General features: G+C 33.6%; 1 protein-coding gene across 1 annotated transcript; it reads right to left on the bottom strand.

Moving 5' to 3' along the window:
- Positions 1-40,144: 40,144 nt before the first annotated feature.
- On the bottom strand, positions 40,145-130,799 carry LOC111059809 (noggin-1-like). The gene is made up of 4 exons (XM_039428267.1): positions 130,579-130,799; positions 63,290-63,568; positions 61,683-61,981; positions 40,145-43,103 (listed from the first exon to the last, which is right to left on the bottom strand). The coding sequence occupies exons 2-4, from the start codon at positions 63,566-63,568 to the stop codon at positions 42,884-42,886; spliced, it is 798 nt and encodes a 265-aa protein (XP_039284201.1). The 5' UTR covers positions 130,579-130,799; the 3' UTR covers positions 40,145-42,883.
- Positions 130,800-144,179: the final 13,380 nt, after the last annotated feature.

Below are 144,179 nucleotides of genomic sequence, written 5' to 3'. Positions count from 1 at the left end.
AAAGCATTAAGTTATTTGGTAAATCTTGCAATGAAGACTGAGAAAGCTATTGGTTCTGGTATTCATCGTATAGGTAGGAGAGGTAGAAAAAGAAAAAGTGAAAGGTATTCAGCGAGAAAACCATCCACCATGAAAAGTGATTTAATTTGTAAAGAGACTATTAAGCAACTCAAAACACATGTAAAAGGAAGAGGATATTATTTAAAGCCATATCCACAGTATTATGGAGGAGGTAGGTTATTAAACACAGCAAGAACACATATTCCATTCGGTGCAATCGGGCTAGTGAGAAAGAAAAAGAAAAGGAGAAAAGTTAAAAGGAAACGTATTAGAAAAACACGGAAATGAATTATTTAAAGTTAGATAAAGCATTATCAAACTTTGATTTGCTAATTTTAGCTAAACTATTGAAAATACCGTTATGTGGTGTTTATATGTTGAACAAGCTACCAGATAGAGTACTTACTAGTGAAATGATAATAGTAAATTTGGATAGAGATAGCGGAGTCGGATCACATTGGGTAGCCTCTCATAAAATAGTAGATAATGTTTATTATTTTGATCCTATTGGAAATTTACAGCCTCCGAAAATGCTAGTAGATTACTGGTGTAAACAAAAGAATATTAATATCTATTATAATATCGAACAGGTACAATCACATACTTCGAATATATGTGGACATCTATGTCTCTTGTTTCTTTGTAATCAGTTATAAGTTTTGGATGCTGAGAGAAGGATCTATAAAATGGTTGTTATAACATTATCATCAGATACAAGTGAGCTTTATGAAACTTTACCAGAAGTACTAGAACTTTCAAGCGAAACTGAATGGGAGATAGGCTTAATAAATTTGTGGACTTTCAACTCAATACCTAATGTAGAGAAAGGAAAGAATTCTAGTTTTAAATTCGGTGATAATCTAGTGAAACTGGAAACAGGATCATATGAGATTGATACGATTATAGAAGCATTAAAAGAAAAATTAAACATAAGCGATGAATCTAATGATTTGAAAATTATAGGTAATAACAATACATTAAAAACAGAAATATATTCGAGTAAAGCAATTGATTTAAGCCAGCAAGATTCTATTGCACCGATATTAGGTTTTGATAGAGAAATTTTAGTGCCGAATGTTTGGCATTACTCGAAAAATCAAGTATCAATATCAAATATTTCCTCGATTATAGTTTCATGTAATCTAGTGTGTAGTACATATGCTAATGGAAAAGAAACACATAGTTTATATGAATTCCTACCAAAGGTGCCACCAGGTTATCTGATCAATGAAACACCGAATCCGATAATTTATGTAAGCTTATGTTCACATAAATTTCAAACCATTAGCATGAAGATCACTGATCAGAACGGTAGTTTATTAGATTTTAGAGGTGATAGAATAACAGTGAGATTACATATACGTAAAAAACAGTATTAACATGGGCTTTATTGTTTACAATTCGCAAGCATATTCTAAATATAGACCTTTAAATCAGACTGGATTGAAAAGACAAAATATGAAACCGATTAAATGGGATGTACCTAAAAAGAGGAAAAAGTTAATGTATAGGTACAATGGTGGAGACTTGATTAGTAAGAGTTCATACTCTGTGCCGTTAACATCAAAAAACGCACACATTTTAGAGAGATTAGGATTTCGTGTTAATTATAATTTTGTCAATGGCGACAATAAGTGAGATACTAGATGTAGAAAGCGATGTACACTACTACAATGATATTACAAATTTTGAGTATCATACACATGGACCATATGCAAATCAAAAACTTAAACGCTCAGATGAAGTGAGAATTCCTATAAATTCTATGGATCTTTATTGTCTTCCATGTCGTTCATTTCTATTAATTGAAGGTCGAGTTGATTGTAGAAAGGATGTGAAAGATGATAAGTCAGATGCTGTGACTGAGACGTCAGCAACATATAAATTAATAAGTAACACAATTGGCTATTTGTTTGATGAAATCAGATATGAGCTTGCAGGTACATTTATAGCTAAATCAAGATTGGTTGGTATAACTTCTACAATAAAAGCATTATTGTTGAAAAATTTATTTGATAAGAATATTTTTCATTTAGCAGGATTTGATCATGAAGGATATACATTAACTGATGATAAATTCAGCTTTTGTGTACCACTAAAACTAATTCTTCCTTTTTTCGAGGATTTCAAACATGTAATATTGAATTTAAAACAAGAGCTTGTATTACTTAGATCATCATCAGATATAAATTGTATTGAATCAGCAGATGGTAAGAGAGTTTCAATAACTTCGACTAAGTTAGTATGGAAGATGCCGTATATTGAGCTAGAAAATCATAGAGGACTAAAATTCCTGGAAATACTTGATGCAGACAGACCATTAAAATTAGCTTTCAGGAAATGGGAGATTCATGAATACCCAGTTCTTCCTTTAACAAAGGAGCATAGTTGGACAATCAGAACAACCTCCTCAGCAAACATTCCAAAATACGTGATTTTAGCATTTCAAACAAATAGGAAATTAACAATGAAAGCTAATATGGCGAAATTTGATTTTTGTCATCTTCATAATGTTAAACTTTATTTGAACTCTCAGTATTATCCCTATGATCATTTTTTGGGTAGTGAAGAGTTAATGTATAAAACGTTTCTAGATTTTGCAGTATCCTACTATAATTTACCGGTAAATGCTGAATATGGAAATGCAGTTGATTTTAATACATTTAAGAGTGAAACACCAATTTTTGTAATAGATTGTTCATATCAATCAGATCACTTAAAGGTATCAACTGATGTTAGAGTAGAAATTGAATTTGAAAAGGCTGTACCAAATTTGACAACAGCCTATTGTATTCTTGTAAGTGATACTTTAATGGAATATAAACCATTATCATCACTTGTAAGAGAAGTGCAATAGGTTCATAATAGCATGTGTAGGTTTGTCAACTTTACAACAGAGTGCGTGCAAATCAGTATAAATATGAAGGGTAGTAAGAGTAGTAAGTAGTTGCTCGTGAGATGTGGTGATACACACATCATTGATTCATCTTCAACAGTATTATTCTTGAGGCTGCTGCAGAAGATGGAAGAACTAGTTAAGATTGAGGAGGAAGAAGTGGGTGATATTTATGATAGACTTTCAGCTTACTATACCAGTACTAATAGTTCATTTGATGAGATGTATCATTCTAAACCAGTTTCTAAACAAGGACGACAAACATATTCTCGTGCTGTTCAGTGTAATTTAGATAGTGAAGACACTTCACAAACAGAGACGGAAAGCGAATTGATTGAAGAAGATGAGGTGCTTAATAAAGAAGCTGAGAAGGAGAATGCAGTATTGAAAGAAACAGGTGAGTCAGATATTTCAACTTTCTGTGTGGTCGAATTTCATGGATTTAAAAATTATTCGGATAATTCATTTATTCTAAAAGAATTTGCACTTATTGATACACGTCAAACATATGTTTTATATCATTTCAAACCACCATTTCCTAAATCAGAACTTCCATGGAAATCATATTGTGATGTATCTTGGCTGGAATTTCATCATCATAAGATAACATGGGAGATGGGAGATACTGAATACTCAGATAATATTATCAAAAGTTGTCTACAAAACTATCAAAAAGTTTATACTAAGGGTAGAGAGAAGATGGAATTTTTAAAGAAATTTCATGCTAATGTCGAAATGATACCAGATAATTTTGAAAGACGGGATTATAAAAAATTTGAAAGTAGTTGGTGTAATGAGATTTGTAAAATACATAGATCGGTTGAGAATGGACGTTGTACGCTCTTCAGCGCAAATCATTATCTTTCAGAATTGCTAATAAAGTCAGAAGTAATGTGTAAACAACATGTGGATTATATGTGTGAGAGCGAGAGGATGAGATCTATGAAAAGTTGTCCTTTTTATAATAGTGAGAAAAAAAAGTATGCAAGACAGGGTTTTTTCTACAATGGTAGTAAAGTAATTTGTGTTTATTGTGGATATGAACTGTTTATGCATAGAGCCAGAATATGTAATCTTAATAGCGGTATAAATTCAGCAAATTTTTCAGTCTTGGTTCCACTGGTATAAATAGAGCTGAAAATGATAAGATGATTGAGTGTGCTATTGAACATCGGTCAGGATGAATCTGGCAAATTGGTTGGCAGCTGAAGATAATTTAGAAAGTAAACTTCGCGAACATTTAGATTGGTTTGATGTATGTGAAAATTCAATCAGTAAAGCTAAAAAAGAAAATCGAGATACAACATTATTAGTGGAATTACTATCAGTTTTTTTATCAACAGTGAATATTAATGACATTAACGAGTATTTATGTTATTATAGACCGTTTAAATTGAATGTGAATAAACTATTAAAATTAGAAAATGCAGTATTAAATAATATTACATCATCTATAAACAATGATGAAGTTCATTGACTGTTCACGAACATGTTTGTGCAGGTCTTCGTAGTGTACATAGTGGGGGAAGAGTATTGAGGGAATGAAATCAGTAACTTGAATTGTTATTCATTCTACATTCAACATCATACGTGTGTGAATGTGTTTTCAATCATGCAGGACACTCTATCTTTTGATTTGACAAAGTTCAACCAAACATCGTACGAGGATATTCCAATTGTTCGAATATATGATTTGAAACCTGATTTCAAATATCTGATACAAAAAGTGAGATTAGCACGAACAAAGTGTGGAGTTAGAATTGTAATGAGACTATATGAAATTAACAAGAAGAGCGGCGCGTATTCATTTTATGATGTTTATCTACCTGAGAAGTATTTATCAACATTGAATGCAGCAACTTTGGATGATTTTAACAGTAGAAAGTATATAATGAAATGTGAACATAGAGAGGATAAACCATCTTTAATTCACTTGGAAATGCAATAGTAAGAACTCAAAACTAACTTAAACTGGATTGATTTATTTTACTTAGAATTGATCAAACTCAGTGATGTAGGTCTGTCTCATAGTTAAATGTTAACAATTGATATTTCTATATTAGTCTAGATATTTAGTAAATATTTAGTCTACTATAGATAATTTATCAATATTTAGCTAGAGATGGAGATGAAGCACTTTAAAACTTCAACGCCTGCGCTTTTTACTGCATGGATAAAGTGAATATTCGAATTTAATCATATACTATCAAAATATATTCATATTCATTTTCATCCTACAGTCAGGTGGAAAGAGAAGCATATATAAAAGAAAGTAAGCTGTATTTTACTCAGTCTTTGCTGAGTTCAGCCAGTGTTAACTACAAAAGGTGTTAGTGCATACATAACCTATAAATTATGAGTCAATGCTTTAGTTATTCAAAGTTCAAAAAGCTATCAAGGCTTCTAATGGGTATAACATTTGATGAATTCAATGAACTGGCAAATAGTGTAAGATATTCAAAGTGCTGTTTAGATAATGACACTGACAGTAAGGAGGTTAAGCATAATAATCAAAATTCAAACAATGTAAATACAAACAATTCAAGATTCTCTATATTATCCGAAATATATGATTTACTAGATATTGTGATTGATGGTTATGGTCATTTCCATTATGGCTGTATCTGTGAATACTCAGTTATGACAATAACTGATGTTAATGAGCTCTGGGAAGCATTATTCGATCTAGCTGAGCGTAAGTGTATGAAAAAGTAAAAAACATTAAGCTTAAAGGCGGGCGGCGGTGGGCAGCGTCATAGGGGGTGACGGGGGGGACTTGTTTGGAAGGAGGATCTTGCAAGTGTCTACTTATTTTTTTAAAATAAGTACTTGAACAAAAATGGTGGTCTTCAAGGGAGGAGGAGATTTGGTTTAGGCTGGGGGGGTCCGCGAAGTGTGGGGGATTGCTTGGAGGGGGATTCTGTGATTGGTACGCCCATAAATTTGTTTTTTTCAAATAAATACTTGAAATAAAATGGCGGTTTTAGTATCGGTGGGAGAACTGGTCCAGGCAAGGGGTTAGGAAATGGAGTTTTCCCGCGCGGAGCGCGGGGGGATTTGGGCAGGGTTTAGAGCCCCCCTGGGGGATTAGGCTCCGCCCCCTAATTAAAAAACTGCTCTGTGATTGGTGGGTTCAATCTGCAATACTATACTACTTATAATGATTTATTTAATTTTTTAAAGAGATTTGACTGTTTTGTACTCTTAGAAACATTTATAGAGGAGGGTGGCCAGAGAGAATTTGAGGCATATGTGAAGGGTTTCAAAGTTCATTGGGATTTCGCAACAGGTTGTCACGGTATGGTAGAGCCAAAAAAGGAAAGTTGATATGTTTTCGAGAAAACTGTGACTTTATGGCTTTGAGAAAAGAGGGTAACACAGAAATCATAGAAATGAATAATAACGATAGGAAAATATTTATCGCACCTGTATACTTGAGTGGTGGGTCGGAAGAGGAATGGGGGAGGGATTACAATTCACTGTGGGATTTCCTTGTAGCATGGGAGGATACCAGTAATCTGATAGTAATGGGAGATTTGAATGGGAGGATTTGTAGATCCCAGTCTAACCCACTGGAAGTCCTCCAAAATGAAAATAAATTTAAATGTGTTGGAAACTCCAAGGATGAATTAAGTAATCGTGAAGGAGAAAAAATCATAGAATTATGTGAGGAATTCAATTTTGCTATCCTGAACGGCAGGGCTCCAGGTGACTCACAGGGGGAATTTACTTATATAAGTAGTAGAGGGGCTTCAGTAATTGATTTGTGCTGCATCTCAGTAGCGTGCTTAGATTCAGTTAAAAATTTTAGTGTTATATCTGAATGCTTCTCCGATCATATGACGATTTGTCTCACACTAAATCATCTCAAAAGAATTGATAATTACAATGTTTTTCCACTACTACTGAAATTACACTGGAGGGAGTCAAAGGAACGCAAGTATAAGCTACGATTAGCGGCGAATTGCTCGCAGCTGAATACTTTGCCACGAGAGCCCGAAAGCGCGATGACTGTACTGAACAATCTTATATACAAATCAACAAGTCAAAATTCGGCAAATACATATAAGGCTAAACAATTCAAAAAACAAGTTTGGTTCAATAAGGATTGTGAGAAAAGCAGATCAAGCATGTTTCCTCTGCTAAATATATTCAGGAGGACTGGGTCTAGTCAAGTAAGAATAAGTTATATGAATGCATCCAAAGAATATAAATGATCATGCAGAAAGAAGAGGATTGAACACATGAAGTACATAGAATCGGAACTGAAATCGGTTGGAGGCTCAAAAACATTTTGGGAACTAATTAATAATTTTAGAGGTAAGCACTCAGCGAATAATGATTCTGGTATCGAAGCAGAGATTTGGGTAAGGTATTTTCAACAATTGTATTCACCCATTAGGAGTTCCGAACAAACAAGCTATGCGGCGCCACCAGTTGAAGATTACCAATTAGATAAGATGATTGAAATGAATGAACTCGACTGCACTTTAAAAAAACTCCGCGGAAATAAGGCACCCGGATACGACAGAACACCGGCAGAATTTTATAAAAATTCGCCCACTGAGTACAGGGAACTACTACTAACCTTTTTCAATAATATCTTAGACAGCGAATCAGTGCCTACAGCTTTTGTTAGATCAATTATATTTCCACTCCACAAAAAAGGCGACAACATGGACGTTGCTAACTACAGAGCGATTTCATTTGTCAACTCAGCAGCTAAGATTTTTTCAGGAATATTTTTGAGAAGAATGGAAAAATGGGTGGAAGGTGGGAATGTATTGGAGGAGAATCAGGCGGGTTTCAGGAGGGGCTATTCGACTGTAGATAATGTGTTTGTTCTGCATAGTATAATTCATTATAAGCTGAGCGTTGAAAAGAAAAAAACTTACTGCTTCTTTATCGATTACAAATCCGCATTCGATCTTGTGGATAGAGAGGCTCTATTCTATAAACTACACGGTTTAGGTCTTCCAAATAGATGCGTACGTTTGATAAGAAACTTGTATAATGATACAAATGCCGTGATTTGGTGTAATAGAGGTATAACACATGGTTTTAATATCGAGAGTGGCTTAAAACAGGGCTGCCTGTTATCTCCTTTATTATTCCTGCTGTTTATTCATGACATATGTGAGTCTATAGGGGGAGGCTCGACAATAGATGGATTCAGAATCAATAGCCTACTACATGCAGATGACTTGGTAATATTCTCAGACAGTGCTACAATGCTACAAATAATGATAAATGAGCTGCGGAACTACTGCCTATGCTGGAATCTTACGCTGAATATGGCAAAATCTATGGTAATGGTGTTTCGAAAAAATGGAAGATTGGGTAGAAATGAGAAGTGTTATTATGGAGAAGACAAATTAGAAGTAGTAAACGAATATAAGTACCTTGGAATAACATTTACCTCTGCCCTGTCTATGCGTTCGCATTTCAAAAATAAGGTGACTGCAGCCAAATATGGTATTAACAGTGTTTGGCGAAAGCTTATTTTAAATGACAAGGTACCAATTTCATCGAAGTGGCAGGTCTTTAATGCGGCAAGTAGAGCTGCTGTCACGTATGCCTCGGAGATGTGGGGGTATATTGAATCGGAGGAGCTTGAACGTTTTGGTCGGTTTTTCATAAAAAGATTGCTCTCCCTGCCAATGAATACTCCTGACTATGTGTTATACTTGGAATCAGGGGTGGATAAAATGTGGTTGACTACCTTATGCCAGTATTTCAATTATATATTGAAAACTTTGGCTATGCCCACCGAAAGATTCTCACGAATTATTTCGGACATTTTTATTAGAAAGAAATGTGGCTGGTATAAGCATTGGCTAGAGTTGTGTCGGGAGTATGAGGTAGATTGGCCGGATTCATTGGAACAAAGAGATAGGTGGGTTGAGATAGGTCAGCTCCTGATTGATAAGATACGGGAAAGATTTAGGAGCGAATGGATAGGCAGAGCTGACTTGGCTCACTTCCACTCAGTGTACGCAGCTTTAAATAAAGATGAGACTTTAATAAGAGATTACATCAATGATAGTAATAAACGGCACTTCATTAGTATTATTTTCAAAACTAGAGGAGCCCCATTACCACTCAACTTCAGACCGGAAAGACAGAAAGGCACTTATAGATGTTCCATGTGTAATAGTAATGAGTACAAGGATATATTTCATTTTGTAGGTACATGTAAAATTTTGGCAGTAATAAAAAAAAAATGGTTTAATCAATGGATATTTGAAAGGACAGAGGTAATAGAGTATTCAAATGGTGAAAGTTGGAGGAATCTAGTGTGATATGCGAAAGTTGCATTAAAGTACAGAGGGGAAATAATAAATGAGTTCAATTACTGATTTATACCAGAAAAATAAGTTGTATAATTGCGAATACTAATTCAGAATAGGAAATTAGGTATATTATTTTGATTTCATGCTTCCGATAATATTATAATGCAAGCCTTGCCACATTGTTTATTTGTATTGTTCATTGATCAATTAATTGATTGTGTAGGCTGTTCAAGATATTATAATCCACTGCTCGTTTTCTATTGATCACCAAAAGTTTACAGTGGTTATTGTTTTTTTTCTCTCTCAACTTTGGCTGATGGCAGAAAATGCCAAGGTGAATGAACTTAGAACACTTTTTGAAATCATCAAGAGATACTATTTATTATATACATTTAATATCAATACTGCTATAATATTGTCTTGTGAATAAAAGTTCTTTTCTTTCTTTCTTCTTTCTCTCTATCAGTAGCTCCTAGTGTAAAATTTGAATATCTAAAAAGAGTGGGGAAGCTCTCAACAGAATCTAAAATGTTCCACATAGGCAGTTTGATTTGGCATGGTCTCTACTAAAGCAACGTTATGACAATCCTAGGCTTATTGCTGACAATCATGTTGGAGCAATCTTGAATCCTCCCAATTTGAACACTAATTCCGCTCAGTCTTGGAGAGCCTTTATTGATCACTTGAAAACTCACATCTTTGGTTTAGAATCACTTGATCTGGGTATTGATATAAGGAATCTATTGTACATGTATATATTTGTCTCACGTTTTGATTCCCGTACCCTGAGGGATTGGGAGAGATACAATTCACTCCATACCGTTCCATCAATGGAAAATCTATGGGGTTTTATGGAATCACAACATAAGGTCGCACAAGCTGTCACATCTAGTACTGTGAATAATACTCATTCATTACACAAGCCTACTAATATTAGTAATGATGTCAAATCAATTCAACCCTCATCTAGGCTGAGTAGTCAGCAACACTCTGTTCCTATTACTCAAAAGCGATTTGCTTGCTTGTTCTGTAAAGATATAACTCACAATGTCTTCAATTGTCCCTTGTTCTTGGAGATCTCTCCCGTTGATAGAAGGGATGCTTTAAAAAGGAAATCACTTTGCTTAATTGTTTAAAGCCTTTTGTTCAAGGTCACTCCTGTCTTGGCTCCTGCCGTCAATGGGAAAATTCACATCATACACTCCTCCATGATGCTATGTCACATCTTAAGGGTAATGTAGAAATATTGTCACTTCAAATACTATTCAATCATCCTTGGCACAGTCTGCTGGAAGGCTGGATGCAACTTCTATCAGTTCTAAAACAAACTCTCAAGTGGCGCTTAATTCTATTGGAGAATTCAGTGGCCATGTGTCTGATAGTCAACCTCCTCTCTCTAATTCTCCCCCTCTAATTGTATACCATATAAATTATTTATCAGATGTTTGCAACTGGTTAATGGCTGTGTAGCCAATGCTGTTATAACTCAGGAAGTTTTTTCAGGATTATATTTGCTAAGGCAGAATCATTAATAGGTTCCTCCAACTGAGTATTTTTAAATTGAAGTGTGGTAACAAAATTGATATATGTCTCATCTGTCCTAGGATTAAATTCACAAGATATAATATTGGCTACTCTATCTATTTGTTCATTTTTATTCCAATATTGTTCCAGGAAAGCTGCAATGAATTCGTCCAACGTCCTGAATTTGTGATAATGGATCTGGAAGAACATCAGAGATCCACCACTCAACAAACTAGTCAATTGGAGTCGCCACATATTCCAAGAGGTGGGTGTAAGGGATTGTACCAATTTTATTTGATCTATAAATGATTCGAGCTGTAGGTGGCAATCAGTATTATCAAATCTGCCTAGTCCATTTAGTATGCCAGTTGAATTGATACTATCATTTGACTGAATTATTATTTGAGTGCTATGTGGGTGTTGTTGGGCCTGATTTTCCAATTCTATAAATTTATCCTGCGTTATTTGCCACTGATTGTTTGTAGTTCTATTGATTTCTATTTCTCGATTTAATTGTACAAAGGTTCATTGTTGCTCTTGGATAGCTCCTTCCAAAGATTTACATGATTCTACATTCTGATTAATATTACTCTTCAATTATTGGTTCATTTGTGTGCACATTCTGGTCTGTTTACTATGAATAGATGCAATAGTACTAGTGTTTTTATCTACGGTAGAAGTCATACTCTGGTTAGTAATCGCAACTTGTTTCTGAATTTCTTGTTGGCAATTGGCTTTAATGTTTACTACTATTTCCTGGATTTGTGAGGTGTTTTGTACTGTTAAGTTGTCTATCCGCTCATTTAGTTTGCATGTGACTGATCTACCCTTGCCTCTAATTTTTTGTTAGTATCGGCTTGTGCACCCAACTTCAAATCTAAGGTTGTCTTTAGCTCTTCCCTATCATTTTCTACTCTGTTATATATTGCATTTACTTTCAGTTCTGCCGCCTGTATATCCCCTTTCATATCCCTACTCATCCTTACCGATGTATCCTCCAATGATTCCTGCACTTCCTTCATTTCCGCCTTCATATCCTTCTTCACTCTGGCCATTGTTTTCCCTAAACTCTTAGAAAATCACTTGAGAATCCCCTCTAACATAATCCTCCTTCTTGCCTCTTGAGAGATATTTGATGATTTATCGCTGTTCTCAGGATTCATGATGGTGACTGGAGATATCTGGGCAGTGGACTCAATTGCACCCCACTCAGCGTCAACTACCGCTACATCTGCCATCGGCAGTGTGTCTGCTACATCACTTTGCGCAGACGAAGAGGGACCCATTAAAAAAAAAAAATGTGTCAAAAATTTAAGAAAGTGAAAGTTTGGCTAACAAGGCCTTCATAGTGGTCCACAAGATAGAATTCACAAGTGTGAAGGAATGTTAAGTGTTAAAAAGTTTTCAAACCAAGGATTATCACATATGACAGGTACTTATGAATTTAAACTTTATTAATGACTTATTTAGATTTGTCAATGAACTCTGTATGCCTGTATTTATTGCCATACGGCCTTCTTCTACAAATAATACTAAACTAAAAGAGATCAAATGTCAACTTCAAACTAGCTCATTGTTGATTGTAGCTTATATTATTTTTCAAACTGGCTCATATTTAACTTATTGATGACTTGATAAAATTCAGCAATTTAGACCCATAAAATATTCCAAAATATAGTTCAACAATAATAAAATTATGAAAATAATTCTTCTTCGCCTGAAGCTATTACTTCCCAAAAATAGTTTTTTACTTTGCTTATGGTCACAAATAAACTCTCACTGCCTATCATCCATTCATCCATTGACTTGTCTATACTTATCAGCGATTACAGCCCTGATTTACTTGATAATGTGATTTTATGAGCTCTGTTCTCATCACCAGCCCCATGTTAGATTAGACATTGTTTAATGTTATACTTTCAAGTATAACAAATTCTGCCCTGCTTGGCTGCAGTCGGTAGAGCAAGATTTGTGAGATATATAACCTTTTTTGTGGTTCCTGGAAAAGTAATAATACCATTTCTTACCGGCTCTCTCAGGAGCTCACACAGTTCTCTGCTTTTGCTGGTTACCTGACGTTGGCCGCTCTAACAGTTCACAGTTTCTGTGACTGATTTGTTGAATTCCGCAAATGCAGATACAGTAGATACAGACAGATATAAGGGCACTGATTATCGTGCTAGATGATGCAACACCGCCACCAATGCCACTCGCCACCATTCACCAAAGTGGTCAGCAATGAAAAATGATACCGAGTGGAATGAAAGGAGATATTCTATCAGAATACCTAATAAATTCTATTAATTTAAGTGCTGCAACTTGATACTATGACCTTGAAATTCTTCAAATCAGATGTGTTGGTTTTGGATAATTTATATGAATCTCGGGAATGTATTATTTCCAAAGATTTGATAATCAATGCTGTATATAGCTGCTTTATCCAACTTATTCGGTGGAGGATATAGTTGGCTGGTTATCTTAATAATATTTTAATACAGGTAAGAAAATAGATTATAACAAGATTGGTCATGCATGGTGTTGGGATAATAAATAAAGGGTACACAATTCAAATAATGACACAAATATATTACACAAAAATATCAACGAATAAATAAAAATATAGAGCAACAAGTATAGAAAATAAATAAAGAAGAAATATATATATATATTGAAAATATCACAGACAGCTCACTAATATTGACTTTGCTTTCAGCACAAAATATTACCATGTGCTTCTTAAATCAGCAATCATATGCATTTTAATTAGCAGCTCAGTGATCGAGTTGCAACGTTCTCATGGCGACAAGGAAATTCTCAACTTCTTCAAAGTTTTCATCAACTTCTTCATTTCAGAAAAAATGAATCCATTTCCTGCATTATTCACGATGAATAAAGGGGATCCCTACTCATCACTTCATCATCTCGGGGATTGTACTAAATCCATTTCCTGCTTTATTCATGTTGGATAAAGGGGATCTCTACTCATCAAATTCATCATCTTGTGGAGTCTACTTCCAATCCTGTCCTTACGCGGTTAAGGAAGGGTCCTTCTGCTTACTTCATTCATGGGAATATTCTACTCTTCGATGTCTTCTGTCCAAGTCCCACCCTGAATGTCTGCCGTAGCCAACTTCACTTCTGAGAAGCATTGAGCTGTATCCACTGTTCCAGATACTGGGAAATACCATTCAGGTCAAGTTTTTAATTCTTTTAATTCATGTATTAAAGTCTTTATTGAGGATTCATTCATTCTCTTTTCAATCACTTGTTCAACCTTCACTATTTATGTTAGGTTATGTCCTCCAGTTTGAGATCTTAATCATAACTTGTCAAGTACAACAAGTATTTTCGACTATTGAATGATTTTTCTATTCCCGGCCTTGTCAACTTTTTCTATTCCCGGCTTTGTCAACTCAATATTATTGATTATCTTGTCTAGTCCATGATAAATGACTGAACATGAACAAATGTATCCTTCAACTCTTGATTGACCTATGTCAAGATGTTAGGTTGCTTAATATTTTTGTAACCTCACTTTCATTTTATAGTTTCTATTATCTTCAAGTATTCAACTTGAGTTACTTCTTAGTAATCAATTCTTAGTTATTTCTCTATATTTTTGAATCTGCATTTGAAGTTTAGGTGTAATTTCAGTTTTGAAATTTCATATCTTTATCCCATTTGTTAACATTTCTAGGCTAGCTATTAACCTTGCCTTTCCACTCTCCTTCAGAATCACATTTCTTCAATTACCATTTGGAATATCTGTGTTTCAATGATGAAACTTCAAATTTGTACATTTCATAATTATTATTAATTCTCTCCAGATTGTTTTAGGTTCACAGACGAACATTTGTTTAATCCTGGTTATCATTACAGTATACTATTTACAATATTTTTCTTTTAAATTGATTTATTTTTCTTAGCTTAAACCTTTAAATTTTCAGTAATTTGAAATTCCTGTAATAATTTTTTATTGAGCTCTTCTGAGTGTCATTTTCAAATAATTTGCTATTTCTCCATTATTTCAATATTTCAAACTCCATTGTTTTCTTGGTCTGACATCAGATATAATAATTGTCAACTTTTTAGAAATTGTGGATTTAAGTTCCGAATTCAATAGCACTCTTAAACATTTTGCACTTTACCTTTGTTCTCTAGGAAATTCTTATAAAATTTCTATTATTTGTTGTTGGTTATTGTTTCAGTTGCAATATCATTCATATATATACTTTTTGATTATCTATTGTAATTAATTCCACCTGACTTATATTTTTTATCTTTTTCAATAATTGTCCTTTGAGCATTAAAATTGCTTATTCAACTACTTTGGTGTTGACAACCTTTTTTCCTTTTATCTACAATCCCTTGAGCTACCAAAGGTGCCATCTACCCTTTTGCATGGACAAGCTATTGGCCAAGGCAAGTGCGTGCACAAGGGTGCACCAGTATTTATTATATAATTTTTCTGTCCATCTATTCCAATATCAGCCTCTCAATCATTTTCTCTATCTTCATTCATTTATACAGTCCACTAGTTTTGGGCAGAAAATTCAATACATGTAGATCTGATATATCATCCTCAATAAAATTCCCTCTACATTTGAAGACTTGCGCAAGTTTGATATCAATTTCAATATTTGAATAACATCTCGTCGAGCTAGCTTTATCGAATCTTGATTTATTCGAAGCACTGAGGGCGCCCTTGATATTTCTTTTCAACTATAGAGCTCACGTGTCAAATTTCACAAAGTATGATGGTGATCCAGATTCTTTCGATGTCCTAGGCTTTTCTGGTGGGCTGATGTTGTCTTCTCCAATGGAATATTAATGTATTCTATATGGCTCACACCTTAATACGACCTCACTGAGTCTTGTTGAATTGATTATTAAATTTAAACTTAAACTTTCAAAATGTACAATTACTAGAAGGGATCTTGTGCTCTACATAATTGGTGGCTGTTCCCGGTGAACTCTGGCAAGCAAGTGGGCTCTGGTCTACCCCTATTCTTTCCACGATCATACTTCCGTATTCAGAATTTGCATATTATTTAAATATCCAACTACTACGCAATTACATAATTCGAAATAGTCCATGTCAGTCTGCTAGGTTATTGCATAAAGATTACATATCATTTTTTCTAATTATTCAAATTGCATATGTTACATGAACTGAGTTGTATAACATACAAATTCTTATCATTTATATAATAAATAAAGAATATTTTTGAATTGACTTGCTTCTACTGCTGTTCAGTTACCGTATTTTGATTGGCTTATTCCAAAATTACAATGTATCCATGTGCAGAGTAGAATATACCACACTTCCTTAATATTTTTATTTATCCAACATATTTTGTACATGCACATTTGATATAATAAATATTTTTGTATTCTTTAAATTGTTTTTCCTTATACATCAACATGACATGTGGTAACCAAATCCTCGGATCACATTTTAAGCAAATGCTATTTGTATGCAACTAAATTTGCCACAGGTGTCTGGCTGAATTTCAATTTATACGGCTTGACTGATTATTAAGGTTGCCGACCAGTAAGTATCATAGAGCCTAACCTCAAAAATTCATTATTTTATATAATCAAATAAATAGCAATATTCTTCTTATTTGACTGTTCAAAACTGTAGCCTGGATACTCATTATTATCTAATCTCTAGCATGTTGATATCACACCCGGTGATAACAAAGCAGCTGTTTGCTTGAGACCTATAAAATCTTTTCGTTTTGTGATTTTGCCAGTTATTCAACGAATTCTGTTACAATTGTTGTGAATATGAATATCTCATTTTTCTCAGGATACAAAAAACTAGTGAATGCCTAGAGAAAAATAGTGTATGAATGAAAAGTGATCACAATTATCAACAGTTGAAACTGTTAAAATGAAACTGACCTGTCCGCAAATTCAAATAGAGACTCATAAAATCTCAGTTATGAATTACCATAATGAACAATTTAATAGGCAGACTTTATTCATTGGAGAAGGGCAGAATAGAAGAACTCTTGAAATCACCTTCGTTTTGATGTCATTAAATAATTTGATCGTTTAATTCGGTCTTTGATATATATGTTTTTCAAACAATAATTCAATTGAAAATTGTGATGAGTACAAACAATGTCGATCACTTGGATGATTCATGAATGATCATTCTTCATTTGGAGCGTAGATTATAGTATTTTTCAAAATATGTACAAAAATATTCCAAATAGAGCTGAGCTTTGATCGGCTTTTCCATGTTGTAATCTATAGTGAGCTCCACGTCTTAATGACAGTATTTGTTCAACTCTGGAATTGCTATCCTTGTCTATCATTCGACAAAGCCGGTGGTACCATCCTTTTTTAGGGTCAATGTCAAACAAGGCAAACGACAGAGGAGTCCTGCGACAGTCAAGACCAGCGACGGTAGAGACCTGCGACATTCGAGGCCAGCGACGGTAGAGGACTCCTGTCTGCAGATTGTTGTTATGGAATGCAGAAAACGGGACGATGACAAACTGGGCTGACGCAAAGTTGGCTACCGACAAAGTTGCATGCTGTCAAACTGGGCTGCATTCCTTAACCTAGCTCCGCAGTGCAGGCTGGATGCTTGTCTGACTCGGACTACGTGCTGAGACAGCGAATAATAGCAGCGTTGGTGGGAATGCGAGCGGCCGCAGTAACATCTTCCACCCAGCAATGGTCAGTGTATTTCCGCCTAGCAGACAGATGAAAGATCAAACCAGTCAGTTATTTGATCCCTCCAGCCAGGCTGAGCCAAGCAACCAAAACAATAGAACAATGGAGTGGCGGTCTTATTTGCGTTCAACAGCAGTTTTCTTTCTCACGATTATTTTGATTTTTGTGTGTCAATAATAACTCCAGTCACCAGTAAAAAGTTCCCAGAAACGTGGTGTACTACCATATTAATGACTTTTCATGATGATTTTCAATTATTTAAAAACATTGTTGACATTCTGAGCCTTTAGGCTAAACTTGGGGTCGCTGGGAACAAATCTGCAATCAGAATTTCTCTATCATGAAAAATAACAAAAAAAATCCAGCTGTTGATCTCCCAGCAATCGTTAAGTGGCATCTCTAGGAAGGCTGTTCAAAAAGTGTAGTACTAGGTAAATTCAACTGATGAGATGGGGAACGGAGTAGAAAAGCATGCTGGCTCACAAACATCAGTCTTCATAGCTCTACTCTCTCTCAATCGATGCGCTCTCTAACACATCAGTCTTCTCTTTCTAGAGAAAGAAGTTCATTACTTCAGTAGCACCACTATCACAATTGATACGCGCACTCACTCTCACATCAGTCTTCTCTTCCTAGAAAAGTCCATTATTATTATTATAAACTGCATTGTCTACTCATTCTGCGGCTGTTCTAACATGACTGATCTGCTTTTGAGTAGCCTGGCTATAGATTGTATTCTATTGCTTAAACAGTGTTTTATCAAAGAACACTTCATTTGACTAATTCTTCTAAATCGACATACAAGTTCATTAATATATGAGTGCATTATCTATATATATATAAAAGCGAAATGGCACTCACTCACTGACTGACTTACTCACTCACTCACTCACTCACTCGCAGAACTAAAAATCTACCAGACCAAAAACGTTCAAATTTGATAGGTATGTTCAGTTGGCCCTTTAGAGGTGCACTAAGAAATCTTTTGGCGATATTTTAACTCTAAGGGCGGTTTTTAAGGGTTTAAAGTTCGTCTTTTAGCATGTATATTCTTCCTATTCCAATATCTTAAAATTATAATTGAAATGTCCATACCATATGTTAATAGAGAACTGTAATCTAGAGAGAGTACCTCTTCGAAACATTTCTGTGGGTAGATGACACAAGCTGATAAGTCATGATTTGTAAACTTTTCAGGAGAGCGATTTGAAAGTTTGGCATAGCTGCAAAAATTATCTATCATATTTTTTCTTACCCATTTTACACTAATATAATCAGCTGATCATTGACTATTTGAATATAAAATATCAAGGAAAAAAACATTTATTTGAATTAACTATTGAGGATTTTTGCTAGTGATGTCAGAGATATCATGTTTTGCCATCTGCCAAATGTTTCAATTCACAATGTAACAGTATAGGAGATATCTTAAAAGCCGATTATTTAGAAATTTTAATATATTTTTTAACAATTAATTGATATTATTTACAAGTATTGATCAAGTTAAACAAACTTGAACTGTTTGCAAAATTGTATGGGTTATGAAGTTCTCAATATAGGTTATTGATTTCCAGATTTTATAATAGCCTACCAGTACATACACTTATCAAATTTTGCCATCTTTTGATTATTGGATTATAATACAAACCGGTAGAAGAGTGTTGAGATATATGTACTTATCAATATTTGTCAACTTGGGGTTTGGAAGAAAATGCTCTATCAGGCTTCAGCAAGGCCTATATCTCAGCTATTTAAAGAGATACAACATATTTAGTTACTAGCAGGTAACCCGTGCTTCGCAAGGGTTTTTCTTAAAACTTGACGTAATGAAATCTAGAAGAATTCAAAATAGGCCTATGTACAGTGAGTCAGTCATTCTATCAGGGCTCGAATAATTTTGAAATTTCAATTGAATAAAACTGGAAGAATATAATTTCTTTATGTAAATAACAACACCTTCATTGGAAGACATATTACATGCGTTCTCATATTGCCGATACAGCATTGATGAAACTGTAGACGTTTATTCAGCATTTGTCTCAAAAATTGTTCTAGCTGAAAAATTAATAATCCATGCCACGTGTAGGCCTAAACATTGCATCAGGAAAACGAAGTTCCAAAACTATGTTTTCCAGGTAGAAAGCAATATAGAAACAGATGTACCTTTTTCAATTTCGACCATATGATTTGGTGATTTTTTAATGAAATCGAATGTACCATTAATGAAATTTAAACATTAATTCTAAAAAATCTAAAAGGAAAATTAAAATTTGGGCTTCCAGGTGGACGAGATTGATATTTTTAGAATCTATGTGCAAAATTTGGAAATATAAATCATTCCCCTTTTTCCAGTATGCAATCCACAAGTTGATATGTTTTGATGCGAACAAACGAACACACGAACAAACACAACCCTACTCTCTCTTATTATATAGATACCATCTTATAGATCTGATTTTTCTGAACACAACCATATGAATAACTCAATATGTTCAAAAATGTGACTTTTCAACTTGTGTCATCTACCCACAGAGTTGTTCTGGTAACTAAATTAAAAATTTTGTCAGATTGGCATTAAGTTGAGTTGACTTTGTTAGGTTGGCACCAAGTTGAAGATTGAAAAGCATTTATCCAGGACCTCCTAAATACCAATTTATCCAGTACCTCCTAAATATCTATTTAGGAGGTCCTGATTTATCGCGGAAAAATAAATTGGGTACTGCTACTTCAATCAGAGCTATTCCTGAGAATATAATATTACTACTAGCCGTCATGCTCGCTTCGCTCGCCATATCCGTCTAGCCAGGGGGCTCCGCCCCCTGGACCCCCTACTGGATTGTCCAAGAATGAGATCAGCAGGCTCGCTTCGCTCGCCTGCATTTTTCATTTGAGCATTTTTATCATATGTTAGGACGATCCAGTCGGGGGTACAGACTAAATGCCTGGCTAAACGGATATGGCGAGCGAAGCGAGCCTGACGACCAGTATTATATAGATACAGTAAGTGCTGAAGGCTGTTAATAAAATGGTTCATGCATAGACAAATAAAAATCATGATTCTTCATTCTTGAGATTTAAATATATTGATTTTGATTCTAGATACGAATTAATTTTTCCAGTAATAATATTGTTGGAGTACATGATCAAATATTTCAATGTATTTATGTATTGTCACGTTATTCTTTATATTTAAATAACAATTAGCCTCCTGCTTGGCATCAGTCGGTAGAGCATGAAATATTTGATATAATTGTAAAATTTAGGTCGTGGTTTTTTAATAGGATACAGTCTCATAAAAATTTTTATAGGCCCAGGTATGAGCTTCCCCTATAATTCTTGTAATTCATTGAAAAATAAATACATATATATATGGTACTTATCCTATAGTGTTGAGGAATTAAAATAAATTGCACACCATAAACAATTTGATACATATATTAACAAATATTGCAAAAAATAGATCAAGGCAAAAAAATATAAAGAGCGATTAAAATATATAATATAAAAATAGAACAATAATTGAAATCAGTAAAATATCACAGGCTAAACATTATATTCTAAATTTATAGCACAGAACGTTACCATGTGCTTTTATTTTTAAATCATATGCATCCTTTTGCATGTAGCTGCGATATAAGCTTGCTAATACTTGTCGACTTGGACAATTCAATTAAAAATAGGTTCCTTAAGATCAACTTGATAAATTGGCAACCAATAATCCAAATATATATATATATATTAAATTCTCTAGTATCTAGTAGATTTCTTTGTAATGAATATATATTTTATCTCAGGGTGCAAGATTCGGCACCTGATGGAATAAGTAGAGCAATTCATCTAGTGAATCAGAGCTACAACAAACTATCGCAAATTATATTGCAAAAATTAAAGATCATATGAATATGTTTTAATAGCCTAGATTTTATACTTCTTTGATTTATTAGAATTTTCTGAAATGTACTGACTCATTATTCCTCTAATAAAATACCTTTAATACTATATTTACTTGCGCAAGTATTTTTTATTAAATTCTTAATTTATAAGAAAACCCTTTCGACGAGCTAGCTTTGATTATTAGATAAATTCGAAGCACTAAGGGCGCCCATCACTAATTCAATTTTTTCACTCACGTGTCGAAATCTTCTTATGAGCCGCTGATGTCGATCCAACTCCTGGTGGTCCTGGACTATGGTAGCCGGAATCGTCTCTTCCAAGGGGTTACAAAAATTATTTAAAATTGAAAATGACTTCTGCTTTATAAGAGCATCACAAAGTCTCATAAGAAATTTAATAATTCAAACTAACTTTAGCTTTTACAAGTTATAGCAAGGTATTACGCTCTATAATATTTAGGGACCTCTCATGGTGGCATTTGGCAGGCGAGTGATGGTTCTCCTTTCTCAATTTTACAATTCTTCTTTCCGACTTTCAAATTTACATAAAATTTGAATATCCTAGTCCTCCGCCATTTAAGGTTCAAATAGATCGTACTAAAATATTAAATTATTACTTATGTTGTATGTTTAATAATTTCTTTGCTGTCGGGCCATATCCATAACATAGACTATATAACAATTTTATACAAATTCTAATCATTTATAGAAATATATATAAATATTTTTGAATTGGCATACTATTGCCGCCTATTAACTGCCATTATGTGATTGGTGCATGCAAATTGTTTCAGTATTCATGCGCTTGGTAACCTCCTATTTCCTGGATACATTTAATTATTTTTATTAGGTTTTTTAAGTATGCCCTCTACATGCTAGTTAATTTTCTATATATTACCATTTATTTCATGCATCATAATAGTTAGCCACGTGACCTTTTGTTCTTCCAAATTGCATACCGTTTTGCCGCAATAGATCTCTGCCAAGGGGTTTGGTCAGATTCTACGTTGCATGGCTCGGTCGATCGTTAGGTCGCCGATCACTGAATGTTTATGCCTAACCTCAATCTTCAATATTTTATATAATAATATTTATTAGCAAAAAATTATTTCAATTCCTTTTAGGCTATTGTACCGTTTAGCCAGGACAAGCTGATGCTATCTAATCTTTATGTTATCTCTTTGGCGATATTAGCCAGTTACTTTACTCAGACCTATTAGTACTTCAGCTAGGGATTTTTATATCTACCCAAATTTCAAATATGTTACACGCGCCCCTGGATTTGAATTCAAAATATTTGAGAATCACAATGTTTTAAATGAAAATCCACCCTTCAATACATCGATATATTCCATACTTTATTTACAAAATATACTCTCAAACTTTTATCATAGTTCGCAGATCTATCTGCTGCGCCTCCCTTAGACCTCTATCAAATACAATAACAATTCTCCTCATCAACACACAAAAAATATCGTAAATATAATCTCCTAGACACATTCCTCCTTACAACACTCAGGACATAGTATTTTTAAATTTGCCACTCGCAGGGCCGCCAACCTAACTACACACATTTCTTGATTCTATCATAATTGATTCCTTTCAAACAATAATTTTGATGTACAAATTTCTGGGCTTATATTTTATAGTAATTCCTAGGTCTTAATATAAATAATTTTCTATACATCAGGTACAATTCTTTTCTTTTGCTAATGGTTCTCTGGTTTTAGGTAACTAGCATTCATTTAAGGTTTTTTAGGGTACAAACATGGCATAACTAACGGTAATAAATATAAAACATATAAATAAATATACTAACATTGATAAATATAATAAATAACAGTAATAAATAACATTTTTGGGTTACAATGCTTTCCCTTCTCATAATCATATGTTGAGCGCTACATTTGATTCAGGTGGCTTTGCTCAGCTGGTCGCTGGCTCTTCATCCATACTGCTTACGTCAGAACTGGTTGTCGAATCTCACAATTAACCTAACTGCTACATTTTCTTCCTTTTAAAGGTAATTAACAAATTTTAAATATACTCTCCCCGCTTGTGTCCTTTTTTATTTGATGTATCTTATTTAATTACATAATTAAAAATTATTCTTTTGCTTGTTGCAGGCTTTGGACAGTTGGAAGGAATCGAAAGTCTGATTTGTTGACACGAGGTTGCCTCATCAATATTAAATTTATTAAGAAAGGTTAGTAATTGGCTTGATAGTGGTGTTTTCCTTTGACTTCTTATCATATTTGTTTCAAATTTGACGATATAGCATGTAGAAATTTAGTGGCTTTCCCGTATCTTTTGGCTTTCTGCTTGTAGCTATACTGCTGTAGGCCGTTCGGTTATCTGCTGTCCGGTTGTTGATTGTTGAGGCTGTCCTATTATTAATCTATCCTTCATAAATTTTAAGCACTTGTATCTTGTGTACTCTTTTAAACAATTCCTTGTTTCATTAATGATAATTCCTTTTAATCTGTTCTTTTTCCAATCATCCCGTAATCTTAATTCATTTGATCAATTGATCTCGGTTCATTATAACTCATTATGCTCACAACAATAAACATTTTTATAATATTAGCTTCCCAATTATCAATAATAGATTCTTTCAATAATAACAATATAATATTTTCCATCATATCTACAACCCAGTCTTTTATTAATATCACAGCCATTATAACAAATATTACACACCATATCAAAACATTTATCATCTTTTCAACAGTATATTCTCTAGTCATATGATATCCAGGTACTTTCACTTTCCTTATATTACTTTTTATTTCTTCCATTCTTCTCAAATACCGTTTATCCTTTATTAATCTCCACAAGTAGTCCACTTTATTGTTGCCCATGCACGAATCCATATTTGTTCTTGTAGCTCCGTTTTTGTCATATTTCTCTGGCCTATTCTTCCGGTCACATCGCTGATTGGCTCTCTTGAAGCGTATGTGCCGCGGATGTATACCGTCCATCCTCGATCCTTCATCCTGGTCTTGGTCGGGTGTCCTCGGGCGTTTCCGTCTCCGGGCCTTGCGGTGGTCGCTCCTTTTGTCCGGTAGTCTGTCCTCCCTGGTGTCGTCCTCTTGGTCCTCCATCCTGGGTTCCTTGGGGTGCCTTGGTGGGGTCAATTGATGCGCAGGTGTGATGTTCAAAACGGGTAGTATGGTGGCGGTCTCCTCCTGGCGACTGTTTATTTTTAGCAGTGATTCTTCGGTGGCGGGTTGCTCTTCGGTGGGGAACAGGATACTTAAAATGGGTTGTTGCTTGCAGCTGGTTTTAATTGCATGGTGAGTGGCGGTTTTTTGATGGTGATTTATCAGGTGTTGGGTTCTGTGTTTTTTGTTGGTTTAATCCTGTTGCATGCGCTAATGTATAATTTGTGCTTACTTGTTGAGGTGGCAGTTTGTAATTTCTGTTGTAATTATTCTGAGTGTAACCGTTATTTGAGTTTAATCGATCACAGCCATCATAATAATTCGTGCGGTTGCTCTGATGGACGTAATGATTAGTTGTGCGATTTTGAAAATTTTTATTATTCCAGTTACTATTTTGTTTGTGCTCATAGCGGCGTTCAAATTGAGGGGCAGATCGGGAGCGATCATATGATACCGGTTCATAATTTTGGCTGGTATACTGATTACTTTTTGATTTATGTTGATTCCGTGTGTATCTTTGGTCTGATCGGTAGTTTGACATTGCCATCACAGACTGTATGCCATATAAATGATTTATTAGCTGTTTGCAATCAGTAATGGGTTGTGTGGCGAGTGCCATTCTAACTTGATACGGTAGTTTCTTCAGAATAATACTTGCTAATGCCAATTCGTTAATGGGCTCGCTCAATTGAGAATTTTTGAACTGTAGGGCAGTGACGAAAGTGGTACATGCACCGTCTAAGTTAGGGTTGAAATCGCATGATATGATGTCCGCTAGCACGTCCAACTGTTTACTTCTGCTCCAATACTGTTCCAGGAAGACAGCTACAAACTCATCCAATGATGTAAATTCATGGGCTCTACTCCGAAAGAACATCAGGGGTTCGCCAATCAATAAACTAGTCAAACGAAGACGCCACATGCTCCAAGAGGTAGGTGCAAGAGTTTGTACTAATTTTATCTGATCAATGAATGGTTGAGGTTGCAAATGGCGATCAGTATTATCAAATTTACCCAGTCCTTGCAATATACTATGTGAATTGATGTTATCTGCTTGAATTCCTTGAGGTCATTGTTGGATATAATTTTCTAATGCTGTTATTTTCTCCTGTGCCATCTGCCATTGACTATTATGTGTAATCTTATTAGCATTTACTTCTTGATCTAATTGAGTCAGAGTGGATTTTTGAATTAGTAGAGTTCCGTTTAAAGCCTTACAGGTTTCTGTGTTTTGATTAATACTACCTTGCAGTTGGTTAATTTTTGTGGACATATTAATCTGTTTATTTTGTATATCTTTAATACTGTTAATATTTTTATCAACTGTAGTTGTTAAATTTTGATTGGCAACGGTAATTTGTTTGTTGATTTCTTGATGGCAATCGGCCTTAATGTTAGTTGTTAAATCCTGAATAGGTGTAGTGATTGTGTGGTTTAGTTATCTATCCTTCCGTTCAGTTCACAGGTAACCGTATCCAACCTTTCCGATAATCCTGCCGTAACTTTATCCTGACTTTCTTTCTGTAGATTTATCATTGCTTTTAATTCTTCTCTATGATTCTCTACTTTACTCTCAATAGTATCTAACCGTCGTTCTACTGATTGTATAGCGCCTGCTGTCTCTTTCATGCCCTGTTCCACTGTTTGCTTATTTGCCTCTTTTATTGCCGCATTCTCTTTTTTAATCTCCTGCATCATGTTATCCATTGTGTTTTGTAACATAATATTGAACATACTGCTAGTTTGCTCCATTATTACCCTCTTAAATGGATCTAGCTCTGTGACTGAAAATATACTTTGTTTGCTCAGATGTGACTTGGCCTCTGGAGATGCGGGTTCTGCAGGCTGCTCCTCGCCCCCTTCGAAATTGATCTCTGCTATCCGTTGATTCAATGGTATGTCAGCGGCGTCGATTCGAGTGGATGATAGAGGTTGCAGACCTTGTGGATCGAAGACTATCGACCTGACACTTCCTGGTTCCCTTTCTAGTGGCGTATTGGCATCTACCATGGTGGGGTTTGATGTGCTGGGAGTCGACAAAGTGGGATCTGTGCAACCGCCGTACATATATGAAACTTCAGAGTTTGCGGGAGTGTGATTCATTGTGTCAAATATGATAAATGCTAATTAAGAAAGTGATGAATAATATGCAAAAATGCTTAAAAAAGAGACACAAACCGGGACTTACAGTGAAACAGTTATGTGCAAAGTGTTTGGATATCCAAAAAATAAGGTATTTATACTTAAGTTTCTTATAATGCTCTAGCGCCCCGATATTGAATATTGATTTCTGACTAGTTTACAGACTGTGACTTATTTTCCAACCGGCTTATACATAATATATTCTTGACTAGAAAGTAATAGCAGTTTAGGCTTATAAAATATAATCTCTCTCTATAAAATATATTTTTTACAATAACAATAATATAAAATTTACTTTAAAACATATAATTTCTCTTTATTTAAAGCTATTGATTCCCCAAAAAGTAATACAAAGTTTAATTTGCCTGTTTTCCTCAATACTCATATATCTATAGTTTCATTATACATCCACGACAAATTTTAATATGACTAGACTTGTCTTTAATTATTATCCTCAATATGGGTCTTGACTTAATTTCAAATAATTATTTAATGAGCTCAGCTCTCATCATCAGTCCCACGTTGGTACGGCATGTTTTTATGTCACGTTATTCTTCATATTTAAATAACGATTAGCCTCCTGCTTGGCATCAATCGGTAGAGCATGAAATATTTGATATAATTGTAAAATTTAGGTCGTGGTTTTTTAATAGGATACAGTCTCATAGAAATTTTTATAGGCCCAGGTATGAGCTTCCCCTATAATTCTTGTAATTCATTGAAAAATAAATACATATATATATGGTACTTATCCTATAGTGTTGAGGAATTAAAATAAATTGCACACCATAAACAATTTGATACATTTATTAACAAATATTGCAAAAAATAGATCAAGGCAAAAAAATATAAAGAGCGATAAAAATATATAATATAAAAATAGAACAATAATTGAAATCAGTAAAAAATCACAGGCTAAACATTATATTCTAAATTTATAGCACGAAACGTTACCATGTGCTTTTATTTTTAAATCATATGCATCCTTTTGCATGTAGCTGCGATATAAGCTTGCTAATACTTGTCGACTTGGACAATTCAATTAAAAATAGGTTCCTTAAGATCAACTTGATAAATTGGCAACCAATAATCCAAATATATATATTAAAATTCTCTAGTATCTAGTAGATTTCTTTGTAATGAATATATATTTTATCTCAGGGTGCAAGATTCGGCACCTGATGGAATAAGTAGAGCAATTCATCTAGTGAATCAGAGCTACAACAAACTATCGCAAATTATATTGCAAAAATTAAAGATCATATGAATATGTTTTAATAGCCTAGATTTTATACTTCTTTGATTTATTAGAATTTTCTGAAATGTACTGACTCATTATTCCTCTAATAAAATACCTTTAATACTATATTTACTTGCGCAAGTATTTTTTATTAAATTCTTAATTTATAAGAAAACCCTTTCGACGAGCTAGCTTTGATTATTAGATAAATTCGAAGCACTAAGGGCGCCCATCACTAATTCAATTTTTTCACTCACGTGTCGAAATCTTCTTATGAGCCGCTGATGTCGATCCAACTCCTGGTGGTCCTGGACTATGGTAGCCGGAATCGTCTCTTCCAAGGGGTTACAAAAATTATTTAAAATTGAAAATGACTTCTGCTTTATAAGAGCATCACAAAGTCTCATAAGAAATTTATTAATTCAAACTAACTTTAGCTTTTACAAGTTATAGCAAGGTATTACGCTCTATAATATTTAGGGACCTCTCATGGTGGCATTTGGCAGGCGAGTGATGGTTCTCCTTTCTCAATTTTACAATTCTTCTTTCCGACTTTCAAATTTACATAAAATTTGAATATCCTAGTCCTCCGCCATTTAAGGTTCAAATAGATCGTACTAAAATATTAAATTATTACTTATGTTGTATGTTTAATAATTTCTTTGCTGTCGGGCCGTATCCATAACATAGACTATATAACAATTTTATACAAATTCTAATCATTTATAGAAATATATATGAATATTTTTGAATTGGCATACTATTGCCGCCTATTAACTGCCATTATGTGATTGGTGCATGCAAATTGTTTCAGTATTCATGCGCTTGGTAACCTCCTATTTCCTGGATACATTTAATTATTTTTATTAGGTTTTTTAAGTATGCCCTCTACATGCTAGTTAATTTTCTATATATTACCATTTATTTCATGCATCATAATAGTTAGCCACGTGACCTTTTGTTCTTCCAAATTGCATACCGTTTTGCCGCAATAGATCTCTGCCAAGGGGTTTGGTCAGATTCTACGTTGCATGGCTCGGTCGATCGTTAGGTCGCCGATCACTGAATGTTTATGCCTAACCTCAATCTTCAATATTTTATATAATAATATTTATTAGCAAAAAATTATTTCAATTCCTTTTAGGCTATTGTACCGTTTAGCCAGGACAAGCTGATGCTATCTAATCTTTATGTTATCTCTTTGGCGATATTAGCCAGTTACTTTACTCAGACCTATTCAGCTAGGGATTTTTATATCTACCCAAATTTCAAATATGTTACAGTATATTATCAGGGAAAATCACAAACAAAAATGATTCCAATAATAATATATAATGAATCAAATCAAATCAAATTGGTTTTTATTATCCATGATAACATGAAACAGCTGTTATATAGCTAAGGTGAACGTTATATTTTCGAGCTCAAAATTTAAGTGATTTTATTCTTTATTTTGTGAATTTAACGTTTTTTTTATGTTTTTAATCAATCTATCAAAATTTAAAATTGTTTGTTTTATTCTAATCTATACTCTCAGATTGTGATTTGGTGTAGAAAATTGAAATGGACATAACCTATGTATAATATTTGCACAATTTGAAACTGAATTAGGAAAATGAAAAAGTTTTGGGCAATAGGTTGGAACGGTATTGATAGTATTTTTGTATTTTTTGATTCTAGATAGGAATTAATTTTTCCAGTAATAATATTGTTGGAGTACATGATCAAATATTTCAATGTATTTATGTATATTATCAGGGAAAATCACAAACAAAAAATGATTCCAATAATATAATAAATCAAATCAAATCAAATTGGTTTTTATTATCCATGATAACATGAAACAGCTGTTATATAGCTAAGGTGAACGTTATATTTTCGAGCTCAAAATTTAAGTGATTTTATTCTTTATTTTGTGAATTTAACATTTTTTTTATGTTTTTAATCAATCTATCAAAATTTAAAATTGTTTGTTTTATTCTAATCTATACTCTCAGATTGTGATTTGGTGTAGAAAATTGAAATGGACATAACCTATGTATAATATTTGCACAATTTGAAACTGAATTAGGAAAATGAAAAAGTTTTGGGCAATAGGTTGGAACGGTATTGATAGTATTTTTGGATAGATTCAACTGCACTTAACCATCAAAACACATCTCAGTTCTTCCCAGTTCTTTGAGTCTATAATAATTAGATTGAGGTTGTCAGTTAGCAGAATAAATTCATTTGTATTGGTATTGTGTAGTCTTCAAGTTCACCATATCTGCTCATATTTCGAGAAGAGAAACGTTACCTGAGTTGTCGTGATATTAGCTCAGATAATATAAATCCTTGATCCTGTTAGTTAGGCACATTTTCAATGTCTGAGTTGATGTACAGTAAAAATACATGTCTACACTATCGGGATCATGAATTTCAATTTCAATAGTCTTGAAGCGTTTAACCGTCATTGCGATTATAGGGAATGTTAGATCTGTTTTTTAGAATGGGTTTATAAATGTTCTTATCAATTCAGATGAGAATTCATATTCATCAATGATAAACTCATCATTGTTTGAAAATGAATTTCATGATCCAAATAGAGTAGACATGTATTTGTACTGTACATCAACTCAGACATTAAAAATGTGACAACTAACCTGGGGAATTCCTGAGACATCTAACAATAAACGAGATGTGTAGGAGCAGTGAAGCTAGACAATAGAAGGGTTTCGGTGACACTTCTCCAGGTAGAAATAACAAGTCGGGAACAATGAAACTCTGTACCATCAGTTTACAATAACCCAGAAATAGAAAGAAATTTCTTGGAAAATAATATTCTCATTTTCTTTAATTTGTCATGTGGTGGAGCTGTAAATAACTTCCATGAACCCCAAGAAAATAAGTGGGAGATCCAAAATGAACTGGTTTTTAGAGTCTAAGAAGGATAAGCAAAAATTAAATATAACAGTGGCATATTTACTAATCAGAGCAGGGCTACGGAATCAGCTTAAAGTTGATGTTTTCCCAGAAGAACCCAGAATTGAAACTTGGTCGTTAGAAAGACGAATCGCTCAGAGTCGAGGATGAAAGAGTATTGGATGCGAAAGCGGGAGACCAACGTAAATAATAATAATTATAATAATTATAGCGTTTATCATAATGGTTGATGGTGAATTACTGTGGTCCTTAGTTGACCTATACAAAATAAATAAATGAATAGTGTTGTACATTCCTTTCTTTCTCGTTGTTAGTCTAGAGTTTAGGGTTGCAGCTGTCACGTAATCATTTTTGTAGCATCATGATCGTTGGTTCATAATATCACGGAATAAGCATAAATGTGTAGTGTTTCTTTCCTCTGTGATAATATCAACGATACAGCTAACTTCAATTAATTCTTTACAGTACAATTTGAAAAAAGAATGAACGGTCTGAAGATGAAATGCAATTTGTATTCGGTTATACAATATTTTTCTATATCTACTTAAATCGGCCAAGTTTAAACCGTTCATGATCGTTGGAAAAGATTATCATGGATATAATTTTCACTAACACTCCACTGGAAAGATAAAAGTGGAAGTGCAGTTGAGAAAAGGAGAAGATATATTGGAGAAGTTCAACAGAAAAGTTAAGAAAAAATAGATTTGAAGGATGGAAAAGAAAGGAAAAAACAGAAAAAAAGAAAGAGATGGAAGAAGGAAGAGGAGTGTGATTCACTAAAATTTGTCAGTATTTCCTATAAGTTGGAGGATAGTTAAAATAAGATAGATAGATAGTTGAAATAAGTTACATAAGAAAGTTGGTGGTGAAGGGAAGTTGTAAGAGATGTGTGAAAAAAAGGTAGATGAAGAGTTGACAATATCCATTCTGAATGCTACTGTTGTATTTCTTTGAATAATAATAATACAGAACGGTGGCTCTGTTTCAAATCAATGATTCATCAAATTGGCTATTATAAAGGGAAAACGCGTGTGAGAGAGAGTGAATGAGAGAGAGAGAGAGAGTGAGAAAGAGAGAGAGTGAGAGAGAGATTGTTTTATTCGCTGCTTTTATTATCTCCTAATTATTACATAATTATATAGGTATTGAATTATAATTATGTGTCCTATGAAAAAATATCACCAACAAGATCAAATTTATAGAGTGGAGAATTGTTCCAGAAATGCTTAACAAGCTTGAAAATACAGGAATATAATAAAGTTGACGAAAATAGAAATAATTGTCTAAAAATATCAAAACCCAATCGGTGTTTGGGAAAGATTGTTGTATCTGAGAAGATTTTTATTGATTACTGAATGTTCAGAAGAGAAATTATAATTATATGTTTGTCAGTTTTTAGCTAAATCATTCAATATTTCATTTTATCGATAGTGTAGTGAGATTTTCTTGAAAAAAACTCGTAGGTAATTTCACGATCTACAGCTCAAAAACTGGCGCGCCGATAGATCGATTCAAATTTCCCACTTCGACTAGCATTGGCGGCGCTCTTCGCAATTGGCCAAACTTTTGCGCCAAGGCACATGGATTCGTCAACCGTGAAGGCAAGTCGGCGAGCTAATATATACGGGCTATTATATTACACTCTTATTTACCACGTTAATTACTGAATAAGACAGAATGATTATCAATTAAAATTTTCTTATTGGTAGTACATTTGGAAGATTACAAATTGAGAGTGTTTATTTGAACTTATTAAGTTGTATCCTATTACATAATCCTCACAATTTCTGTTCAGAGAAGTACACTCTTCCTTCTTTCTTTTTCTTCTTCCGTTTCTTTTCATTTTCACATAATCCTTCTTCTTCTGATTCTTGTTCTCTTCCCTTCGGTGTCATCTCCTTTCCTCCTCATGTCTCTTCTTCTGTTTCCTGCCTTCTTCTCTTCTTCTCCTCTTCCACCTTTTTTTCTCCCCCCGTACAAGCTAGCTTTGTATTCTTCTGTATTATTTTCATGCTTTGTTAGGCTACTTTCACACGATAGGAGACGTGCAACTTGAACATTGAACAGTGTTCACGTTTTTTTGTCGAAGTACATTGAGTCAAATCGGGTCTTTCACATGGTGACCCCGAGCCAGGAACCTTCTTTTGTCACGTCTTTTCCCCTCGAGGCAAGCAGAAACCGGCTTGGATCGAGATACTAGCGGACAAATCGCCGCTTTCACATGGTGACTCTACGTCTCTCCGGTCACCAATTTTTCTCAAAAACTATCTTTCTTAAAAATAAAGATAGAAAGATTCTGATTTCGGATTCGGATTCAGCGACCCCATAGCGTAAAAGCGTAAGTTCCGTTTTCGAAAATATCCGAAAACAGGGAAGTTATGACTGTTTTTAATAAAGCTTTCTATTATCATATAGTTATACGGTAAAAACGAACAGGTACTGTACTATAAAGTAAGGAGCCACAGTATATACTGTAGCTATTCTAATACAACTAACACTGTATTCATGTAGGAAATTTGGTGGGATATTTATCTTGATTTCTGAAAATACCCAAAAATAAGGGAGTAAGATAAGTTTGGAAAACCAACGTTTTCCTGCCGATTGACAAGACAGATTAAAAATTATTCTAAGACATATTATGTCTTGAACTAAAAACGTGTAACAGATATCCAGATCACTATTCAAGCAATCAAGCTTTCCATAAATTTATTTGTCTCCTCATGGCATTAGGTTTGCGCCCAACGTTTTCACTTAAACATTTCTGTGATAATCATTGAATAATTATGATAGAACACATTATCGTATTGATCTTCTAAATTCAGTTACATGCATATCGATTTCCGTAAAATTGATCTTTACCGTTCCTATGAACTCTACCAGGTTCAGCGCAACTTGTTAAATATCATTATGTTCGATTCAATAGAATTCATAAGACCGGCTAAAAATCGAACAACAAAAAAGCCGAAGTTTGTGTCGACGGTATACGACATAGAAAGCAAAAGCTCTTGCTTGGTTCATAGTTCTACGACTGAGGATTCAGCTCAGCGACTAAAATCGACAACCCATGATTATGTTAATCACTACTCATAATAATACAAAGTATAGAACTGCTTTTCACTATGATACATGGTTTTCATTCTTTAATAAAAATGAAACGAGATTCCGGTGTCAAAAGCATCAAAATCGCCAGGCTGGTCTGGACTATTCATGACTTTCTCAGTATGCATTATCCACTCAGCAGTTCTAATACAAACACAGACATCAGTTTCGTTTTAGTTGGAATGGAATGACATATTTTATTCTTTCAGTTCCTATTATTACCACAGATCGATTCAGATCACCACAATGTTTATACTGTATGTTCATAATAGATTTTTCTGATTGTTGCAAAGAAATAATTATTGGTATATTCAACTATTTGAACCTGATAAATTGGATTGTTGGATGACAATTGAAATTCAGTGAAGTTTACTTGTCCTTTTCTTCGTATTTTATTCGGTGATGAGTATAGATGATTTATGAGTTCATATTTGGATTCATCTCTTCAAAGTTTAATTTTTTTTTGAATTTTTAAAAATTAAAAATGTTCATGTTTAAACTTTTTAGGTGTTTGAAAACTTCTTAAAACCTTAGCCTGTCTCTTCGTGAGGCAGGAGTATTGTTATCTTTGTACGTTTACTATATAGTCATATGATAATGGAAAGCTATATTAAAAACAGCTGTAACTCCCTTGTTTTCGGGTATTTTTGAAAATGGGACTTGCTTTTTAAAGGATTTGGGGTAGCTGAATCCAAATCCGTAATCAGAAATCTTCTATCCATATTTTTAAGGAAGTTGGACTTTGAGAAAAAGTGATGAGTCATACTTTGAGCAAATATCGGCTTACTTGTTAGATCCGTCGACGAAATTGAAAGATCCCCATGTGAAAGCACAGGAGAGCTGCAAAATATGAAATATAATCTTCCGATCTTCAGGAGGCAGGATTCTGCCGTGTGAAACTGGCCTTACATTACCTCTTTTTTCATACCAGGCTTGATATGTTTCACTACCTTTTATCAATTTTTCCATCCCCATTCGATTCACTTTTTCTATGTATCTATTTACTATTTGTCCCAATCCCTTTTTGTCTGATTCCTTTCTCCTTCTCCATGAATATGTTTTCTTCTCTCTTTTCCATTTTCAATACTAAACATGACGAAAAACAAAGTAGATCATTAACGTTACACATTCTAAGGACATCATAAATAATAATTATACTCAAAGAATTGCTTCATCATCAAAACGTTTTCTTCAATATTCATTCTACATCTACCAATATATTTCATTCACTCAGGTGAGCGAGAAGAATAATAAGAATTTTAAAAGTTCAACTGTATGAAATTCTTTTAAATTTTACTTTCTCAAGTATAAAGTGGTGAATGAGAACAAAGAGATTTTAGCTAGAACGTGTCAGCCTTCCGAGAATCCGACTCTCACACGCGCATGTACCGTATGTTTACATTGTAGATCTTCTCGACTTGGAGTGCAGTTCTCGACTTGGACTATGAAGTGCAGTATACAGTTAATTTTTATTGCTGATACAGATGTAGCGAATAGCGAGAAATTACAATGATCATAGGCGCCGAGACTACTAGTCGCTGGCGGGGCTTCATCCCCACCCATACCATCAATCTTTAATTTTCTACTAAAAAAGAGATTATTCGAAAAATTAATAGTGTTAAGTGGTTATGGGGCTGACAATTTGGGGAGGGGACTTTATAACTTTACCTTAATATATTTACGTACGGTAAGGTCACCATAGATTTTTAATTTATAGCCTAGTACAATTAAGTTCTGTCATAGTAAAAAAATGGAATTATTAAAGTTTACAGGTAGAACAAACATGCGTTTACTTTTAACAAATCTGTCCACAAACAATTATTGAAAGAGTAATGTCAACCCTAGTAAGATGCTGCACCAAGAGATAGCAGGAGAGACAAATGCACAACCTGCATTTTAAAGAGATAGCAGGTTGTGATTCTGAGTCATTAAGCACTGCTTTTTAGTGATGAAGAAAAGAGAAGTAGGCTCTCACAAAAAGAAGAGTCTACACTCCCAAATTCCAAAAAAAAATTAAAATCATTTTTCGGGGTGCCGCGGGAGAAGCCCCCTGCCGAGCGCAAAGTGCGAGTTATAATAATACTAGGCACAGGAATAATCTTAGAGCTGAATTTCTACAAATTGCAAGATCTCAAAAAAGGTGGCTTTACAAAGGTACAAAATTATATGTCTGATAAGAATATAGTAATTGTTAGAAATCTTTCGGATATATTTTTCAAAAACACTGTAAAAATATTTTTAAGGGAGAATGTTCAAATAAAGTTGCCGATTTTTCAAATCAGCTTCCTAGATTATATAAGGTTATTACTCTAATCATCGTACTATGTAACCTTTTTCGATTCTTTGAAGCTTATTTTGTAACTTTTAAAATGTTTTGATGTTGACTATGCATTGGAAAATGTTTTATGTCAATAAATGAACTCTTATTTCTATTAAGTTCAACATGTAAAATAAAGAAACCCGCATCTTTCCACCCTCCAATTAAGTTTCGTCAACAAAGGTGGTCAAGTCTTATCAAATTAAAAAGAGCATTCAGGTCACCCGGTAGTATGTTTGATATTATACATTCCAGTACTTGGATGGTGGTCCCTAAACATATTTTTAAGTTATGGGAATCCATTACTACTGCATTATGCCTCCTTCATTGACAAATCTATCTTCTATCTATATATAAGAAGAGATATTAATTGCAATTCTTATAACTGTATTATAATTGTATTTCTTCACAAAGATGGACTGTATACCGACAAGTGTCAGACCTATTTTCGTTCTGAAAATCCTCTAAAGATAAGCCCTACGATCCCTCAAAGTTCATACGCTATTTTCATGAAGGAAGTTTCCATTATTTGGTTTTCAACAAATCAGATGTTATAATCATTACAAAATGTATTTCATAACATCTATTAAACACTAGATAAAGATGCACTATTGACATTAGTACAGGTACAGTCTGGTATCGCAGTAGGATGTGTCCTCAACTGTAGTCTGCTGCAAGCGACTCTCTAATTTTTGTCGCGTTAGGCGACAGTTGAGGCCTCTTCAATTTTTGAACAGCCCTGACAGTTGAGACCTGCGACCGCAGAGGACTCCTAAAAAAGAGTCCTCAAATGTCGCCTGCGTTAGGCGACAGTAGAGGACTCTTCAATTTTCGTACACTCCCGACAGTCGAGGCCTACGACCGTAGAGGACTGGAAAACAGTCCTCTACTGTCGCAGGCCTCGACTGTCGTCGGTCTCGACTGTCGCGCCCCCCTTTTCTAGGTCCACAGCGATGCCAATAATGTTTTTGACAGTGTAGAAATATAATTAATGAATGAAGAGCATCAGCATCACTATTCTCCTATCTTTATCCAATGCCATTATAACGTGGACCTCACTATATAATATAATTAAGGTAAGAGTTTTATGGCAATAATTGGCTTATACACGTACAGGATAGGAATTTCACGCATGAAACATCATCACGTCCAAACTACTGGACTGATTAACTTGAAATTCTGCACTATAATAGATTTTTAATCTACCGATGATGTTTCCTATTTTAAACTCTTCAAGATTTCAGTGGGTCAAGTTTCCAGTTTGTTAAACTTTTAATTAGACCTTTGCGGAGCACGGCATACCTGCTAGTTTTCAATAGTAGTTACATATTTCCAGTATGTAAGTGACTTGAGATAAAATACTCCACATTCCGATCCATAAGAAATTTAGACTCGAGTCTTGTTTAATTTTCTAATTAGATCAACACTAATTTATCATTTAAGCATAAACATGACCATCATATCTTATTATAATGGAGAATAAGGGAATTGATTGTCTATCCGGAATATCCAAACTCACGTACAGTATTTCTTATCATTTCTCCTCTTATGATGCCTTACTTGTATACATAGAACATTTTGATGTTTTTATGAAAATTCTATAATTCTCCACTTCGTTGTGAGATCTTGTTGTAATAGCCTCATAAACGATTGATTCCAGGGCCACCAATGCACCTAGAACACATTCTAGGTACATTGATTACCACAGCTGTCCAGAATCTAAATTCAGAATCTACGTTTCAAATTGAGCCTCAAAAATGCTTTTTTTTCATGTTTTGTCCCAAAACGTACGGCGTACAGGCGCGTACCGTTACAAAACACTACTGAATATACGGTAGTAGACTAAATTGAACATTGTTATGTCAACATTGGAATACTTCAATTGAATAACACTTCAATAACTCAATTTTGTATAACTGATTGTATTAGAACATGTTTGCGGTTGAAAGAGCTGTCTTTACTAATTGAATGAATACGAACTGAAATGTCTACATTTCATTCATCTTTCAAACAACTCGTTCAGGTACACTAGTCTAGAAACTGATAGCTGTAAAACAAATTGAGCGTGAAGAAACATAGACAGGATCTTCTCTATTCAGTTTAGGTATACAAAAACAATGAAGCAGAGCTCCTACAGAGTGAAACTATTCTACTTGAGAGTTGTACGCGTTCCATTCACGTCGTTCACAATCCTCCCTCGTCCCTCCATTGACGGGTTGCTCTCGCCTTCGCCTCCATCCATGAATGAGTAATCCGTGTGGGTGACATATCTCCACGACTTCTAAATTACACTGATACGTTGGAATTCGTTCAGAGCACGTTTCAGCTCTTCTAGTGATGTGATCGTTACAATTCGACTATATTCTCTCTAGTGAATAACAGCACTGTGGTCTTTCACGAGAACCATTGGAATTGTGAGATAGTTTCAAAGTGGAGACTTTTGATGTGGCGCCATGCTGGAATTGGTTTTTGGGAAGGATATTGTTTAAGGCTCAATAACGTTGTATTTAAACTGTATCTATTGAGAAGTTTATTGACCGTACACACTACGGAAGGTGGAGTGAAAATAATTGAAATTCTTGTTAAGATCAAAATTCAAGTGTAGAGTTTGGAAGATTGCTTTTTGCACAGGCAATCCATACATGTCATTATTCTTAAACTTCAAATTATCCCTCGCCCATGTCCTTATGATGCTCCTGGAGTACAAAACTGACTGACTCCTATTTGATAAATTCGCTGTATCTGCCAATAATTTTGAAAGAAATGAATACGCTTCAATTAACTTGAATCAAGGAGAATGAAGGCATGTGTCTCTGAAGTTGAAAATGCATGATACAACGATGTCATTATCCTGCATTCGAGAATCATCAATTTTTTATTTGAAGTGCTTTAAATACCACTATTGAAACTTATCTATCTCACAGGTGAAACTATGAAGTTTCATACCCACAATCAATGTGTACTGCAAAGAACTCTCTTATTTTGTTGCAATAATGCGTTTCAATATTATATTTATCACTCATGCAAGCTTTTATCACTTACCTATTACATTCCAGAATTTTCCTTCTGGCAGAATGATAAGAAACTAAACACTGATAATTTTTCAATCGATTGATATTTTGAAAACTTAAATCAAATAATAGTAAAAGATATACGGTTGTTGGATTTATTTCATAAGATTAATGGGTTTATCAAGTGCCGGGGTTTTTCAGTTCAAAATGAAAAATTCCGAACGATTACAGTACTACTTATAATAATACTTCAATGATATAATATCATGTCTCAAGTGATTCGTGAGTGTAATTTCGTTATTCAATTTGATCACGAAATCCAAAATTTCTCGTTTTTTTAGTGTTTTCACTAAATTCAAAAGTGAATGAAACATAACCCACTTCTTTGACTAGTGTATGAATCGAAATTCGGGGAAGGATTAGTTTTGGGCTGTGCCTGTTGGTCCTTCCCTAATCATTCAAATGAATTGTTTTTAGTGTATCATTGAATAAATAAATAATTTAAATAAGTTCTGAAACATATTTTGTTATCATTTATATATAATCCGATCAAATTTTTCCTGTGGCATTGTTAATTTGCTCCCTTTTATTATTCTCTATAGAAAGATTTTCAGGCCTCATAAAAATGTCATTTGGATGAATTTCATAACAGTCCGATGAGAATTGAAATCAATAAATGCCTCAGTGCTTATTGTGAAAGAATGACGAATAGACTGAAGACTGTAAACCTCCTCATTTACACCAGATTAATTGGGTTGAACAGAACCTTTCTACACCCAAACTGAGGGTGCTTTGAAAGTTCTTCTCATTCCCTTCATGAGAGTGGGAGGGATCTTATCCTCCCGGAATAAGAACTTCTCTTGGATTGATAACAATTCAAATTTTACGTATTGAGTGTGAATTCATAAGTCATTAATTTATTTTCAAAATTGTAAGAAAAAAGGTGAGAACTTTCTGCAGGCTCTGAAGCTAGAGTGCAATGTACAATATGGAAAGCAAATCACAAATGTTCTAGAAGAATGCTAAAAATTGATCAACTGAGATAGAAATATAATGATAATAAAATTAGGAGAATTTATTATCAGTAAAATCTTGTATATAATTTGAATAATTCATCATTGGTTTGTAGGTGTTTAGCTCACCTCATAAGTCTGTTCATGACTCACAGAGCTTTCATTGTCAATTATTTTTCCATACTCATGACTTCCAAAAGACAGTGTTCACAGATGAAGGTTCAAACTACTCAATATGTCTAAAAAATAACACAGTAATAACGTTTTCTTTCAGGAATAAGAGTATGCATAAATCACAAAATTCTTTCAATTTTTGAGTAATTCAAGCACACACATAATTGATAAAATAATCATTTGAGAAAAGCCTATTTCGAGAATACGTTACGCTTCCAACAAACAAGATACAATATTGTATCAGCACTTATTCTACACATTAATTTTTCTGGTTATCTAAAACAAAAGCATTAAAACATTAACTTTTACATTAGATAGAATCCTCAATTGCTTCCTCATATTTTTAATTTGATGTAGTGAGGTATACCATCATTTCGAATAATTTATTAATAAGTGAGATCTTACGAGAGCAACATTATTCCTAACACTAAAACTCAACGACCTGGAATTAATTTACAAAAGAGTAATACCTACAATCTAGTAATACATGATCCATAGTAGGATGCATTTGTTTCCTGAAAAAACCTTATGTGAGTATAGTAGAAATTGATTCTATTGAATTTCTGATGGTCTCATACCAAACGAAGAATTCATCTCAAATATGAGGGAGCAATAAATAGATAATATAGTTTGAGAGTTAGAAACATCAAACTTACGATTAGCCTGAAAATTCAAAGAGCTAACAAGCTTAAGTCAGCACCCTTAATCCAGTTGATTCGAACCAAATCGACATAAACTACCGATACTATATAAATAGATAGATTATAATACAGTTCAGACAGTGGAATATTAGTATACATTAGCCTACTTCATTTCAATAATATCACATACCAAGGCAAGCAACAAATCGAAGTCATATTATACAATAATTAAAAGTGATTTGCATGTTCTATTCATACTTTCAAGATCCCTACAAAATTCTTCCAATCAATTTCAGATCTATTTCTTATGCATAAGAATACATAGCATATTAATGACAGATTATTCACTCATTTTTGAAAGCTTTGCATTCATCTGAAATACAAAATTCTATATTTCTTAATATTATTCAATTATTGCATAAATCTATCATTTAAGGAAAAAACAAGTAGTGTCAGTGTATTACAACTTCCTGCAAGAATGCAATCAATGCATTTGAACGAAGTAACAATCATGAAAATTAATTCAAATCTTCATTATTTGACAGTTATTCAACAGTGATAAAATACATAATCGTAAAATGATTGGAAATGAAAATACAGACTTATAGCCCTTACTATTTATTCCATTTCCGAATTTTGATGGGAAGTAGTAAAGAAATAATTGATAAACTTGAATCAGCCATCATTTTGGATAAAAGTATCATTGAAACTTTTCATTGATGTCATCTTTCTCGTTTTGAAACAGACTTTAAAATTATGTATCACACAATGGGTGTTTACATTCAAAATATTTGAGTTACAACCCCTCATTTCTTTAAAAACTTAAACTTCAATCAGTCGCCATTTTGGATAGAAGTATCATAGAACATTTTTATCGATGCAATCTTTCTTTTTTTAAGGCCTTTGAAATGATGTACTATACAATGGGTGTTTACATTGAAGATATTGAAATTCACTTGTTCGTCAAAAGGTGGAGTATTTGACCAATAACTTATCCTAAAAGTTACAGTATTATATCTACAACAGTCTCCAACTTATTGAAGGGTTCCCATACATTATACAGAGACTCACTCTGTATAAAATGAGCTATATTCTTGATGGTCACTCAATTCAAATTAACTGATATTGGGTTATTATTCCGAACAATTCTATGCTATTTATTGTGATCAAATACTATTTCAAATTTAGAAATCAGAAAATATGAGATAATCATCTAAAATGTTATTGTAATGTTTGTTTTAATTTAAAGATTAATATTGATTAATCGTTCTACTATTGAGGAAACGAATGAGAATATAATTTTCTCGAATGAATTTTTCCTCACTCATTTGAGGATCATATCAATTCCATCATCTCAAGCGACTTGCATAGCAAGAATATTAATTACAATACATTAGATATGAATATTGACTCAGCCCTCTCCATTCTGGTATGTTCATCTCGTTACTTGCCATAAAGTTCTGCAATGTTGATCTTCTGTTATTGTGAAGCTTGATGGTTCACTGAAAATCAATTTTGAAAATACAATAGTGATTGATCGAGTCAATGAGAAAGGAAAGACAAAGATAAATTTAATTATTTGTGATAAGGGGCATTATATTTAAACTAATTTGGCTATGTATGTAGACCACAAAAGTGGGGCGCGCTAAAGTTTCACAGTACAAGTGATTCAATGTAGAATGTTGTTGGCACCAATTTGTCAGCGATTTCGGCAGAAAATCACCAAACGTGTCCGCTGCAAGTAGGAGAATTTTGACAAGGAGGAAACGTCCATCAATTCAATCGTTTTGTTCTCAACCGATCATCTCATGTCGGTCAACTCCTGATCGGAGTCAGTCTCTTTTTCTGCGCACGCGCACACACAGTCCTCGGGCACAGGATAGGGCACTTTTATCCAGAAGCAGCGGTACTTCCTCCTTTTCTTCTTCCTCGCGCGATTACTACTGTCAGCCTTGTTTTTCGCAGGCGTGCTCCACACTTGGTTGTTATTCTTTTTCCGGTGGCCGTAGTGTTTCCGTAACCTGCAAAACAGAGATAATTTGATTCGATTTTGTATTTCAAAGGCCATTTTTGAATATGAAGATAAGTGAAGGGGAGAGTTCTTTAGGGGATACATAAGGATGTACTGAAGGTAAAAATCTGAGGAGGTGAAAAAATACGTCTTGTACAAATACGAGTAGATATAGATTTTGGAACAACTTATTAAATTTCTTGAACAAATGGAAAATTTAACCAGACAAACAACATGAGCGTTTCCCTATAAAGCTATTTGAATCTAGGATTCGCTACCGTACATTCTCAACAATTTAATCACGGGCTAAAAAATATTTCACTGCCGTCGCCATCATGTGATCCCATTGATGTGCACAAGGCATAAAGCAAGTGGCAAATGAGTATTAAAAATTGTAAAGGCTCTGACAGACAAGTTACAAATTTTTTATTTTTCAACCACTGTATTTTATAACTTTCATTTCATAATTTCCATTGATAAAAATGGGAATAATTTGTATGTTTACAGCCACATATTTACCACTTATCGGTCTCAATTATGAATCATAATTTATTATCTAAGGAGTTAGAGTAATGGAATCAGCGTATAGTTGTAATCACAGCGATATAGACATAACTCAGAATCTTGAAGTTTATAAGAGAACTTTCCCATCAATGTTGACCGACACAGAGTTTCTCTGCATTCCTTGCATTCTACTTATTTATCACCGTACTTTGCTAATGTATAAACTACTGCTATATGCTAAAGCTTACTAAGGTGAATTGACCTGCACCATACCAAGAATGTATTCTATTTATTAGACTTATTAGGTTATATATAACATTTAGATAAGTACTCGAATTCTTTCTTACCCAAAAAAACCCTACATTAAACATACCTACGAACATATTGCTCAGACAATAATTCCTATAACTAGCCTACAAAAAAATTGAAACTCATTCTAGTACAACATGATATACTATAGAGAAGAACGGTAGGTCAAGTAAGTAAGTTTCTACTAACACACTCATAATTTCATTTTGTACTGTCATTCTTGAGTATCGAGTAATTAGAATGTATTTCTTTGAATTTGTATTTTATTGTTTCATTCTAACAAACGTTTTTCAAGGAATAGAAAGTTCAGTATTAGTTTTGGTGAATCATTTATTTACCATGTATGCTTTGATACTGCTCTAGGATTGAGCCTTCAGCCTTGCTTGGTCTAAAAGTTGTATCGGCCACATACTCTGATACTAGGGGAGATGACAGTATACACCACCGTCAAAGTCAGACACATCCATCCTAGCACTGAAAATCAGTCTTGTTTTGGCGGTGGCTGCTTTTGTCGTTCTTGTGCTGAAAAAGAAGTGTCTTGTTTTGGCGGGGCGAGTCCGTGACTAATTTCTCTACCTGGAGAGTAGACAACAGTAGAAAACAGTCTCTGGTTGTCGCTATCATATCTTGTCGTTTAGCTGGTAGAATGGTTAGGGAGTAAACTGGTTTCGTGGTTTGAATTTTGGCACAGACTGTACCTTCTTGGAAATATTCTATTTATAACTTAGTGTGACTGGAGAAGTGTGTGTAACCATTCATAAGACAATACTCCTGTGTGACATTGTCTCTTATCTCAACCTTATTTAGTTCTATTGCTTCCTCTCACTTTCTCTATCTCTTCGATACGATTGTATAACATAACGAAACAATTTTGCTGTATTGTAAGCTGTTGTATATTAGTGTATAAACCAGTATATATTGTAATCTACATAAATAAAGTACTCAATCAATCAATCTCCCTCACCCTAATCCCTCTCTCTATCACTCCTGCGCCACTCTCTCTCTCCCACACACATGCACTCTCTCACTCTCTCTCTGTCTCTTACCTGGTTGTGTGCTAATGGGAATGATACTATTTTAAATCCTTCTCAGAGAATCGAAAATTCAAATGGCATTCAATCTTTATTCTCATTATTAAATTTTTCATACAAGGGAATTCGTCGTTTATATAATACTGTCATTTGATGTAAATCGATGTGGAAGATACAGTAAATAGATCACTATATTATTATATTATCGACATTCAAATTGCATTCTATATTCATTGTGATAAGTAATATTTTTCATACTTCTCTCCTTTTTCCCCCCTCGGGGTTTTGTTATTTTTTGATTATTTCATACCTATATTGAATTTTACTTTCCCATGCCTACATTTGTAATCTAATTTAATCTAATTTGATTTGTAATCATTTAATCAAATGTTTGAATGTTTAAATGTTTAAATGTTCAAATATTTAAATGTTTAAATTTTTAAATGTTTAAATGTTTAAATATTTAAATGTTTAAATGTTTAAATGTTTGAATGTTTAAATGTTTAATGTTTAAATGTTTAAATGTTTAAATGTTTAAATGTTTAAATGTTTAAATGTTTAAATGTTTGTTTAAATGTTTAAATGTTTAAATGTTTAAATGTTTAAATGTTTAAATGTTTAATGTTTAAATGTTTAAAGTTTAAATGTTTAAATGTTTAAATGTTTAAATGTTTAAATGTTAAATGTTAAATGTTTAAATGTTTAAATGTTTAAATGTTTAAATGTTTAAATGTTTAATGTTCAAATGTTTAAATGTTTAAATGTTAAATGTTTTAATGTTTAAATGTTTAAATGTTTGAATGTTAAATGTTTGAATGTTTAAATGTTTAAATGTTTAAATGTTTAATGTTTAAATGTTTAAATGTTTAAATGTTTAAATGTTAAATGTTCAAATGTTTAAATGTTCAAATGTTTGAATGTTTAAATGTTTAAATGTTTGAATGTTTAAATGTTCAGATGTTTAAATGTTTAAATGTTTAAATGTTTAAATGTTTGAATGTTTAAATGTTTAAATGTTTAAATGTTTAAATGTTTAAATGTTTAAATGTTTAAATGTTTGAATGTTAAATGTTTAAATGTTTAAATGTTTAAATGTTAAATGTTTAAATGTTTAAATGTTTAAATGTTTAAATGTTAAATGTTTAAATGTTTAAATGTTTAAATGTTTAAATGTTTAAATGTTTAATGTTTAAATGTTTAAATGTTAAATGTTTAATGTTTAAATGTTTAAATGTTTAAATGTTTAAATGTTTAAATGTTTAAATGTTTAAATGTTTAATGTTTAAATGTTGAATGTTTTAAATGTTTAAATGTTTAAATGTTAAATGTTTAAATGTTTAAATGTTTAATGTTTAATGTTTAAATGTTAAATGTTTAATGTTTAATGTTTAATGTTTAAATGTTTAAATGTGTAAATGTTTAAATGTTTAAATGTTTAAATGTTTAATGTTTAAATGTTTAAATGTTTAAATGTTTAAATGTTTAAATGTTTAAATGTTTAAATGTTTAATGTTTAAATGTTTGAATGTTTAATTGTTTAGATGTTTAAATGTTAAATGTTTTAAATGTTTGAATGTTTAAATGTTTAAATGTTTAAATGTTTAAATTTTAAATGTTTAAATGTTAAATGTTTTAAATGTTTGAATGTTTAAATGTTTAAATGTTTAATGTTTAAATGTTTAAATGTTTAAATGTTTAAATGTTTGAATGTTTAATGTTTAAATGTTTAAATGTTTAAATGTTAAATGTTTAAATGTTTAAATGTTTAATGTTTAAATGTTTAATGTTTAAATGTTTAAATGTTCAAATGTTTAAATGTTTAAAAATGTTCAAATGTTTTAATGTTTAAATGTTTAATGTTTAAATGTTTAAATGTTTAAATGTTAAATGTTTAATGTTTAAATGTTTAATGTTAAATGTTTAAATGTTTAAATGTTTAAATGTTTAAATGTTTAAATGTTTAAATGTTTAAATGTTTAAATGTTTAAATGTTAAATGTTTAAATGTTTAAATGTTTTAATGTTTAAATGTTTAATGTTTAAATGTTGAATGTTTAAATGTTTAATGTTTAAATGTTAAATGTTTAAATGTTTAAATGTAAATGTTTAAATGTTTGAATGTTTAAATGTTTAAATGTTTAAATGTTTAAATGTTTAAATGTTTAAATGTTTAATGTTTAAATGTTTAAATGTTTAATGTTTAAATGTTTAAATGTTTAAATGTTTGAATGTTTAATTGTTTAAAATGTTTAATGTTTAATGTTTGAATGTTTAAATGTTTAAATGTTTAAATGTTTAAATGTTTAAATGTTTAATTGTTTAAAATGTTTAAATGTTTAAATTTTAAATGTTTAAATGTTAAATGTTTAAATGTTTGAATGTTTAAATGTTTAAATGTTTAAATGTTTAAATGTTAAATGTTTAAATGTTTAAATGTTTAAATGTTGAATGTTAAATGTTTAATGTTTAAATGTTTAAATGTTTAAATGTTTAATGTTTAAATGTTAAATGTTTAAATGTTAATGTTTAAATGTTTAAATGTTTAATGTTTAATGTTTAATGTTTAAATGTTGAATGTTTAAATGTTTAAATGTTTAAATGTTTAAAGTTTAAATGTTTAAATGTTTAAATGTTTAAATGTTTTAAATGTTTAAATGTTAAATGTTTTAATGTTTGAATGTTTAATGTTTAATGTTTAATGTTTAATGTTTAAATGTTTAATGTTTAAATGTTTAAATGTTAAATGTTTTAAATGTTAATGTTTAAATGTTTAATGTTTAATGTTTAAATGTTTAAATGTGTAAATGTTTAAATGTTTAAATGTTTGAATGTTTAAATGTTTAAATGTTTAATGTTTAAATGTTTAATGTTTAAATTTTAAATGTTTAAATGTTCAAATGTTCAAATGTTTTAAATGTTAAATGTTTAAATGTTTAAATGTTTAAATGTTTAATGTTTAAATGTTTAAATGTCTAAATGTTTAAATGTTTACATGTTTAAATGTTTAATGTTTAAATGTTTAAATTTTAAATGTTTAAATGTTTAAATTTTAATGTTTAAATGTTTAAATGTTTAAATGTTAAATGTTTGAATGTTTAAATGTTTAAATGTTTAATTTTTAAATGTTTAAATGTTTAAATGTTTAAATGTTAAATGTTTAAATGTTTAATGTTAAATGTTTAAATGTTTAATGTTTAAATGTTAAATGTTTAATGTTTGAATGTTTAATGTTTAAATGATTAAATGTTTAAATGTTCAAATGTTCAAATGTGCAAATGTTTTAAATGTTCAAATGTTCATATGTTATTTTGGCGAAACGCGGTAGTAGATTTCCATGAAATTTGACAGATATGTTCTTTTTTCAATTATCGTGTGTTGACGTATATACAAGGTTTTTGAAAATTTTGCATTTCAAGGATGATATAAAAGGATGATGATATAGATGTTCAAATGTTTTAAATGTTTAAATGTTTAATGTTCAAATGTTTTAAATGTTTAATGTTTGAATGTTTAAATGTTTAAATGTTCAAATGTTTTAAATGTTTAAATGTGTAAATGTTTAAATGTTTAAATGTTTAAATGTTTAAATGTTAAATGTTTAAATGTTTAAATGTTTAAATGTTAAATGTTTAAATGTTTAAAGTTTAAATGTTTAAATGTTTAAATGTTTAAATGTATAAATGTTTAAATGTTTAATGTTTAATGTTTAAATTTTAAATGTTTAAATGTTTAATGTTTAAATGTTAAATGTTTAAATGTTAAATGTTTAAATTTTAAATGTTTAAATGTTTAAATGTTTAAATGTTTAAATGTTTAAATGTTTGAATGTTAAATGTTAAATGTTTAAATGTTTAAGTTTAAATGTTTAAATGTTTAAATGTGTTTAAAATGTTTAAATGTCTAAATGTTTAAATGTTCAAATGTTTAAATGTTTAAATGTTTAAATGTTTAAATGTTTAAATGTTTAAATGTTTAAATGTTTAAATGTTTAATGTTTGAATGTTTAATGTTTAATGTTTAAATGTTTAAATGTTTGAATGTTCAAATGTTAAATGTTTAAATGTTAAATGTTTGAATGTTTGAATGTTAAATGTTTAAATGTCTAAATGTTTAAATGTTTAAATGTTTAAATGTTTGAATGTTTATATGTTTGAATGTTTAAATGTTTAAATGTTTAAATGTTTAATGTTTAATGTTAAATGTTTAAATGTTTAAATGTTTAAATGTTTGAATGTTTAAATGTTTAAATGTTTAAATTTTAAATGTTTAAATGTTTAAATGTTAAATGTTTAAATGTTTAAATGTTTAAATGTTTAATGTTAAATGTTAAATGTTGAATGTTTAAATGTTTAATGTTTAATGTTTAAATGTTTAAATGTTTAAATGTTGAATGTTTTAAATGTTCAAATGTTTAATGTTTAAATGTTTAAATGTTTAATGTTTAAATGTTTAAATGTTTAAATGTCTAAATGTTTAAATGTTAATGTTTAATGTTTGAATGTTAAATGTTTAAATGTTTAAATGTATAAATGTTTAAATTTTAAATGTTTAAATGTTTAAATGTTAAATGTTTAAATGTTTAAATGTTTAAATGTTTAAATGTTTAATGTTAAATGTTTAAATGTTAAATGTTTAAATGTTTAAATGTTTAAATGTTTAAATGTTAAAATGTTTTAATGTTTGAATGTTTAAATGTTTAAATGATTAAATGTTTAAATGTTCAAATGTTCAAATGTGCAAATGTTTAAATGTTCAAATGTTCATATGTTATTATGGCGAAACGCGGTAGTAGATTTCCATGAAATTTGACAGATATGTTCTTTTTTCAATTATCGTGTGTTGACGTATATACAAGGTTTTTGAAAATTTTGCATTTCAAGGATGATATAAAAGGATGATGATATAGATGTTCAAATGTTTAAATGTTTAAATGTTCAAATGTTTAATGTTAAATGTTTAAATGTTTGAATGTTTAAATGTTGAATGTTTAAATGTTTAAATGTTTAAAGTTTAAATGTTTAAATGTTTAAATGTTAAATGTTTAATGTTTAAATGTTTAAATGTTTAAATGTTAATGTTTAAATGTTTAATGTTTAAATGTTTAAATGTTAAATGTTTAAATGTTTAAATGTTTAATGTTTAATGTTTAAATGTTTAATGTTTAAATGTTTAAATGTTTAAATGTTCAAATGTTAAATGTTTAAATGTTTAATGTTTAATGTTTGAATGTTCAAATGTTTGAATGTTAAATGTTTAAATGTTTAAATGTAAATGTTTAAATGTTAAATGTTTAAATGTTAAATGTTAAATGTTTAAATGTTTAAATGTTTAAATGTTAAAGTTTAAATGTTTAAATGTTTGAATGTTTAAATGTTTAAATGTTCAATGTTTAAATGTTTAAATGTTCAAATGTTCAAATGTTCAAATGTTCAAATGTTTAATGTTCAAATGTTCATATGTTATTATGGCGAAACGCGGTAGTAGATTTCCATGAAATTTGACAGATATGTTCTTTTTTCAATTATCGTGTGTTGACGTATATACAAGGTTTTTGAAAATTTTGCATTTCAAGGATGATATAAAAGGATGATGATATAGATGTTCAAATGTTTAAATGTTTAAATGTTCAAATGTTTAAATGTTTAAATGTTTAAATGTTTAAATGTTTAAATGTTTAAATGTTTAAATGTTTGAATGTTTATATGTTTGAATGTTTAAATGTTTAAATGTTTAAATGTTTAAATGTTTTAATGTTTAATGTTTAAATGTTTAAATGTTTAAATGTTTAAATGTTTTAATGTTTAAATTTTTAAATGTTTAAATGTTTAAATGTTTAAATGTTTAAATGTTTAAATGTTTAAATGTTAAATGTTTAAATGTTTAATGTTTAAATGTTAAATGTTTAAATGTTTTAATGTTTAAAGTTTAAATGTTTAAATGTTCAAATGTTTAAATGTTGAATGTTTAAATGTTCAAATGTTTAAATGTTTAAATGTTAAATGTTAAATGTTTAAATGTCTAAATGTTTAAATGTTAAATGTTTAAATGTTAATGTTTAATGTTTAAATGTTTGAAGTTTAAATGTTTAAATGTTTAAATGTTAAATGTTTAAATTTTTAAATGTTTAAATGTAAATGTTTAAATGTTAAATGTTAAATGTTAATGTTTAAATGTTTAAATGTTAAATGTTTAAATGTTTAAATGTTAATGTTTAAATGTTTAAATGTTAAATGTTTAAATGTTTAAATGTTAAATGTTTAAATGTTTAAATGTTAAATGTTTAAATGTTAAATGTTTTAATGTTTGAATGTTTAAATGTTTAAATGTTTAAATGTTTAAATGTTCAAATGTTTAAATGTTTAAATGTTTAAATGTTCAAATGTTCATATGTTATTATGGCGAAACGCGGTAGTAGATTTCCATGAAATTTGACAGATATGTTCTTTTTTCAATTATCGTGTGTTGACGTATATACAAGGTTTTTGAAAATTTTGCATTTCAAGGATGATATAAAAGGATGATGATATAGATGTTCAAATGTTAAATGTTTAAATGTTTAAATGTTTAAATGTTTAAATGTTTGAATGTTTATATGTTTGAATGTTTAAATGTTAAATGTTTAAATGTTTAAATGTTTAAATGTTTTAATGTTTAAATGTTTAAATGTTTAAATGTTTAAATGTTTAAATGTTTAAATGTTTAAATGTTTTAATGTTTAAATGTTTAAATGTTTAAATTTTTAAATGTTAAATGTTTAAATGTTTAAATGTTTAAATGTTTAAATGTTTAAATGTTTAAATGTTTTTAAATGTTTTAATGTTTAATGTTTGAATGTTCAAATGTTTGAATGTTTAAATGTTTAAATGTTTAAATGTTTAAATGTTTAAATGTTCAAATGTTTTAATGAATAAATGTTTAAATGTTTAAATGTTCAAATGTTTAAATGTTTAAATGTTTGAATGTTTAAATGTTTAAATGTTTCAATGTTTAAATGTTTAAATGTTCAAATGTTCAAATGTTCAAATGTTCAAATGTTTTAATGTTCAAATGTTCATATGTTATTATGGCGAAACGCGGTAGTAGATTTCCATGAAATTTGACAGGTATGTTCTTTTTTCAATTATTGTGTGTTGACGTATATACAAGGTTTTTGAAAATTTTGCATTTCAAGGATGATATAAAAGGAAAAAGGAGCCTCCTCCATACGTCAATATTAGAGTAAAATCAGACTATGGAATTATTCATCACTAGGAGGAACCTGTGCTTTGCAAGGATCCATTTTCAAACTTGATAATCTGAAAACTTGACATAATGAAATTTTCAAGAATTGAAAACAGGCCTATAGTCATCCTTGGTTAATTAAGAGTCTATCCTATATATGCAGAATTTCAAGCTAATTAGTACAGTAGTTCAGACGTGATGATGCGTCAAACATAATTTTCCTATACTGTGCGTGTATAAGCCAACTCTTTATTTTATTATAGATATGGTTAACGACTGCATGAGATAGGAGTGTAAAACAGAATATTTGTGAAACTATGATAGTGCCAGAAGTGTCTTAAACACAATAGTAGGTACTACATGAACTTTTTGAAAGTGATTTGAAAAAAAAGTTAAAACAACAGAGCTGAAAGTTGTCAACCTCATCATTCTACCTACATTTAGAGAGGCTTTTGCTTGAGCCGAATGAAATCTTCTATCTTATATATATATATATATATATATATATATATATATATATATATATATATATATATATATTTATATGTATGTATAAATGAATGTGTTTGTTCCCTATGACTTGAAAAATATTTGACATAACAGTATGAAACTTTGGGAATATGTTGTGTGAATATTGGGGATGGTTTCTGACCATAAATTTCAATAGAGTGGCTAATAATGTTTATTTAATTATCCAATCCATTTTACAGACCTATGTTTTCGAAATTGTCGGCCTAGCGGCTACCGAAGAACGGAAAGATGATCATGATCCAAAATTATATTGAGATAATAATAGTCTATGATTTAGCATCTAAAGATACCAGCTGTAATAAACACCTCACCCTATGATAAATTGTGTAGGCTACTGGTATTACAACGGTAGTTAGGAGTTGAAGTATAGTTGATTGGTATCAGCTGTAGATAATGGCTCCTTAGAAGACCTATACAAATAATTTTCACTTCCCTATCATTGAGTAACCGGAAAATGTTTGAAAAAAATTATTCACCTCATGGAAGAGAGTTGTTCATATTGCATTCATTAATGACAGAATATATATTTTTTTTATTTAGCTCAGCTTATATTCATCCTCAAATGGAAGATGAAAAGAATATGTAATTCTGTGTGATTCATCGTACATCACATATTTCGTCAACCATCTATTAACAATCAACAACTATGAAAACATTGAATTCATCTTTGAAACACTGATTTATCCTATCTATTTTTTTTTTTTTCAATTCAACACTTAACTGTTATATATTACTACCAATTGATTGAGAATAATATGTTTTGGGAATAAAGAATGCTGCATGACTAAGCACATAGGAAGTCCGTATTCAGATGTAGGCTGAATGAAAATATTGATTGTCAGATAAATCTCATGATTCACCAAATAAATTGAAGTATGACATGAGATACATTGACTTTTTGGCGGTACGAAGTTCCCAGGTAAGCTAGTTGTAAATAAAGCTTTATTATTAATAGTCAACACTAAAAAAAGACAGGCTCAATCACCAGGAATACTATAAATTCTATGAAGGACCAGTAAGCCATTAATTTTGAGTAGTTCAATCACTCCCATTATGGACATTATAGACAATCAATATGTGTGAAATTTATTAGCTACAAAATAAAAAACTTTGATTGGAGTGACCCCGACTACTACAATACCGTATGAATAACCATTTAGATCAAATATAAGAAATTACTCACATCTCTCATTAACTCGTACTTTTTGTTCACAAAATATTAACAAAAAATGAAAATATTTCATATTGATTGAACTCACGGCTAGTACCCAAGTTTGTCTTTTTCTGGCCATGCTACAAAGAAATGTAGGTTTATGTTTGACATCTCGTTTTTGTAATCTTGTCTATTAAGAAATTTTTCAATGTGATTTTTGTTTGCAATAAAATTTGAATTTGAAAGAATAATCAACAAACTCCTAACCAAAGAAAATCTCTGTGCTCTGTTCTAATCAGAATGTACGAGACTCCATATACAGCTGATAGAAGGCGCAAACCGAATTGGCCTAGCATACAAAAATGGAACAAACACGTGGCAAGCTCGCGCTTCCGATTTACACGGAAAATTAAATTCGATCAGCTGATTGATAAAATTATTTTAAGGTTTTCCAATGATTACAACATATGTTGGAATATCATGTGTCAATTATCTAAGTTCCATATACCATTCACCTTACCACGTTCATAACCTCACTAAATAGGATCCTTTCTAATCCTTTGAAACCCTTAGAGGCAGAATATCTTCTTAGTGCGCGTCTAGCATGTTTGAAGAATATTTGTGCAGTGTTTTAAGTCTGTAGGCCAATTAGTTTGAGCTGTAGTGTGATTTTACATGAAAAATTTCAAAAAACACCCTCTCCTGGACCCCTCTCTGCTCCTGGTCGGAATTTTTCTGCAGAGATCTATTTTTTTCTTTCTGTAGCTGAACAAAAAAGTTCCTCATGACTTTGCTGTGCAATGAGCGGTTAAAAAGTACAACATTTTTGGGGGACCCCAGCTCCCTCAGGGGGCAAATTTCTGAAAATCCTTTCTTAGTGGATGTTTTCAGGCTATCATAAACAATATTGTGCAAAATTTCAAGTTTGTAGGCTCAGTAGTTTGGGCTGTGGTGTGATTTCAGTCTGTCGGGGCTTAGCCTTTTATAGATATAAGAGAAGAGAAGAGAAGAGAAGAGAAGAGAAGGACCAGTAAGCCATTAATTTTGAGTAGTTCAGAATAAATCAGTATAAATCAGCTGACTAGTGATTACACAGATGTGTGGAGAAGCCAGTCTATTGCTGTATTTCCATAAAGGTCTCTATTAGTCCATGCAATGAATGCTCAAAAAAAGGTATAGAAGAAAAATCTGGTGTGGCACACTCACACAACTTTCCTTGCCGTTAAGAAAATTGATCACCTGACGCTAGTGTACTCGCGCAGCTCAACTCTACTATTCAAAGATATGAGACAGCTGTTGATAGGTCAATACCGCTGGAAACACACTATAACTGCTATCTCTTCGTAGTGAATGATTTGATAGAATCAACAGTTGCCAACAGTTTGCAATTTAATAATCACATTTTCTCGGTTTCAAGCTTATTTTCAATTCTAGGTGGAAATGTTACCGAACATTAATTGCAGAGATTTTCATGCTCAATCTTTTCCACTTGAAAGTTTTTGTTTAAATTGTATATGAAAGCTGATAATTGAGAATCTAAAATCAAACTTTGCATAGATGGGGCAAAGCTCCTGAAATTTTTACAGATATAGGACACTTGTTGCAGTTGATAGAGCTTATCAATGACTATTCCAGGTTTAAATTTGATCAAAATCGTTGGAGCCGTTTTCGAGAAAATCGCGAAAAACCCTGTTTTTGACAACATTTTCGCCATTTTAGCCGCCATCTTGGATTGCATTTGATCGAAATTGTTCGTGTCGGATCCTTATAGTGTAAGGACCTTTCGTTTCAAATTTCAAGTCATTCCGTTAACTGGGACATGAGATATCGTGTACACAGACGCACATACACTCATACACACACACACACACACACACACACACACACACACACACACACACACACACACACACACACCACACACACACACACACACACACACACACACACACACACACACACACACACACACAGACCAATACCCAAAACCACTTTTTCGGACTCAGGGGACCTTGAAACGTATAGAAATTTAGAAATTTGGGTACCTTAATTTTTTTCGGAAAGCAATACTTTTCTTACCTATGGTAATAGGGCAAGGAAAGTAAAAAGTTTGGAAGACAATTTTTGACCCCGCAGTTCTGTTCAGGATAGTAAGGAGGTAAACATATCAAAAGTCCCCACCCCAACCCCTTGTGCTATGTGGGTGAGGGTGATTCATAAATACCATTTTTTGGTTTCTCACATATAACTCGGAAGTTATGCATTTTACAGACATGACTATTCTTACATAACAATTTTACACTTTTGAGAGCGCACATCTCGAAAACTGTTGGAGATATCACAAATCACCACTGAACAAATTAAATATTGTAGAGAATTTATCAAGTCTCATTTTTGAATAGTTAGTCATGTCGGTTGAACGCATTTTTCTCAAGATATGAGCGTGTAAGCAAAAGATTGAAAAATGCAACTTTTAAACCGCCCTCGCCCCTTTAGCACAAGGTGTAGGGATGGGGACTTTTGATATGTTCACCCCCTAACTGGTCCCAACAAAGCTGCGAAGTCAAATTTTTTTTTCAAAACTTTCTCTCCAAATTCCTTTGTCAATTGGTCAATTTCTGCATAACTGATGATCTCACACTCAACACTGAAGCACTCAGCACTGCTGCAACAGTCGTGGGGATGTGCGTAAACTTGTGAAATCATACATCAAATTAAAGAGAATTTGATGCTCTATAAGCTCATGATCGGCATGAATTTTCTGCATCGATATTCAAAAAGTTATTAGAGCAGAAATAGCATGAAATTGTAGGAAAATGTGTTTTTTTTTTCAAAAATGTCACATCTTTTAGAGCGGATATCTCGTGAAGTGAGAGAGATGTAGAAAAAGTTGTGAGATCAATATTGTAGGAAATTATGTAAGCTTCAATTTCATATTGGGTAGTCATGTCTGCAAAATGCATAATTCTCGAGTTATATGTGAGAAACGAAAAAATGGTACCGTTGAATCACCCCCACCCCCTTAGCACAGGTGGGAGGGGTGGGGACTTTTGATATGTTTACCTCCTTACTACCTTAAACAGAGCTGCGGGGTCAAAAATTGTCTTCCAAACTTTTCCCTATATAACACTTCGTTGACTGGGCTATATGGTTCCAATCAGGTACTTGTGGATGAGAATACTGCGTGAGGTCTACTGTTCACAGAGCTACTAGTATAATATTGATGTAGCATCACACTGGAGAATGCGAGAGGTTGATTGTGAGAGAGGGCCGGCTGTGCAACAAAACTAAAGTAGCGATTCAATTCAGAAACATACTCTCTTGTAAAATATACAATCCCCTACACTGAAATAATTTGGCTCCTTCAAGTTATGTGCTTCCAACTTGAGCATACCGCCCGTTGTTCTCTCAATAATATTCATTGAACGAGCGTTAGCAAGTTCTCAATTTTTAACCAAGTTCAAAGTTGTTGCCAGTCTGTGGGTTTGTTTGTTTGAATGTACTGCAATAACTTTCGAAAGAGTTGATCGATCAGCTTCAAATTTTTAATACTCACTCTTCAAACTTTTTTACAGGTCAAGTACGTTGAACAACAGAATTTTTTACTCACCTTTTTCAGGAAATAAAAGTAACATGTCTGCCTTACTATTATCCTTCAATAACATACGCGTAATATTAATAATACAAATTCTGATGGCAGTTTGCTCTGACGTTTGTATTATTAATTTTACGAATTTGAATTTTGATTCTGAACCATTCACCCATACGGAGAAATCTATGAAGTTCTATGGATTCATATAGGCCTACAGCTTAATATTAATAGGGAAACAACTTAATGATCCTTTTCGAAAGATAATTTGACAGTGGGCTCCACTGGGAAATCCTATTCAAATTTTAAAAAAAATCAGTAGGTAGCTTCAAAATTTAGGTCTTCAATCTTGGTTCCGCCACATTGAATCTAACATTTTTTATGGGAAGGTTTTAATACAAGATTCGACTAAACAACGAGAGACCCAAATGAAGGGATTCAAAATATGAAAAATGGGAATGCGAAAAATATTATAATAATTGAAACTCCAGAACATATCATTTAATCAAGAGACATTAATTTCAACTTTGAAATTTTGCATTTTAAGGATAATATGGAAAGAAAAGGAATTCCTCCATACTCTGATATCACTATACATATATATCATCTACTCTGAAGATAGGATTAATCAGACTATAGAATTATTCATAATCAATCAGCTGACAAGTGGATAACACAGATGTCTGGAAAAACCGTGCCAATATCTATAAGGTCTACAGTTTCAATCAAATACCTTAAAGAGATATGCATCTTCATGGTATTTGGTTTTAATACCTTGTTTTGTAGTCATCCTATTACATTAAGCAAGCAATTTCTGTATATCTGTTTATATTTTTATGTCTGGTCATTTATGTTCAACGGATTTCGAAAACGGCTCTAACAATTTTCACGAAATTTGGAACATATACCGTAGTAGGTTTATGATATAAAAATTTGATTGCACTAGGTCTTATCCCTGGGAAAACTCACTGAAGGACATGAAAAGGATAACAATAATTCATCCTTGGAAAAACAGATGATAATTTTGTCGTCTGTCGAAACAGAAGATGCGTGTGTGGGAGAGAGACAGAATTAAATCCAGCTGTGTAATCAATCAGCGAGAAATATTATCTAGAAATTTTAATCAACTTGATCAAAATAATCTGATTTGTTGACATGACATGATAATCATTCTAAACTAGGGTATATAATAATTTTCAAAGTTATTCATTATTTGACAATACTAAGTGATTAGTGAGTGTTATTTTGTTATTCAATTTGTTTGTAAATAATCTAAATTAGACCTTTTTTTGTTTTTAAATGTTTGGACTGAATATTTAACCTGAATGGAAGTGTATGTAACATAGCCTACTATCTGGACTATTTATAGTAAACAAAAAAATTAATGTATAAATAAAAATTCTGGGAAGAAACAGTTTTGGGCTGTGCCTGTTAGTCCTTCCCCAATCATTTCAGAGAATTGTGTTCTGTTTATCAATAGTTTATAAATAAATAACGAGCGAAGCTCGGTGCCCCGATATTGGTATTATTATGCGTGCCTATCATTATCAATATTCTCACTTTTGAAAAAATTATAATATTTTTTATAGTAAAAAATTAATTCTCATCAGATAGGAAGATTATCACAGAACTGGATGAATTATATCATATGCAATACAAATTCAAACGTGAACTGAGTTTCTTTTCAAACAGGTGACATTGGTTACTTGTGGATGAGAAAACTGCGTGAGGTCTACTGTTCACAGAACTACTAAATACATTCCAGTACAATTATCTTCTCTCACCATCCAATATCGGGGCACCGAGCTTCACTCGTTATTATTTTATTTATTAATAAACAGAAGAAAATGATTGGGGAAGGACTAACAGGCACAGCCCAAAACTGTTTCTTCCCTGAATTTTTATTTTGAGGTAGTGTTTATATTTTACAGCTGGCTATTCGTCAGTTTATGAATTTCGGGAATGAGCTATTTTGATTTTCCACAGATGCACTCGCTCACTCACTTTATTATCCACAGACGACGAAAATCTCAGCTATTTTCCCAAGGATGAATGATCCTTTTAATGTCCTTCAGCGAGTTTTACCAGGGATGAAACCTAGTGCAATCGATTTTTTATATCATAAACCTATTATATTCCAAATTTCGTGAAAATCGTTAGAGCCGTTTTCGAGATCCGTTTGACATAAATAACCAGATAAAAATAAAAATAATTACAGAAATTGCTCGCTAAATATAATAGGATTTCTAAGTGGAGTTCATAAGTATCGTAATCTTGCTATACAATTACCATACAATGATTAAAGCTGATTTCATTCAACTTTATTATACTTTTCAAAGTTTTTGTATTCTACTCATTTCCATTGACAACATGCTCACATATCCAATCTTCCTGGAATTCTATCTTATGATTATTATAAATATGCCTCTACATCTCCATATTCCAAGAAAATGGTATTTCTATGTTGAGACAGAAATATACTAATTTTAACTATAATAGAGATAGATCATATACTAAAATTAGCTTATAACAATCAGGCAGTTGCTAGGAAATATGAAAAGATAGACCAATTGTCTGAATGTTCTATTGCTAGTTTTCAAATAAAAGGAAATTCAAAATGAAAAACAATACTAAAAAAATTTATTATCTTCAAAATACTCAATGTTCGAGTATATTCACCCTCAAGTAGACTACATTCAACACAGTAGAACCTCTATAATTTGTAGCCTACGGGACCAAGCGCTGAATACAAATTTTGGTGGGTGACGAATATATATCAAGCTCTGCAATATCAATATATATTATATATATATAAATCAGGCTCTGCAATATCGTGGCTGATAGAACAAAATACGAAAAAATTGTACCATGGATACTGTTCCCATCATTACCCATAATTAATTCATGATAATTATAGCCTCTATGAATGGATATTAGAAAATATTGCTATAAATATTGATTTGACATACTTGTAAAAGATTTCAGAGATCAATACCTGTTCATGTGCGAGCTCTTTAACCCAGGGTGTCTCCAGTTATATTATTATATGTGGATCCATAGATCTTTCAATGAACTCATGACTGGAGTTATCAGTGTTACAATGGAATATTAGTGTATTTATCTTTATGGGAATACTAATTACAGTGTTTTTGATGGCAAAACTACGAGTTATAGAGTTATCGAGAGGTTTCAGTGTACTCACTAATCTTGATAATTTAACTATTAAGTGAAGTTATTCTTGTTTTCTGTCAAGAGATTCACTAATAGCTTTATTATTCATGCTCCAAATAACTGCAGGAAGAAACAGACAACTGCACAAAATAGGAATGATATATAACGAATTATACAGTTACAAGATAGGTCATCGCCTGATATAACTACGAAGAGAGATAGAAATGAGTAATAGGTTTCAGAAATAAATTGTCAATGGTCTTGTTAAGAATAGTCTACACATGGGGGTTCATCAAACATTGACCATTGTTTGAATAAACTTGAATAAAACAAGACAGCTCTGTGTATTACAGTCCGTCCAAGAAGTGTAACTTAACAGTCTTGTTTCGGAAGTGTCAGAGATTCGATGTGTCTGACTTTGTCGTTTCTGTATGAATGTAAAAGTGTCCGGTTTTGGCGCCTAACGCACACGCCAATTCCAGACTCTTTCAAAACAGTCTTTCCCTGTCGCTGGCATATGGTGTCGATGGATGAGATAGTCACTGTTCACTCCTGTCAGGTTCTGGGTATGTCGGAGGACTAAGGTGGCGCGTACCCCTGATGGGGCACTCATGTCAGGTTCTGGGTATGTCGAAGGACTAAGGTGGCGCGTACCCCTGATACTGACACGTGAAAATCAAGCTATATATTTCAGTTGCAAGGCTTCATCTAAGGGTCAAGCCACATGAAGCGTTTTACAGACTAGTCGGCAGGGCAGGAAGCTCTCCGATTAGTTGATTATCAGTTGATTCCCGTCCACCAACCCAATGAGCTTCCAGCCCTGTCGACTCGTCTGTAAAACTCATGGAACTAATGTCACATGAACCAATGAACAAAGTTCACGACAATACGATGACGTCATTAACCTTTGGTTAATCGCGGTTGAACTTGATAGAGGTGAATACAACAACGTTTAGTAAGTATCCAGGAAACGAATAATGTACTGTAAACCAATAAATATTTTTGAAAATGAATAGATTGTTGTTTTTTGTTCAATGAAAAATAATTGTCATTTGATTTGAGAAGTGACCTGCAATGCCACCTGAGCACGTGTAGATTGCGGGCGCCGCCGGGCACACAGGTCATGCCGGGTGGCCAGGAGCAGTGGGCGTTGGCCTGGCACTCGCCGCGACGCAGGAAGCGTGGCCAGAAGTAAGGCCCCAGGTCGTCCCATGTGAAGTGGATGGGACAGGTAGCGCGGCTCACCAGCCAGCCGGCCACCAATTCGCGATACTCGGTGGGCAGTTCGGCGGGCAGCTGCAGTCTGCTGTCCTCGTGTGACGCGTTCACCAGAGCACGCAGCTGACGCACTGCCTTACGCTCGCCTTCGTCCTCACTCTCCTGCAACGCCAACGATCAAGCTATAGACTGCATAAGCAAAACACAAACTATAATCTCATATAGCCAACTGAGTAAGGTAGCCCCCCAAATAATTCTATAGCCCGGTTGCACAGAAACCGGTAAAATATTAATCGTGATTAATTTCACGATCAGAGTAGGCTTTTTTTGAAAACACAGCTACTCTGATTGACTCTTGTGGAATCAACCACAGTTAATATTCAACCGGCTCTTGTGCAGTTTAATGCACATACAGTTTAATGCATACGATGATGTATAATCATCGTTTAAACTGTAGTCTTCAGTCTGTATTCAGCAGCTCATGATACTTATACGAAGTTTCCTCTCTGAAAGCACTGCACCGACTGAGTCGGATCGACAACTTGGCAACTGCGCTTCTTTCTATGACTCCACTCATCACTGGGAATGGAGGATCTCCCTCCATTGGGAGTCTGTTCCGCATAACCCCCAAGTCGGAGGCTATTTTGAATGGACTATAGAAGATAGAAGATATACTTGGTAATTATGTTGAAAATAGAAATAACCGTGAACTCCACTATTTAGCTATATGGAGTATATGAGTTTATGCTAGTAGTTCATTGGAAATGAATGAACAGTTCCAGCCTCTACCAGCAATCTACTTCTAGCTTCATCAACGGGAACTTACTACACTTAGTTCCTAAACACAATAGGTGTTTGAATAATATCATCAAGTCAGCAAGTGTGTAATAATATCAATAGCATATTGATACAGGGAAACACTAGATAGATTAGAAACCATTCCTCTCATAGTCCAGTAGATGATTTTCCTGTACATTCCTGAGATTTTGTAGCCATGTTATCCAAATGGCATTATTTTGAGTCACTGAGAAGTAAATTAGTCACTTCTCCACTATTATACTTCCGTATTTTGCTTCAGAGAGTGAAATGTGACTTTGGATAGTACCTGAGTGGAGGTGAAAACTTTGTTTACTCCATGACTAAATAGGTACGATTCACATCAACTGTGATCAAATTGGGAGCACTGATTCTATTTATAGAGAGAGCTGACAGTATGAATTCAATCTCACTATAGAAGCTCACTCACAGGCAACCGATCATGTGAGGAAGCTTCTTCCATATCTCTGTAAAGTATTGATATCAAAACAAAACACTGTAATGTTTTTTTTAAAGAAATAGAAATACGAATAGTGATTGATACTCTAGTAATGTAATTGATTCAAAGTTAAGCGATAGAGGGAAACAAAAAGTTTCAACTTCGCCCAATTAATTGACTGGATGTTTAACATCATGATTTAATTTGCTACTGACATTTGGAGACATGGGCCGGACACTCTTCATCCAGAGCGCATCGTAGTCGTGGCCAAGAATGTTCTTAAGAGTGGGTTCATGCAGGTCGCGACGTCTTGGCTTGAGCGCTGACTTCCTCATGTTGGACCAGAACTGAAGAGGCAGTTGGGTGCTGCCCAGAAGCAGGGCGGGTGATGTGCCCACCAGGCCGGTGCTGTCTATCGAGTCCCCCCCGGCACCACCAGGGCACCCCCCTCTCAGTGACACTAACACAGTCACAGTCTGCCACACACTCAGCATCTGCCAAAATAGACACACACTTATCAATCAACCTGATGCTATTGAGTCACAGAAAATAGTTTTTGGAAATTGAAGCTGAAAAGAGGCTACAAATAATATATAATATTGTAGGATTTTTTATTTCAAAATAAGACTTCCTAATTCACTTCATAAGCTTCCGTTTATTTTCGTTAAGATAACATTATTATTTGAGCTCAATACTGTTGCTGTCCTTTTCTATCATACAACAAAACAGATAGCACTATCTCTCTCGCGCTTCGCAATGTTGTCTATTTGCCAGAATATTTTATATTTACTTTTGACAGTGACTGTACAAAAGTGAACAAACCATATTCTCAGCCGCCATTTTTTTTCTTCATTCTATCAAAATACTTGAGTACACAAGTCGTATAATTGATTTAAAATGTATTTTTGAAACAATGAAATAATTTTTAAACATTACCGTAAGCAAAACACAAATAAGAATACCTGAAATGACATTTTAAAAGTTGATAACTAACCATCCTAGACTTCATCCAGTTAGTCTACCCGTATATGTTAGACCTACTTGTACCAGTATAAATAATATTGAAAAGTTATTTCAGAATTAATCCATTGAAATTACTCATTTTTGAATAGGATTTCTATTTTTCTATTATTTTTTAAGAAAATTGGAATATATTACCATCCAAATTACTCAATTTCTGTTGTTTTTAAAAACAGATTATGTATCACAGCTTTTTAAATTAGCCGCCATTTCAGGTTTGTATAAAAATAAAAATCTGATCTCAGTCATGGAAGCAAATTTTTGAATCAAATTTTGGAAAATATATTTTCTTGATCAATTTGATATTAGATTGATTATTTTATCAAGGAAATAATAATTATTATTAGATTAAATTTAATGAGATGAATAATTGAGTAACAGCTGTGTACAGTCAGTGGCAAAATGGAGAGACTTGACATCGTTTTTCTCCTATCTTTCCTCACTGCCATTATAACGTGGACCTCACTATAGTAGTTCTGTGAACAGTGAACCTCGCGCAGTTATAAACCGCAGCCTCCTCTTATACTGTCCATAAGAGTAAATTATCCTGTCTGTATGTCGTGTCGGCGAGATATCGGTGTGAAAACGATATTGGCGACTTTAATGGCTGTCGGGTTGGTGTATCAAAAATGCTAAAAACAAAAGTTAATCTCCTTTCAAGACATACTGGCAACAGGATAGCCAGAGTTCAAAGCAGAGAAAGTTCGACAGACAATACTATGTTATTTTAGTTATTAATTGCATGCTCAATTGCACGCAATCAATAATTCATTTGATAGTGCATAACAATTGCATTCAATGAGGCGTGCAATAAATAGTCTACACAGCTTTTTTACCAAGTTACATTGAGATTTTGAATTGCATACGTCATGGCATTGCATGGCATGGCATCGCCATTAGGCGACTAATGGCTGTTCGGGTTAGTGAATCAAAAATGCTAAAAACAAAAGTTAATCTCCTTTCAAGACATACTGGCAACAGGATAGCCAGAGTTCAAAGCAGAGAAAGTTCGACAGACAATACTATGTTATTTTAGTTATTAATTGCATGCTCAATTGCACGCAATCAATAATTCATTTGATAGTGCATAACAATTGCATTCAATGAGGCGTGCAATAAATAGTCTACACAGCTTTTTTACCAAGTTACATTGAGATTTTGAATTGCATACGTCATGGCATTGCATGGCATGGCATCGCCATTAGGCGACTAATGGCTGTTCGGGTTAGTGAATCAAAAATGCTAAAAACAAAAGTTAATCTCCTTTCAAGACATACTGGCAACAGGATAGCCAGAGTTCAAAGCAGAGAAAGTTCGACAGACAATACTATATTATTTTAGTTATTAATTGCATGCTCTATTGCACGCAATCAATAATTCATTTGATAGTGCATAACAATTGCATTCAATGAGGCATGCAATAAATAGTCTACACAGCTTTTTTACCAAGTTACATTGAGATAATGCCATGCGTCATGGCATTGAATTTATAATCTTTCAACAGCTGATTTATGATGAATAATTCTATAGTCTGATTTTTACTCTAATATTGGCGTATGAAGGAGGCTCCTTTTTCCTTGTATATTATCCTTGAAATGCAAAATTTCCAAAAAAACCTTGGTATATACGTCGATACGCGATTTAAAAAGGAACATTCCTGTCAAATTTCAACGATGGAAATTTCTGTTTCAATAAGCTGCCACTTGGATGATCAATTTTTCCTCTCAAGTTATCTCAGAGATGAAACTAAGCTCAAATTTTTGTTTCACGGACCTACTATTTGCTAGAAGCATCTTATGATCTGCCCTCTATCGATAATAAATAAAGAAATTAGGTCACAGCTTGGCATGAAAATTATTGAGTCTAATCATTTGAATTATTAATTGATGTGTTGGAAGTGCTCTGTAGTATAGTAGACTAATTGCAGCGAATTTTGTGTAATATTGAGCGGGGCTTGAGAATCGACCTCGACTTTATCCATTGGCAATTAATATTATTCTCGTTGACAGTTATCAAATTAGCAGTGATCATGTTTTTTTTTTGCTTTTGCTTGATACAATTGAAAATAGAATTCCAAATCAAGTTTATTTGGAATTGGTTGATTCTGGTATCCATGGATCGCTTGCTTATTCTGGAATTCCTGGCATAGCCTATCGCTTAAGCTTGTTTACACCGAAGTTATTGACAAAATGTTGATAACTTAATCCTTATGGTTTCTATTAGATTGAACGGAACTTGACTAACACATATGTTCATCAAATGTTTAAATTTTGTTAATAACTTTGGTGTAAACGCAGCTTTACTCTTCGTTTCACTTATTCAAAAGTGTAAAAGCAGCCAATCCACTGATTCTTTCTTCCATGGAAGTCCATTTATATAATTATGAGAGTCCATTCACAATAATTAGTCTGAAATTAAATGTGGCTGATTTCTCATGACCTGAACTTTACTACCATCATTATTAAAATAGGAATTTTCAAGTGGACATTTTAATGTTAATTTGAATAATTCTGAATAGAGTTTATTCAATCACTTTGATCATTGACTACCATTATATGATTTCTTTCATTAATCTTAGCTTGAATCCAAAAGCTTAGGTATGAAAATTTGAATGTAAATTAACATGTAACTTAATTTAATTTCTATCTAGATTGAAAACTTTAGTATTTACTTGTGATTCATTAATATAAATATCAATAGGTTTGTCTTGTGTCATGTAATGACATCAATATCGGGGACCGAGCTTCGCTCTGGAGTACAATAGCATAAAAAATTCATTACGAAAGAAGAAATTATAATATCATTCATAGTTCATACAGAAATGTTCTATCTAATGACAGTAAATTGAGATTTATTCCCAGAGGAACGCGAAAATTTCCCTCCCAAAGGCCCGGTTGCACAAAAGCTGGTTGAATTTTAATCCTGATTAATTTCACGTGAACCAAATCAGAGAAGACCATTTCAAAAAGATGGATCTACTGGAATTTATCAGGATTGAAAATAATCCGGCTTTTTTGCAACCGGCACTAAGTACTTGATTGAATGATTACAAAAGTTCAACAGCTGAGTCATAATTTTGAAAGAGTCCCACACACATGAACTCACTCACTTACTTCCATCATCAACAGATGACGAAATAATAATTATTATCAACTGTTTTTCAAAGTATTAATCATCCTTTCAATGTCCTTTAGCGAGTTTTCCCAGGGATGAGACCTAGTGCAATCGAATTTTTATATTATAAACGAGATCCGGTGAAATACAAACATATAAACATCTTAATATCTAAACATCCAAACATCTGAACATCTAAACATATAAACAGAAATTGCTCGTTTAATAGTATAGGATGAAAGGAAATAGATCCAGCTGATGGAATATTAAGTTTTTTCGATATAGTTTTTAGCTGATTTTCAAACATGAAAATATCAGGTCCAGGAGCTCAAAAGCATGTTCAATTTCAATCATGATTGAATTCCATGAGAACTAATCAGAGCAGGGTTTTTTTTTTAATAGAAGGCTTCTCTGATTGGTTCTCGTGGTATTTAGTCTGGATTAGGAATTAACAGACTAGACAACTGGCTCTCTAAAGGCCATGGCTGCGTAGAAACATAGAGCAACAGAGGAACCAATACAACAGAAGCTGGAGAAATTAGTCGCATTTCTACCACCTCACAATAAAAATCAATTCAACTAACATATGTTTGGAGAGATCGATTTTAAATTTATTTTGCTATCATCCAGTCACTCCCTGTACCTATTCTTCCAGATGTTCCATGAATACTGCAATGTTTTAAAATAAGATCGCTGAATTTGGTAACTCAACTGCAGCTATTATAATCTTTTTCACTTGCTCACACTTTCTTTTCCTCGTTTTCAACAGAGTATAAAAACTTTTTTTGATCAGCTGCTACTTGAGGGAACAATAATCCTCTCTGAAAGAGCTTCAGCGATTTCTCCCAGAGTTGAGACATGTTCCACAATATTTTTTTATCACAAACGTACTCTATTCCCGATTTAATAAAAAAATTTTAGAGGCGTTTTCGAGATTCGTCAGACATACATACATATCCGCAAACACACATATTTTAACAGAAATTTTTCGCTCAGTATAATTGACTTCAATGATTATGATTTCATTTGATGAGAGCTTATTTCCCATAATAATAACAACGGGTATAAAAAGCGAAAATGTCAAACATAATTGAAATCGAAACTAATAACAGCAGGCATAAAAAGCAAAAATGGCAATCATAATAATTTTGAAATCGAAACAGTAGCTATCATCTTATCTCCATCTGATCTAATGTGAACAAATTATAGTAAGACTCACATCAATGTGTCAGCATTATTTGAATGGGGAGCATTGATGCTATTAATGAGGTATACTGACAGTTTCAAGTGAATATCAACGAACTGTTATGCATATTCTCCAATATTTTTATCGAAAGCTACCTTCTATTTTCTTTGGTAACACAACTAATGTTTGGGAATAATTGATTCATGGGAAAAGCGCCTTACTTCTATGGTAGATACTTTTACATTAGGAAAAGCAACAACAGCTATTTGGCCGTTTAAATAAAATAACCCCTTTCTTTCGTCAAGTTAAATTCTGGCCGTATTTCCTCATTCTATGCACACATATACCACAACGGACACTTCTGAAGTTTCAAAAATACTGAATAATTAAAATTTCATCGAAATTGTTTAAGCTGTTCACGCGATCTGTCAGATATACGAACAAAATTAATCTTGATAGAATAGGATCAATTGATATAGCTCCCGTCATAAGAGTTTGTTTTATGAAACATAAAAAATATTTATGCTCCCAGGAATAGGAATAAAAATATTTATTCTTATATTTATAAATCTGATTACCCTTTTAAAATTATCCAACACGACATGTTTCGGCTATAAATTATGCCATTATCAAGTGATTGGAAAATAAATAATAAATATTCTCAGGAATAGCTCTGATTGAAGTAGCAAAGCTCAATCAATTTTTCCGCGATAAATGCATTTTATCTTCAACTTGGTGCCATCCTAACAAAGTTAACTCAACTTAATGCCAACCTGACAAAATTATTAATTTGATTACCAGTTAACAACTGTTTCGAAGAGGTACTCTCTCTAGATTATAGTTCTATATTGACATATGGTCTATGGACATTTCAATTATAATTATTAAGAGATTGGAATAAGAAAAATATACATGCTAAAAGACGAACTTCAAGCCCTTAAAACCACCCTTAGAGTTAAAATATATCTAAAAGATTTCTTAGTGAGCACCTAGGACTTATATGGAAGCTATATTTCAAGTTTTGTTGCAATCCGTCCAGTAGTTTTCCAGAAATCGTGATCAGTGAGTCAGTGAGTTAGTGAGTCAGTGAGTCAGTGAGATAAGAACTTTATAAGTATAGATTGATAAACAGAACACAATTCTCCAAAATGATTGGAGAAGGACTAACAGGCACAGCCAAAACTGTTTCTTCCCCGAAATTTCATTTATACACTATAAATGGTCCAAAAAGTAGATCCCATACACTTGAATTCAGGTCCAATTTTCAGTCCAAATATTTGAAAACAGAAGAGTTCTAATTAAGATTGTTTACAAACCAAATTGAATAACAGAATAACACTCACTAATCACTTAAAACTGTAAAATAATGATCAACTTTGAATGCTATGATATACCATGTCATGTCAATAAATCAGATTATTTTGATCGAGTCTATTAAAATGTCTAGGCCTATACATTGCATCAGAAAAACGAAGTTTCAAAACTATGTTTTCTCTAAACAGATGTTTTTGAGATAATCTTTCTTTGATACAGCTGTTTCACATTCACCATATTCTTACTTTCCTTGCCCTATTACCATAGGTAAGGAAAGTATTGCTTTCCGAAAAAAATTAAGTTACCCCAATTTCTAAATTTCTATACGTTTCAAGGTCCCCTGAGTCCAAAAAGTGGTTTTTGGGTATTGGTCTGTATGTGTGTGTGTGTGTGTGTGTGTGTGTATGAGTGTATGTGAGTCTGTGTACACGATATCTCATCTCTCAATTAACGGAATGACTTGAAATTTGGAACTTAAGGTCCTTACAATATAAGGATGCGACACGAAAAATTTCGATCTAATGAAATTCAAGATGGCGGCTAATATGGCGAAAATGTTGTCAAAAACAGGGGTTTTCGCGATTTTCTCGAAAACGGCTTCAACGATTTTGATCAAATTTATTCCTAAAATAGTCATTAATAAGCTCTATCAACTGTCACATGTCACATATCTGTAGAAATTCCAGGAGCTTCACCACATCTATGCGAAGTTTGATTTTAGATTCCCAATTATCAGGCTTCAGACACAATTAAAACAATGAATGTTAGGTAACATTTTCACCTAAAATTTAAAATAAGCTCTAAATTCGAGAAAATGTGATTATCCAATAATTGCAAACTGTTGGCAACTGTTGATTCTATTAATCATTCACTATGAAGAGATAGCAGACTTCGTGTGTCACCAGCGTTATTGTCCTGTCACCAGCTGGTTTGGATCTTTGAATAGTAGACTTGAGATGCGCGATTACACTAGCGTCAGGTGATAAATTTTCATAACGGCAAGGAAAGTTGTGTGAGTGCGCCACACCAGATTTTTCTACAGAGTTCGTGAAAATAAAAATATTTATCAATTATCAAAACCAAAGACCTTAATGAGATATAAACCAACAATGCCTATGCCTTCCCAATGATAGCTCTTACTTGAAATTGAAGGCCGCCATTGGGGTATTTTAGCACGAGATATTATATCAATATGTTTGTAATATTATAGATTACATGGGCATTGGTATGTAATTATCTTATGGGTTGCCCTCTCAATGGCCGATTCCCATTCCAAGTACTACAATAGCGCTGCATGTGAGTCTATGCATCTTTAAGGACTTTGATTAAAACAATATTATTATTATTTTCATTTTATTCATTACATGACAGGCGAGTGTTTATTGCAGTGAAAGTCGGCCTTTGGCAAGACTTAGGTGCATTGCTAAACTGAAATGTTCAAATGATCTTACAATGGATGCTGTGCTGAGAACAACTGCTCTTTCTATGGCATATTTTGCACTTTTCGATATTCCCATCTGACAAAGATTTGCTGACACTTTTCTAGTTATAACTCCAACCGTGGAGATAATGACAGGGACAATTGTGACCTTTTCTTGCATCCAGATATCCTTGATCTCAGCAACCAAGTGAAAGTACTTCCATGGAAAGGAACTTGGAGACCTTTTCATTTTCAATACAGGTCCAAGTTGTGGCAGCATGATACGCGAACATGGTATGGATCTCGAAATCGTCTCTAACGATTTTCACGAAATTTGGAACATAGTAGATTTATGATAAAAAAATTCGATTGCACTAGGTCTCATCCTTGGGAAAACTCGCAGAACTACATTAAAAAGATAATTCATCCTTTGCAGAAACAGCTGAGACTTTCGTCGTCTGTGGATAGTAAAAACGTGAGTGAGCGAGTGAGTATGTGAAAAATCAAAATATCACATCCCCGAAATTCATAAGATGACATATAGCCAGCAGTGAAATATAAATACGATCATTTTAGAGAATTGTGTTCTGTTTATAAATAAATAAAAATAACGAGCGAAGCTCAGTGCCCCGATATTAATTCTTATTTCGTGCCAAAAGTTTAGCGTTCTCCTATTGGCTGAAGACGCACACAGCTGTTTTGGTTATTTAGAATAGCGAGTAGCCTAGACATGCAATATGTTTTAATAATATTTGTTGTATTTTTGTGAGTTATAATTTTCATTTTAATAATTGACCGAGTGAACTGAGGTCTAAGATTAAAGTCGACGGTTTTGCATTTCTCTTTATGTTTATATGTTCATATTTTTGTTTATATTTATGTTTTTATGTTCCGCATTTACAGCGAAACGCAGCAATAGATTTCATGAAATTTGACAGATATGTTCCTTTTTGAATTTCACGTCGATGTAAACATACAGTTTTTTGAAATTTTGCATTTAGAGGATAATACGAAAGGAAAAGGATTCTTCTTTGAAGGCCAATATTACCGTAAAAATCAGACTTTAGAATTATTCATCATAAATCAGCTGTCTAGTGGACTATAATACTACCCGTTCAAAAACATCGAACATCAACATACGATAGGATGAGACAGAAAGCTCTATGTTTATTTAGGATTTTTTCTAGACATTTTTGATTGATAAATTATTTATTAATTTTTGAGAAAACATAACAAAAGGTCAATGTAACTTACTGTTCACAGAACTATTAGTGAATTATGTTTTCAATGTTGGCCGTTAATAATTTTATACATATTCCTACTTCAAATTAGTTCTAATAATGATATGAACGAATATACGTTCATATCAGCGGACAATATTAACTTCAGCGAACAACTGACAAGCAGACCAACACAGGCAGTAGGTGTTTGCTATCTGACGTCACTCAATCTTTCAGAAGTAAACAGAATCATACGCCATTACTGGCATGGTTGAACGTTTAAACTTCCGACAGAGTAGTCTTTGGATGTTGAATTAGCTTTTATTTTACAATTGAATTGTCAGATGATGTTTAAAAACCACATTGTGACAATAATAGCTCATCAAGGCATTCTGGGAGCTTATATTGGGAATAAAGCTGTTACTACTATAAAGTAATGTTATGCTAGGCGCACACCAAGTAGTCAAGACAAGACAAGACATGATCAGACACAATACTTCACATAGTTGCTTATGACACAACACACACTGATTAGTTATTGCAATTAGACATGTCTTCATAAGCAACTATGTGATATATTGTGACTCAACGTCTGATCATGTCTTATCTTGTCTTGACTAACTGGTGTGTGCCTAGCCTTACCATTAAAACATGTACATGAGGTACATGTATTCATTTCGAAAGTTGTCATGTACGATTCTTCAAGTTTTCATGGGAATCTATAGTATGGTATACTCAGATGTACGAATCAATAGAATTTCATCGCCACCATATAAATCATTGTATTCAATATTTAAGCTACAATGTAGACATGTACAATGGACAGTTATAAAATCACAATAAAAATAACTAGAAACAACTACAACCAGCATACACAAAACTATTTATTCCAGAACTACAGGTTGTTTGTATTTTCTTGCTCAAATGACGTGTGTCTTAGAAGGGTGGAATATTTCTATCCATATGTAATTTCAGATTCCAGTACTCGGTTTACTGGAATTTCCAAACAGGAAATGCTCATTTTCTTGAGGCTTTTCAGAAAAATTTGACGAGTACTCCAGAAAATATTAGGCTATGACTTCTGGATACTCCGCAGTTTTTTTTCAGCGCTTGGATGCAATACCACGTATTGGACAGAAGCCAGGTTGGTTCAATTGAATTTCAAATCTCAAAAAGTGTTACAACAAGGGTGGCGAGAAGACGTACTGTAGTGGTTAGAGAGATGTGAGAAGGCTTGGTATTGAAGGCCAGAATCCATTATGCACTGTAATTGCAGCTCTGTATATGGAATAAGGAAGTAATACGGGAGTAGGTAAAGCAGGAGACTGAGGAGTATCACTGTATTTTGAAAGACGATTAAGAAACAAGAAATTGTTCTCGAGACACAAGAAATTCTAAGAATCTTTCAAGTATATCATGAAAGAAATTGTACTGTACCGACAAAAACTCAGACTTTCAATGGTTCAGGGACTAGACCTCCATGTTTGTCCTTCATCGTTGTTAACATGTTGTTACATTTGTGTCAAAGGATCCTTACTCAAACATATGTTTTGCATTTTAACGGCACAGTAGAGTTTGCAACTTATCCCTTCCATTGTACTCATTCAAAAAACACATGGTTTGAATATTGGGGAAAAAACTTTAGTATTTGAAAAGATTGAAGAGTTCAGTCTCCTTTTCATTATTCAATATCGGGGAACCGAGCTTCGCTCTTGCTGGAGTACAAGAGCATAGAAAATTTATTACGAAAGAGGAAATTAAAATATATTCATAGTTTATATAGAAAGGTATCTAATCAAAGTGGATTGAGATTGATTCCCAGTGGAATGCAAAAATCTCTCACAAAGGCACGGTTGCACAAAAGCCGGTTAAATTTTAATCCTGATTAATTCTAGGAGAACCAATCAGAGAAGCCGTCTTTTCAAAATGGTTTTCTCTGATTTGGTTCACGTGAAATTAATCAGGATTAAAATTTAACCGGCTTTTGTGCAACCGTGCCTTTGTGTGAGGGATTTTTGCATTCCACTGGGAATCAGAGTACCTGATTGAATGATTGCAATAGTTAAACAGCTGAGCCATAATTATGTCTCAGTCCCACACACATGCACTCGTTCACTCACTTCCATATTACGGTATCGACCGACGACGATATTATCAGCTGCTTTCCAAGGATGAATATTTATATTATCCTTTTGATGTCCTTCAGTGATTTTTCCCAGGGATGAGACCTAGTGCAATCGAATTTTCATATTATAAACTCTCATGTTCCAAATTTCGTGATAATCGTTAGAGCCGTTTGTGATCCGGTGACATGAAAACATAAAAACATAAATTGCTCGTTTAATACTATAGGATAACCAATATATTAGAAATGAGAGAGGACAGAGGAGGATTATCAAATAGATAAATAAACTATTCCAATATAGGAGCTAAATTTAGTTAGCTAAATTACAGTTCAGTTCAGACCGTGATAGTGGACGGATGTTTCTAATCTTATCGCGATAGCTCGGTCTGCTGGCTCCTGTCGAATAACAAAGTATACTATTCTCTATAATTTCAGTAATTAACCTACAAGAGTACAGTAACTTAACTTAATCTAAAATGGAGAAAAACTGTTTTAAGTGCTGTTTAGAATTTGAAAGTGCTAACAAATATATTGAGTGTAGTGTATGCAAAAATTGCTTTCATCCGGAGTGTACGAGACTAAAAAACAACAAAAATCTTCGTGAGTTAGGTCAACGTAAGGCGACCTGGAAGTGCGAGGATTGTATCATGACCAAAAAAGAAAGCTTGAATAACTCTAGTGATTCCAGTGAAAATACCGAGGACACTGTTAAAGCATTAAAAGAATTTATCGATGGTAAGTTCAAGGAATTTAAAAAAGAAATCGCTACTCTGACTAACACAATAAGTAATATGAAACTAGCCATGGATGAGCTTAGAGTAGAAAAAAAAACAATTAAAGAGAACTGTGAACAATTGAAAACAGAAAATAATAAGTACCGGCTTGAAATAAATGAGTTGAATCAAAGATCGCGCATAGACAATATTGAAATTTCGGGTGTTCCTGTGACCATGAATGAAAACGTCTACAGTATACTAAATAACATTGCAACCATTTTGGACATTCCATTCAAAGACGAGGATGTATCTATTGCTCACAGGGTACCGACCAGGAATAAATCTATCAAACCAATAATATGCAAATTTGTATCGAGATCTTCAAAACTTAGATGGTTGACTGCAGCTAAAGGAAGAGGTAACCTGCTAACTACAACTTCACTAGACGCTCGTCTCTCACCAGACAACATAATATTTATATCAATGAACATTCAACCAGAGTGAATAAAATGCTGTTGAGAGAAGCCAAATCATTGAAAAGAGACAAAAAAATTGCTTTCGCATGGGTTAGGGAAGGCAAAGTCTTTATTCGAAAAACACCAGAATCTCCAGCGATAAGAGTTGTAAAAGATGAGGATCTCGAGATATTTAACAATATGTAATCAGTAGTTGCATTTTTTATTGTTTATAATAAACATGATAGGAATCTCTTACAAAAAGTATTGTTTATTTGATCTTAGTTCTTTCAGTATAAACATACATAGAGAATACCTTTATAATATTAATTAGTTTTAGGAGTCTACAGGTAAGACTCGATTTGTTTATTGTTTTATTTTCATTTAATAATTTAATTTAATTTTCACTCATTGATTTTTATTTTTTTTTCTAACTTTTATTAAATGCCATTTGCAGATGATCAACTGCTTTGCTACCTGAAGGAAAGCAGATTTCAATTTATTGTTTAACTGAAACATGGATTACCGATGACCAATTTTGCAATTATAATATAGAAGGTTATCAGACGGTTTCAAAGTGTGGTAGATATACTAGAAGTGATGGAATATATGTGTTTGTGGATAGAAATATTGAATTTTATATATCAGGAGATATTATAGGTTACTCAACTTCAATGTTTATTGATTTCAAGGTAGACAGTAAGAATTATACTCTAATATCCATCTATCGTTCTCCTTCTTTGAACGTTTTTGATTTTATAAATAGTTTAGATGCAGCATTGACCAATTTTGATACGGATAGAAATGTAATTATTGTTGGAGATATGAATTTAAACATATTGGAGGTTGGAAATGTGTCAAGTGAATATCTTAGCGTTATGCATCTGAATGGATTTAAATCTTTTGTAAATAAGCCTACGAGAGAGTTGGGTGAGAGTAGTACTTGTATTGACCACATATTTTTCAAAAATTGTAACACAAATATTGGTGATATAATTGGTACAGTCTTGAAAACTTCTATTACCGATCACTACTGTACATCCATACACATAGGGCATAATAAATTGAGAAATAACAATAATAGTGCATTTAATAAAACAAAATCAATAATAAATTATACAAATCTTTCTTCTTCTCTTGAAAATGAGACTTGGAGCAACATTATTCTATCTAACTGTAATGATGTGAATATTTTAGCTGAAAATTTTATAAAAACATTGAATGGTCACATTACAAATAACACAAAAAAAATTAATATAAGTCATAGAAAACGCATTTGAAATCATGGATGACTGATGGAATCTTGAGTTGTATAAGAAAACGAGATAAGATGCACTGTAAACTAATAAAAGAACCTTTTAATAACAGACTGGAGGAAGAATACAAGAATTATAGGAACAAGTTAAATAATTAATCAAACAAACAATATAAATTACTTAGATGGCAAGTTTGATGAGGCCAAGGGAAATAATAAAAAAACATGGCATTACATTAGAGAAATAATTGGTGTTAAAAACGAACGTAGGGAACCAAACTTAGAGCCAGAAGTACTGAATTCACATTTCGCTAATGTGGGTAGTAAATATGCAGATAAAATATTGAATGGAAATGGCCCAAATGCTGCTATAATCAGCCCTCCTCCGCTATCAGAACCCCCAAGAAACAGTTTTTTCATTCATCCAACAAATATAATTGAAATAGAACAAATAATATCTACTCTTGGTAATAACTCTTCACCCGGATATGACAAAATAACAGGAACTTGTCTTAAAAAAATCTCCAACTTCATTGTACATCCTCTAGAATTCATATTTAACAAATGCTTTATTAATGGTGTATTCCCCGAAATTTTCAAAATTGCTGTGATTAAATCAATTCCTAAATCTGGTGATCTGTCAAAACCTGAGAACTACCGACCTATTAGTCTTCTTACTAATATTTCAAAAATAATTGAAAAAATACTAAAAATGAGGCTTTTAAACTTTCTAAAAAAAAATAATTTTTTAGAAAAATTTCAGTATGGATTCCAGGCGGGAAAATCAACAAAAAAATGCAATTATAAGCAGTAATTTCAATGATAATAAAAAAACAATATCAGTGTTTTTGGATCTTGCAAAAGCATTCGATACCATTCCACACATAATATTGTTGAATAAATTAGAAAATTGTGGTGTTAGAGGTGCAGCAAAAAACCTTTTTGCTTCATACCTCGCGAACAGGAAGCAGATCCTCACCCTTAACAAAAAAACTGACAGTAGACACACTTCAGAATTTGGACTTCCACAAGGAACGGTACTTTCACCTCTATTATTCTTGATTTATGTAAATGATTTATATAAGCTAAATATACCAAATTGCAATATAGTGTCATTTGCAGATGATACAGCATTAATTTTCACAGGGGAATCATGGAACGAAGCTTATGATAATGCAAATAGAGGGCTGTCAAACACGAACTACTGGTTACAAACTCACATTCTCACTCTGAATGTAGACAAAACAAAATTTATTGCATTCTCACCAAATAATAGCGACAACCTCCCAATAGATAACAGCTAAAAATGCATAACCATAATGAAGTCTCTGTGGACTGCTCTTGCAAAGTTATAGAAAAAGTTGAAAAAATTAAATACTTAGGTATAATTATAGATCAAAACTTGAAATGGAATGCACATATACTTCACCTTTGCTCAAAATTAAAATATCTGACTTATATTTTCTACAAAATCAATAAAATTAAACATCCAAGTATTATTAGAAACATTTATTTTGCTTATGCACACTCTTTATTTCAATATAGCATTGAGGCATCGGGGGCAGCTCAGGATACTCACTTCAATAAACTTTTTGTTCTACAGAAACATATTATCAGAGCAGCCCTGGGAAGACCGAGAATGTACCCTAGTAATTCAAAGAAATTGATTTACCAACATTGAGACAAACATACGTAGCTAACGCAATTCTGTACATTAATAAAAACAAAGACAAATTCACTACTCGTAATACACCATATCTAATACGTCCAAATGTTCAATACCTACAATAACCTATTCACTAGACTTACATCTTGCAAACACCAATTGTCCTTCTATTGCCATAGAATAATAAATTGTCTACCTCAGAAATTCATTATAAATAGAATTACTAAGTGTTTAATTTATCAAATAAGAGAGTGGGTATGTAGGAAAGTTTACTTCGGACTTGAGATTTCAGAAGATTAATTGACTTTTTGTTCTAGTGCTTACATTGTTGTATATGCATTTATATTCTAGTGTTTATATTGCATATTGTTTCTTCTGGTACTAATTAAATTGTCTTAGATATCCATCCTAATTACCTTTAACATTTTTGAACTCTCTTCCAGAACTCAAGCATTAGCTTTTCTGGGAGAGCCCATTATTTCAATATTAAAATAAAAGAAAACATTCGTTGAATATGTTTTTAAATTAGTTTAGATTATGATTAGTTATAACATTATAAGAATGTTTTTGTTCCACTTGTTTGTAAAAAAAAGAATGGCAATAAATTGATTTGATTTGTTTGATTTAGTATGGAATTTATGATCAGATATGATTTATGACAAAATGAAATATACAAGTGAGCACGTGATATGCACAGTGTTTTTAGAATAATTTTGCTGAAGCGATTTGAAGCCACAATCATTTAGCATCGATTGGGTACTGATATTCTGAGGCCCGCGAGCGAGAACTTCTTTCAAGTGTGCGACGTGCTCAAGGACGTAGCTGGTACCGGCATGTGCTTGCAGCAAGGGGCAAAACTTGCATCAACAGTCTATAACGAATTGCAAGGCTATTTTTTGTATTATTTTTTTTATTTAGAAAAAGAGCTTAGGTGGAAGAACGAGCACGACTGCGGCCGAGTAGAGAGTAGTCCGAGAGTAGAGCATCTCCGAAATGACGACGGCTACAAAAAGACAGACAGACCAGCGTCCACTGGATGGACACCACCGTGAAATCTAATTTCTCTCTCCCACGCTCCCACTCTCTCACGCTTTTCTCTGCCTACTTATCTCTTTCTCTTGCACATCCTCTCCTTCCAGCATCGACAGCATCGACACCATCATATTCAACACAGAACACCTTCAGCTATTATATTCTTGTAGGTTGTCGTTGTTGTAGTTGTCTTCTTAGCATAAGTCCTTCCACCGCCCCTCGCCACACAACCTCCATATATAACAGCACGGTTCCCGACAGTAATGGTCTCTTTTTTATTATTTTCATCGATGTTCTCCCAGTTATTCCGTCGTGTTTCGGGTCAACGCATTAGATTAACAAGCTGTAGCCACAGTCGCAGCCTATTATTTATGCTTCTTTTTCATTTGCCTCCTGCAACATAATATCATTTCGTTAAATTCGAATAGATTGATCTCTAATTTTACGAGGATCGTATTGGGGATGAGTCTTTTTTCTCAAAGATTAGTACATCTGTAAACTTTATACAGTATTCCTGCGTAGTCTTAACCTAACAATACTCGTAAATGCTTTGAAGCTGATACAGTTGAAAGTTGTAGGCAATGGGATTCATCTTCTCGATCCAATATAATCTACAAATTCCAGCAGTCTTCAACTAGTTCTCATCCATCTGTAGATTCTTGTGAATTTTATTCCACACTATTTTTTACAATAAAATATTGTCTAGGCCTATTCTCATCTAATATTCATCCAAAAATTGAAAAGATATCGTTGGTAAGTGTTAGTAACAGAAAAATGGTCATAAATTTATGAAGTTTCTTACAACCAGTATATGTTTCATTATGATATAATATAGCAGTATATACGGGGGAGGAACACTTTGGGCGGTATCTGTTGTTTAATCCCTACCATTCCAATAATTCGGATACATTCTAATGACGGAAGAATTTTATTGAATCGGATTGATAAATGAATAAAAATTCCATTTTTCGGAAAATTCTCCTGGTAGGTAGCTAGATTGTCAGCGTAACTATAGTTTTTAATCAAATTGGATTTAATCATCATCATGATTTGCATGAAAATTTTGAATTGAGAGATAGAGTAAAGATAAAATAAGTCCAAATGGAAGATTCTATTTTCCCATGGTTAAAGTAAAAATGAATTAAAAGTTCTAATAGTTGAGAGATATTTGAAAGAGTTGAGAAATTGCAGCATATTAGTAGTTTGAATAAAATTATTATAAGATAGCAACTGAATACGTTTTTGAGAGCGTGTCTTATTTTATGGGTCAGACCAGTACTAAATTGAAGTGGGAAGTGGAATTATAACTCATTTTTTTGAAACTTTTATTTGTAAAAATTTGGGAGAGGACAGTTTTGGGCTATGCCTTTTGTCTTCTCCCAATCATATTATATTATAATTATGATTTGTGATTGTCAATGAAATAAAAAAATAAAAATGAGATAATGAGGAGGGTACGTCCTTGGTCTTGGAGGGTGGGCACTGGTGTTACACTGGAAACTATCATATCAATGTCACTGTTGGTTCTTATTTTTATTTCCACTGTTTTGTTTTATGAAATAATATTGAAAATAAGCTGAAATCCATGTATCCTGAATACATATTGATGTTGTGGAAATTTTCCATAATATATTGAAACACGGTTCTTGAATCTTTTTTTAGCCTATATGAACAGACGAAATATATCTTTAATCACTGCTATCAACAATATAATTAAGTAATTGGCAATCATTCTCAAATTCAGAAAAACTTTCCACAGCAATAGGATTTGGGCTCATCAAATCCATCTGTCAATTATTGTGATACATTAACTGTATCTACATTGACTATTAGTGAGTGAAGAAATTTTCTCAAGTGTCAATCTGATTTACTGTTTCGATGAATTCCGAATATGACAAAAATAAAACTCGTTTCAAATTGAGATTGACCTATCTCAAGATGGAATCTCGTGACTGGTGCAATGTCCATGTGTTGATTTAGAAGCTGGTCCACTCAATCATTTCCTTTCCTGTAGCAGTCGAGCTATTTCTCATATTAGTCTTGGTCTAATTTCGGAGTGACATAAATGGATCTCAGTTTTTGTATGGAATTTCATATTAACGCATATCATCTATCGAATTGTTTTCAAATTGCTATAGAGCTCCATAGATGACATAATTATATCATAATTTCATATTATACTAGCAGGGCACCCGTGCTTCGCTACGGGAATTAAAAGATGAAATTATTTTTATGAAACATTTTTAATCTAAACCCTACCAAAATTGTTATAATCGTTTTTGAGATTAGGCCACAACTTGGCATGGAAATTATTAAGTCAAATCATTCAAATAATTAATTGATGTGTTGGAAGTGCTCTGTAGAAGAGTAGTCTAATCGCAGCGAATTTTGTAGGATATGGAGCGGGGCTTAAGAGTCACCCTCGACTTTATTCATTGGCAATTAATATTTCCCGTTGACAGTTATCAAATTAGCAGTGATCATGTTATTTTTGCTTTGGCAATTGAAGATTAAATTCCAAATTAAGTTGATTCGGAATTTGGTGACTCTGGTATCCATGGATCTCTTGCTTATTTTGGAATTTTTGGCATAGCCTGTCGCTTATTTCTCGTTTCACTTATCCAAAAGTGTAAAAGCAGCCAATCCACTGATCCTTTCTTCCATGGAAGTCCATTCATACGTAAGAGTCCATTCATAATAGTATAACATTTATTGTGGCTAATTTCAAAAATGTGTACTAAACTCTACAATCATAAATATTGAAGTGGGATCATTTTAATGTGAATTTGCATTAATCTGAATAGAGTTTATTTGAATAGAGTTTATTAAATGACTTTGATTATTGACTACTAATATAATATATGATTTCTTTCTTTGATCTTAGCTTGAAACCAAAAGCTTGAGGATGACAATTTGGATGTAAACTAACATGTAACTGAATTTAATTTCTATCTAAATTGACAAATTCAGAATTTACTTGTGATCTATCAATATAAATAGGTTTGTCTTGTGTCATAATAACATCATGAAAGGAAATAGGAGCAGCTGATGGAATATTATGTTTTTTTCGATTTAGTTTTTAGCTGATTTTAAAACATGAAAATATCAGGCCCAGTAGCACAAAAGCATGTTCAATTTCAATCGGGATTGAGTTTCATGAGAATGAATCAGAGCAGATTTTTTTTAATAGAAGGCTTCTCTGATTGGTTATTGTGGTATTTAGTCTGGATTATGAATTAACAGACAGTACAACTGTCTCTCTCAAGGTCATGGCTGCGTACAAACATAGAGCAACAGAGGAACAATTACAACAGAAGCTGAAGAAATTAGTCGCATTTCTATCACCTCACAATGAACGTTACCTCCACCCACCATATATGTTTGGAGAGATCGATTCTAAATTTCTGTTGCTATCATCCGGTCACTTTCTGTACCTATTCTCCCAGATGTTCCATGAATACTGTAATGTTTCAAAATAAGGTCGCCAAATTTGGTAACTCAACTACAGCTTTAAAAATGTTTTTCATTTGCTCACACTCTCTTACATTTTCAACAGACTATGGATAACTTTTTTCTGATCAGCTGTTACTTGAGGGACCAATAATCCTTTCTCAAGGAAGTTCAACGAATTTTCAAGAGTTAAGTCCTGTTCCAAAATAATGTTTTTTGTCACAAGCACACTATATTCCTGATTTAATCAAAATCGTTAGAGTCGTTTTCGAGATCCGTCCGACATACATACATATATCCACAAACACACATATTCAAACAAATTGCTTTCTCAGTATAATTATCAACTTCAATGATTATGATTATTTTCATTCAATGAGAGCTTATTCCACATAATAATAACAGTTGGCATCGAAAGAAAAAATTTCAAACATGATTGAAATTGAAACAGTAGCGAACATCAACATTATTTTCTTCATCTGATCTAAAGTAACCAGATTATGGTAAGATTCACATCAATGTGTCAGCATTGTTTGAAAAGGAAGCATTGATGCTATTAATGAGGAATACTGACAGTCAACGAACTGTTATACATATTCTCCAATATTTTAATCGAAAGCTACCTTATATTCTCTTTGGTGAAACAATCAATGTTTGGGAATAATTGATTCATAGGAAAAGCGACTTACTTCTATGCAAGATATTTCACATTAGGGAAAGCAACAACAGCTATTTTGCCGTTTTGATAAAAAACCCCTTTCTTTCGCCCAAGTTTAATTTTGGCCGAATTTCCTCATTCTTTACAAACAGATTCCACAACGGTCACTTCTGAAGTTTTTAAAATACCCCTTTTAGCAGTTTTTGCGATCTGTCGGATATACAAACAAAATTAGTCTCGATAGAATAGGATCAATTGATAGAAGCAACTCCCTTCATAAAAGTTTGCTATATGAAAAATAAAAATCATCTATACTCCCAGGAATAGCTCTGATTGAAGCAGCAGTGCCCAATCAATTTGTTCTCGATAGGGGCATTCTAATTGATTCTTCAACTTGGTGCCAACCTAATGAAATCATCTCAAATTAATGCCAACCTGACAAAATTATTCATTGGTAGCCAGTTATCAACTGTTTCGAAGAGGTACTCTCTCTAGATTATAGTTCTATAGTAACATATATGATATGGACATTTAAATTATAATTAAGAGATTAGGAGAAGAAGAATATACATGCTAAAAGACGAACTTTAAACCCTTGAAAACCACCCTTAGAGTTGAAATGTCACCAAAAGATTTCATAGTGAGCACCTAGGATGTATAAGGAAGCTATATTCTAAGTTTTGTTGCAATCCATCCAGTAGTTTTCCAGAAATCGTGATCAGTGAGTGAGTGAGGGAGTCAGTGAAATAAGAATTTTATAAATATAGAAGATAGTACAATATCGGGGCACCAAACTTCGCACGTTATTTATATATTGATAAACAGAACACAATTCTCAAATGATTGGGGAAGGACTAACAGGCACAGCCCAAAACTGTTTCTTCCCCAAATTTTGATTTATACACTATAAATAGTCGAAGTAGGTTATGTTCCATACACTTGAATTCAGGTCCAATTTTCAGTCCAAAAATTTGAAAACAAAAAAGTTTCAATTTGGATTGCTCACAAACCAAATTGAATAACAAAATAACTTTCACTAATCACTTAAAACTGTAAAATAATGATCAACTTTGAAAATTATGATATACTCTTATTTAGGATGATATACCATGTCATGTCAACTAATCAGATTATTTTGATCAAGTCGATTAAAATTATAATATTATCACGAGATAATATTCCTTGTGACATAAGCTGATTGATTCTATAGATGAACATTATTCTGTATCTTTCCCACATAGGCACTCGCATTTTCTGTTATCGTGAAAATCGTTGGAGCCGTTTTCGAGATTCATTGGACATAAATAAATAGCCATATAAATAACCAAATATATAAATATATACAGAAATTGCTCGCTTGGTATAGAAAGGAGATATATATACAGTATAGATAAATATAGAAATTGCTCGCTTCATATAATAGGATACATAGGATAGTAGATATGCAAAACATTCTTATGAAGGATATGCAGCAGTTCATTCGAAGGAAAAGAGGCTATGGTTGAAGTTCAATTGCTCTTGAATTCATATGTATTTCTATCAATCATAAATTTTCAAAAGGCATGTCCGAGATCTGTTTCCAGAGTAGTTATGGAATAATCGAGAAGTTCATGGTAATAAAGATCGAAATAACATGGATATTTTTCAACAAATAGATCATTGAATTTCATATAATTCAATTATTAACTCTTCGAGTATTATAGAATAAATTACAAATTAATGGTTGTGTACTATATACTGCTTGGAGCATTACTGAAACTCTCAGGCTAGTTCATCGCCCTAAATGTGATCAAACACAAGTATTTCAAGTTGGCTCAAATTCCTATAGAACCAAATATGGCGTTGAAATAGCAAGAACAGAACCAAGCTATATCTTGATCAGCTCTTTAATTATCACGGCTGGAGAAAGAGAACGAACGTTATTTTCAAGGAGAGAAGGAGATTGTTACTTGGAAAGGAAAAGAGACAGAGAAGAGTGTAAGTTTATAAACCAGTGCAATCAAATGCATAACTGGTAACAAGTTATTGTTGCTAGTAAAAGGTGAATGTTTCTCATGCAAGCCGTGTTTGTGCATGGGGTAAAAGACGTAACAAAATGCAGAGACAAATGGAGCGAATTGAAAGATAACTAATCGTTTTGCAGCGATTTTCTGCCTGACAGACAATGCGAAGCATCCAGGTATGAATAACCTTTGGCCTTTATCATAAGAAACATTTGCATCACCCTATCTAGACGTTGATCCGTTTGATCACGCTCCTATAATATTTCATGTCATAATAATAAGCTGTTCACATTATTCACATCGGTCATTCAACCATAGATGGTTGAATTTTCGTGTTTTAAGAATACTACCAAGAATAATACTGTGATAATCATTCAAAAAATTATCTTTTTTACGAATAATACAACGGCTAGCGTAGAGTTGGAGTAGGCCTACGTAGTCCAGGCAACGAAGACAAAAAAATTCCAAATAGGGGAAAAAATTCATGTATAAGCCAAAATTGGTACAGTTGTAGGGAAAGGCTTCTTAAACAACATACTAGATGTTGCAAAGGGGGGGGGGTCTAAGGGTGCATTTTTTCGGTTTTTTGTGAATAACTCGAAAACTATGGCCTCCAGGAGAAACATACATACAACATGTAGGCCTATAATAGAGCACTTTTAAACCAATCCGCTATTTAGTGATGTCTCTCCCACATTCCTCCAGCTATGAGCCATACTCAGGGGCGGATCCAGGAATTTGGTTTGGGGGGGCACCAGGTCATTACCGGGGGGTGTGGGGGGATGGAATACTCCCCACCGTAGGGTGGTCCGGGGATTCTCCCCCGGAAAATTTTTGAAAATATACCTTCAATTTGGTGCAATTTCACACATTTCCACCTGCGAACAAACGTTCCATTGAAGTTTTTTTTGGTGATCAATAGCCCACTTCATCATCGGTGGAGACTTCAACTCGAAGAATACTATATGGGTCTCGAAACTAACCACAACCACAAGGAGTTACAACTAGCCGTTGATGAATACAACTGCGAAGTACATTCGACAAGGAAGCCAACTTACTGGCCAACAGATAGAGCTAAGATCCCAGACCTGTTAGACTTCTTCATCACAAAGTACATATCACCCAACACTATAATAGAGGTTGAGGAAGAATTTAATCTTAACTCCGATCATACACCAATTTATTGTCCTTACAATCCATAGCTCTGCTGTCAAAAAACCCGGAGCACCACAACTAATAAATGAATATACAGACATAGAATCATTAAAGCACATGATAGAAAATAAAATTGATTAAGACACATCTCTGCAAACAACTGAAGAGCTGGAAAATGAAGTACAAGACGAACATTCAACAATCTGCATGGGAAAACACTCCCTCACTTCAGAGTAAAATTAAAGGTAATTGCTACCCCCAAGTAGTAAGAGAGCTGATAGCAAAAAGAAGAAGAACTAGAAGAATCTGGCAAACGACAAGAGATCCAAGAAGTAGGATAGAACTGAATAGAATCACACAGAACTTGAGAGGAGCAATACATGAAATAAAACAGCAAGAGATTAACACTTACCTGGAGGAACTAAGTAATAAGGCCAGTACCAACTACTCACTATGGAGAGCAACAAAGAAAATAAAGAGACCAGTGGAACAAGTGGCACCAATAAGAAAAGGAGATGGAACATGGGCTCACAGCAGTAAGGAAAAAGTGATTTTGTTTGCAAACCATCTTGAGAAAACATTACTCCTCATGATGATAGAGTGATCAATAATGGAATAAATGTAATCATACAGCCAAGACTTTTGGATAAAATCCCTCCAACATCGCCAAGAGAAGTCAAAAAAGAAATAAATAATATGGCAAAGAAGAAATCACCCGGATATGACCTCATAAAAGGAGAAATACTTCAACATCTTCCCAAAAAAGCAATAATTGTGAAATTGAGTCATATTTTCAATGCAGCTTTCCGTTTAAAGTACGTGCCAAGTTTATGGAAAGTAGCCGAAGTTATAATGCTACCTAAGCCCGGAAAGTCACTGAATAAAGTAACCTCTCATAGACCAATATCACTCCTACCGGTACTATCGAATCTTTTTGAATGATTACTGTTGGCAAGATTAAAACCAATTCTACAGGATAAACAACTTATACCTTCTCACCAGTTTGGATTCCGTAGTAAACATTCAACAATTGATCAATTACATAGACTAACAGATGTAATAGGAAGATGTCTTGAGGAGGAAAAAGTATGTTATACTGTCCTCTTAGATATTGCCCGAGCTTTCGACAAGGTTTGGCATGAAGGCTTGTGCCATGAATTAGAACAAGTCCTACCATCAGCATATAGCCAATTATTGAAGTCTTACCTGGACGAGAGATATTTCAGAGTGAAGCTGGATGATGAATATTCTACACTAAGACAAATTAAAGCTGGTGTACCCCAAGGAAGTGTGCTAGGACCAGTTTCGTATACACTGTACACTAGTGACATTCCAAAGCCAGCAGGAGTCACTATAGCTACATTTGCAGATGATACTGCTATTCTCTCAGTTGCAGACAATATTGAGGAATCTACAGAAAAGCTACAAAGAGCAGCTAATGAAGTGAACACATGGACAAATCATTGGCTAATTAAACTCAATGATACCAAAACTGTACGTGTGAATTTTACTAATAAGAGAATTCAATATATTCCAGTATATATAAATGAGAAAGTCATTCTACATGCTAATACTGCCAAATATTTGGGTATGACGCTGGATGTCAAGCTCAAATGGAAAGCACACATCAAGAAGAAAAGGGAAGAACTGGGAATTAAATTCAAAAAGATGTATTGATTGCTGGGAAGAGGATCTAGGCTGTCCATATACAACAAGATTCTACTATTTAAACAGCTACTGAAACTAGTACCTATGGCATTCAACTTTGGGGCTGAACTAAACCATCCAATGTACAAATTATTCAATGATATCAAAATAAGGTACTAAGAAATATTGTTGACGCTCCTTGGTACATCAGAAATGCTGATCTTCATCGCGACCTTCAATTGGAGACAGTCACGAAAGTTATTGAGCACTTTGCGGCCAAGCATGAAGAGAGACTCCACCACAACGACAATATAGAGGCAATCCAGCTGCTTGATGTCGATAATCTGGTCAGGAGACTCAAAAGAAGAAAACCGCATGAGTTAGTGAAGTGGAATTTGTGTTGTGAATTGATGGCTTGAAGCTGGTGTTAGTGATAGTGAAATGTTCATCCCTTCAAACCAAACAAACTATTATTGGCCTACTAACTTGATTGTATGAAACTATTTTATAGGATACAAACTGGACTAATTGATTGTAGTCAAAAACTAGACAAACTGAATCATAGGTTTGAAAAAGTCCATTTAGTAAAATTAGGATAAAATAAATAGCTTATTAGTCTCTGACTAGGTGCTAATTTTTAAATAATAAAAAAAAAAATAGCCCACTTATTGTTTCAATTTTCCCTTGAAAATTTCATAAAGACCTATTGTCTTTTGATTGAATAACAAATAGGATGTAGTAGGATTTTATTTGTCATTCAATCGTTTGAAAAAAAAATTGATTTTGTAGAGGGCATATACTTGTTATCATTCTGATAAGAAGCTAGAATGCTTAAATTTTGGCACCAATAAAGCACTATTTCGACAAACTCTATAGGCTTGATTGATATTAACTTGATCAACATTTTTTTTTGAAATTTACTTGAATATTCAAACTTATATTGTTTGGGGGGGGATAAAACATTTGTTTTTGAATATTAGAGGGATGTGTTCCTCCTGTCCATGCTAGAAACTACGCCCGTTCTTCATAGCTGTGAAATTTTCCGGGGTACTCTCTAGAAGCATTGTTTAAGGATATGCATGAAACTGAATAAATTATTGTGACAAATAGGCTCAGGAACAGGAATGTGCAGGGCAGGGGAATTGGCAAAAGTTCGAGAAGATTTAAAATTGTTATCTGTGTCATTGTAACGGTTTCGTTTAGTTTGTGCCATCGAGTATTACATTTAAATCGTTTTTATAAATTTCAATATAATTCTCATTTGTAGTTTCACTCAAATAAATCCTGAACGGATCCTAATAAAAACGTCATACTAGTGTCAGAAGTGGGATTTATTTGAGAAAGTTCAGTTTACCTTGTGATTGGAAAAATTAGTATAAAATTGCTTTGGAGAGTCGCTATGGAGAGCACAATCTGGCTGCTATATACAAGTGTCAACTGCGTGGGAGGCAACAGAATGCAGGAGAGACTCTTCAAGAATTTGCTATGAGCATTGAACAGCTTGCAGTAAAGGCTCTATCCACGAGCCTATGTCCAGGAGGAGGCAGCTCATAGTTTCATACAAGGTCTCAAGGATGCAGGAATTCAAAGACACCTGTTGCTGGCTGGACCCAAGAATATCAGTGAGGCTCTCATGCAGGCTCTTCGCATGGAAGCTGCGGCAGCACAGACACACCCCACAATGGAATTGCACCAATTGAAGGCAGAGGAGCAAGGAAGAAGATTGCAATACAAGAACAAGGAGTTGAACTTTCCTGTTGAAATTGTGGCAAGCCCGGCCATCTAAGGAGAGAATGTCCAATGTTATTGAGAAATGCAACAGCCAATCATCAGGAAAATGAGGGCGTGAGCCACCTGATACCTACATCACCTCCTAGTGCTGTAATGGATTTCTCTACTATTCGACAAGGAAGTGACAGCCTGACAGCTGCAGGAAGCTTAGGGCGAAAACATTGTCAGGTTACCATTGACACAGGAGCGGCAGTCTCTGTTATGCATCCTGACAGGCTACCAGAGAGCTGCAGACGGCACAAACCTCTCTGGCAATACAAAATCAAGACATCATCTGGGGAGGAGTTACCTGTTCTTGAGGAGGCCTTGATTCAAATGCTCTTTGTGGAAGTGAAATTGGAGGCTTAGGTGTCTGTGGCTGATATCTGCAATGATCTCATCCTGGGATTGGATATCCTCCGAGCACATGATGCCAAAGTTGATATGGGACAACACATACGTCATTGTCAAGGGACAGTGGTATTGGATGAATCTGAAAGCAAGACAATGAAGTGCTTCAGAATTCAAAAGGTAGGATACCGACCAGAGGAGAAACCCAGCAATGCAGGACGTTCTTATGACTTAAGTGAACTGTAAGCAATATACCAGGTTCGAGGACAGAAGAAATGGAGTTCAGGCTGTACAACAAATAAGGTTCAGGGAAGCTGAAAGGTGGAGCAAGGAAGAATTGAGGAAGAGTCAATTGGAGGACCCGTATATTGGACCTCTTCTTTGAGAAAAAGAATCTGGAACAGCAAGCAGGAGCCAAGGGACCAAGCAATCATACAATGTTGGCACATCACATGGAAATGAAGTGCCTGCAAACCGGAAGCTGAAGATTGCCAGCGACCGCATGAAGGCTCAATACGACCTGCAGGCTAACTGCGAAGGATTTCAACCTAGTGACAAAGTCTGGTTGTATCAACCGAGGAGTACAGTGCGGAGATGCCCTAACTTGACATACACTGGGAACGGCCTTACGCCATATTGTTTATTTATTTATTTATGTATTTATGAATTTATTTTATTTATTTATTTATTTTTTTTATTTATCTATCTATCAATTTATTTATCTATCTATCTATTTATCTATCTATCTATTTATTTATTTATTTTTTATTTATTATTTATTTATTTATTTATTTATTTATTTATTATTTTTTATTTATTTATTTATTTATTTATTTATTTATTTATTTATTATTTATTATTTATTTATTTATTTATTTTTATTTATTTATTTATTTTTTATTTATTTATTCATTATTTATTTATTTATTTTTTTATTTATTTATTTATTTATTTATTTATTTTTTATTTATTTATTTATTTATTTATTTATTTATTTATTTATTTATTTTTTATTTATTTATTCATTTATTTATTTATCATTTATTTATTTATCTATTTATTTATTTATTCATTTATTTATTTATTTATTTATTTATTTATTCATTTATTTATTTATTTATTTATTTATTGATTTATTTTATTTATTTATTATTTATTTATTTATTTATTCATTTATTTATTTATTTATTTATTCATTTATTTATTTATTTATTTATTTATTTATTTATTCATTCATTTATTTATTTATTATTCATTTATTTACTTATTTAATCATTTAGAATTACACAACTTACAGAAAAGTACCACAGGCTTATAGGCCCAAAACGGTTCCAATTCTAATTTATACAACAGTCCAAATAATGTAGCTGGGTTATGTGTCACTTAACATTCATCAATTAAACACTCGATTTACAATTCAAAACACACAAAAATTATTTTTTAATTGAAAAAATACTTTTAAATTAAATTAAATCAATCACAATTAATTAGAAAACTCCAAACTTTGAAAAACTATGAAATTTTGAGACCGAAAAGACAAACACACTATTTAGAACTTATCACAGCTGGTATTTGAGCATTGGACAGGATCAATGATTTTGTTCACCAAAAACATCCCCGTAGGAGGAGTATGGTAGTTCATCTCAACCGTCTAGCACTTCATCATCAGGCTAAACGGGACGAGCAGCCCTAAGGAGGGGGCAATGTGACAAATGGGCGCAGAGACAGGAAGGTGCAGCGCAGGGGAATGGGCGAAAGTTCGAGAAGATGGAACAAATGGACAGGAGTCACATTGCCAGCTAAATGCGGCCAGCCAACCCCCACTCTGTTACTCTCACTCACACCTATTCGCCAGTAGAAGGTTTGGGGCTTCTGGAGAATTCAAGAAAATTCTTTGTAGCTTGATTGACAGGTGGTAAACAAGGCAACGTCTCTGGAATAGTCTAGAAAATTCGCAGCTTCTATTAAAGAGGGACAACTTGAGCATGTGGGTCAGAGTTGAGTATTGAGTTGACAGTGAACGGATACGAGTAGCGAGTGAAGGGACAGTGAACGTGTAGTGTTTTGATCAAGTGAACTCTGTTTTTGTGGTATTTGAGTTCGGTGAAGTTCAAAAGTGTGTTTATCTGTGGAAGTCAGTGTTTGTTAATCTCGTGAGTAAGAGTAAGAGTAAGAGTAACGTTTGTTCTGTTACGAGTGTAAGTTTATGTTTACTGTGAATTAATGGACCGTTGATTGACTATCAGCTGATTGTACAGTAGTGAGTGATATTAAATTTAATAGTAAGTCTGGTAATCAAATTTGAGTTTAACAAGGAAAATTGCTATCTGTGTCTTTGTAACTGTTTCGTTTAGTTTGTGCCATCGAGTATAACATTTGAATCGTTTTAATAAATTTCAATACAATTCTCATTTGTAGTTTTACTCAAAAAAATCCTGAACGAACCCTGTTAAAAACGTCACACTATTATCAACTAGAGCAATATAAGCTATATTGGATTTCTTTATGATAAAAGATGGTAAAAAGTGATCTAACTTTAAAGTGCTATCTGTAGTTTCTCTATCACCTGCTATCTAGTCGCTACACACTAAACCACTTGTCTATGAGTAATAGCTCATTATTATTATCATTGATATTCTCTCATCCCTTATATATTTCTCGACTTGTTACTCAATACTCATTGAGTAATATCATAGAGAAACAATAGCTTAAGTTATAAATAGTGTACGCTATTTATAGCGTACTATCTAGTTTCTCTATGGTAATATATAATTGAATTGATGCTTTCAATACCATTACATTTCATTCAATCTTCACAATGAAATTTTATGTTCTTAATGAAAACTTCGTGTGTTTTTCATGGTTAAAGCCTCTACATTAATACAGTATTAGGTATTAAAATACAAAAAACAACAATAAGTTGTTCAATTGTTGTTTTTTAAAACAGGATCCTTGTGGGGGGGGGGATGGCACGTGCCCCCTGTGCCCCCCCTGGATCCGCCAGTGGTCATACTTAACACGTGACTCTCTACTTATCCTCTCCTGAAAAATCATTTCAGAGTTTGTTCTGATGAGAACTCCTGTGTGAATTTATACTATCACATTTTGTTCCTGGTTTTCTTTCATATGAGAATCGCAAACTTTCTCAAATGAAGAATGTAGCAAATTTCATTACCACATATTTATACAATCTTCCACACTCACGGAAATCGGAAATCGAGGGACCGAATAGATTACACTTTGTATTACAAATGAACAATCATTGTATCGATGGTAAAAATTACGACTCTCCAAATATCCAACAACTCGATTTTCAGAATAAGGTATCACTTTTGTAGTTTCTTACCTTCAAGTTTCCAGAGCAGACGGCAAATAAGAAATTGCCATTTTTAAACATGGCCAATGTTATAATATGTTGTGGCGCTCAGGCTTAGTTCTGTAGGTTGCAAGTGCATTACTTGAAGTAAATAAAGTGGGGGAACACATGGCAAGTCTCAATCTGCAGACGAGTGTAAAGTGTTACAGTCACTACATAAATATGTCTGTTTGAGATCAGTGCATCAACTATGTAGGCTGTGTTCCAGAATGAGAGCTCTCTACTACACCAACCAATTCAGTGAAGTGTGTTTATATAAGACGCCAGAAGACTTGTGCGATTGTAGAGAATCATTATTGCATCGACTAAATTAACAGGAGTCTAAAACAAGTTGGCTTTCAAAAGGAGTTTCCAGAATACCACATCACTATATTCTCATCCTAGTAGTTCGGAGAACAGTAGAGCTCGCTACACCCACTAACATCACTACTCACAAACGCCCGCCTATTCACAGCACACAAACACACATACAAATTGGATTCAGAGTATGATGATATACGGCTTCTTTACACTTTTGAGCTAGGATGCATGGTAGAAGAGATAAAAAATCCGAAACTTAATATTTGGGACTTCGACAAAAATATTATAGAATATTATAGAAATATTATAGCGCTGAATAATAAAGGTCACACTTTTGAGCTCGGAAGCACGGTTGGAAAGATAAAAAAATCTGAATATTGGATTGTGACTTGAAAAAAAATCGAATTCCAAATTTTCAATCGTGTGATACATGAAATATTACCGTTTTGAAGCGCTGAGAAGAATGAGCCCAATTTTAATCTGATCCGATAAAGTATTGAAAAGTTACGTTGATTTTTAGGGTATAGAATTTACGAATAGAGGACAGCCATCTTGAAACGGGGATGATTTAAAAAATATATATAAATATATACGCTTCTGCGCCTTGTTTCGAAGTACTTGTAGACCAAATTTCTTCCAAATTGGACCATAACTGCGATACAAACAAACAAACAAACGCCGATTGACTTGAAACATAGAATTCGCTTCGCTCATTCAACAAGTGAAGGCCTTCCAGAAAGTATAAGAAAGTGAAGGTGTAATAATGGATGAAATAGTAAATCATGATGATTTGGAGAAGAGGAGGATAAGACAATTAAAAAGAGTAATTTTTTATCGTTTCATAATTGACCGAGTGAAGTGAGGTCTAAAATTCAAGTCTATGGTTTTGAATTTATTTTTATATGTTTAATATTGGGGGACCGAGCTTCGCTCTGGAGTACAAAAGCATAGACAATTTATTACGAAAAAGGAAATAATTGTGATATATTATTTATATTTAATATAGAAAGGTTCTATCTAATCACAGTGGATTGAGATTGATTCTCAGTGGAATGCAAAAATATCTCATGGAGGCCCGGTTGCAAAAAAGCCGGTTAAACTTTAATCATGATTAAATTTACGTGAACCAATCAGGGAAGACCATTTCAAAAAGACGGCTTCTCTGATTGGTTCTCCTGGAACTAATCAGGATATGAACATATAAATTAATATACTATTCAAGTAAATTTCTATAATACTCAGTTACCAGTAATAATCGTTATCTATATCTTCTTATATCTATATATATATATATATAATATATATATATATATATATATATATATATATATATATATATATATATATATACCGAGCTCGGAAACCGGCCCTGAGTGTTTTTAATCTATCCGTGTGGTGTGTATCCTGTTTATATTCAAATTATAGAACTTTAAAGTGTTTTCTGTTAAGAGCTATAATATATACTCATATATTACATACATTTCGAGAACTTGATAGACTCCGGAGTTTAGAAGATAAAATCGTGATTCAGAAAGTCAATTTAGACCCGAGAGCTTATTTGAGTCGAGAACTAATGTATATTTATTTTAAATATAAAAGTATGTAATATATGTAATGTATGTTATATATGAGTATATTATAGCTCTCAACAGAAAACACTTTAAAGTTCTATAATATAAATATAAACAGGATACACACCACACGGATAGATTAAAAACACTTAGGGCCGGTTTCCGAGCTCGGTATATATATATATATATATATATATATATACATTAGTTCTCGACTCAAATAAGCTCTCGAGTCTAAATTGACTTTCTGAGTCACGATTTTATCTTCTAAACTCCGGAGTCTATCAAGTTCTCGAAATGTATGTAATATATGAGTATATATTATAGCTCTTAACAGAAAACACTTTAAAGTTCTATAATATAAATATAAACAGGATACACACCACACGGATAGATTAAAAACACTGATTAAAACACGGAAATCCACAATATTTTGCTGTTGTATTGTTGGCATTATAGCAAAACGAAACAGCTGATTGCAGCGGGACAATTCAAATGAGCATGCTCTCCAAACTATTTTGTAAAATACGTTTCGATTTCTTTGTAGGCCTATTCAAAGCAAAACATTTGAAAGGTGAATGAATAAACATTTCATTTTACGTTAAGCTATTATTGATCATTGATCCTAACCATTGATTTTGAGCCCAAGAATTTCATTGGGCTATTGAGTTTGAAAACATATCTGTTTTGAAAAAAACTGGAATAATAATTTATTATTGTTATATATGTTTGTAAACGGAGGGGGGCTGTTTCTTCTTTTCTATAATATTGGCTGAAGTTTACTGCTATCAAATCATCTACCGGTATTTGAATCCTTGATTGGTTGGGAGCTTTTAGTGGATTCGTTCTTTCACATGCACACATTATCATCATTAACTAATTGTCACCTATTTTAGCAACTAGCAACTACGAGTCAGGAACTTCAATGGAAAATACTAATGAAATTCAACTTCCGGTTTATTGAACTCTAAATAAATAGAACGAATTAATAAAAGTCAGGTAACATGTCAAATTTTCAAACAGAACAAAGTTATTCGGCTATCGATTCAGGTCAAGAAGACATACTCAATTTTTAATCTATACATTTTGGGAACCTGCTAACTTGCTGCTTCAAATTTGGGCCTCGGTCACTATATGAAATTAAATTATGAGCTCAAATAGAAAAACAACAAAGGTTCGGCACTTACCATTTTAACAATATTCAAACTTGGACTCTTCAGAAACACTCACATACGCTTCAATAAAACTCACTGTACTTGAACTCACACGCACAAATAATTTCCTGATTCTACTCCTACTAACTCTATAAAATTTGGTTTCCTATTCAACTGGATAAAAATTACTGATAACTGAAAACTTAACAATTTGTCCCTCTTAATGGGAAATGGGCCCATTCAGAGGACCGAGGCTCGCACACCGTTACATGATTTTTCGTTCGCGTCTCAATACCAACTGTGGTCCTTTCACTGAGAATTATTCCCCCTCCACGAGCATAACTTCCATTGGAAAAGCCAAAGCTGCAAAAAGGTCAATGCTTGTACAATTTTCAAATACAGTGGCTTTTCGACATGAAATTGAAACTGCATTTGAAAAATGCACGAAAATTGCTTTAATTTTGACAACTAAGCAACAAGTTAGCAAATTCAAACAAGATAGAGTCAATTCTCACACTAAAAACGCAGGATTCAACATACAGTTAGAATCAAAGTTCAAAAACCTGAAAAATAATATGAGATACCCAAAAACAACTACATTAATACCCACTCAATATTTACACTATTACATGTTGAATATGACATTGATTAATAACATTCAGATTGGAATATAAATTCCAATGCAATCCTTGTATTATTTTGCTTGAACATTTTTAGGTTATGTCATAAAATGAGGTTAGTTTTTTACGCATAATACTGATACAATTATATTCAAAAATGAACTTGCAAACTATAAATTATGAATTTAGATTGACTAACACAAATAATTTAGGTATTCCATGACATCTATTTGGCTATTTATCTACTCCAAAACAATAACTGAATTGTGTTTGCTCAGTTAAGTCTTGAATTTAAACCCTACCCCAGTCGAGGGTTTAAAATCACGCTGTTTTTAGTCCTGGACTTGACGATTTTTGATAAATCCTTGACTCGGAGAGAGGCGAGAATCTAATTCAAGTCCTGGACTTATAGGCCATAAGCTTCACTCAGAAGGCAAAATTATAAACTCCAGGGTCTAACATGATCTTTAAACTCCAGAGTCTATTTAAGTCCACAACTATGTTGACGCTCTGACTCGGAAAGCCAATTTTCTGACTCCAGAGTTTAAAAAGCCAGTTAGAGTCTACAACTTAGCTAAATCCCGAGCTCAGAAACCGGCCCTTAAAAACTTACATTTAAACGAGAATTTATGTTTCGGGGGCCCAGCTCCCAGTGTAAACGAGAATTTATGTTTCGGGGGCCCAGCTCCCGAAAATTCTCGTTTAAATGTAAGTTTTTAAGTGTTTTAATCTATCCGTGTCGTGTGTATATAAATATAAACAGGATATATATTTCATATATATAGTAGTAGTAGTAGTAGTAGTAGTAAAAATGACTTTATTGATGATTCAAACATATCACAAAAAATGAAATTCATATAAAGAAATAACAAAAACTAAATAAAACACCTTTAACATAATAAGAAAAAACAAGATATTATTATGGCATAACCTGTAAGGCTGTCTGCCAGGAGTCGGTTTTAATAGTTGAATTCTTCTATTAAATCTTTTCTAAGTTTAAGAGCCAATTTCAATAAACTCGTTAATTTTCCCCAATCTTTCCCATTTAGCCACTCAACTACTTCTGCCTCAGTGAGTACATATTTACCTAAGTATACTTTACGAACACCTCCTAACATCGGGCAAGCCCCCATAAAGTGAAGCATATCCTCTATCTCGCCCCTGTTACATAATGAGCATCGCCATTGTGTTTCTTCTCTGCCGTGCGAAAAATTGAGGTGGAAAAGAGACCCTCTAGCCTTAACTAATAAACTTATCTTCCTCCTATCAAAATGACCTTCAAGATAAGATCTACTATCGTTCTGCCGCTCTAACCGTTTATACAATCCGTGAAACTGGGCTTCATTCATCCTTCGTACCCACTCAGCTCTCATTTTCTCTTTCATTTTCTCACACAAATAACTAAATTCATTCCTCCATTCACTCTTTTCATTCAAACATCTTACTAGATTACACCCAAATTCATCATCCCATCTCCTCCATTCCTTGTACCATGAAATCTTACTTATTAATACTTTCTCTGCTAATACTCTAGGCAGCCTTCCTCGGGGCAATTTCATAACTATTCTAAAAATAAATTCCACGTGTAACTTTATTATAAATGAGAAAATTGGTTCAATATCCAGTTCTAAGTGAACTATGTAATTGGGAGTCGATTGCGGTAACATAAAAAGTTTTTTAGCAAAATATCTTGGCAAGGTTTCTAGAACATCATAGTTTTTACAACCCCAGACCTGTGCTCCATATGTTGCCACTGTTCTTACTACTGCTCTATAAACTTTCCACTTCACCTTCATATCTATGTTATTGTTAGCAATGAAGTTTCGCCAGACACCATTCATTCCAAATTTTGCTAGTGACGTTCGCTCTCTAATATGTTCGGCAAATGATAATCTTGATGTTATGATAACGCCCAAATATTTGTACCTGTTCACCACTTCTATCTCCTCACCACCTAGATACCATTTCTCATGCTCCGCCAAGCGTCCTCCCTTCCTAAACACAACTATTTTAGACTTTCCTCTATTTATCACCAGACCCCTCCTTTCACAATAACACTGGATATCATCAACCATTCTCTGCAAAGCCTTTGGTGTAGATGCTAATAAAACTAAATCATCCGCATACAGCAGAACCTTCACGTTTAAATCATCCAACCAGATTCCCTCCCTTAAGCTATCACTCAAATCATTAATAAACAAGGAGAAGAGCAACGGGGACATCAAGCAACCTTGTTTTAATCCGCATGTTGTCTCGAAAAAATTCGACATCTTTTTTCCACACCAAATACTGGCCTTTGTGTCTACGTACAAACTAGAAATAATTCTAATAAACTGGTCTGACAAGCCCATCGCATAAAGTTTCTGTATGAGCGCTACTCTATCAATTTTATCATAAGCGGATTTCAAGTCTACGAAAAAACAATACATTTTCTTCCCTCTACCTTCAAGTTTCAAGTTAATTATACTAACAAGGTTGAAAATATTGTCAGCAGTCGAATAATTTCGGAAGCCTGCCTGATACTCACATAACACTCTATTTACGTTCACCCACCTTTCTAGTCTTCCAAGCATCACCCCTGCAAACCATTTAGCAATCGAGTTTACAAACGAAATCCCTCTATAGTTTTCTACATCTGATAAATCACCTTTTTTGAATATGGGGGAAATAACTGTTTCACTAAAACAACTTGGTATTTCTGCGTTTTGGAGTATAAAATTGAATAGCGACAAAATAATATCCAACAGTTCAACGGGAGCTTTCTTAAAAAATTCTATCGGTATTCCATCCGTAACAGGGGCTTTTCCATCTTCACCTCTTTTCAGCGCTACCTTCAACTCATCCCTTCCTATAATTGCATCCAAGATCTCACTCCTATTGCTAGGGCCCACATGTGCCTCAATACCTCTTAGAGCCTCTGCTGTAAACTGGCGCTCAAAAAATCCTATCCACTGTTCCGGTGTTATTTCATTACTAGTTAACCTTTTTGATGATTTAAATAAACTCACAGTTTCCCAAAAGTTTTTGGAGTCTCTTACATAAGCCAATTTTTCTGCCGCATCTTGATAATACTTCTTCTTTTTATTATCGCACAATAATTTATAATTACATTTTAATTCTAAATATGTACGTCTAGTGATCTCGGAATTACTTTTTCTAAACAAATTTAACATTTTAAAACACCTCACTCGCGCTCTTTCACACTGCCAATCATACCACAACTGTTTAAATTTACCATTCACTCTATTACACTCCCGCTGTGCACTCATACTCTCCTTAATTATTACAAGTATTCGATTTGTAGCGCATTCAACATCACTAACCTCAATCACATCTGATTCATTCAATTTATTTCTTATACGCTCTTGATACTGTCGCTCTATATTTCCTGGCCAACCATACCTCGGTAGCGGCAAAAAATAATCCTCATTCACTCGCAGCTCACTCACAATGACTTCCACCTCTACAGGGAAATGATCAGAAAATATTTCTTGTTTCACCTTAAAATCATTAATATCATTAAGCATACCTCTAGACACACAACATAGATCTATTACTGACGCACCTGAACCTCTCGTGTACGTAAACTCTCCTAACTCATCACCCATAGTTCTTCCATTTAATATAACTAAATCATATCTTTCACAAAAGTCTAAAATCAATCTACCTCTACGGTTCAATACTAAATCTTTTGATCTTCGATCCCATGTTATTCTACATTCTGGATTTAATAATTCTTCTGGTATTACCTGGCTATTCCCTACTCTACAATTAAAATCTCCCAATAAAATAAAATTCCCATTATTATAATTACTATTCAAACTCTCCACTCTTTGCCACAAATTCAGTAAATCCCCATCCCACCTATCTTCCGCACAATTTAAATATTCAGGAACTATAACCGCACTTGTGTTAAGGAAATTAATTTCTAAACCTTGAAAATCATCAAATACTTTAAAACTAGCTTTTCCCCTCAATTTACTTTTATTGTACCCATATACCAGACCTCCACTTGCCCTTCCAAACAAACTAGTTCTTACTGCAGTAACAAAACGTAAATCAAATTCATTAAAAACTCTCTCAAAAACTATATTATCGGCTTGTTCCAAAAAGGTTTCACATAAACAAAATATATCATATGATTTAACGAATTGAATGAAATTTATATCCTTCATCTTCCCTCTCAGTCCAGCTACATTATAACGAAGTACTTTAATAAACTGACTTTCGGAATATACGGAAAAATTATTTGTACTCGACTCGTGACAGACAACACTTCCCTATCCAGTCACACACTCGTCCTCAGCCTCATTGACTGCTTCATTCGCGTTTGCCTCGTTCCGTCCTCCTGCTATAATTTTCCGGATACAGTCTGTCAAATCTACACGAAACATTTCCTTCAGCTTCCCGATTCAATCCAATTTTCCTGCTTTCAGCTCATCCTTGTCGGAATACGTGAATACTTGTCCATCTACATATAGTCGATCCACATTCAGATGAATCTTCGTATCACCAACCGCCCTAATGATTTCTCTTCTCAAAGCTAGAAGCACCGAACGTTTCTTTCACGTTTCATAGCTGAAGTCCCTATGCACTACATATAGGGTGTTTCTAAGTCTATTAGTGTTTTCCAGTATGCAATCGAGGTCACTGTCAGCTGGAATGTGAGCAATAATCGGCGCACCTGCTTTTCTTGGTCCTAAGGGATGTGCTCGATTTATATTTATCTGCTTTTTACATTTCAGCACATCGACACAAAAACTCTCTATCACTCCACTGCAGTCATCTTCCCTACCATATTTTAGTACTTTAAAAATGAGATTATTCCTTCTGGATCTATCTTCTAAATTAATGAGCCTACTCTTAAGCTGAACGTTCTCATCTCGTACAACTTTAAGTTCCTTTTTCAGTTTTTCATTCTCCGCGCACATATTTCCTAAACTGTTCTTCAAATACTCAATATCAGATTTGGAAGCTACCATTTCAAGTTTTTGATCCAATAACCTACTCAGAACCTGCTCGATATTCTGAGATTGAACCGCTTCTGTCGACGAATTTCCAGTCATTGTAGTTGTCGATTTTTTGGGTTGTTGCTTTCTATTTTCGTCTGGTGAACTCAAAGGTCTCTTACCTTCTCGCCTTCCACTCGTAGATTTAAAATATTTGTCCACTGTATTGCTCATTAAAACCAAGCAAAAAATAAAATTAAACACTTCACAAGTCCGAACACAGTTGACACGATTTCTAGGTTAAAGGCGATAAGAGAGCTCGTCAACAATCCAACCGTTCACTTCGGCAGCTGATAGCCGACTCGCTCATTTCATATATATATATATATATATATATAATATATATATATATATATATATATAATTCAATTGCTGACTTGATTCCAAATATTGTTGGAGTATTAAACAAACTGGATAAGTCTATTTCAGACAATAATGATCTGAGAATAACACTGACGGATATCTCAGATGAAAATAAAGCACTGTCTAGGCTTCTAGACGAGGAAAGAAATAAAAGGAAAGTAAATTTTGAGGACTCTCTGTTGTATGAGGATAAGACTGAGGAAGAGATTAGACTGTTGAAATCGCGTATTGAGATTCTAGAGATGAATAAAAAACGACTAAAAGAAGAACTACTGAATAAAACTGCGATAATTGATATAATCCAAACTGAAAACTAAATCCAAACAGGAGAGAGGAAAAATTAATTTTAGAGAGAATGATCCCGGAAATGACTTTATTATACCTAGGAATACGGCAAAGCCAAACAATAATAGGGCGACTTGTGATATTCAAGTTAATAATAGATAGTCTATGCTTTTTATGGACGTATCGTCAACTTCGGCATGTGAACCTAATAATGCACAAGTGTTCCAAGTAGAAGCGGAGGTCCACTACACTGAAACAGAAAATCGGCACACTGAACCAGTAAAACAACCTAAGACCCAACAAGGTAAACAAAAAAGGAGTAGACTATCGAATAATAAAAGGAGAAAAATCACAGTACTGTCAGATAGTCATGGAAGGGAACTTAGTAAATACTTGAGAAATTTGGAAGACGAGTTTGAGGTATTTGTATATGCGAAACCTGGAGTCAAACTCAAGCACATTGTTCAGGATGGACTAAATTTTGTCAAAGACTTCACCAAACAGAATAATTTTAATCTAATGTATTGGAACACACAGGGAATCATTCAGAGCAATAAATTAGATGAAATTAATTTATTCATTGACACATTAACAATTAGGCCACATATAATCTGTCTGACAGAACACTGGGCTAATAATAGTAATTTATTTCTACTGCATAAGTTTCATAATTACAAACTTATTTCATATTATTGTAGACCTGAAAAAATAAGAGGAGGTTCTTGCATCCTTGCTAGGAATGATTTGAATTTCGTATCAATAAAAGATTTTGAAAAATTCAATCTTGATCAATCTTTTGAATGCTGCAGTGCAAAAATTACTGGGGATTTGAACCTCATAATCATAAACGTCTTTAGATCACCTAAAAATTCCAAACTATCATTGAATCTATTTTTCGAGTATCTAAATGATGTGCTGGATTTATGCTCTAGAAAATTCCCAAGATACAAATGTGTATTAACTGGAGATTTTAACATCGATATGCTTAGAGAAACATCACATTGTTCAAGGTTGAGTGGTTTGCTCGTCTCCTATGGTCTGTCTCTCCATTTTACAAATGCAACTAGGCTTGAATATAATTCTCAGACATGCATTGATAATATAGCTTCAGGCACGGAAATTGATGAAATGATATGTAAAAACGTGATAATTGATAACTGTCTATCTGATCATACAGTTCAGATAGTTCAGTTCCCAAAAGAAGCATTAATATCTTCTAGATCATTCAAATCTAACTTGAACTTTTCAAATAAATCTACAAAAGCTATAAGAATATTTTCTAAACATAATATTTTCAAATTCAAGCTTCTCCTGAATCAAGAAAAATGGTCTGACTTGTTTATTATGTGTCATACAACATCAGATTCAAATTCTCTTTATAGGAAATTCACTCATATAATATTTTCCCACTTTGAGGAATCATTCCCTCAACGATTATTTCACAAATGTGGGTAAATTACAAGCTCAAACTATCAATATTCCTGATAATACTGGTGATCGATTTCCTGAAATACAGATCGATAACACGTTTTTTATGAGACCAACGTGCCCAGTTGAGGTTGAGGCAACTATTAAAAATCTAAAGAACAACTGCAGTCCTGGTATTGATAGTCTAGGTAATATTACGCTGAAGAAAATAGCCAATTTTATATCTCAACCTCTCTCTTTCATGTTTAATAGATGCTTTGAGGAGGGATATTTTCCTGAGCACCTCAAGTCAGCCAAAATAAAACCTCTATTCAAACAAGGTGACCCGACTAATCCCTGTAATTATAGACCGATTAGTCTTATCAGCAACCTTGCTAAAATAATGGAGAAACTAATAAAGTCAAGAGTTGTTTCTTTCTTGAATCTTAACAAAATAATCAACAAGAACCAATTCGGTTTCCAAAATGGTAAAAGTACATCTGACGCTCTAATAAAATTCGTCAATACTTTATCTGATAAAATAAACTCCAATAAGAAAACTATTGCAGTCTTCCTGGATATATACGCAAAGCTTTTGATACAATACCTCATAGTACTTTGTTCAATAAACTGGAGACCTATGGTTTCAGAGGAGTCTCGCTTAAATTGTTCAAAAGCTATCTGAGTAATAGAACCCAGTCCCTAACCATAAATGATCAATCTAGTGTAACTAACTTAACTTCTTATTCAAGGTACTGTACTTTCTCCCATCCTTTTCATACTCTATGTAAATGACTTTTTAAATTTAAGACTTCTAAACTCAACTGTGATATCCTTTGCAGATGATACTGCAGCTATTTTTCATGGAATGAAGTTCATACCATAGCTGAAAATAATATGCTTTTAATCAAGAAGTGGTTAGATAAGAATACCTTGAGTTTAAATATTGAAAAAACGAATTACATAACTCTCTCTGCAAATAGAGTAGGACAGCCCAACGAGAATCAAGATTTGAGACTCCATTCTCAGTGCAATTTGAACTTGGGTAATTGTGATTGTCCCACCATTAAAAAAGTCAATAATACTAAGTACTTGGGAATCATAATTGATGAAAACCTTAAATGGGATGTTCATATTAAATACATATTATGTGGAAAAATTAGATATTTATCTTTTAAATTCTACCAAGTTAACAGAATTCTTAATAAGAACCACCTGAAAATGATGTATCATGCTCTAGTCAAGTCAATTCTGCAGTATGGCATAGTTGTTTGGGGAGGCTGTTTCAACTGTCATATTGCTGAATTATTTGTAGCACAAAAACCGATAATTAAAACTATATTAAGCAAACCCAGGCTCTATCCAACGGATATGGTTTTTAGTGATTTTGAGGTCATGACTATACGTCAATTATACATAAAAATCGTAATTGAGTACTTAATAAAAAATAGATCCGATTTTCCTCTCACAATAAACTCTACACTTAATTATTATAATCTAAGGGCCACTGCTAACAAATATGTAATAGGGTGGGCCGAAAAAAATAAGTTTTTTTTTTCGAAGTTGTAATAGCTCGCAAAAGTGTCTCTTTTGGAAGGGGAACACAATGAAATAAAAAAATTGAAATCGGTTGACATCTTCCGGTCGCGCATGGGCACTAAAGTTTGTAAAAAATCTAAAAAAAAACGAAATTTTTCAGAATTTTTTTTTCAACTTCAATTTTTTTTTTGTGTTGTAATAGGTGAAAAATACTTAAAGTATAGCTTAAAATCATTGTGATTTTTTTTTCATTTAGGTTAGGCAATATCTACCGGTGGCGCACGGAGCCTAAAATTTGCCAAAATATAGAAAAAATCACATTTTTCACAGAACATAACTTGAGCATTTTCAATCAATGTGGGCTACTTAAAGACAAGTTTGAAGAGCCTGATACAATATGATGGGTGAGTATAGAAAAACGAGCTTTGTACATTGTTTTTTATTTCACACATTGTAGAATACAGGAAACTGTTGAATGTTATTGGACAATAAAAACTGAAATAGAAAATGAAGCAAAACTAAATTTCAAAACTGTCCAATTCTATGTCAAGAATCAAATTTATATGTTTATAGACTACATTTTTCCTTCAAATGGAACTCTGGAATCTGTTTTGCTTGTGTAATTGGCCATAGACGATCTTGACAGAAGATTTGCTCTTATGAAGCCATTTTGGTTGTGAAATTCACAAAGCGTTCTTGAATCTTCGGTGACAAGTTTAATGCACCATTCTACTGCCTGCGTGTGAACTGGAAACTTTTTAAAAGTAGAGTTCCAGTCAGGGATGGATTTACTGTTGAAGTCAATGTGCGCTTTTAATGCTTTGTCTGTAAAGCCCCTTAACAACGGAGGTGATGGAAGTGTGAGATTGGAGTCAATCCAGTTGATTAATTCAAAGTAGTCTTGTGCACAAAAGTTGATTTTTTGAGGGGTAAATGTTCTTATGGCTTTCCTTCTTTCATCAACCTGCCTTGACTATGGAATTCTCCGGAATCCGGGCTCTCTTATATGTTTCCTGTTATCCTGAGTCATTGACAATAATATGTGTTCAGGGTGTGCAAAAAAACCGTTTCTCTCGATTACAGGATCAACAATGTCGAGCAGGTCTTTTGGTAAATACCTTGTTGATTTTATGGTTTGGTACACACGTTTTGGACCGTCAGTGAATAGTCTACTTTTTCTATTGCAAACCACATTGGCATATATGAGCGGTAGCACAAATAGAACGAGTTTTTTTAGTTCAGGTGAGGGGCTTACTTCACTTACATAGAGTCTGAGGGTCCTGTAGGCTTTTGTCAACCACCTAGAATGAGATAAGTGTCCTGGATCTCAAGCAGCCAAATCTTCTCCACAAATATCTGATTTAATTGCACTAGAAACATCAAGTAAATATTGCTGATCCTTACTGAGTACCTACTTGTCTGTCTTTTTCATGGATTTCACAGTCAATGATCTGGAAGGCAACTACTGGGAACTTTTCACAGTTAGATAACTTTTCACCGATTGGCCCTTTAGAGGAAGTAGGCCCCGTTGTTATGCCGTCAAAGTGTTCAAATGAATGCCGAAACGGCAACTCATTCAAGTGTATGAGACAAATTTCCCATTGTAGAGGTCTTCTCAAAAATAGCTCTATTCGGCGTATCAAACCAGATTTCAAACCTGTATTGACTGCAGTACCATCGCAGCCAAACACAATCAAGTTTTCAAGAGATATTTCATGTTAAGATAGATAAGAAATAACATATTTAACGATTTCTTCTGAGCTTCCAGAGTTTGGAGTGACAAGACCAATGTAGAGCGAGCTGAGTTCTTGAATAAGGGAGTAGTGCTCTTCTTTATGACTCTACGATACTGTTCCAAGTGGGCCTGCTCTATCACCAAAGTATCGTCTTTTCTTCCATTTGAAGGAAATATGTAGTTTCTAAACATATGAATTTGATTCTTGACATAAAATTGGACAGTTTTGAAAATTTAGTTTTGCTTCATTTTCTATTTCAGTTTTTATTGTCCAATAACATTCAACAGTTTCTTGTAATCTACAATTTGTGAAATAAAAAACAATGTACCAAGCTCGTTTTTCTATACTCACCCATCATATTGTATCAGGCTCTTCAAACTTGTCTTTAAGTAGCCCACATTGATTGAAAATGCTCAAGTTATGTTCTGTGAAAAATGTGATTTTTTCTATATTTTGGCGAATTTTAGGCTCCGTGCGCCACCGGTAGATATTGCCTAACCTAAATGAAAAAAAATCACAATGATTTTAAGCTATACTCTAAGTATTTTTCACCTATTACAACACAAAAAAATTATATTTAAGTTGAAAAAAAAATTCTGAAAAATTTCGTAGCGGAAAAATTAAACTGGATATAAAAAACCTGACATGCAGTAATTTCTTCTTCCATTTAGATATATGACTCGAGATTTCTGCTCCAGCATTGTTTTTTCATTTTTCAGTGGACTCGCTTACCTTTATTTTGAGTACCTATTCCTCTGTTTTCTTCCTTCCCCCCATTTCTCTCTTACCTTTTTCCCTCATTACTTCTCTTCTCTTCTTTGCCTGCCTATTACACGGGAAACCATAGTTGGCTAGGTATCTTCCTCTCTTTTTTTTCTCTTCTCCAACACACCCAACCCAAGCCCATGGTTTTTTATATTTGTAACATTTTATTGTGTTTTATTTGTTTCAAATTCTTTGTAATTTTGTTTTGTCTTGTTATGTGTGTTTTTAATAAATAAATAAAAAATATTCCCTAAAAAGTATAAACCAATAAAAAGTCGCACACAGGAATCTAAAGGATGGATCACAGCAGGCATATGCATATCGTGTGCAAGGGCTAGAGAGTTACATAGTCAAGCTAGAACAAATCAAAATCCTGGCTTTCTTCTTTATTTGAAAAATTACAAGAAACTACTAAATGGATGTATTAAAGCTGCTAAAATTAATTATAATAGCAACAGAATAAAAAATGCCTCCAATAAAACCAAAATGGCATGGAAGATCGTTCGAGAGGAAACATGTGTTAAAAATTACAATAGATGTTTAACAGAAACATTTTCTAACAAAAGCATAGACGATATCTTGAACTCATTCAATGAATATTTTATTGATATATGTAACACTCTTAATCTCAGTCGAGACATTCACAAGGCCCTAAACTACTGTAATAAATCTTCTAAATCGAATAATTTTCTTATATTTTTCCATCCAGTTACAGAAAGGGGAGTAATTGACTTAATAAATGATATAAAGTTATCAAAGACACCTGGCTGGGTTAATTTCCACCTTTCTTGCTTAAAACCTGTGTAATGTCTCTAGCAAAGCCAATGGTGATTTTGATAAATTCCTCATTTTGAAATAGTGTGTTCCCGGAATTTCTAAAATATTCAACTGTGATCCCTATATTAGAAACAGGAGAACCAAGTAATCTGAATAATTATAGGCCTATTGCAATCTTGACAGCTTTCTCCGAAATTTATGAGATGGCGGTGGCTTCCAGATTGATTAGATATATGGACATGAATAATCTACTCCATGCAGATCAATTTGGGTTCCGTAAGGGCAGATACACAAACGGGGCTATATATGAGTTCATTTTATGTCTTTCATTGGCCGTTGATGGATCGCAGTAAGCCGCAGGCATCTACTGTGATCTGTCGAAGGCCTTTGACTGTGTCAATCATTCCATCCTTTTGGAGAAGCTGCGCTACTATGGAATAGTTGGAACAGCTCATAAATGGTTCAGCTCTTACCTGAAGGATAGGCAACAATGTATCAAAGATGGAACATCCTCCAAATCCTCTGCTTTTTTGAATATACCTAGTGGGGTGCCACAGGGATCGATCCTGGGACCTCTGTTATTCATTTATTCCTCAATGACCTCCCAACATCAGTCTCCCATTCAAGGTTAATGATGTTTGCGGATGATACTACAGCTTTAGTAACAGATAAAAATAAAAAAATCTAGCAAATAATATAAAAAATGACTTTGATACCATGTCCTGCTGGCTCAAAGCAAATGGACTCTCCCTTAATTAGAATAAGACTTTGTTAATGGAGTTCAGCCACAGATCAACAGACAACAGAATTCCTCTTTCATCAACTGACAGCAAACTGAAACCATCGAAATCGATAAAATTCTTGGGAGTTACAATAGATGAGCATTTGACTTGGAAGGAACATATACAGAGTCTCACCTCCAAGTTTAACCGTGCATACTTCATTTTATGATTCTAAAATTGTCTCATTCGGTGGACAGAAACACCCTCATCACAGTATATTATCCACATGTCTATTCCCATCTATGCTATGGAAATATCTTCTGGGGTAATTCAACAGACAGTTCTAAGGTATTTTTAATGCAAAAAAAATTATTAGAGTGATTTTCGGGTTGTGGCAAAGAGACTCATGCAAGTCTGTTTTTCAAAATTCTCATATTCTCACCTTGCCTGCAATCTACATTCATCAGTTATTAATTTTCATCAAGAGTAATATCAATAAATTTCAATTTTGCACAGAGAGACATAATTACTCCACACGCAATCAGCATTTGCTGTTGTATCCAGTCCATAGACATGCGACATATGAGAAAAATCCCTCTTATTCAGGATTAAGATTATATAATAAATTACCTGAGACCATTCAAAAAATCAATTCTCTAAAGCTCTTCAAGGAATCTGTGAAAAGAGTCTTAGTTGATAAAGCGTACTACTCGGTGGCAGAATTCAATTAACCATAAACTCTGCACTCAATGACACAAATTAAAATGCTCACATTTGCTCTATTTCTAGAACTAAGAGTAATGATAGACCTGATATAGGATACACTTTGTTACATAATTTTTTATATACTGTTACTGTTTATTCTACCCGTTAGAAATCTTACTTAGTTCTAAGGATGCAATTATTTGACAAATCACCTACCAAATGGGAGTATTCCCAATATTATGATGTAATGTGATGAAATAATATATATATATATATATATATATATATATATATATATATATATATATATATAAATGAATGTCATTCTGTTTGTTGGTTTGTTTGTTTGTTTGTAATTTTGTTCATTAGTTAGTTTGTTAGTTTGTTTGTCCTATAGACTTGAAAACTACTTGACAGAACGGCATGAAACTTTGGGGATATGTTGTGTGAATATTGGGGAAGTTTTCTGACCAGAAATTTCAATAGGGGGGGCTTATAATTATTGATACATTTTACAGACCCATGTTAACGAAACCTTTTCTGGCTCTAAGTTTTCTACTCCACTAATTCAATTAATCATCATGGTGTAATCTTCTTATTAAAGTTTAATCTTTCAATAATAAGTAATATATATATATTATATATATATATATATATATATATATATATATATAATATATAATATATATATATAATATAACACATAATATATGATATATATAACACATTATGGAAACCACTTTTTTGAAGTTTTATAATATAAATTAAAACAGGATAAACACGGATAGTTTGAAAACACTTAAAAACTTACATTTAAACGAAAATTTTCGGGAGCTGGGCCCCCGTTGTCAATGAAACAGGAAGTGAAGTGGTGCAGATTTGAATATCCCAACGGTCTGTTGAGTGTATCCTCTAAATTCAAATCTAAGGCAGGCATATTCAAATTTATATGTGTAAATTTGAGGCAGGACAGAAGTTGCAGGGAAGGAGGTGAATGCAATTTTTGGAGATGTAATTACTGGATTGATACACACAACGTAATGATATAGATTATTAGAAGAAAAGTGATATACATATCACACAACGAACCGGACCGTTGAACCGTAAATATATATATATATATATACATATATATACATATATACATATATATATATATACATATATATAATATATATATATATATATATATATATAAAAATTGAGACAGGATACACACAACAGACCGTTGGGATATTCTAATCTGCACCATGACATTCTTCAATAATTATTGATGATGCAATATGGAAAAACTCGATTTATAAACTCTACTCACTTTGAGAGTTGCCATCCCTACCACATCAAAAGATCCCTTCCACGTTCCCTCTCAATCCGAGGCCAAAAAATTTGCAGTGATCCCCACCATCTAGACCAGTACCTCAAAGAACTCCACCAATCCCTCCTGAAATGTAAATATCCTGAAAGGTTATTACAGAGACAAATCTCCTCCAAAACTGGCACCAATCCAACTACAAAAAAATCTCAAATCCCACAAACTCCAAAGCTCTGTACCACCTACTTCCCTGGAATTGAAAACCTCAAACCTGTCCTTAAAGATCTGGTCCATGTCGTCTCCTCCAATCCCTCTACCAAACACCTTTTCCAGCAAACCACCCACCCTCATTTATAAGCAATCTCCCAACCTCAAGAAAAATCTCAGTAAAAACAAATCACTCACCTCTGATGAAATCCCAGCTCCACTTGGTACCCCACCTTGCAAACGCCCCCACTGTAAAACCTGTCCTTTCACTGATTCTTCCATCTCCTTCACCAGTCCTATCACCAACTACACCCACCAAATCCATCAATCCAGTAATAGCATCTCCAAAAATTTCATCTACCTCCATTCCTTCAACTTCTGTCGTGCCTTCTACATAGGTGAAACCACCACTGCCCTAAACCTCCGGATCAACAATCACAGGGCTTCCTTTGAAAATAATACTTCCCTACCCATCCCTACCCATGGCTCTGAGCACAACAAGAACTTTGACCAATGCTTCAAAGTCAAAGTCCTTGCCACCCTCCCTTTCACAGCCCCCTCCATAGATGTCAAGACAAAAGAATTGGCATTTATTTGGGTGCTTGGAGCTGCTTCCAGTCCTGGTCTCAACAGACAGTGATAGTACCATAGCTACCAACTGTTTAATCAAATTGAAATGAATTTCATCATATCATAATAAATTTCACAGCTATCAAATATATATATATATATATATACTAGCAAGAACCCGTGCTTCGCAAGGATCTATTTTAAAACTTGACAAAATGAAAACTTGACGTAATGAAATTTTGAAGAATTGAGAATAGGCCTATAACCATCCTTGGTTAATTAAGAATCTATAAGCAAAATTTCAAGTTAATTAGTCCAGTAGTTGAGACGTGATGATTCGTCAAACATAATTTTCCTATCCCGTACGTGCATAAGCCAGCTCTTTACTTTATATAATCATTATAGATATAGTTAACGACTGCAAGAGATAGGACTGTGGAACAGAATAGTGGTGAAACTATGATAGCGCAAGAAGTGTCTCAAACACAATAGTAGGTACTACATGAACTTTTTGAAAGTGATTTGAAAAAATGTTGAAACAACAGAACTGAATTCTTATCATTCTACCTTCATTTAGAGAGGCTTTTGTTTGAGCCGAATGGAAATATATTTATAAAAAAATGAATGTTTGTTTGTTCCCTGTAGACTTGAAAACTACTTGACATAACGGCATGAAACTTTGGGAATATGCTGTGTGAATATTGAGGATGGTTTCTGAACAGAAATTTTAATAGGTGGGCTAATAATAATTATTTATTAATCCATTTTACAGACATATGTTTTCGAAATTTTCGGCCGAGCGGCTACTGAAGAACGGAAAGATGATAATGATTCAAGATCATATTGTGATAATATGATTCAGCATCTAAAGTTACCAGCTGTAATAAACATATCACCCTGTGATAAATTATTGTGTACTGGTATTAAAACGGTAATTTGGTGTTGAAGTGTAGTTGATTGGTACCAGCTGTTGATAATGGCTCCTTAGAAGACCTATACAAATAATTATCACTCTCCTATCATTGAGAAACTGGAAAATGTTGAAAAAAATTATTCACCTAATGAAAGAGAGTATATATATATATACTCATTATATATATATATATATATATATATATATAATCATTATATATATATATATATATATATATATATATATTGTATAGTATTCATATTGCATTCATTAATTAGTGAAGAATGAAAGAATAATTCACAATTCTTTGAGTTTAGCTTAGCTTATATTCATCCTAAAATGGGAAGAATATGGAATTCTGTGTGATTCATCGTACATCGCATATTTCCTGGACCATACATCGACAATCTACAGCTATGAAAACATTGAATATTTTTCTTTGAAACACTGATATAATCTTTTTTTTATTGAAAACTTTACTGATAGTTAGGCCTACCACCAATTGATTGAGAATAATAATATGTTTTCTGAATAATGAATGCTGCATGACTAAGCACATAGGAAGTCCGTATTGAGATGTAAATGAACATGTTGATTGTCAGATAAATTTCATGATTCACCAAATAAAGTCAAGTGTAACATGAGATACATTGGCGGTATGAAGTTCCCTGGGTAAGCTAGTTGTAAATTAAGCTTTATTATTAATAGACAGCCGCCTTTAACAAAATGAGTAAACTCTTCAGAAGCCATGATCTTACTCTTGAAACAAAGGTGAGACTTCTGAGATGTTACATCTTTTTTTTTTCTTGTATGGAGCAGAATCTTGGACACTCAATGAAAACATATATCCAGGAGAATAGAAGCCTTTGAAATGCGACTTTATCGAAGAATGCTAAGGATAGCATGGACTGAACATGTCACTAATGAAGAGGTACTTAGAAGAATGAATAAACAAAGGGAAATTATGAACACTATCAAGATCCGGAAACTGCAATATCTGGGCCACATCATGAGGAACGACTCCAGGTACTTTTTACTACAGACAATCATCCAAGGAAAAATCGATGGAAGAAGAGTTCCTGGAAGGAGAAGAATATCTTGGCTGCATAACCTTAGAAAGTGGACGGGAAAAACATCAGCTGAACTCTTCCGCATGGCTGTGAACAAAATTAGGCTTGCCATGCTGGTTGCCAACATCCGAAACGGATAGGAACTACAAGAAGAAGAATTAATAGACAACGCTGAAAAAGACAGGATCAATCACCAGGAATACTATAAATCTATGAGGGACCAGTAAGCCATTAATTTTGAGTAGTTCAATTACTTCCATTATGGACGCTGGATACATTATGGACAATCAATACGTATGGAATTTATTAGCTACCGTACAGAATAAAAACTTTTTGACTGCAGTACCCCGACTACTGTATTATGAATAACCATTCGGATCAAATATAAGGAATTACTCGCATCTCTCATCAACTCGTAATTTTTATTCACAAGATATTAACAAAAAAAATATATATTAAGTTATATTTAATAAACTCACGTCTAGTACTCAAGTTTGTCTTTTTCTGGCCGTGCTACAAATAAATGAAGGTATATGTTTAATATTTTGTTTCTGTAATCTTGTTATCTATCAAGGAAGTTTTCAATGTGATTTTTGATGGCAATAAAATTTAAATTAAAAAAAGAATTTTCAACAAACTCCTAACCAAAAAAAACCTTTGTGCTCTGTTCTAATCGGAGTGTATGAGACTCCATATACAGCTGATAGAAGGCGCAAACCGAACTGGCCAAGCATACAACGATGGAACAAACACGTGGTAAGCTCACGCTCTCAATCAACGCAAAATCAATTTGATCAGCTAATTGATGAAATTGTTTTAAACTTTCCAATGATTACATATGTTAGAATATCATGTGTCAATTATCTCAGCTCCATATGGAGTTCACCTTACCATAAGCTTACTTAATAGGATCTTTTTTTATCCTTTGAAATCCTTAGAGGCAAAATATCTCATAATCCTTTCTTAGTGCGCATCTAGCATGTTTGAAGAATATTTGTGCAGAGTTTTAAGTCTGTAGGCCAATTAGTTTGAGCTGTAGTGTGATTTTACATCAACATTTTCAAAAAGTGCCCTCTCCTGAACCCTCCTGTGCTTCTGATTGGAAATTTCTGATCTGATTTTTTTCGTACCTGAACGAGAAAGTTTCTCATGACTTTGCTGTGCAATGAACGGTTGAAAAGTGAAAATTTTGGGGGACCCAGCTCCCTCAGGGGAGGGGGCAGATTTCTGAAAATCCTTTTGTAGTGGATGTTTTGAGGCTACAATAAACAATTGTGCGAAATTTCAAGTTTTTAGGCTTAGTAGTTTGGGCTGTGGTGTGATTTCAGTTTGTTGGGGCTTAGCCTTTTAGATATAGGTAGAAGAAGAAGAAGAGAAGAAGAAGAAGAAGAAGAAGAAGAAGAAGAAGAAGAAGAAGAAGAAGAAGAAGAAGAAGAAGAAGAAGAGAAGAAGAAGAAGAAGAAGAAGAAGAAGAAGAAGAAGAAGAAGAAGAAGAAGAAGAAGAAGAAGAAGATAGAAGGTGCGTCCACACATGCCGAACTCGAACCGCGCAGCATACCGTGCATTCCTCCGAACATCTTGCCTTTCAACGAACATGAGCATATGTTTCATAATGTTAAAAATCAGCTGTAATCATCCGCTGAACCGTACTCCGAACCATTCGCCGTGCCGCTTGCCTCTGTTCCAACTGCTCGCCTCACCTCACTCCGAACGCTGAACTTTTCAGCCAATCAAAGCCCTCGATTACAATTCGCCGTGCAGCTCGCTCCACAATATTTTGGCTATCCATCATAAGTGGAAAACATGCGAACATGAATACAGGAGTATGGGCATTTTTTTATTTGATTAAATTCATGTTTTAAAGAATTCATTGTTACGATTGATAAAATATTGATAGGAGCCTTTAAATATTTTCTAATTCAAATGAAATAACTTCTGAAAAAAATTGATTGGATAAATACCAATATTGAACTATTGTTGACCAAGAACTCAGTACATCGACAATTCATTCAACTAATTCTGTATTGATAAAATTATAATCATTTTCTCTATTGATAATCAATTTCATCAACTAACTAAAAAAAGTACTTCAATTTCCATGAATTTATCAATAGAATTATATAAATCTAAAGTGTAGGTCATATCTAAATTCACAAAGAGTTCGATTCTTGTTGGCAAGATAGATGTTATTCAATGCAGAAATCATTGTTATTCTACTAAAAGATAGGATAAAATGAATAGTTCGTCTCTTTCAGGGGGAGTTTTGACAACCCACAAAACTCATTTTTCATTTGAAGGAATAATATCAAAAAGGTGCATAGGACCTTACTTTTTTGTTCAGCTTGCCAATATACCCCTCATTTCAATATTAAAATTTTCGACTGACTGTACAGTGAGTCAATCTTTCTATCAAGGCTTGAATAATTTTGACATTTTAATTGAGTAAAAATGGTAGAGAATAATTATCATGTAGATATCAACACCTTTATTCAAAGACATATTAACTGCATGCGTTTTCATATTGCCGATACAGCATTGATAAAACTGTAGACGTTTATTTAGCAGTCTCAAAAAACTGTTCCAGCTGAAAAATTAATAATACATGCCACGTGTAGGCTTATACATTGCATAAGGAAAACGAAGTTCAAAACAAACTAAGGTTTTCCTAAACATATGTTTTTGAGATAATTTCTTTGATGCAGCTGTTTCACATTCACCATTATAAATTATACAGAGTTTGTGAAAATAAAAATATTTATTGATTACCAAAACAATACTATTATTATATTAATGATAATAATTAATTATTAGAACAATACTTCTATTATATCAATAATAATAATAATATTATTAAACATATTTATCAATTATCAGAACAATATTATTGAGGTTGAGTGGAATCAGGTGGAAAGCAATAATAGGACAGATGTTCTTTTTTTAATTTCTATCATATTATTTTGTTATTTCCAATGATTACAACATATGTTAGAATATCACATTTCAATAAATAAATTATTTCATTTCCATATGGCACTCACCTTACTATGTTCATAACCTTGCTTAATAGGATCCTTTTTCATCCTTTGAAACCCTTAGAGGCAAAATATCTCAAAATCCGTTCTTAGTGCGCGTCTAGCATGTTTGAAGAATATTTGTGCAAAGTTTCAAGTCTGTAGGACAATTAGTTTGAGCTGTAGTGTGATTATACATAAAAATTTTTGAAAATGCCCTCTCCTGGACCCCCCTGTGCTCCCGATCGAAATTTTTCTACATAGATCTAATTTTTTCTCGTAGCTGAACAAAAAAGTTCTCCATGACTTTGCTGTGCAATGAGCGGTTAAAAAGTACAAAATTTTGGGGGGGTCCAAGCTCCCTCAGGGGGGCAAATTTCTGAAAATCCATTCTTAGTGGATGTTTTCAGGCTACCATAAACAATCGTGCAAAATTTCAAGTTTTTGGGCTCAGTAGTTTGGGCTGTGGTGTGATTTCAGTCTGTCGGGGCTTAGCCTTTTATAAGTATATATATATATAATATATATATATATATAATATATATATATATATATATATATATATATATATATATTAAATGTTCAATAAAAATGAAAAATAAATACCATTCAAGTCCAATTCTACAATTCCTTTCTCCAATTTTAGTCTAATTCTTTTTTGATTTCTAATTTTGAATCTCCTCTTTTCTATCAATTCATAAGCTACACCTTTCCTTTTCCATAACTCAATCAAATCTTGAATATCCCGTTTGTAACCGCCCCCTAAATACCCCATAATGTCCCCTGAATCTGTACCCTTTTTCTCTCCATCTGTCTGCACAGCGTAATCTGTGTTCTCTGCTGCTACAATTGAGTCTCCGTGTGTACTCTGTCGTCACACGACCGTTGGATTCAAAACTGCAGTCTCCTCGGTTGAGAAAGGAGACTCAGTCTCCGAAAATTTCCCCCCATTTCTAATGTGAGTTTTTAAGTGTTTTCAATCTATTTATATCGTGTCTCCTGTTTTAATTTATATTACAAACTTTAAAGTGTCTGTTATGTGCTATATATAATATCAAAATGAATTCCTGTATGTGTGTTCGATATTGTTCAAATTATACACTTTTGATGTATCAATATCATTTATTTAAAGTCGCCATTACAAAAGGTTGGTTTTGAAACAGCTATATCTAATATTCAAATTGAATTCAATTGTATCAAAAAAGGCTAGCCCGTTCAGATTTTTTCCTCCTCTTTGAATAAAAATAAGTCAATAACTTCAATAATTACTGATATAACAGTGGTAGCTCACAGACTAGAAGTCTGCCTTAATTTCTGTGCTAAGTGATTTGTATGTGAAGATATGAATAAGTGAATTCGAATGCACATATTATAATAATACTGTACCGTATAAGATAAAAAAAAGGTACTGATTTTTACAATTATGACTGGTTCGTTAGATTCCGGTTAGTGTGAGATACATTGACTTTTTGGCGACACAAAGTTCGCCGGGAAGGTAGTATATATATAGAAATGAATAGTCTGTGTGTTTGTTTGTTCCCTATAGACTTGAAAACTACTTGACAGAACGGCATGAAACTTTGGGAATATGTTGTATGAACATTGGGGATGGTTTCTGACCATAAATTTTCATAGGTGGGCTTATAATAATTATTTATTAATCCATTTTACAGATCTATGTTTTCGAAATTGGCGGCCGTGCGGATACCAAAGAACGGAAAGATGACCATGATTCAAGATCACATTGTGGTAATATGATTCAGCATCTAAAGTGACCAGCTGTAATAAACATATGAATTGTGTACTGATATTAATATGGTAGTTTGGAGTTAAAGTGTAGTTGATTGGTACCAGCTGTAGATAATGGTTCCTTAGAAGACCTTTACAAATGATAATTATCACTCCCCTATCATTGAGAAACTGGAAAATGTTGAAAAAATTATTCACCTCATAAAATAGAGTTTCTCTTCACATTGTATCATCACTAATTATTGAAGAATGATAGAATAATTTACTATTTTTTTGGAATTTAGCTTATCTTCCCAAAATGGAATATGAAAAGAATATGGAATTATGTGCTATTTATCGTGTATACCACATATTTCCAGTACCATCTATTGATAAATCAAAAACTATGCACGCATTAAATTTATCTTTGGAACACTCATCTAGTCTATCTATTTATTCAATTCAACACTTCAATAGATAATACTAACAATTGATCGAGAAGAATATGCTTTGGGTATAAATATTGCATGACTAAGCTCATAGGAAGTCCGTATTGAAATGTAAATGAAAATACTGATTGTCAGATAAATTTCATGATTTACCATGTAAAGAAAGTCGAGTGTGACATGAGATATTTTGACTTTTTGGTGGTATGAAGATGTCTGAGCAAGCTAGTCAAACTATATTCTAACCATCATGAATCAGCTTTTCACAAAGATTTGTTTTTCTCCTGAATATCACTTCTCTCAGAATCATGGGGCGTCGTAATGCGTAATAATTTTATACCAAATAAACGGGGAGAATTTCTCCTTTCTATTGGTGTCTGGATCATTTTTATCTGACTTATATATTATATATTCCCACCTAGAGCAGAAAAAGAGATTTTTCTGGCTCGAAATCGGTTTGCAAGTCCGAGGCCGTAGGCCGAGGACTAGAAAAGATTGAGAGCCAGAAAAAGATTTTTGCCCATGGTGTGAACGATATTTTTCGTCACACTACAGGTATTGCTGACAAAATAAATAAAGAATACAAAATAAGGAATACAAAATAAAGAATACTCGTTATTGTACCTATCTCTTGATTTTAGTGGTAGAAGATTTGCAGTCAGGATTCAAGATTCTTTTAAAATTTCACTTGGAATATCACGGACGTCATCATCTTTAAGCATTTTTGAAAATTTGGAATGCGCTAATCAACAATAAAATAATAAATAAAAATGGTTGCAAAGCGAATGCTGAATTAGTTTGATTCGAAATTCGAACTGAAATAATGGGAACTTCCGATGAAGAAAGTTGACACTCCCCCGATCTAGCGGATGACTTATTAACTACAGACTTCCATGTTGGCGGCTGGAAAGAGTATGTTTTCCGGCCTAGGCCGGAAAGAAACCCTTTTCTGACGTCAGACGAGAGTCGTCTGCAAACAAGGTCTTTCAGATCTACGTAGGGACTGGAAAACAGCTGCTTTCTGTGCAGTGAGACAAAAATTATTTTTCAATAATTAATGATTATGTTCGTCAATGTCGAGACATTTCAATCAGAAAACATGAAGTTTTCGACATGCTGGAAACTTCTTTGTATCAAAAGATAAGTTGGTGGTGGAAGCGAGAAAGTTTCTCAGAAATAATTAAAATTATTTTGCCACTCGGAAGAGCGTATTTTGGCCTCTCAGGAGTTTCAAAGTCAAGGATAGCAGCTGAATGGTGTGCCACCATATGCTATCAATAGCTGGGACCAACAACAACAAAATACAGAATGATTGAAAAATTCAGCAAATGCAAGCCACATGATTATAAATAGTGAAAATGACAACCTCGCCCGAATAATCCAAGCAGTTTTTGTGTAGTTGAGAAGTTGATATTGTGGTAATTATTCATATTGAATGAAAAAGACTAAGAAATTGTCAAAAAAAACCACTGATTTATTGATAATTAGAAAGACCGGTTTCGGTTATTACACCATTGTCAATCTCTGATAAACTGTTTATCAGAGATTGACAATGGTGTAATGACCGAAACCGGTCTTTCTAATTATCAATAAATCAGTGGTTTTTTGACAATTTCTTAGTCTTTTTCATTCAATCCAAGCAGTGTTTCATTACAGCCTTTCTAGAGGCAATCAGCTGCTTCCGTTTGAAATAATTCAGACAAATATATTGTAAATTGCCAGCCTTCAGCATACAATTTGGTACACAATGCATACCATGCAGACGCTCTCCTAACTTTAAAATTCCTTGGAGACCAAAATATGACCTTCTGACTACTTTTGACAATTGGAAAAATGATTTCAATTATTTCTGAGAAACTTTCTCGCTTTTACCACCTGCTTATCTTTTGAAAGAAAAAAGTTTCCAGCAATTATTTCAAACGGAAGCAGCTGATTGCTTCTAGAAAGGCTGTAATGAAATACTGCTTAGATTATTCGAGGCGAGGTTAATATATATACACTTATATATGTGGGTGTAAACTGAGAAGTTACTTTCAAAAGTGAATAAAAGAAAAAATATGTTACAAAGATGATTTTCACGTGAGTTGAAGAATCAAGAATTTTCAAGAAATCTATTTTTTAAATATATTAATCTGTTCATTGAATTTTATTTCCAACCCACATGAATATTGTTTAGGAAATATTCATCATTGAAATTTGAAAAAAATTACAAAATAGAGAAGCATCAAATCAATATTCAGAGCTTAATGGAGATTTTCATAGTTCAGTAAGAGTGTTCATGTAAATATTGTAACCGTGAACTAATACGAACTTCGCCAATACCTTAGGCCTATTTGTAAAATTCCTATTCAGTAGCAAAGAGGAATTCAAGCAAAAAGTGGTTGGAATGAAATGATGGTAAGGTGAGAATGACAACTTCAAAGAACAGTCGCTTGGTAAAGAAATACTGGTAGGATGAATTTTTGACACTGGCCATTGTTGAACAGAAAGGTAAACGTGAATTTATCTGCAAGACAGAAAAAAGTGCGATTGAAGTTTCGATACAATCACCAAACTAAACAAAGACCTGTCGAATATTTTTGTGCCAGAGAGAGCCTGACAAATAAAGAATAAAATTTTAAATTTGTTCATTGGGCGGCTTTCTTTTTGATACTCGAATCAAATTAGGTAGGTAACTCTTTGTAACTGGGACTGTGTCCATCATACATGTTTTTATGAAATACCTACTACATGTAACAAAATTCCTTATGGTATGCACCCTCGAACATACAATTAAACAAGATTGTTGAGAGAAAATTTGACGGAACGAATTACCGTGAGCCAAAGGCAAATGGAAAAACCTTGTAGCGGAATTCCAGGTTGATGTGTTACTAAATATCACCCAAATCTTAACTATGAATCCAAGACTCAGGAACTCAGGTTTATATATATATATATTATATATATATATATATATATATATATATATATATATATAAATGAATGTCTGTGTGTTAGTTTGTTCAGTTTGTAAGCTGCGTTTACACCAAAGTTATTAACAAAATGTTAATAACTTTTTCCCTATAGATTCTATTAGATTGAACGGAGCTTGACGTCTATCTAGAATCTATAAGGGTTGAGTTATCAACATACTGTTGATAACTTTGGTTTAAACGCAGCTTCACTTTGTTTGTTTGTTCCCTATAGACTTGAAAACTACTCGACAGAACGGTATGAAACTTTAGGAATATGTTGTGTGAATATTGGGGATGGTTCCTGACCAGAAATTTTAATAGGGGGGCTAAACCCAATTATTTATTAATCCATTTTACATGGATCTATGTTATCGAAATTGTCAGCCGAGCGGCTACTGAAGAACGGGAAGATGATCATGATTCAAGATCATGCTGTGATAATGTTATTTAACATTTAAAGTTACCAGCTGTAATGAACAGATAATTTGTGTTCTGGTACATACGGTAGTTTGGAGTTGAAGTACAGTTGATTGGTACCAGCTGTAAATAATGATTCCTTAGAAGACCTATACAAATAATTATCACTCCTCTATCATTGAGAAACTGGAAAATGTTGGAAAAAAATTATTCACCTCAAGAAAGAGAGTTGTTCTTATTGCATTCATTGATTACTGAAGAATGAAAGAATAATTGACTTACAATTTTTTTTTTTAAATTTAGCTTAGCTTATATTCATCCTAAAATGAAAGATGGAGAAAATAAGGAATTCTGTTTGATTCATCGTATATCGCATATTTCCTGGAACATCTATTGACAATCAACAACTATGAACGCATTAAATTCATCTTTCAAACACTGATTTAACCTATCTATTTTTTTAATTCAACACTTTACTGATAAATATTATCACCAATTGATTGAGAAGAATATGTTTCTGGAATAATAAATGCTCATGACTAAGCACATGGGAAGTCCGTATTGAGATGTAAATGAAAATATTGATTGTCAGATAAATTTAATGATTCACAAAGGTTAATTGTGACATGAGATACATCGACTTTGTGGCGGTCAAGCTAGTTTGCCGAGCAAGCTAGTTATCTTATAAATAAATCTATCGAAGTCCAAACTGATTTTAAACTCCTATAAGTAACATTTTTAACTAATCCATTGACTAGAGCTATCTCATCATCAATTTCAAATTCAAACATTTGAAAAACTATCAACAATAATAATTTGATATACCGCTTGAATGAAACCCTACTGATATAATAGATATAATATAGTGCCAAATCCTGAATAGCAGTTTCATGTAACCCATATAAAAAATTTAAATTTACTTTTATAGATGAAATGACTGCCTGAATTATTAAGAAACTTGAAAATAGTAAAACACAAGCAAAAACTTTGAAAAAATATGAAAAGTGAATGAATTGTATATTTATTATTGATTCCTGGAAAATACGATACTTGTGGTTTACGAGAGTTTGCATCTTAAGTGACGATATACACTTTATTCCTACAAAAAGCACTTAATGAGACACAATTTCTTGAACAGAATAGTATTGTAATTGTATACAAAAAAAGCGTTTTACAGTGAAGACAATCCAGTGATACGAAAAAGGAAAACCTGACTTTCGCATTAACATTCAGATTGCATTAGTAATTGAGTTGTGAAGAATTTATGTGACAAGCATACCAACATCAGTGTACGTTTTATCTAATTAAGTCGTTGGAAGAAGTCCAAATTATACAATACAGTACTCCACATGTGATTATATGATATTTCAGCTCAAGAAGCTCACGCGTTCATACCACGCCCACAATAATGTCTCATCATGATACGCCTCTCATTAACTTTCTTTCACCCCAACAGATTTTCTTCTGAATTTCTTTGATTATAAACAGTACGGGAACCTGGCTGCTAAACAGCTCTCCAGAGTGATAAAGACGAGTAGCCCAGTCAATAATAGAGCAACTTGCAATCAATACTGTTTCCTTTGCAACCAAATCTACCCACGTCTATTTGAAGTACCGTTAGCTTTTTATGTTATTATAGAGCCGGTAAGTGGTTGAAATACTTACAATATTACTTACGAAAGGAATGTTATGTTTAGTGAAATTATTAAAAATTATGATTTCGTCTAGCTCTATAAAAGCAAATCAATCCAAAGTGATCCTTGCCGTATCGAGCTTGCTGAATTATTGTTCAAAGTGGTAATCTATGAAGGCTATTAGACAAACATGTTGACCGCCCGTAGACTACCATAATACTCTATTCCGATGATAAAGGAGATTTCAATCATGCGCAGAAAATGAAGCGTATTTATTGATCTACTTGGACAATGTTCCACGACTTTATCCCTATACGCATAAATTCAGTGAACTTCGTCTTTGAACTCAAAAGTCAGTACATTTTTAGGCATAAGAGCATAATATTTTCAACTAACAGATACAGTTGGCCTACTAGTTAATAGTTAGGTGAACTTCAAGAATGGAAAAGCGAATGAATTTGTGTCAACTGCATTTGAAACTGTATTATCTCTAGTAGTCGGCAGTGTAAGCATGCTGTTACTGTAATCCTGATATCGAATCGCAGAAGAAAGTGAATATCGTGAATGGAGATCAGTTCCCACGGCCAGAGTAACAAGTTTTTGAAAAGTGTTTATTTGTGTTTTGCATCGAATTCGGGCGTGAGAAACCGTTCTGGAGAACTAGGAGGACAAGTTTAAGAGCCAGTTAGGGATTTGCCACCTCCAGCCCGGGAAGCGGACAAGTTGCTCGTCGCTGTCGCTGCCGCTACAGGTGTAGCGATCAGTGGGCGAAGTGGAATCTGTTATATATTCAAGGCCTTGCCAGTTTAGTGGTGCTCTGTGGGTGAGTTACAGCTTTTTCTTGCCGATCGTTCAGCGTTGAATGCTGCAGTCCTCCCACTCACACACTCTCATCCAGCCACCAACACAAGTAACATCATCTTGGCAAAAAATGTTCGCATGAGAAACAAAACATAAATGGAGAAAGAAGAGCTTGCCGGCACACTGAAGCTTTGCTAGACAAGTAACGTACGTCAATCGTCAAGTCATACATTGTCAAGAAGAACAGTGAACTGCTGAATCCACAATAAAACAAGAAGTCACAAAATGAGCCAAAAAATCTGCTCAAAAAACTCCAGAGAGTTTCCCAAATGAGGAATCTATAGAAGCTCAGTTAACATAACAGTGTAAATTATATATCGTTTTATGATATTGTCTAGTGCTTTTTTTATTTGGGAGTAATTTATACATAAAAATGCAAATTCTCTCTACCTGGAAAAGAGAGAGAATTCTCAATAATTTGAAAAAGTTAGAAGTAATATTGTATTGTTGAAATAATAATTGAAGAAAAGTAAGAGTTATTATTCTCCTTACTTCACTTTACACTGATTGAGACTAGATTTTGTTCGATAATAATTAATTATCATTTGCCATAGATAATGAATAAAGCATTAAAATAGACTATCACCACAAAATTAATAATAATTATAGGAGTTTTCTCTGCTATCACCTATCAGCAAGAGCTGGTATAAGAATAGCCGCTTATTTGGCTGTGAAATATTGGATCGAACTTCAAATATCAAGACCTAACCTGTTCAGTCCAACTTACTTATTCTAGAAACCTCATATCACTTGAAAAATCAATCTCCATTACTTCATCTATTCATATTGATTAATATGGTACACCAACCGACATGAGTTGTAATGTATTTTGACAATATGAAATCAGCAAAATACGTTGAACAATACATTTATAGCATTAAGGAGTGTTTATCTGCAGAATTTTCCATTAACAGCTGATGCTCCTCTAATGGAACTACTCTCAGTAGTTAGATGATTTCTAATTGAATTTAGAAGAGAAAACAAAAATCCTCTCTATCTAAAGACAGAAATTTTGTACCACCAAAGGAGAAAATATACTAGAATACTAAAATAGAGCGAAGTTTTATCTTCCTATCTATCAGTTTCTATAGCCGTTTAAACTAGCTTTCAGTTAAGGAAGGTAAGAAGGTTGTCAAAAGTTCAGTACTGTGAAAATGTTGTTTTTTCAATTGCCTCAAATATATATATATATATATATATATATATATATATATATATATATATATAGCATTCTGAAATTTATATAAATACCAATAATTAGAGAAGTATCATCGATCTAGTACCTCACTTTAATAGATTTAACTATTCAACTAATTTATAGTCTACAACTGGTGGATAATCTTTTAATTTCATTGAAGTAATATTTTAATTTCATTTACGTAAGCACTGAAATAATTAATATTAAGCTAATTATCATCATTCATAGTAATATAATTTGCAAATTATATACTGATTGGTTCTTATTTCAGAATTGTGTGTGGTAGGAGGAAGATGGAAACTATTTCTTTGATAATGATGTCCTCTCAATAAGCATCATGCTCTCACAAAAAAATTTCCCTCCATATCGGAATGAGATTTTTTTCTTGAAATTGAAAATTTCAGAGCTGGAACTTCTTACCATATTCTCAATTACATCATTATCTCATATAACTGTTCGAAAGATGATGCTCTCTAAATATTCCTCTATTTTACTCCACAATAAGAAGCGAGGTTGAATGTTCATTGATCATGGAAATACTTCTAAAACCAACATTTCCTTTATTCCATCACTATCCTTTACCAAACATTACTATCAACTACTAACAGATTACAGATAAACATGGAGCAAAACTCTCCATAAATAATTCCACCCTGAAAGAAGGGGTGCCCAAAGGGAAGGAGGCTGAGACGCAGACTGCATCATTGAAAAAACCTTGGGGTGTCAAAAAATAGTTCTCAGTGGGTAGTTTCCAAAACCAGTTTTTGCTAAGGTGCCTTATTTTTTGGGGGGGCCTTAACTGAGAAAGAAAATAAAAATAAAGATGCAATATAACATAAAAAAATCAATACAATTTTAACATTGAATGCACTAAAGGTATTCCTGTAATTGTTTTATCATGCTAGGGGGTCCGTCATGTTCATATTCATTTATCATGAGTATTCAAGGGGGTGCGTAATTAAGATTGGGGGGAGGGAGGGGGTAGGTAAACCTGCTGAAAACACATCGGAAATGGGACTCTATAATAAATATCATTCATTTGAACGTGTCTTGAGCTTATGTGACATATATCACATGAACACTGACTGAGTCCTACATATCAACAAATATGAATTGAATGTGATCAGATCAATACTACGCTACCTGAAATTAATGCCATCTATACTATTACCTCAAAATGCAAAATGTTGAACTTGATTAGTGAATGAACATGTGTAGTGGAGTGAGAAAACTCACTACATTTTTCTCTAACATTTTTGTAAAATTGCTAATTGAGCGAATTTTGTGTAGAGAATAACTATTACATTCTACTGTAATATCTTGAAATTGAAGAGGAATTGTCTATAGTATCACATCTGGATTGATATAGCAAAGAATAATTCTTACAAGGGAGTTACAAAAAGGGAGGGTACAATGAGCAGCAGTGCAAATGTTGTTTTTTACTTTCCTTGCCCTATTACCATAGGTAAGGACAGTATTGCTTTCCAAAAAAAATCAAGGTACCCTAATTTCAAGTTTTCTATACGTTTCAAGGTCCCCTGAGTCCAAAGACATGATTTTTGGGTATTGATCTGTGTGTGTGTGTGTGTGTGTGTGTGTGTGTGTGTGTGTGTGTTGTGTGTGTGTGTGTGTGTTGTGTGTGTGTGTGTGTGTGTGTTGTGTGTGTGTGTGGTGTGTGTGTGTGTGTGTGTGTTGTGTGTGTGGTGTGTGTGTGTGTGTGTGTGTGTGTGTGTGTGTGTGTGTGTGGTGTGTGTGTGTGTGTGTGTGTGTGTGGTGTGGTGTGTGTGTGTGTGTGTGTGTGTGTGTGTGGTGTGTGTGTGTGTGGTGTGTGTGTGTGTGTGTGTGTGTGTGTGTGTGTGGTGTGTGTGTGTGTGTGTTGTGTGTGTGTGTGTGTGTGTGTGTGTGTGTGTGGTTGTGTGTGTGTGTGTGTGTGTGTGTGTGTGTGTGTGTGTGTGTGTGTGTGTGTGTGTGTGTGTGTGTGTAACACGATAACTCCATTCCTAGTTAACCGATTAACTTGAAATTTCAAACTCAAGGTCCTTATACCTTATACCATGAGGATCAGACAAAAAGAAATTCAATAAAATTCAATTCAAGATGGCGGAAAAAATGGCGGATAATTACTAAAAAGCCATGTTTTTCACGGTTTTCTCGAAAAAGGCTCTAACGATTTTCTTCATATTTATTTATCAGCTCTATCAACTGGCATGAGTCTCCTTTCTGGGAAACTAATGAGGGGTACACCCCATCCTTGAGAATTTGACTTTGTAACCTCCTTCTCGGTAGGAAGGTAGAGCAGTTTATAAAAAGAACACATAGTCGAGATATTTCATCTGTAAAACAGCTGTTTTGACGACTTTTAAAAATCATCTAATTTCATAATTTACACAAAGGAAAAAGTACTCTGAAAACAATAAATTATAATATATACATATACTACAGTAGTCTGATCGTAGTTTCAAATATGTTGCCGCCAATCGTCGTTATGTTATTCCCCTAATTCATTCTCGAATGATGCTTACAGTTCAATGAGCAAGGAAAGTTGTGTGAGTGCAACACACCAGATTTTTCCTATTATCGGGGTTTCATTCCACCGCCATCACTCAGTCATAATTGAAACTGTGAGATATAAGAGATATCATGAGACATCGAGATAAAAGATTCTACATCAACCACTCGAACGCTTTCGATCTCGCTGGATTTAATTTAATAAATATTCTTTTCATCTATTTATTTAACTCACAACAATCTGTATTATTCTGAAAAAAGTATCTAAATATTTTAAAAATTGACAGAAAACACAATTCTACACCCTCTTATAATCAAATGATATTTTCTGTTCATATTATAGTGGGCCTACTTAACTCAACTTCAGTCATACACAAAATTTCATATGAATGAAAATAGAAATCTAAGTAGCCTACCCTTTTTAGAATTGTTTATTTACAACATGTTTTGGCTATTAGATGCCATTATCATTGTCACATTATCACGAAACAAAATTTCTTGTTCAATGTGTTCAACGTGATAAAGGAGAGAGAATGACTGGATTATTTTATTGATGTAATCTTATTTCTAATCTTTAGGTAGCAGGTGTGAGCACCTTCTTTTGTGCTTCTTCAATGCTATAATGCTATTTTTTTTAACCTTACATTACTATAATGTATTGAAGTTTATCCAAGCTGTATACATTGAAAATAAGTTTTTACTATTTTGTAAGCAGAAGTTCTATTATTTCCGCAGCGACAGTTTCAGTATTTGCAATGAGGTTAATATTAGAATGAAGACGAATTTTACCTTAGATTGTAAAAGAGGCGGATGGAAGCTGGAGTATCCGAGGCGAGGGAAGTCTCCCTGGTGTTGGATATAAAGACGTTCTCCAGCTATTGTGGAGGCAGCTAGCAGCACAACGCATGGACAGAAAGAAATCCTCACCAACACAGACAGAACACTGTGAACAGAGAGAGCCTCGGCTTTCTTCTGACAGACTAGCAGACTGCTTGGCGTCTCTGCCCGATTCCATACCCATACCAGCTACCTTGCTCTCGTCTCACTCTCACACGCCCTCTCTCTCTATCTCACCACTTTTCTTTCTTATTACTATCTCATGCGCATTCACACCATCTCTTTCACTCCACCTTGTTAGCTTGGTCACAATAATTCACAGCCAGACTCACTGTTTTCTCTCTCCTTCACCCTGATCGAGCCACGCTCTCTCCCAACATTCCTCCCCCTTTCATTGTTCCGAACAAGAACAAAATCGGCCAGACGTTGTGGCAAAAATTATAGTACCGTTTGAACAGCGAACCAATTACAGTAGATCATCCAGTTCCATTTGAATATTGTTGTAGTATAACTTACATGCACCATCCAACAACTCTGGATTAGTATTCGGTCTCAAATGAACTAGCAGTGAGATCAAGCGAACATGAATACAAAACGAAGGATTTATTTATTTTAAAATAAGAATGGATTCTATTTATAAGACTGAAGAGAAATGAGGTGAGCGATGTAATGATGAGTCAGAAAAAAAACAATAGATATGACAACTGTCAAATTCAGGGAGATGGGAAGATAATATCAATAGAGAATATATATTTATCAGTGCGCCTCCGTTCGTCTGTGCTCTATGGTCTACACAACATCTCTACCGCGTCTCTGTGGTCACGACCGTTGGAATGTTCAAATCTGCACCACTCCACTTCCTGTGTGATTGACAAAGGGGGCCCAGCTCCCGAAAATTTTCGTTTGAATGTAAGTTTTTAAGTGTTTTTAATCTATCCGTGTTATGTCATACGGATTGTGTCCGTGTTGTGTCATACACACGACACGGGTAGATTAAAAACACTCAAAAACTTACATTTGAACGAAAATTTTTGGGAGCTGGGCCCCCTTTGTCAATCAAACAGGAAGTGAAGTGGTGCAGATTTGAACATTCCAACGGTCATGACCACAGAGACGCGGTAGAGATGTTGTTTAGTCCATAGAGCACAGACGAATGGAGGTGCACTGATTAAAGGAGCATTATGGGATTAGCTGGTGGGCCATTATGGGTTACAAACAGGAGATTTCAAAATTGAGTGGGTTATGGATAAGGAAAGGTGTAGATTATGAATTGATAGAAAAGAGGAGATTTGAAATCAGAAATCCGAAATGGAGTAGAATAAAATTAGAGAATAGGATTATAGAATTCTAGAGGATTCTTTCATAGAATTCTTTTGAGGTTGGGAGGCTGCTTGTAAATGAGGGTGGATGGTTGCTGGGGAAGGTGTATGATAGAGGGATTAGAAAAGACGACATGGAACAGATCTTAAAGACAGGTTTAAGGTTTTTGATTCAAGGAAATTTTTGTGGCCAAGATGGGAGTTGACAGATAGAGTGTACTGTTCATGAACAATATCAAGAAACTGCAGTAAAATCTGATGTTGGAATTTGAATAAAGGTGGGTTGAATTGGGGAGAAAGAACTGATAGTAGGAGTTGTAATGATAAACCATTTGGAGGTATTTGAAGAAGTTTGCAGGTAGAGAGGAATTCAACATTACTAATGGATTTGCAGAGTTTCTTGGAATGGAAATGAATTTGTTTGGACCAGTAATTGCGAGCAAAGTTAGGATGGAATTGTAGCAATGTGTTTAACGTTGAGGGGTATGAGAGAAGAGATACTGTAATCTATGAAAGGAATTCATAGATTATTAAGAGATAAGTACAAAACAGCAGAGGAAGGGTTTTTAGATGTGGACAGTGGTAGTATAGGAAGTTTAAACATGAATGAAGAGGAAAAATCAATGGATTATTGGTAGCACATAACGGAAAACACTTTAAAGTTTTATAATATAAATTGAAACAGAATACATATGACACGGATAGATTAAAACCATTTTAAACTTACAAAAATTTTCGGGAGCTGGGCCCCCTTTGTCAATCAAACAGGAAGTGAAGTGGTGCATATTTGAACATTCCAACGGTCGTGACCACAGAGACGCGGTGAGGATGTTGTGTAGATCATAGAGCACAAACGAACAGAGTCGCACTGATTGAAGGAGCATTATGGGACTAGTTGGTGGGTCATTATGGGTTACAGGCGGGAGATTCCAAATTTGAGTGGGTTATGGGGAAGGAAAGGTGTGGATTATGAATTGATAGAGAGGAGGAGATTAAAAATTTGGAATGAAGTAGAATAAAATTAGAAAATAGATTCATAGAATTGAATTAGAATTAAATTTATATATTTTTCAATTTTAATTTCAATTTTTAATGGAAATTTATTTCATATTTGATAGCTATGAAATTTTTTATATACAATGAAATAAATTCCAATTCAATTGAACAGTTGATGTAGAGTTGATAGTTATGGTACTAAATTGCTGTCTGTTGAGACCAGGACTGGAAGCAGCTCCAAGCACCCAAATATAAGCCAATTCTTTCGTCTTGACATCTATGGTGGGGGCTGTGGGAGGGAGGGTGACAAGGACTTTGAAGCATTGGTCGAAGTTCTTGTTGTGCTCAGAGCTATGGGTGGGGATGAGTGGGGGAGTATTATTTTTAAAGGAAGCCCTGTGATTGTTGATCCGGAGGTTCTCACCATCTGAAAGGTCCATACCTGCAGACATATTTCGTAACGGAATAAAAATTCATTCAGACTGCTGCGCCTATCATTATAACCATAGTGAAGGCTTACAGGAGGGAGGTGGAGACTGTGCATGTCAATCATTAGACAGAGTGAGAGAGACCAAGTACTTAGGTGTGATATTAGATTCTCAACTAAAATGGAATACGCACATAAATAAGACTTGTCAAAAATTGAAACATATTATCCACAAGTTTTACAGATTGAACGGTCTGGGAGACTTATCTATTTTGAGATTAATATATTTCGCTTATGCTCAGTCTGTATTTCAGTATGGGATTAGGGTTTGGGGTGGAGCATTGGACAAACATTTCAACAAAATTTCCTTGATTCAGAGACATATAATAAAAGCTGCCCTTGGTCGACCCAGACGATACCCCACACATCTTATTTTTACAGAATTCCCAGTCTTAACAGTTAAACAACTTTATGTGAAAAATATTATACTTTATATAATTAAAAACAGAAACCTATTCACACCACAAATCAGAACTTATTATTTTCGAATGCAATCCAATTTCCAAATTAACAGAACTGACCTTACTGTATGCCGGAGACAATTCACATATATAAGCAATAGGTTGATCAATTTAATACCATCGAACCTAATTACAAGTAAGACAACAAAAACTAATATAAAAAAAATAGCAGACTGGATCAAATCAATAAACATAGCTCATTTTATACACATATGAAGTACTTTTAACAACTTTTTTTAAATAATTAGGTCCAAGTTCATTTCTTTTTTCTTTTTCACTTCAATAAATTTGTGAGTGTTGTATTTTGTTATTGATACTCGCTGCCAGCACACAAACCTTAGAGGTTTTGCAGGCAGCGCCTATATAATAAGTTTTATTATCAAAGTTTATTTTTATGTACTTATAGAAATTGTTTATATTAATGTGTAAAACTTTGTATTGTCTATTTTGATTTGTATTTTCGATATTATGGCAAATAAATTTGATTTGATTTAGGGCAGTGATGGTTTCACCTATGTAGGAAGCGGGACAGAAGTTGCACGAAAGGAGGTAGATGCAATTTTTGGAGATGCAATTGGTTGCTGTAAAAGGTGCTTGGTAGAGGGATTTGAGAAGACGACATGGAACAAATCTTTAAGGACAAGTTTGAGTTTTTCGATTCCAGAGAAGTAGGTGGTACAGAGCTTTGGAGTTTGTGGGATTTGGGAATTTTTTGTGGTTGAGTAGAGTCTGTTTTGGAGGAGATTTTTTCTGTAACAACCTTTCAGGATAGTTACATTCCAGGAGGGATTGGTGGAGTTTCTTGAGGTACTGGTCGAGGTGGTGGAGATCACTGGAAATGTTTTGGCCTTGGATTGAGAGGAAACGTGGGAGGAATCTTTTGATGTGGTAGGGATGGCAACTCTCAAAGTTTGGTGGAAGTATTGGTGGATAAGGCATTGGAGTTGGAGAGGATTACGTTGACATCTAGGAAGTTGGTGGAGGATCTAGAGATATTCCAGGTGAAGGAAACAGAGTAGTTGGATTTGAGTTGATTTAGGAAGTGGGAGAGGGTATCATGTCCATGAGGCCATATGAGGAATATGCCATCATTGGAATGGAGCCATATCAGGGGGGATTAGGTTTGTTTAGAAAGAAAATCCTGTTCGAGGAGGCCCATGAACAGGTTTGCATTGGATGGTGCCATCCTGGTGCCCATGGCTGTACTTCGAGTCTGAAGATAATATTTATCTTCAAACCTGAAGGTTTTGCTTGTGAGCACCAGTTTTGCAAGGTTTACCAGGAGGTTGGTTGAAGGGGTGGGTGGTTTGGGACGTGAGGGTAAGGAAATTCTTAAGAGATTTTAAGCCTTCAGAATGGGGGATGAATGTGAAGAGGGAGGCCACATCAATGGTGACAAGGAGGAGTTGTTGGTCAGTTGGAAGGGTTGTGTTTCTCAGGATATGAAGAGTGGAAGGAGTCTTTGTGATGAGAGGGTAGGGAGGCAACAATGGGTTGAAGGTGGAAATCAACAAGGGCAGAGATTCGTTCTGTTGAGCTATTTATGCTTGAAACAATGGAATGACCAGGATTGCCTTCTTCATGGATTTTTGGAAGAAGATGAAAGTGTGGTGTGATGGGAGTGTCTGGCAGAAGGATGTTGATGTCTGAGTCCAAGAGGCCTCTGATGGACTCTGAGGCTTCTGATGGACCATATTGCATCAGAAATTTGAAGACTGTCTTTTGGATTCGTGGAGTAGGGTCAGACGGCAGGAGTTCATACTGTTCGGGATTGGTGAGTTGCCGGTTGGCTTCTTTGATGTAATCAGTGGTGTTCAGTGAGACTATGGTTGAGCTTATGTCAGCTTTGGTGATGAAAATACTAGGCTCAGAGCAAAGGTCTTTGATGGATTTGAACTCTTGGGGTGTGGGGTTGGGGTTGGAGTGAGATATTCAATGAATTTTCTATAGCTGACTTTGTTGAGGAGTGAATTGCAGAAGATTTGAACAGTGTGGTTGGCTGGGGGAGACTTGGGTTCACGATTGGATTTTGGGGCAAACTCTTTGATGATTTGGTAAGAAGTAGTCGAGGGGGGATGACTGGAAGGGTCAGATGTGTTGTTGCCACTGAAGTATACTTGCCATCTAAGATATCTAGTGAAGAAAACAGTATCAGAGAGAAGGTTGATTGCATTGAGTTTGGGAGTTGGGGCAGAAGAGAGACCCTTGTTGAGGACTGATTTATCTGTAGGTGATAGGTTTCTTGAGGATAGGTTGAGGACAGTGGGATTTACAACGTTTTCTTGATGGATTGAAGATGATGTAGGTTGTTGGGGCAAACGTTTGGGTAAGGAGGGGGGAATGTGGCAGGGTGGTGGTAGGTTCAAAAGCGAGGCAAGGCTGGGATTGTCACTGATAAGGGGGGGGGGTTTGGTTTATGTTAGAATGGTGCATTTGAAGAGGCAGGTTATTTTGGAAGTGGGATTTGTACAGGGAAGAAAGTTTTTCAAGGTGAGAGTTTCTGTTTTTCTCTAGAGCACAATCTGATTTTCAGGATCTCATCACAAATATATTGAAAAGGGAAGGATCATTGTGGAGTTTAATCAGTTCGATGGAACACAGAAGTTGGCCAAGATGAGAGTTGACAGAGTGTAATTTTCATGTACAATATCAAGAAACTGCAGTGTAATCTGACAATGGTAACAAGGAGGAGTTGTTGGTCAGTTGGAAGGGTTGTGTTTCTTAGGATATGTATGGAGTGGATGGAGTCTTTGAGATGAGAGGGTAGGGAGGCAACAATGGGTTGGAGGTGGGAATCAACAAGGTCGGAGATTCGTTTTTTGGGCTATTTATGCTTGAAACAATGGGACGACCAGGGTTACCTTCTCTATGGATTGTTGTATCCTTAGGTTTTTTAATAAGTCAACTCATTGGTAGGAAATTATATCACTTTATTTCTTGTTTACTCTTATCAAAATAACTTCATGTTGTACATAGCCATATCAATCAAATCGTCGGCCAGTGCCTTCTTAATCAGTGATCGGAGGTATATGACATCTTCCCCCTTATCTTAAAAGTTCAAACGTACTGGCCTCTTTATTTCTCTTCCTGATCGAGGTGGTGGCTCTGGCAGGACTGGCTCAGGGGCTGTGTCTACAGGTTGTTTCTGTGCTGCATCTACAGGTTGTGTTTGTATCTCCGCCGCTACCGCTGGCTGCTGTTCCAATCCCTGGCTGCTTTCTGCCTGCTGCGTTCCTGGTGGCTGAGTCGCTTGGCATGCCAACACTGGCTGTTCAAGTAGGCAGGCGAATCCTCCTCTGCTTCTGCCCCCACTGCTCTGATTTGATCTGCATGGCGTCGCCACAACTGCCCCTTCACTAATAGTGTGTAGTTCAAATTTAGTCAATTTTTATGATAGAAATCTTAATAGACGAAGAAGAAAGTTTTTCTTTTCCATGAAATTAATATTAATGAATGTTACCATACATGAGTTAATTCCTGATATTGAGCCTGATACATGAATGTTCCAATTTTAATACAATTTGAATTATTTTCTATGTGTCTACTAATTTTATTTAATTAAAGGTAAAAACTATCTACAAGATGAATCTTATAAGGCAAACATTATTTTTACCTTAAAGTGAAATTTTCAATATTTTTTTCTTTTATTGTGTTATAAAGTGTCTTGTTTTGTTTTGTGATGAATTCATAATTCTAGTTGATACTCGTTTTTTGTAGGTAAATCAAATCATAAACTCTGGACTGTTCATTTTAAATTAAGGTTCTGAGCAGTTTTGGGCGAATGCCCGTTGTTTACACTTGTGTTGCGTCCTATAGTTCATAAATTATAAATAAAATAAATGTTGGCTAGCGCACAAGTTTCCAACAATACTAGTCGAGCTACTATATGAAACATTATATTTGATTTCGCAAACCAAACGAAAAATATCATATAAGTTAGCATCATTACAATCTGAATTATCCCTTTTCTAAGAGTATTATATCAACTTATATAAAAGTTAACATCATAATTAATGAAGTATTCATTTTTCCAAAAGCATTATATTAATTTATTACGGGTGTTTTCATAAATGTTGCATTGTATATTAATGACACTCTGGCAAGTAAATTCGTTTCAATTCAATCTGTTAAATTTTGAGAATGGAATCAGAACGTCAAGATAAAATCTAAATTAAATAACAGAATAAACTCCTGTTTTAGCTTTTGATGAATTGTAGGAAGAGTTAGAAATTAATGCTGTAATACATTTATTTACAGCGGTTCATGTGTGTCCCCAAACCAACTTCATGTACCACCCCTTTGGTTCCGCAAATTTATGTAACACCGCTTCAAGACACCCGTTCAGACGACAGGTCTAGGGCCGTAAGAGGACGTCACCGTCAAGCCAAATTCAACCGGTAAAAGTTCACCGCCAAAAACAAGGTACTGTAACCCCGACGATAAAGCAACGTACAGACCAACGAAAGTGCAGTGTAGTGAAACAAAGGTTCATTCGAGAATGTCAATCAAAAGTGGGGATTCAAAATTATTATGAAATGGGTTATATGGGTTACTACCGACGAAATTTGGGTTCAACAGGCTTTTCTTTCTTGAGTAGTTTCATGTTGGAATTAATTTGTTATTTTATGACTGATATTTTTTGGTTTTGTGACGTATTGCTATCTAAACGAGGGATAGTAATGCGCCCCCAAATCAGATGAAGAATGTCAACAAAGTAACATGAAATTGTTGTTTCTGTTGTTCGCTTTTAGTTGCCAATGTTTATTGAAGCTGTTTGTATTTTTCAATTATTTCAAATTGTAGTGTTATTCTATAGTAGAAACCTATTAAATCAGGCATGGCAAGATTAATTGAAGTTTTCTTGACTCTAGCCCGTTCACCTGCATGAATTAGGTATAGACTCAGGTATTTTCTAGATGTGTCGGCCTATTTCTAAATTCTAAATTTTATTCAAATTTATCTTCTATATCATCTTTTAAAAGGTCAGGCACACAACTGCGCCGACTCTGCTGTCAAGAGATATTTAAATCTCTGGAATTCAAATTTTCTAAAAAATTAAATTTTTCATAACTTACTCTAATCATACTAGATCAATTTTTCTGAGTCTATAATTGAAAATTCATGCTGTGAACGATTTGACGGTCAGGATTTTTGGGTTTGGGGTTGAATGAATAATTTATAGCTACTACTCCAATTTTTCTGAAGTTTGAATAATTGTAGATGAAATAGGGAAGTTATTAAGTTCAGTAAATCCATTAAAATGGAAATCTTTTGAAGTGCTTCAAGATAAAGTTAGGTATCATTGAAGCTCAAGTTGAAAGTATTCTAAAACTCTATATTGAAATTGATTATTGACAAATTAAAGGTTTAACGGTAGAATAAAAATTAGTAGAAGAAACTAGCATAGTTGAAAAACAACTGATTCTAAGTGCTGAATAAATTTTCTGCATTCTGTAATTCCGTGAATGATGATAGAAATTATTGTGATGTCAACGTACATATTCTGGTCTCACGCATCGGGTACTTGAGTATCATCATAGTATAGTAGTAGTGAAAGTGAATATTGAGATTTTAAAGGTCAACCCAAGTAAATTAGGAAAATTCGGAAATTATTATGGGAGAATGTTTGAGGAAAATAGGAAATTTTTTTGATAAGCTTAGGTAGATCGAAGGTAATCAGAGAATAAATAGGAAACTGTTTTATTAGTTATTGTTGATATGTAGTTTTGAAAAGTTAATGAGTAGTTTTGGCCTTGAGATGTTCAAACTAAATAATTAGATATTGTAGATTAAAGTTGAAACGATGATCAAATCCTTGGGAATTTGTATAAAAATTAAGTCCCTTTAATTGTTAAGTTCAATTGTCTCTTTTGTTGTTAAGTCCCTTTATCAGTAATGTTTATTCTCGAAAAGGTGAATCAGTTTTATTATTAAAGATATTTTTTTTTGTGTGATTTTTGCGGTAGGCATGCGTAGTGATAGTGTTAAATTATTCTGTAGTTGATAGTTGAAAGGTTGATTAAAAATATGAATGGGGATATGAAAGTAGAAATATGTAGGAAAATTCGTGTCAAAAGGAAATAGAATTTTTGTTGGGAAAATTAAATTAAAGTAATTAACATTATAGTAGAAATCTTACTTTGGCCAGTAAAGTCTAGTTCAAAGGAAAACGGAGAAGGAAGAGTGAGAGAGTTTTCCATGTGAATAAGTTGAGATATTTTGAGATCTAGCAGAGTAATTGGAACTAGTTGGATATGAAATTTATTGTTGAGAAATAATTATGTGAGGCTCCAGTAAGGTTGAAAATGTCAGTGAACTTGAGAATCAGTAGCTACTATATGAAAAATTATATATGATATTGCAAACCAAACTAAAAATATCATATAAGTTAGCATCAGTAGAGTGAATATGAGATCTCAGACCGGCTTTTTTGCTCGTAATCCCCTCCCCCCTCACCCATCGTCCATCCCGCCTCCCCTTCCCCCCACCCGATGGGTGGGGGGTGTTCTAAAAATGGATTTCCCCTTCCCCTTGCCCAGTGATGATGAGGGGGATGAAAAGAGAGAGATATATCTCTCTCTAACCCCTTCCCCCTGCCCAGTAGTAATGAGGGGGATGAAAAGAGAGAGATATATCTCTCTCTAACCCCTTCCCCCTGCCCAGTGGTGATGAGGGGGATGAAAAGAGATATCTCTCTCTCTCTCTCTCTCCCCTTCCCCTTCACCAGTATAGATGAGGGAAAAAATAATTTCCCTTTGAGAGGGAAAAAATTCCCTTGCTGACAGATTGAAGTGAATCCTTCACTCTACATCTAATGCTATACTGTCGGATTAAAGTGAATCCTTTTCTCTAATGCTATACTGTCAGATTGAAGTGAATCCTTCACTCTACATCTAATGCTATACTGTCAGATTAAAGTGAATCCTTTTCTCTAATGCTATACTGTCAGATTGAAGTGAATCCTTTTCTCTAATGCTATACTGACAGATTGAAGTGAATCCTTTTCTCTAATGCTATACTGACAGATTGAAGTGAATCCTTCACTCTACATCTATTGCTTAATAATCTATTGCTATATACTGTACTAGTGAATCATTCACTCTACATCTATTGCTATACTAGTGAATCAAGAGAGAGAGAGGTCAATGATCTAAGTTCTTTCACATTTTTTATCTGCAATATCGTACAAGCATCTCCAAAGTTCATCGGAATTTTTAACAACAGATAATGACGAATCATTTGTACAATCATAATGTAGATCTGAAATATTCGAACTGCTCGATATACTAGACAGCGGTCATCTACATTGACCGCTGTCTAGTATATCGAGCAGTTCGAATATTTCAGATAAAATTGGAAAGTGTACATTTTTTGTTTTTGTTAACAGTGAATCAACATCTTGACATCCTGTTGAAAATTTGATATTCTTAGCAATTGAATCAAATTCATTAAATGAAATTCCCATCAAGAGACGAGTTAATTTTTTGAATTTTGAAAAACCATAACACTGCATGTTAACGGCTTCTCACATGTTTGGCATGTGTCTCTGTTCTATAAATTGATGAGATGCACATGTTGTACCTAGAAGGGGCTCGTGCCTCGCTTGTATAAAAAAGATCGCACCACACGCGTTGTTGTTGTCAGCTCTAGCTCTAAGCAGCTACTAAACTAAAAGTGAGTAGGATATTGGAATGAAAAATCATTTGAAGGCAGAAAACGTTTATTTACACATTTCACCAGCACAACTATTCATAATCTCATCTTCAATTTTAATTAGCTTATCTATAAACAAATTATGAGGATGATAATAACATAGATAGTCTCTTATGTCATTTAAATTAACCGTGCTTAGAAAAATGTCTTTCAATTGTTTCGCCAAACTATAATTTTCACGAGTTGATTTCCTAATTGCACTTTCACACTCATCATACCAATCAATACAGTTTTTTAAACTCACTTCCAACTCATTGTCAGCAGTCAATCACTTTCTCGGATCCATGATAAGCGAATGAACAAAACTAAATGTATGCAGTAACTATTATAGAGTGATTAAGTGGTCTTTCTTCATTAATTGTCGACAGACAAAATGTACGTGCTTTATGCAGTCTCAATGCATGCATGCAATAAACACACTGAATCTCTTTTCCGTTGTAGAAGAATCCATAATAAGCAAAGTTTCTTTTCTGCGAATTCGTGTACATTGCGGCCATTTTCATACTTTGCATTCAATTGTTTTCGCACAAGAAATTATTTGTTTGATACATATTTTTAAACAACAAAGAATTATAATGTTGAGCACTGAACAAAGCACACCGGGCATCTGGTCTATTTTTATGAATGTTACACACAGCATAACACCATGAACTAGTGAAAAAGCTGAAATCGGGTTTTGGAAAATCCTCTGGTATACATTGAACGTTAGTATGTAATCTTCCTAAAAACTTTGCTTTCTCAGTTCCTTTTGTGAAAATTTTTTCATAACCTACAAGGTAATCACGTATTAATGAGTCACTGTATTCTAAATCTCCATCTTCCCATTTTATTTCATGATAGCGACGTTCTAACCATGTTTCATTGTTATACAATTTTGCAATCAATTCTGTCTTTGCCAATGGTGATTTGAAATGGAATACAATATGATTATTAAACTGATCAATTATGGCAAGTTCTTTCACAATAATTTGATTACAATCTTGTTTAAACCAGTGAAGATCAACTGTAGCAATTTTTGCACTCGCTTGCTTGTCCACTTCTTTCTCTTCGGCGGGCTCCTCGAATCCCTCCTCTTTCTCCCTCCCCTCCTCTTCTCGTTTCTCCTCCTCCACCTGCAGCGGCTTCTGGATCGGTGTGCCGCAGGTTGGTTCATAATAGAAACTATTGGAATCAAGATCACACTGAATACCAATAGAGTGAGTTTGTGGGTTGTCCAAAATATCAGAACACAAAGAATAGGACATTTCAGATGTTACCTGTTCAAAGGTGAAACTGATAATGAACCAAATTTGTCAGAGTGCACACCTTATAATTATAATATTGCAGGCGGTGCGCTCTATCAATAAAATTACTGAACTTCTTTCACCATGCTCGTCAGAGGTGTGTACTCCATCACACGATTGCTAATTAAAACGCAATAGGCAGAAGTATTTGCAGGTACTGCACTATTAAATTCCATTTCAATACGAACATCTGTCGAAGATTTCAAATGACTTGCTTGGTATGAACAATCTACAACAATCAGCTGTGTTGATTCACAAAACGTTTTAAAGTCAATTTCTGTTCCGAGTTCGCTATTGATGGAATGATTATAATACGAGGGTGCGAAATCCAGGAACATGCGGTATAATACCTCCTTTTTACCTAGCAGATTTTCATATGGATAATACTCGCTGTTCAAATATACTTTAACATTGTAAATACCACAGCTATCGAAATAAGATATTGATTTTTTAATTTTATTCTTACGATCAGTTTGAAATGCAATTATAATGTATTTGGGACTATCAAAACTCGATGTGGTGCAAACTGCCCAAGAATGGTTGAGTGAATTTTGCAAATTTGGTAAATCACAAATTTCCCAATGTCGGAAACCTAATTTCAGTGGAGTGTCAGCATCGAGCAGTCCCAAAAATTTCAGTCTTACATGCTAACTTTAGAAGATTAAAGTTATGTAGGGCATTCTCCATGGCAGTTTTGTAATTTTCACACTAACGCTTGTTCCAGTTGCGGACTCAACACAATTTAGGTCTGTCGGTGACCTCAATAAGACGAGTTCCTGTTTCAAATTTAAAATTATTCTTTGAAAATCTTCAAGAAACAGGAAGATTAATTTCAGCGGTACACAGAAAGTGAATTTATTATCCGTTAGCTCATATCCTGCTCTGTCAAAACCAGCCAAGTGATATGTGTTTTTATCGAGCGTATTCTTCACTAGAATAGCTTTAATCGTGGATGTTAATCCAATCAATCTTGATTTAGAAATTTGCTGACCTGCTAATTCATATCGTATTTCATCAAAAAGGTTGCCGATTACATTACTGCTTAATTTATAGTCTGCCGCAACTGGTGCATCAGCCGGGGCTGTTCCTGGTTTTGTACAGTTAACTGTTCCCTCAATAAATATGAATGATTTGCAAGGTAAAGAATAGACATCTAAAGAATTTATGCCAATACGTGCCTCGTCAGAGTTTTTTATTTCCTGTCCCGAATAAACTGTATGAGTGTGAAATTGGAATTTGGTTATATCATTATAAAACTGAAGGTCTGTCTCCACGTCCAGAATTTCACTAATTG

Source organism: Nilaparvata lugens, chromosome 5 (genome assembly GCF_014356525.2).
Source record: "Nilaparvata lugens isolate BPH chromosome 5, ASM1435652v1, whole genome shotgun sequence".
Lineage (NCBI taxonomy): Eukaryota > Metazoa > Arthropoda > Insecta > Hemiptera > Delphacidae > Nilaparvata > Nilaparvata lugens.
The sequence above is the reverse complement of the archived record's forward strand: the minus strand, read 5'-3'. Positions and strand labels throughout refer to the sequence as shown.

Coding starts and splice junctions, on each gene's coding strand:
- LOC111059809 (XM_039428267.1), bottom strand. CDS start 63,568: ATGCTGAGTGTGTGGCAGACTGTGACTGTGTTAGTGTCACTGAGAGGG. Junction 61,982..63,289: donor TCCGGCCCATGTCTCCAAAT/GTCAGTAGCAAA, acceptor TTGGCGTTGCAG/GAGAGTGAGGACGAAGGCGA. Junction 43,104..61,682: donor CGCAATCTACACGTGCTCAG/GTGGCATTGCAG, acceptor TCTGTTTTGCAG/GTTACGGAAACACTACGGCC.